This window comes from Phascolarctos cinereus, unplaced genomic scaffold (genome assembly GCF_003287225.1).
Source record: "Phascolarctos cinereus isolate Bilbo 61053 unplaced genomic scaffold, phaCin_HiC Scaffold_726;HRSCAF=1367, whole genome shotgun sequence".
NCBI classification, from domain to species: Eukaryota; Metazoa; Chordata; class Mammalia; order Diprotodontia; family Phascolarctidae; genus Phascolarctos; species Phascolarctos cinereus.
The window spans coordinates 5443152-5546744 of NW_027556098.1; the positions used below are offsets into that span (position 1 = coordinate 5443152).

Here is a 103593-nt window from a genome sequence, read left to right on the forward strand (position 1 = left end):
TATAGAAATTTCAGTTTACCCCTATTAAATTTTATCTTGTTTGTTTCAGTCCATCCTTCTAGCCTATTGGGAATTTTTTGGGGGCTCTTGACTGTTATCTAACATGTTAGCTATTCCCCCATCTCATATCATCTGCAAATTTGATAAGTAAATCTTCTACAACTCTATCTAAATCATTGATAAAATGTATTCATGGCTTCTTATCCCTGAACATTACCCCCTGGACAATTCATCTGTTAGCTAACACTTAGTCCACTGTGGTTGTGTAATATATATTAAATAATAATAAAAACAAATCTGTGAAGTATGAGAACAGTATCACGGCATGCACACCTGGAAAGACAACCTAAAGGAAAGGAACATTTTATACCATGCTCATCATACCATGCAAGCAATTCCAGAGACATCTGGACCTTCCGTAGGCCAAACTCACTGTCTTTTGTTGTGGTTGTTCCAAATTGCACACTATTGGTAGAGCTAAAGAAAGTACAGAAAACTCCTTGCATTCCTCAATTGCTAATTCCCTGTTGGGCTGTTTGTATTTTGGCTCAGCTAACTCATTGCTAAGCAGATAAAACGACTCTGTTTTCCTGAGTCCTGTGGCCTCCAGGGCTCTTTGCAAAGGTGAGCAAAGCAAGGATGATGCTAAACTGAAGAGCTCATTTGGTGTATTTTACTCCCTAGAAACTAGGTATAGTGTTGGTCTAGGGTAGGGAAGCAATTGGAGGGGGTGGCTCAGAGTAAATCTTACTAGTGGAAGATCTTTTGCTGAAAAATATCTCCTACCTAATATCCCAACTATTATGAGTTAACCCCACTCTTTTAAGATACAAATGATCCTGGAAATTTAAACTACAACTATATTTTAGTGTGATTTACTTTCACCAAATCTACATCTTACTGAGGAACTATTTGATGGAATGAGCATTGAATGTAGAGTCACAAGATCTGGATCCAAAGCCTGATACTATCTGTGTGACTTGTACATTGAAGTCACTTAACTCCCCTGAATTTGTTTTCTTGTTATAATTCTTGCTGCTCCAACCCCTTAAAATTATTAAGTGTCAAATGAGATAATGTAGGGGGCAGCTAGGTGGTGCAGTGGATAGAGCACCAGCCCTGGAGTCAGGAGAATCTGAGTTCAAATCCGGCATCAGACACTAGTATATGTGTGTGACTCTGGGCATGTCATTTAACTCCAATTGCCTCACAAAAAAAAAAAGATAATTTATCTAAATTGCTTGGCAAACATTAAAGCACTATTGAAATGTCAGGTATGGTTAATAAAATAAGGGGATTTGAATGAGCTACTTTCTAAGGTCCTTTCCATCTTGAAATTCTTTTATTCATGACCTTCAGGAAATAGATCTATTTATTGGATTGGGGGGGGAAGAGATTTGGCACAGAGGATAATGTAAGTGTTTAGACTGTCATATGGTTGTATAATGTCACTGAATAGCTTAGATACAAAGGAGAAGACGCAAGAAGTGGGAGGGACAAAGGCTGCCATCTTTCATAGAGATCCGTTGCCAGACAATGAAAATAGCTGTTGTAAATGGCAGGTACTTGAAATGAGCCATAGAGAACGTTGGTCTACAAGACCATCAGCTTCAGTTTTATGTGATTCAATTGCATAATTTAATAGAGCTCATTACAACATAATTTAGCCTCTTACATTTAGCCTGGTTTGTTTTTGTACAGTACAGTTGCTTCAGCTTCTTAGATAGGAGGAGAAGGAAAGGAATGAAAGGAAAAATAACAGGAAAGAGGTTGAGATAGTCCCACAAGTCCCTGCTTCCTCCTCCCTCCCCTTCTTTTTATCAGAGGGATTTCCCTATTGCAGGAACCTTTAGAATGTTTCCCCTACAAATGCCAAGGTCTTCAATATTGATCTAGAAAAGTAACCAGGGCCCAACCTAAGACGTTATTTTCTGTGGTGCCTCTATACATCCTCTGTAATTGATTCAGTTTCTCATGGGGCATTGCTAAGACGAGAGGAAGTATATTTCCATTCCTTACCCTTCTGTGAAAAGTATAAAATACTGAATTTTCAGCCCAGTTGATAAAAGCAAGGTTTGTTTAGGGACTAAATTGCAAACAGAAGGATGCTATTATGTATGCTATTTACTTGAGGGTAGGAAAATAAAATATTGAATAATGAATCCCCTGGGCAAGAGAAGGAACAAGGTAATTTCACCTGTAATTGAGTGAAAGAACATTAAATTCAATAGGTAGTATATAGAACTGCCTGTGGGAAATCAAATGCAGTTATATAGTTAGCTCAAGGGGGAGGGGCATTTTTTCTCAAACCTTTTAAAAAAGTGGGTACAGCTATTTGTTGTCAGTCTAGGGAAAGAGCCGAAGGGTTAAAGGATACAGTTAGACAAAGGTCACTTCTTTAAACATTGAAATCAAAGGCAGAAAGGAGAGAGGAACAGGACACTATTGTTCTGGAGATGTTGCTAAGTGAGGTGCCCAGCAGGAAGGACAGATATCTGTTCTGTCTTCAGAGAAACATCAGAGTTTGCAGTAAAGGAGGCTAGGGAAAGAGAATCATATAATTGCAGGGGCATGCAATAGGAGAAAGAAAAGTATTACATTCATTTCAATCTAAATCTAGTGACAGTAGGGAGAAAATGTTTCAGCAGCTTCATATATGAAATGTTGAATATTTGTGGGTACTTCTCTAAGTAGGGCCCCAGTCATGTAAAAGAAGTCTACCCCGATTTGAGTGGATAGATTCAAAGGCAGGATAAGGTAGGCACATGTTTCCTGAAGTTAATGTTTAGACCACCATTAGATCAAGCTTCTTCCTGAGTGGGCATCAATAGAAATTCCAGCTGAGTAGAGAAGAATATACTCAGGTATTTCAGGTGAACTTTCTATCTGAGTGACTTAACATTTTAATGATAATTCTGTGAAAGACAAAATTACTCAATCAACAAGCATTTTGTAAGCCTCTGATATGTGCAAGGCACTCAGCTACACAATAGAGATATGACAAAAATGATACTAAGGAATTGTATTCTATCAGCGGAGATACTATAAGTATATGCAAATTAAATACAATGAACGTGGATGGAAAGACATTAGCAGTTGAAAGAATTAGGAAAGATTTCATGCAGAAGATGATCAGTATAAACAGCTTTGAAGGAAACTGGAGTTTCTAAGAGGTCTAAGAGAAGAAGGGATAGTCATAGGGGACAGTCAATGCAAAGATGGGAGATGGCAGACAGACAGTGTGTCATATGTAAAGACCAACACAGCTCTGCCACAGAAGGGAAGTAATGTGTAAGTTCCCTTAGGGATCAGCTTGTGAATAGTTTGAAAGAACAAATAGAGTTTATATTTGGCACTAGAGGTAATAGGGAATACTAGAAATCTTTTAAGTAGAGGAGTAATATGATTAGACCTGAACTTTATGAAAATCACTTTGGTAGCTATTCTAGAAGATAAGGGGGAAAGAGGAGTGGAAAAGAATAAGAAATTAAGTCCAAGCCCTTTACAAATATCTCATTTGATTCTCGCAACAACCCTGGGAGGTAGTACTATTATCATGCCCGTTTTACAGATGAAGAAACAGGACTTGCCCTGGGTCACACAGTGCCTGAGGCTGGCTTTGAACTCAGGACTTCTTGACTCCAGGCCCAGCACTCTATCCACTGTACTCCCTAGCTGCCTCTGGAACAGAAAGGAGAAAGACTTGATTCAGGACAGGAATTAGAAGGGTATTTCCATGAAAAAAGTAATGAGGGCCTCAACAAAAGTGGTGACCTTGGGAGTGGAAAGAAGACAAATATGAGTGATGTTGTGGAGGTAGAATATTTGATTAACATGCCCCAGGAGGAAGAATGTGGACCAAAGATGTACCCCTACTTCAATAGGCAAGAAGAAGAGAGAGAGTGAACCATGAAATCTAGTCATTGCAACTAGATATAAATAGCAATTGTTTTCTGTTCTGGCCAGAAACTCTGAGGACCTTTCCTTCTCAGATTGATATCTTTTGTGATGGTAAATTGGGTCATCTTTTATCTTAATTCTTATCTAGCCCTTACTCATTGAATGGGCATGACCTCATACTGGAGATCTGGGGAAGACCTTAATTTAGTAAGGCCAAAGCCATTCTGCATTCTGGGTCATCTCTAGTCATCTTGACCTATGTCTTGCCATTGGACTTCAACGACTCTGGAGGAGAGAATGAGACTGATGACTTTACACAACCCTGCCTCACTTACACCCAATTGGCTGTGGTACCATATCCAGTAATTTTACATATGGTATGTATAGAATCACATGACAATCACCCAAGTTAGAGTTTCGGCAGTATATTCTCCCTACCTCTTATGAAGAATATCCTGCTCGCTCCCCCACCACCAGTGTGGACACTGAACTCTTACACACTGAATGGAAGATTCACATAATGCTACACAGATCCAAGGAACAAAAAGAATAGAGGAAAATCACCCGTCCCCTTTTCTATTGTGTATGATGTAATCATTTAATCAACAATCTCCATGTCTTTGCACTGGAGGCTGCCAGTATCTAGGATTTGCTCCCTCCTAGACTTCTATTTCTTAGAATTCTTAGCTTCTTTCAAAGCTCCGCTCAAGGACTGGCTCCTAACAGAGCTTCCCAGCTGCTAGGGCCCCATGGCCTAATTACCTTGATTTCATTGGTATACATCTTGTATATGTTGTACAAAATGAATGCAAACTCCTTTAGGGCAGAGACTCTCATGTTGTGTCTTCGTCCACCACCCAGATGTATAGTGAGATGTATAGTAGGCATTTAATAAACGCTAATTGAGTTGAATTGAATTATATCAGAGAACAGCAGCTGGAATCATGACTCTTTTACCTACTATTTTACAAGCTTGGACAAATCACGCAAGCTTTCTAAGCATCTTTTTCCTCATTTTTCAAATAAGGGTAGTGAACTAGGGGATCCCAAGCTACCTACCAAACTATGAGCCTTTAAATCTTTAGGGTAGGCAGGTGTATGGGTACATGTGAGCCTTCAGGGGTAGACTTATGCAAGCGAGGAGGCTGATTTTGAAATAAAAGCTGTTCCAATTACTTACTGTAGCTGGCTGGCTTGTGAAGTGATGTGGATGGGAGAATTTTACTTGGCAAGGGGACCCATACAGGAGACACTGGTCCTGAAATCAGGACAGACCTGAATTCCGTTGTGGTCACAGATGTTTGCTGGTTGTGTAATCTTGGACAAAAGTCACTCAACCTAAGTCTCTTCATTTGTAAAATGGGGATAATAATGGCACTCACCTCCCAGGGTTGTTGTAAGAATCAAATGAGACATGGGGCAACTAGGTGGCACAGTGGATGGGGCAGCTAGGTGGCACAATGGATAGAGCACTGGCCTTGGATTCAGGAGGACCTGAGTTCAAATCCAGTCTCACACACAAAACACTAGCTGTGCGACCCTGGGCAAGTCACTTAACCCCATTGCCTAACCAAAAAAAAAAAAAAAAGAAATGTAAGCTTCTTGAGATCAAGGACTGTCTTTTTAGGCAATTGGGGTTAAGTGACTTACCCAGGGTCACACAGCTAGTAAATGTCAAATATTTGATTTGAGGCTAGATTTGAGCTCAGGTTCTCCTGACTTCAGGGCCGATGCTCTATCCACTGCACCACCTAGCTGCCCTGAGGGACTGTCTTTTTTGTTCAGTTGTTTCAGTCGTGTTCTACTTTTGGTGACCCCATTTGGAGTTTTCTTGTCAAAGATACCGGAGTGGTTTGATATTTCCTTCCCCAGCTCATTTTACAGATAAAGAACTGAGGCAAATAGGGTTAAGTGACTTTCCCAGGGTCACACAGGTAGTAAGTGTTTGAGGCTAGATTTGAACTCAGGAAGATGAGTCTTTCTGACTCAAAGTCTGGCACCCTACGCACTATGGTGACACCTAGCTGCCCCAGGGACTGTCTTATTTGCTTGTATTTGTGTCTGCGTATAGTAAGGATTTAATACGTTCTATTCTCTCTGTCTCATATTCTCTCCCTTTCTTTGTCTCTTTCTCATCCTCTCATTCTTTCTCTCCCCCTCTTTTTTTCCTTTCTCTCATACTTTCTCTTTCTCATTCTCTGTCTCTCTGACACACATACTAACATATACATAAATCTATCTATCTATCTATCTATCTATCTATCTATCTATCTATCTATCTATCTATCTACCTTTTGGCTCTATCCTTATCCTGATAATTATTTCAAAGGGAAGCTTCAATTTTGTAATGCCTCAACACATATCATTGTGCATACTAGTGTCATCTATTGATTTATAGTCAGGGACTCTGGCTGTTTTTGTCTATACCTTCTACCCGACCTCCTCCACCTTTCCCAGAAGAAGGAGAAGAGAGTGAGGTGGGGGGAGGAGGAAGGTTTTTGCTTACCCTGCCTCATCCTCTTTTTACATACTAGAAAACTGAGGCTAGAGAGACAAAACAACTTGCTAAAAGTCACCCAAGAAATTAAGTGGTGGGAAAACCAAGTTCTTCTGATTCCAAAACTGAAGTCTTTTCTACTACATTTGGTATGATTTTTTAAGAGTATAAATTATTTTTAAAGAAGAATTATTTAAAGAGATTAAATTCTAGGCAAAAAAAAAGCAAAGCAAAACACAGATTAAGTTGAAGACAAAAGTTTCCACCAAAAGTTTAGAAGATTGAACTAAAGAAAAGATGATGGAATATTTCCTAGCAGCTGAATATACTGTCTTCTTTGTATCAAAATATTGAGCATGATAAGTGAAATTAACATCTAAGAACAATTGCTAAAAAAAAAAAATCAGCCCAGAGATCCTCACCCTCTTTTCTTTTCATCTCTCAGAAGGTTTTAACTACTGCAAAATAACAATAGAGAATGAAAACAGGACTCCAGAATACCTAGGATGACCTTTAATAATAGATTTAGAAGGCTCTGGAAATGTCAAGGAATGGGAGATGACAAAATTTGCTCATAACTAGTGAAGGAAAAAATGTTCACTGTCTTTTGAAAAGAAATGTAAATGACTAGACTGCATGACTTCATCCCGGATGTTGCATTCTAATATAAATACGGGAGAGGGAAAGATTCTCAATGTTATGATGGGGTAGGGGTCCAGGAACCAAACTTGCCTGGATGTACTTTTCAATAAAAATTGCTTCCAAACAGTTGCAGATTAGTTATTTAACACATACACATCTTTCCTAAGCCTGAGGGCAAGTATCAGAAATGAAAAACACCATACAAATATGAAAGGAAGCCTGGTATAATGAAAAGCAAGCTCTAGTTCCATATTTCCAATAGCAACTCCTATTTATATAGCACTTTAAGGTTTGCAAAATGCATAGGAAATAGATTGGAATTGTATTCAAATCTAGGTCCTCTAACTTCAAGGGATTTGAAGTCAGGTCTTCTTGACTTCAACTCCAACACTCTATCCATTGTGCCATATTATTATTCTCCATTCAATAGGGGCAGCTAGGTGGCACAGTGCATAGAGTGCCAGGTCCTGAGCTCAAATTTGGAGTCAGACACTTAATAGCTTGTGTGATCCTAGGCAAGTTACTTAAGCCTTTTTGCCTCAGTTTCCTCATCTGTACAATGAGTTGGAGAAGGAAATGGCAAACCACTCTAGCATCTTTGCCAAGAGAACCCTAAACATGGTCACAAAGAGTTGGACATGACTCAACAACTGTGTGATCAATGTTTAAACAATCTCTGAGTCATAGTTTCCTCTTCTGTAAAATGAGGCAGTCGAACATGAAAATCTCTTTTGGCTCTTAATTTATGACATTATTACACTACAAGTGGTAGGAAACAATGGGCAGAAACAGGACAGAAGTTAAATCTTCTTTTAATTTTGTAGCAGAAGTGATAAATCATGAAAAATGTGTGTGTATAACAGTAATTCCATTGATGAAAGGAAAATCAGTATGAATGACATCTCTGCCTTATAAGGCCTAGGCCAGGGGTGGAGAATCTGTGGCCTTGAGGCCACGTGTGGCCCTCTAGGTCCTCAAATGCAGCCCACTCACTGAATCCAAACTTCACAGAACAAATCTCCTTAATAAAGGGATTTGTTCCATAAAATTTGGACTCAATCCTCACTTGAGGACCTAGAGAGCTACATGCGGCTTTGAGGCTGCAGGTTCCCCATCCCATAACCTAGACAATGGGCTGGAGGTCCTTTAAATTGCATATCTTATGGATGCTAAATTAGTATATCTCTATAAGCGGCTCAGACATGTCAACAATACCCTGCCAAATAAGAGTCTTCCCACGCACATCAGGAGCCTGAGCCTTTAGCATTGGAGTATCATTGCTTTTTAAATCTTCCAAAGTTCCTGTCAAAATCACAATCTCCAACGCCAAGTAAATATCCCTATAAAGTGAAGTGTAAGCCATTATATATGAATTCTTTATCTGATGAGAGGGAAAAATTAGAGATATAAGGCAAAGTCTAGGGGCAGGACTTGGGGAGGTAGGGGAAGGCAGAGAGGAGGATGAGAAATAGGGTTGAAAATGTGAAAATGAGAAAGGGTAGCATATTTTTAATTTTTGAAATTAATTTACCAAGGAGGACATTCTCCACACATTCAAAAAGTCTGTTTATATTGTGCTGAGTCTCACTTCTTTTTCTGTTGCACTTTTCTCTTTGTCGCTTTCTCACTATTTTGTTTTTAAACTTAATCTACTTATCAAACTTCAGATGAGCTGATTTTCACTAAAAGACACAAAAACAAATTAGAAAGAGACCCACATCCTTTGTAAACTTTTAAGTGAGAGGAAGCTCATGTTAAGAGTAAAAAAAAAATGGGTATAGAGGAATTGCTGAATTCTAATACATATTTCTTTCCTTACAAATGTGAGAGAATGCAAATGAAGATGATATATTAATTATATCCTGAAATATTACTATAAACATGAGTCATTTTAAATTGAAATACAGCATGAGGCAACCTTACTTTGGAACCCATATGATGGGGTTGAATTAATGAATTACGTGCCAAAAGAAATTGATGATAAAGTCTCATCTGTTATTTCATCACTAGAACCTGGATGATATTATTATAACCTTCAGGAGAGAAGTGTGTTTAGAAAAGGAAAATGAGTCAACTGATATACTAATTCAATCCCTATCATCCTACTGAGCACACAGCACAAGACACTTTTACTTCCTAGGTGTTAAAGCTTTGGTTAAAGTTTCTGACATTCTGCCATGGCAAGAGATTTCCAGTATTACCCTATTTGGTGCTTTCTTTAGTTGTGTTTGTTGAAGAAATATGTAGAGATATACTTCAGTTCTTTAATGATCTCACTATCGTGGTGCAGGCGAGAACCTATCCTCATTATATCCTGTCCATTCTTTGTTCATATCTCTGTTAAGTCCTATACAAAAGGGGTTTTTGATCTCTTGATATGACTTGGGTATCAAAATGGCACAAGAACTGGTCTATCTGTTATCTTTCACTCTTGCTATATGACCACATACTGCCTTTTTCCAGGCCAATATCTCTTTGATATAATTTATGACATTTTGTAATTCAATCCATCATTCTTAATATGCAGCAGGTTATTTATGCCCACTATGTTTCTCATACTACTTGAATGATATGCAATGTTGATTTCTTCAAAGTTGCAATAGTCCATGACTGACATATAGATAGACAGCATCACTGGAAGATCAATGATGCTAAAAAAAAGTTATTTCAGGGAGGAACTGGAAGTCAGTGAAAGAGTTGGGCAGTCTCCCAAATAAAATCTAGTCTACTCTTGTTCAATTCTGTACCCAGTGTATTACCTGTCTTTGAAAGTATTGATAATATTTGCAAAATAGTGATAATATTTGTAAAGAGCAGTGCCTGGCACATAACTGGTGTTTAATAAATGTTTATTCCCTTCCTTCTTTTCCCTTACCCACAACATCTGTCCAAGATATTTGTACTAGTGGAACAGCTCTATGAGTTATTCATCTAACTGCATACCATAGTCTAGAAAAGACATTTTGATCTTTTTTTTCCCCCTATGTGGATAGCTAGATCAAATTTTCTGTGATTTTGTATTTCATTCAGAAGGCTCTACAATGTTCCAGAACTTGATACAAATCATCAGTGTCTTCCACAAACAAAGGCATGGCATCTATATTTCCTCTCCTAATGCAGAAAAAGGGGGTGGGGGAAATCCTAGGAGAATGTTTCATGAAGGAAATTACGGAATTCTTAACAGTGAGAGTGAACAAACATTAGGTGAAGATAAGTCATGAGACACTAATGCAGGAAGTGAAGTTATACGTCTTAGTGTGTGTAGACTTTTCTTAATATTCAATTTCATCAAAACAACATTTAAGCTTTTCATTCAATAAGCTTCATAATACATTGCCTGCTTGAGAAAAGTTGTCTTTTGAGGATTTTTCTGTAAATAAACTAAACAGAGTGAATGGATTATTATGGCATTCTAGCAAATTATTGCTCTGTTGACATGATGGAGAATGGGCAGTCATCAGTAAGTGTTTAATTTACAGAAGCTCTCCACAATTACCAGAAGTACCATTTCCCATAGCATGCTAATTCATTGTCAGGCACTGTGTTTATCTTCAAAATGAAAGAAAAAAATATTATTTTAAATGACTGAATTTAAAATGACTCATTAGTTAAAACAGCACCAGGATACACTCTTCACAAGGTTTGAGGGGTTCACAACTTGAGAAGAATGGAAGAATCACTTGGAAAGATTAGAGTGACACCAAATTGTCTCTGGCTCTTACCCTCTATTCAATTCTGTAAGGAATCATTGGGATCATGGTTCTGGAGCTAGAAAAGACTAGAGGCATCATCTAGCCCAACCCCTTCATTTTTATAGAAAAAAACGAGGCATATAGAAGTTGTGACTTGGGGCAGCTAGGTGGTGCGGTGGAAAGAGCACCGGCCCTGAAGTCAGGAGGACCTGAGTTCAAATCCGGCCTCAGACCAAACACTTGACACTTACTAGCTGTGACCCTGGGCAAGTCACTTAACCCCAATTGCCTAAAAAAAAAATTAAAAAACAAAAAAATTAGTTGTGACTTACCCAAGGTCACATAGGTCAGGGACAGAATTTGAGCTCACCTCATCTTAATTCTAAAGTCATTTTTCTTTCTTCTGTAATGCCTCCACTGGGATTGTATTCAAGACTTTGCTCGTATTTTAAACTCATTCTCTTAACTAGGAAAGGGAAGTTGTTTTTTCTATGGGTGATCTGTGAAGGGTTGGATTTAGGGGCAGCTCTTGAGTATAATTAGAGAGGGGTTGTAGTTGTTGTTTATCCTTCATTTTCTAAGAGGACCCATGATATCATGGGTGATGCTTTGACTTGTGAATCAATTGGATTTAAGTGAGACAGAGTTGTACGAAGTCGTCAGTCTCACTTTCTCTTCCTGAGTTATGGAAATCCCGTGGCAAGATAAAAAGTCAAGGCGACTAGCAATGGCCCAGGATGCAACAGTTGACCTTGGCTTCTTTGATGCCTGACCAAGCCCTAAGCACTCAACAGCACCTTCTTCAGTCATCTTCATGACCACTGGAATTACGAATAGGGAGAAGGAAAAAGTACCGCTGTCTCCTCTCCAGTTACCGGAGCAGGAAGACAAAGGTCACCAGTTGCTTTCTCCAGACTGGACTTTGGTATGTGCTCTACTCCAAATACCTGAAGAACATTTTTGCATGACTTTGCTAAGTAGAGTCATTTTCATATAATTTACCATTTAGAGTTTTCAAAAGTGAGGTTTTAAGGGAGAACTTCAAAATGGCCCACACTAACTTGTCATGAAACATTGAAATCTATGTTCAAAAACTCAGTTTACAATATTTTTAGAACTGGGGCAAACATGGAATTATGCTTTTAGCGATCAAAAACAGGCTCTGTAAACAAGAGTTGGGTTTAATTTCAAACAGCACTTATCTAGCAGCTAAAAATGCCTTTATTTCATTTTAAAATGGCCATTCCTCTATGTTGAGCAAAAAGTTACTTATTTCTCATTGAATTGTGCTCTAAGAACAAAGATAAATGTGCTTGCCTGGAGTTACCATTAAGATGAGTTTCTTAAAGACACCATTTTTATAATACATTGTGTCCCTTAAGGTATATAACATGTTCTATACATGATCACGATCTATATAGCACATGTAATGGGCATTCAATAAACACTCATTTGCTGTGTGGGTTCTTAGGATACCCAATCTTGTAGAGACTAACTTTATGGCTTTGCAAAACTGAAATGACATTTTGGAGGGAGAAGGAAAAGGAACAACCATTTATTAAGCACCTACTATGTGCTAGGACCTTTACAAATATTATCTCATTTGATAATATCCACTTATCTTAGAGACTAATATAGTAGAAGTTGAGGAGAAACTTGAAGGGGTTTCAACACTAGTCTGGGCTGAAGTCACTGAACTGGAAAGCTCTATAGGACCCCAGGAAGCTTCAACACTATCACAAATAGATATGGAGAAATGCTGAGTTTTCCCCCTCTTTTAATGTTCCAAAGGGAAGGGAAACAAAACAATAATTATAATGACAAATTAGTGAGAAACAGAAGAAACTGTACCTAAGCATTTATTTCTTTAAAAGTTTTTTTCTGTATGACCACATTTTTAAATTTGATGTTTAGTTTTGTTCTTTTAATAGTTATATTTTGTGCCTAAAAATAAAAATTCAAATCTATATATAAGCAGCTGGTAGCGCTAGTGAGCAAGGCAGGCTGTCAACGTACTGAAAGGAGAAACTCCCTCTCTTCTCCTTTAATGGAAAAAAAAAGCTTTCTCACAGTTCACTCCTCCAGGAGTAGTGCTCCCTTAAAACCCCATTGATATGCCAAAAATGATGGCCTGGCAGCAGTTTAAAAGTGAAAGCATTTTGCCCATTTGCTGCTGGAGATTCTTATGGGCTTGTATCTCAGGATTCTGATCCCAAATATTACTCTTTGTCCTTCTAATTCTCTTTACTCTTAATTAAATATACAGCTCAAACCTCTGCCAGCATACACTAACAAAATTCAAGTTGAGGTTATGAAAAACCACAGTACTTTAACTGTGCATCTTTTCCAGGCATCTTCCCTCTATTCCCACTCTTACTGCAAGCATTTAACTAAGCAAGATGGACACCAATTCAAATGGCCATCCAGATTTTAATACACAATTACACACAGACTTGGAAAAGATTTTAAATAGTACAATTAACAAAGACAGCAGTTTTAAAAGAGGCAACCACAGTATGCAGCTGCCAGAGCAGGAAGATGAAGAAGGTCACTGATTGATTTTTCTAGACTGGACTATAAGATCAGTGTAGGGTTAACTCCCTTCCGATATGGTTTGTATTTGTATTTCCTCAATGTTCTGGCTTAGGACTCCCTGTAGTTGGTTCTGATCTCCCATTTACTTGCCATGATATCTACTTCCTCTTCTTCTCCTCACTTGTTTCACTTGGCTTCTGCATCCCAAGGCATGCCTATCAGTGAAAGTCAGAAATCCCTTCTGAACTTAGAAAATTCTGGAAAGCAGAGGGATGTCCAATAACATAGAGTGCTATTTCCCTCTTCCCTTGCTTTGTATCTAAGCCTTTTGGCAGAGACCCAAAATGTGGGTTGCATTCCTCTCCAGTGCTAGAATATTTTAGAGTCCCTTAAAAAATTGGTCAGAGCACTGACAAGTGCCAGTACACAGAAGTAACAAAGTAAACAACAGCACTTAAGAAAACAATGATTTGTCCAGTGATCCAGATAATCATCTCAGGGTATCACATAGCAGATAGCTTGACAGGCTGTTTCATTGATTGTCTAAATTACAGATTGTTTTTCTTGTCTAAATTATAGACAGGACATGTTACATGTAAATATCATAGCAATACAAGCATATCCATAGAATATAATCAAATAAGCATAATAACAAAACAATGCAAACTAGCAATACAACAGCACTAGATTCAGAACATAACAAAACATGCTTAAGTATATATATACCAAAATTTTTAAAAAAAAACAATTTGGATGGATAATTAACAAACACATGTAGCTACAGAAGTTGTATAGCATTGGTATATTTTCAAATAAACATCAATAGCAAAATAATGTCATTAGCATAATGAGGGCATACAATAATTCCTCTGTGACGTGCATCAGTAAACATGTACGATCACATGCAAGACACACTTTACAAGGGTAAGCATTAGAGTGGCTGTCAGTTGACTATTTGTGTAACCACTTCTCCTGTTTTACCTACCACACCATAGGTTAATCTAGAAACAGGTTGGCTGGGTCTACGCTCTCTCGTAACCTACTAATGTATCTGCTCCTAAGCTGAACTAGCTATCGATATGGGCTCATCATAGCCATCATCATAACTATAGTACTTTATTTATTCCTCCACTTAAGGAGAGAGCTCAGCTCAGACATCTCACTTCTCACATGGCTGTACTACTTGGGGACTTGGCTGATTTACTTTTTCACCACTGCCCGAGTCCCCTTCCAGTCCCTCCCCTCACACTTTGTATCTTCCTTTTTTTTGGTGTTGTCTCTCCTCCACCACCATCCCCACCCTCACCAGATTGTAAGCTTCTTGCTGGTAGAGACTGTCTTCCTTTTTTCATATTTGTATCTCCAACACTTAGCATAGTGCCCAGCACTTGAAAATTTATTATTAACTATTCACAAACCTGAATTAATAGGGAATCCAGGCTGATTGTGAGTGTTTTAGGCTCCAAGATTTCTCTATATCCTAGGAGTCTCTGTTGCTTAAGTTCTGGGCAGGAAAGTTACTGTCTCTGGGCTTAGTTCACTCCTCTTTTCACAGCTGGGCCATGGCAAGATTACTGGGTTACAATAAACAGTGTCTTCTTTACTGGAAATATCACTTTCTAGGTCAGTGTTTGACTCAGATGGTCTTTGTGCAACTGGTGGGCCATCTCTTTTATTTAGAATCTGTTGTGGTAAATGTACATCACTTGTCTCTATCTGCTCATTAAGGAGTTCAACTAACTCTTCTATGTTTGTAGTGAATTGCCTTGGTAGGACTCTGCTAGTTTCTAAGGTTAGACTTTAAACAGACTGCGCCCAGTCATTCCACAACTAGGTATGGAGTAGTTACGCATTTGAATAGTTAATTCATTGGGTCCCTGAATACCTAGGTTTCTCGGTAGAACTTGTCTCCTTGTGGACAATGTGGGCAATGACCTTGGGTATCCTACTGTAATTCGTTTTGGCCAGAGTTCTTCTAACTAGATGACAGAGGGAAGGAGGTAATCAGAAGCAAACACTTCTAAGGAGGGACAGGGTCAAAAGAGAGAATACAATAAATTGGGGGCAGGATAGGATGAAGGGAAATATACTTAGTTTTTCACAACATGACTATTATGGAAGTGTTTTGCATGACTACATATGTATAACCTGTATGCAGTTGCTTGCCTTCTCAAAGAGGGCAGGTGGGGAGAAAATTTAGAACCCAAAGTTTTAAAAACAAATGTTAAAAAAATGCTTTCACATGCACCTGGGAAATGAGATATACAGGAAATGGGGTATAGAAATCTATCCTTCCGTACAGGAAAATTGAAGGGGAAGAAGACAAGGGGTGTGGGGAGGGAGAGATAGAAGGGAGGGCAGATTAGGGAAGGGGTATAAAGAGTGCATGCCATCTTGGGGTGGGGGGAAGGGTCAAGATGGGGAGAAAATTTGGAACTCAAAATCTTGTGGAAGTGAATGTTGAAAATTTAAAAAAAAATTAATTAAAAACAAACAAAAAAACCCCCAGAGTTCTTCTGAACTAAAGATGTGGCTAGTTAATATGCATATTTCAGTCAACTGACTGCATTTCCTCTTCTTCATTGCCCTAGGCTCCAAAATTTGAGTCCATGGTTAAACATAGCTTTAGGCCCAAAATCAGTTAATATTTGTTATCATTCCTGCTAAAGCTCACACAAGATTTTTGTTCAGGGCTCAGGGTTCCTAGGATGTTCCATATGTGTCTCCTTTGGGATGGTAATGTATATTTCTAGACTTATTGATGGCTGACAAGACTAACATTTCTTTAAATGGTACGTTCTCAAAGCCTCTACCTTATAATGAATGCTGGTAAGGAATCCATACATATACTGAGAAATACTTCTCTCATGACAACTAGAGATTCTTCCTGGTTGTTGGTAGGGCATACTTGTGCATACTTAATGAAATAATCAGTCACTACTAAAATATGACTTACAGCCTTCCAGGGATAAAAAGTTAATGCTTGTCACCCCCTGCTAAATAAACTACAGTGTCTCCCTATTATCTACAGGATCAAATACAAAAGCCTCTGTTTGGCTTTTAAAGCCCTTCACAAACTAGCTCCTTCCTACTTTTCTCGTCTTATATTTTATTACCCTCTGTGTACTCTGGGATCCAGGGAAATTGGTTTTCTTGCTGTTCTCATATGACACTGTATATCTCTTGACTGTGACTTTTCATTGACTGTTCCCCATCCCTGGAATGCTGTCCCTTTTCCTATTCCACTTCTTGTCTTCCCTGAAGATTTAGCTCAATTCCTAGCTTCTGGAAGAGGTCTTCCCTGGTTACTCCTCTCCCTTCTCGGCTCGCTCCCTCCCCCCACCCCCACCCCAGCCTTCCATTAGCCAATGGCAGGTCCCAGACCAAGCCCTACTTGGTCTTTGTTTGGCCCCCAATTGGCTCAGAACGAATGTAAATAACAATTGTTTCTGTTTTGGCCAGAAACCCTGAGGGTCCTTCCCTTCCAGATCTATTTTTTTTTATTCTTTGCCTCATTTCTTATTAAGCCTAAATCGCTGAATGGTCACTGTCTCAGCCAAACTGAGACCGGTTAAAGTCCTTAGCTTGAAAAGGCCAAGGTCCCCTCTGCATCCTGGGCCATCTCCAGTTGCCCTGATCTATATCTGGCCACTGGACCCCGATGGCTCCAGAGGACAAAGTGAAGCTAGTGATTTTGCACAGCCCTCCCTCACTTAAATCTAATTCACTTGCTGTCATGGTCCTCTTTGACAACAGCAGCAGCAGCAGCTACCTCCCATTTACCCGGTATATATCTTGCATGTACATGTAGTCTCTTCCATTAAAATTGAACTCGAGGGAAGGGATCATATTTTTGCTTTTCTTGTTTCTCCCATACTTAGCACAGTGCCTTACACATAGTAAGCACTCATTAAATGCCTGCTGTTGTTGATGATGATGATGAAGAAGATAAATGCCAACAAGTTCTAAAGGTTTTCTAGTGCTTATATTCTCCAAATGTATAGCGTGAATTAGTGGTGCCTTTTCTCTGAAAGCAATATGTACTGGGTAGCATCGTTTGCTTCCTGGTATTATGTGGGATTAGCCTCAGTCTAGGATAATATTAGTTTGCATAGTTTAAACTCCAACTTTTGTAATTGTGTAGTGTGTGTGTGTATGTGTGTGTGTGTGCATGTGCGTGAACTAATGATACTCAAGCTGTTTAAAATGATTGCCTTGCTTCTTGTCTTATAATTCTTATGGTATTTCATCCGTTATCTGTTCTCACTACAGGTCATTCACAGACAATCGAGGCAGAGAACATTGCTTTAATGAAACAAAGTTCATATATGTTGTGTAGTGGAAGACCCATGCTTTCAGTTATATTTTCACTTGATCACGGCCCAGTTCCCTGGATGCCACATATAACTTTTGCCTTTTCCTTATGAATCACCATTAACTCGGTGTTACATGGCCTTTGGGACAAAGGATTTGTGTCCACATAAGTTTTCTATGGTTCAAAGTGAATGACCAATTCATAATTGGTTAGCTCTGTTATCCATCTCTGGCAAGCAGTATCTAAATTAGCACTAGTGGAGACATACGTCAGTGAATTACTGTCAGTCCATATTTGCAACCTAGCTTCATATGCACAGTCTTTAAGCTTTTCAGTAAAAGCCCACTCCAACATCAAAAACTCCACGTTATCAATGAGAGAGCAAGTCTTGCTCTCACTAAGTGCTGTTTTGGCAAAAGCAACTAGTTTCTGGTGACTATAATTCTCTTGGTACAAGGTTACTCTTAAGCCCTACAGACTGGCATTTGTGTAAGGATGAAAGGCTTGTTCCCATCTATAAAGACCCATCCCAGTGAACTCATGAGGTGGTTGACTAGATTTTTAAAAGATTATTCACGTTTGCCAGTCCATCAATTTTCAAACGGCTCAGAATGAAGTTTAAGACAATTTGGCCTTTTCAATCCTTCTGGTTCTCTTCTGTTATGTAAAATGTCGGTGAAATCAGTCAGTGGCTTAATAATAGAAGCACAGTTCTAAACAGATTTGCAATAACAATGGCCAAATCTTACAAAAATTCTTAGATCTAGAAGATTCTTTGTATATGGCCAATTTAGGAACACTTCTGTCTTTTCTGGGTGAGCTCCCATACCTTGCTGTGACAGTATATGACACATACTCCTTTCAGAGGGTCTATAAAACTAGTCCTTGTCAATTGAAAGCTTAATGCCTCTTCTCCTTTGAAGTTTATTCAATCTATGTTGATGACCCAATCAGGAGTCTGGTGACTGTTGTATACCAACTGCCAGGACACTCCTCTACCTTTCTTCAATAGGTTAAGTGCTTGGCTCAGTTTTCCTTTCCTCCCTGACTCCTTTTCTCATACTAGAAGAATTCAATACATAATGATATTTCCTCAAACATCCTAACCTCCCAATTACTCAAATTATTCATTTCCCATGACTTAATTCTCCATGGAATCACAGGTACACACAGAGATGGTCAAACCCTAGATCTTGCCGTCACTCATTAGAGTTCCACATCCATGTTCATGAACTCTGAAATCCTATCTAATCATAATCTGTGGTCATTCCACCTATTCCTCTGCCTGACAAGTCCAAACTCTGTACTTTGTAACCTTCAATCTGTCCTCTAGTCAGTTTCTACCCCTCCACCCCTCAGCACCCCAGGATCATCTCTGCATGCTCTTCCCTTCCCCATCTTGACGCCTGATGAACCAGTTGAATTTTATATTGTCATCTCTCAAATGACCATTTATTCTATCAAAGATCTTGCCCTGCCAAACTTTGGCCTTGGACTGCTCCCACCATCTCTGCTTTCACTCCTACTCACGTGCTGCTGAACAAAACTGAAGAAAATCACAAAACCATGCTCACTGGTTTTTCCACAAATTTAATTTTTTTGTAATTTCAAGTAGGTCCTCAATGTAGCAAGACAATTCTTTTATACTCTCCTTCTTAACTCACCATGACACTTACTACACAGGCTTTTCTAAACTTTTCATTCCTCCTCAAGCCTCCTAGAGCTCCCCCTCCCCTCATCCTCTCAGCTGAGAACCTTCTTTCATTAAAAAAAAAATTTTTTTTAGGCCATTCACTAAGTGTTCCCTCTTATACCCTGTCATTATCTCATAGCACTCAGGTGCCTTCTGCTATCTTCTCCTTCATTCCTGTCTTACATAATGGTACTTTCCATATTGCTTACAAAAATGCCCCTGCCTTCTCTATCCTCAAAACCTCTCACCTAATTCATCCATCCCTGAAGACCATCATCCCATATTTCTCCTCCCTTTTATGGTTAAATCCTGGAGGAAGTTGTCTATATTTGGTGCCTCCACTTCCTTTCATATTGTCTTCTTAAATCTCTGTAGTCTGGCTTCTGATCTCATCATTCAATTGAAACTACTCTCTCCAAAGTTACTAATGTTCTTTGATTGCAAAATCTAATTTTCTTTTCTCAATTTTCATCCTTTTTGACCTTTGATACTGACAGTTATTCTCTCTTCCTACATACTTTCTTTTCTCTGTATTTTCATGACACTACTGACTTCTCATTCTTCTCCTACCAACCTTACTGCTTCTTTCCAGTCTCTTTTGCTGGACCTTTTGCAATGTCATGCTCATCAACTGTGGGTGGCCTACAGGGCTCTGTCCTGGGTCATCTTCTCTTCTCCCTCTATACTACCCGCTTTGGTGATTTACTCTCATGTCGATGCAGATGATTCTCAGATCCATTTGTCCCACCCTAACCTCTCTGCTGACCCCTACTCTAGCATCTCTAACAGCTTATGACACATTTCAAACTAGATGTCCCACAGACATTTTAAAGTCATATCAAAACTGAACTCATCTTCCTCTCCTACTACCCTTTCCTCTTCCAAACTTCATTATTTAATATCATCCTCAACTCCTCACTCTCTTTTTACCCCTGATGCCCTTTCTCCAATTAGTTGTCATTACTCCCTCTTCTCTGACACTGCTGACAACACGGTGCCAGGACTCCCTGTTACCACACGTCTAGACTACTTCGACAACCTGCTGCTTGGTCTTACTCTCTCTCCATTCCACTCTGTCCTCCAGCCAGCCGTCAAATTGACCATCCTAAAGTAGATACAGGTCTGACCAAGTCACCTTCCTCTCCCACTCCCTTTCAATAAATTTCAGTGGCTCCCTATTACCTTCCAGGATCAAATGTAAAAACTGCTCTTTGGCTTTTACAGTCCTTCATGACCTGGATTCCCCTACATAAGCTGTTTTCTACCTTACTCTACACCACATACTCTGAGATTTAGAGACAATGGTAACCCTTGGTTACTTCATCTCCAGACTCCATGAATTTTCCCTGGCTGTCCCCCCTGGAACTTGCCTCTTGCTTTCCCTGGCTTCTTCAAATCTCAGCTAACTTCTTTCCTCTGCCTCTGTTCTGAAATCTGGGAAAATCTCAACTGAATAGCCTAGTACACTGTCATCAATTCTGTACTTAAAAGCCTAATCATAGCATATCAAAAGCACGTTTTATTTGCTGTAGTCGATAGGGTCATTATTTTGGAATGACCTGGACTTGAATCCTGGAACTAGTGCTTACTGCCCATGTAAACTTGGGGGGAAAATTACTTAATTTATCTGGGCTTTTGCTTTCTCATCTGTAAAATAAGGCTATCCAAGATAGAGAGCTAGAAAGGATTTAGAGGTCATCTAGTCTAACCTGCTCATTTTATGCAAGGAAACTGAAACCAAGAGAAGATAAATGATTTACCAAGGCTACTTTCTTTGTTATCTTTGCTTAGGACAGTGTCAGGCACAAAGTAGGTGCTTAATAAACATTTGTTGGCTTGCTAATGCCATTTTCCTGTCATAAGTCTCTCCTAATGTTTTTCCAAAGTTTTCCCAAAGATGACAATGTCAGCAAGGTATAGCAACACTTGAAGGTATTTCAAGTCTCCCAACTATTTTATCATTTGTTGGATGTTAATTGTGAGTTAAAAGGAAAGAAAGTATCATACCTCCCACCCCCCAAATAAAACTGTTTACCAAAATTATTTTTTTTAAACTTCCAAGAACAATAAAAGCTGAGCTCAAAGAACAAAAGTACCCAGAGGAAAACATAAAATTTTGTTAAAGTCTGAAATGCTCTTGAAGCTTAAGGAATGCTAGAAAGGTAATTAGCCACCAATAGGCAGCCCCACTTCTGTCTCTGCTTGTTCTATTTCCCAGCTTTTGGATGAAGCTTCCAAAAGGGGGTTATACACACAGTATTTGTGATAGGGATCTCAAAAAAACAGGTACCTTATAATTCAGATTGCATAAATGAAATTAAGACACATACTTCACACAAAAGTTTTAGACTCTAATGTACTTTAAAAAAATAGAATCTTGGGCAGCTAGGTGTCGAAGTAGATAGAGCACCAGCCCTGGATTCAGGATTCGAGTTCAAATCCGGCCTCAGACACCTAACACTTACTAGCTGTGTGACCCTGGGCAAGTCACTTAACCCCATTGCCTAAAACCAAAATAAATAAATAAATTTTTTAAAAAAAGAATCTTGTGTCTGCGTTGGATCTTATCACATCAATATACAATAAGTTTCTTGAAGGCAAGGATCTTCCCTTAAGTAAATTTTCTATTTCCACCAGAGCCTATCAGTGCTCCCCATATAAAGCTGCTGCTGTCTAGCAGTTTCAGTCGTGTCTGATTCTTCATGTCTCCATTTGGGGTTTTCTTGGCAAAAATACTGGAGTGGTTTGCCATTTCCTTCTCCAGCTCATTTTCCAGATGAGGAAATTGAGGCAAAGAAGGTTAAATGACTTCCCCAGGGTCACAGCTTTAGTGTGTGAGGCTTAATCTGAACTCAGGTCTTCCCGACTTTAGGCCTGACACACTATGCACTGCACCACCTAATTGCTCCATAAAAGTAAGCACTTAATGTTTATTTTATTGTAAAAATTGTAAAGTTCAGTTCTTTTGAGTGATAAATTTAAAAGGTTGCATCTGAAAAATATAAACAAACACAGAAATGGCATATTTTGCTCATAAAATTAAAACCTACTACAAAGTAAACTCTCTTTAGTTCATGGAACCTAAAACTTACTTTTTCTTATAGTTATAGGTTTTGAGGCGCTACTCTTCTTCTCTCCCTCTCCAATACATTCCTGACTTTATCATTTTCCACGCTTTATTTTTCTTGCACTATTTTGAGGCATACACAGCACTAACAGTGGCTGATACACTTTATAAAAATACCATCTTATTGACCTGTTTTGTTTTGCCTCTTCTTCATTTCTAAATATGTTCTTTTCATTTCTTCTCTCTCATTCCTAGAGAGTCATCCCTTGTAACAAAGGATGGGGGGGGGAAGCACATCAGCAAAAATAACTAACATTTAAGTACAGACAGCATATGTGATGTTTCACATCCACAGTTCAACACCTCTGAAAAAGAGGGAAATACAAAGGAAATACATTTGTCCCTCTCTTCTTTGGGGCCAAACTGAACCTGAAGAATTATAACAACAAAGCATTCAATTTGGGGTTTCTTTGATGAATTTGTTTATTGTCCTATTTACATTGTTATAGTTCATATATGTAGATGAAGAAAAATTATAAATGTGAATGTTTTAAATTTCATGGATTCAAAACCACGCATTTCATCTTTTACACTTTCTTCTTTCATTTGGTTAAGGATATATCTATAGATATTCTTATATATGTATGTATACACATACATATGTAGACTACATATTATATATATATATATATATATATATATATATATATATATATACACATTTTCCTTGAGCTACATAATACACTTTACATCAGTTCATATAAAGCTTATGTTATTCTATATTCTGTAGTCATTATTTCTTAAAGGACAGTGATATCCATTCATGTATTCAGTATCAATTTATTTGGCCTTCTTCACTCAGGAAGATTGTTTCCTGTTCTTTGCTATTAAAAGTGCTTCTACAAATCCTCCTTTTGTTATTGACATCTTTGGGGTATTCTCCCATCAGCAGGATCTCTGGGGCAAAGGGAATGGACATTTTAGTCCCTTTCAAAAAAAAATGTCTAAATCCAAGTTGCTTTCCAGAATAGCTGGATGAATTCATTGCTCTATTGTATCTGATTTTCCCAACCCCCCCCCCAACATTAGCAGATGATTGAAATATCCGGAATAAGGTGAAACCTAAGACTTGTTTTGATTTGCATTTCCCTTGTGATTTGAATCAACCTTTCATATCTTTGTTATTGGTTGACAAGTCTTGTTTCAAAATAGTTGTATCCACTGATCAATTTATTGGAAAATGGCTCTTGTTCTTGTATTTGTTAGTTCCTGATATATCTTAGATAGGCTCTTACTAGATACATTTGATGCAAAGTTTTCCCCCAATCAACACATCTCTTCTTATTCTAGATAAACTCATTTTGTTCATGAAGTTTTTCAATTTCATGAGATCAAAATCACATATTTTGTCCTATATGCTTTCTTTTGTCCTTTGGTTAAGAACTCTCCTATTGGCCATAGCTCTAAGTGATGTGTTTTGATTCCATTTTTTAAAAATGATGTGTTAATCTTTAAGTCTTGTATTCGTTCTGAGCCTGAACTCCTATAAGGTGTTCAATTACATTTTTTGCCAAACTGCCCTCTAGTTTTACCAAGTATTCTTAACAAATGAGGAGTTCTTCACCCAGTAATTTGTATTCTTAGGTTTACAAAAATCTGGATTATTGAATTCAACTCTTTCTGGTTGTTCTACTTACCTGTCTTCCAATTTTTTTTAAAACAAGTTCCAAATAGTTTTGATAATTATTGTTTTATAGTATAATTAGAGAGCTGGGAAGTGCTTCATTTCTCCTTATTTTCTTTACTTTACTTGAGATTCTAAACCTTGGTTCCTCCAAATGAATTGTTATCATATTGTCTATAAAGTATCTCCTTTGTAGTCTGGTATTGCAACAAATCTAGATATTTCTCTGTATGTTTCATACACATTTTTTACTGCACTATGACACTGATTGTATGCATAGACCAGTTTTCTAGCCGTTTGGCTATCAACGAGCATCCTGCCTACCCCAATTTTTTGGTACCATGAGTGCTATGAATATTTCAGTTATATATTAGAGCTTTATTTTTGATTTACTTCATTGAGACACATGCTCCAATTGCTGCATAAAAAAAAAAGTATCATTTATTCTCTTCCTTGCATAACTTCAAAACGATGCCAGGATTGTTGTACAGAATCAACAACATATTAAGTGCAGGTGTCTTCTGACAGCCCCTTCTACACTATCACCATTGCCAAATTTGAAGGATTGTTCTAATTTGCATTTCTCTTAGTAATTTGGAGCATGTTTCCATATGCTCTTTGGTAATCTGAATTAACTCATCATTTGAGAAAACTATCTTCATATCCTCTGACTACTTGAATCTATAGGGGAATGGCTCCTAGTGCTAGATATTTTACAATTTTCTATTTATCTTGAATATCAGATTTGCTGTATTTGATGGCAATGTCTTCCTTATTCTACAGTTTCTCTTCATGTTCTACCTTTATTAATTTTATTCATTCAAAAGCTTTTTAATCTAATGGACAGCTTGAGACTTCCATTTTTTCAATAAAGAAAGATTCAACTTGTTCTTTCAGGAGTTTTGGGGAGAGGTTTTTCAATAACATGAGGATGAAAAGCTGAAACATTGACAGGTGTTTTCTCTGAAAATATACTATAATATTCTGTTCTCTTCCAACCCAGGATGTTAGCTTCTTAAAAAGGCAGGGTAGCAACAAAGACTATTTATTTAGTTTGATTTGTAGTTCCTTCCATTAAAAGTGGCAACAACAGTGCTCTACACTTAATAGAAGATACTGACTATTTTTTGTGGAGAAGTAGTGATTAGGGCTATACCGACTATGAAAGAGGTATACAGTTCTGGTTTTGAGGTAAAGAGAACATAGTCTTGGATTTAAGTGAGCTTATGAATAAACAGAGGAAAGGGGATGTAGACAAGCATAATCCAAAGTAAAACATGACAGGATCAAAGATGAGATGCAAAATTCTTTAGGAAAATAATTAGGAAGTGATCATAGGCCACTTTCAACTGCAGGATAGAGGGGTGAAGGAAATCAAGGAAGATTTAATGGAGGAAGTAGTAACAAAATGGGTCCCAATAAGAAAAGGAGATAACAAGCCAAAATCAAGGAACAGCACAGTCTGAGTGGAACAGAATACATAGCTTAAAAGGGGTTTTAATTTCTTCCTCCTGGCCACAAGAAGCCACCTAACCTCTTGTGTTTCGTGGACCCCCTCTGGCACTCTGGCAAAACCCATGGACCCCTTTTCAGAGGTTTCTGAATGCATAAAATAAAATGTGAAGGATTACAAAGGAAACTAATTATATTGAAAAAGAATTATCAAAATTATTTTTTTTTAAAAAGTTCCCAGACCTTACACTAAAAAGTTTTGAAGAGATAAGTGACATGGCCATATTTGTGAATTAGATTATTTTGACTTGAAGAAAGAACTAGCAGGGCATGTATTATAAGAGTCCAGGTGAACTAAAGTGGTGACAAATGAAGATGAGAACATGCCAAAAAGACTACAGAGGTGGAATCAACAATTCAATAATACTTCATTAAATGTTTTCTTTAGATTTTAAAGATGTTTTCCTCATTTACATTCTAATAACTGAACTATACCCTTTAGAAATCTGTTCTTTCCTTCCTTCCACATGGTGAAAAACAGATGCGATGAAATATAGAACTTTTAAAAGTCAGAATACTTAAGAGTTTAATCATTCAACTTTTCAAAAATATCTTTTGACAGTAAAAACCATAAGTTTTCTTAATGATATTTATTTCATAAATGTAGTTATCCCTCTAAAACATATTAAAATAGAAAACATGTTCTTTTGATCAATTATACAAAGAAAATACCAATATAGTAATAAAAATACTGAAAATATATGAAAGCACCAGAACATTAGAATAATTACACTGGCAACAATTCTAAGAATATATTTCTTGCAATTGTACAATAAAGTGCTATTAAATTCAGTCAAAATTAGTGGCAAAATTTGAAAAGTTATTGTATTATGAAATTGAGGCTAGGTTCATCAGTTACCACAATTCTAGGCTACTTGCTAATCAATTCCATGACAAATGGTTTTTTTTAGCTTTCAAAATGAAAACTGGTTTAAAACATTTAAATGTTGGACCTCAATAATCGGTTCATGAACAATTAATGACAATTTTGAATATAAAAGCACTTAGAAGACAAATTGTATAGAACCAAAAAAACGACAGTACATATACGACACTTGAGATCAGATGAAATCAAACACATAATAGATATAAGATTAAGTATGAAAGGTAAGTGTATTGAAGCTTTTGATTTTTATAGCATATTTTCAGTAATTCTGCTTACTTACAATTAATCAGCACATCAACATTAACACCTTTATACCAGTGAATCCAATAATGAGAGATTGATCAAACTTCAAGCAAGAACAGTTAACATTACTGCATCTTGAAACATTAAAGGGGGACACTGTTAGGACAAATAATTTTCAAAGATGAGCTGACGATTTCTTAAGTTGGCAGGAACAAAAATACACATACTTGGAACTTGATTATTTAAAACCAATAATGCAGCACACATAAAAAACCCACCATGCACATACACTGACAGAAAATCAAAAGTACTTAGTAGGGTGGAGAGTAGTCACTTTCACATCTGGAGTTCATAAACTGAAATAGAAAAACTAAATTAAGGAAAAAATATCACACCAGTGTCCTTTTAATGTTTTAATGCCTAGACCACCAATCTGAGGAATCTCTAATCTACTAATATTTATAAATCAATTTCTATAGAGCCAATCCCTAAAGACAGATGGTCACACCTATAGCAGAGTAAAACAACCAACCAACCAAACAACAAAAAAAACCCTTGATCAAATCTCAAGATTTATATTACAAGTATATTTGTTCTCTCATACATAGTTGGGACTGTGAGCTGAACATTGAAATGAACATCAAATCAAACCTCTGATCTTAATTATTCAATAATTCCAGTACCAAGGCAGAACACCAAACAAGTCAAATAATTATGCATAAAAAATCTCATGGTCTTATCCAGGCTCTTCCTCCTCTTCTAAACAGAGTTGACAGTCTCATATCACAGTACTCTTAGAGATACCCATATTTCCTAAGTTCTCTTTAATGCAAACTGTTTTCAGCCAGGAATGTATATGAATTAATATCATTATATTTCTCAAACAAAAGCTTTCAAAAAAACCTTTCTGAATGAATGACTTCCACAGGAAATCAAGAGCCTCCTCTATTTGGGGGAAACGGGGAATTTTGATGGTAGTGTAACTTCAGGATTACAAATGGCTAGTCAGGCCTTCGTAAGAGACAAAAAAAATTAAAAAAGGCTGAGTATGGGTAAAACAGATTTTCCCCCATAAACAAGTTTTGTCTACATGTGTCATGGTAATTCCTTTTAAAAAAGTGAACAAGAGTTGCTTAAAAAAAATATTTTCTGGGAAAATATGATATTATGAAAAATTTCAAAGTAAAAGCCACAAAAGCAAAGTTGTTAGTTTTAAACTGATTATATCTAAATCAAAGTATTAGTCAAAAAGACCTAAACTCATAGAAGGCAGGTTGTCAAGGAATACTGATAGGAAACAAAGACTGAATGTAGTTTGGCATAAATAGTTTTACATTCCGAAAGAACATTGACGATAACTGGCTAGTAGTTCTCAAAATTACAAAATCATGATTACATAAATTACTCTGCATAAGTATGTTTTCTTACTCAATATACACTTCCTTTATATACATAGTATAGAAAAGCTAATGCGTTTGGCTCAACTACAGTAGTTCAGTTCCATAAAAAAGGCAGATTATATCTTTTGGCTGCAACAAAGCATCTGCTTGCATTTTCAGTTCAGCTTATAAGAACAAGATAAAACTGAAACAAGACATATTTTTAAATACTCCAACCAAAAGGAAAAAAATAATTTATATTCAGAATAATAACATCCCATAGTTTTATTTTCACTCGTAACTAGTCACTATAGTCAACTTCTTCTGTGTTCTTAATGTAGATCCTCATTCTAATATTCTTCTGTTTTCATGACAGACTGGCTCCTCTTTGTCATTCACTTCTTAAATGGCAAAGAATATCAGAGAGCTGTACTTTGGTCTCCAGGGAGCATATGCATACATGACTTTTTTTTCTAACTGGATAAAGTTTAGGTCTGATTCCTCTTCATGACAATTAGGAGAGCCAGCTATGTCTCTTACAGAGTATTACTCCCTTGACTATATAGCAGATAGAAGCAAGAAGTGGCAAAAGCAAGTAAGAGCAGAGTTAAATAAAACAGCAGCTGTTGAAACCAGAGACAACGATCAACTTCATCCTGAAGTTTCCTATTGATGTCTAGTAAACGGGTGAGCTGAGAAAAAAAGAGATGAAAAAACTGCATCCATAAAATATTATATTTATCATGTGAATGCTGAATAGGCACATTTGAAATCCAAACGCTTAGGTAATAAAATTAAATGTAAACAATTAAGTAATGTAATTTGAAATCCATATACTTAAGTAATGTAACTAGATGGAGAAAAATTGACTAAAAGCTATATATGTAGCACCAAAATACATTTGTTATGTGAGTTTGTGCCTGCTATTTGTAATTCAAAAAGGTCTACTTCTGTAGGGAAGGAAAAAAAAAAACAAAGCACTAACCTCTAGAGGCAGAGAAACTTTTCAGCCACCAGGAGCTATTCATGTTCACAGAACATTAAAGTGGGAATGGAATCATTTAATTCTACCCTTCGTAATTAACAGGTAAAGAAACTGAGGCACACAGGTGAAATAACTTCTCCAAAGTCACATAATCAGGGACAAAGGCAGGCTTCCAAACCAGGTTTTGTAACTCCTGGTGGTAAAGTCTTTTCTATTACATTATGCCACCACTCTCATACTATCACCCCTGTGACCATCCATCAACCACCAATCCAACTGACAACACAGTACCACCATAAATCAATTTGGCTGGAAGAAATAAAATTACTATAAACTAATCTAGTGTACTAAATACTACTTCCCCCTATTAGATATTAGAGATCCCTAAAGGCAATGGTTTTGTCAACTTACTTCAAAACCCCCAAAGCACTCTGTGCATTGCAGTTGTCTTTTCATAAATAAATAATTGGGGTTTGAAAGATTTACAACTCGAAAAGATAAAAATTCCATCCACTGTCTATTTAGGTCTTCCCCAAGAAGAAGCAATAAAACACTTTTTTCAATCTCTAATATAAAAACATTTTTTTTTCTTTAACTTGGAAAAAAAATGGATTTCTGATGTTGACAAAGGTGAACAGTTTGAATTTGATCTTAGTATTTAATTTAGAAAGAAATAAAACTTACTTGTAAATGTATATCCTCATTGCTTTTGGATGGAATGTTAAAAGAATTTTCTTTTAATGTAAGAGAAGATGGTTTACTGCTATCAACGTGGCATCTTAACCTGTGAAAATTGTCTTTAATCTCAGTATACAGTATTCAGCAGAAACACAATTCAAACATTTAAAAATTTGAAAAGTCCCTTCCTAGAGTAAGGAGGCCACGTTACCCATCCCCCATCCTCCTGATTGGTTCTAGTAATCAAAATTTATTAATAGGCAATTTCTACCTTTCTGTTCTGACTGGCATTTTAGTGAACCTACTGTTAACACCTTAAGTACACTGAAAACACTGATGAGATACATAAGAAAGTAGAAATTCAGGGTAATATTATGAATCTATGGGCTTTTCTTTCTTTAGAAAAATCAGTTTTATAAAAACTGGGACTTAATATACTTTCAAATGCATGAAAGTAATCTTACTTTGTTATATTAAATTATTTTAAAATGTTGTACTTATTCTGTTCCTAATAATAAAGAAAATTTTGAAGCCTGATTTAATAATTATTCTAAACAGCTGAACACATTTAACAGATTTCAAGTATTCTAATTTAAGGTAAACAGCTATATACCATTGAATCTTTTTTTTGCTTAATGGATAGTCTGAAGTTTAAACTACAGATAAGTCTAACCTGTGTTTACTTCCAACATGAGATCCCATGTATGTAAGACTACTCAGAACTTGAAAAGAACTTAATTCATTTTCTAGTTCCTTTCAATTATGTCACAGTTAAAGAATCACTAGTTTCAGACATCAACTTCTCTTTCTATTCACATTAAAGTTACTGTGACTGATGTCTCAGTCAACATAGGCACTTATTTATTTTTTACCCAACTGCACACCAGCTTACCTATGCTCCATTATTTTGCTTCTGGGTATATCCTTCCAGAACTGTGCCAGTTCTGCTGCCCCTGTACCACAAGACTGTTCCATTTCTGCAGCCATTATTAGAAAACGATCTTGAGGGGAAATTGTGAAACCTTCAGTCCCAAATAATTCAGCACAGCAATGATAGAAAAAGAGAGAAAGGCAAAGAAAAAAAAACAGGCAGATAAAAGAAAAACAAGGAGGTAGGTAAAGAAAAGAAAGAGGGAAAAATGTCACTTGCATGTCTGGATTAAGACACTTTTTTACTTTTCAAATTATTTTAGTAGCAGAACACCCTGATTTAATCTTTTGATCATAAGCCACAATTTTAGAACAATTATAAAAGGAAAAAGAGGAAAAGAAATGCTGATTTAATAAGGAAAATATTCTTCTAAAAATGAAAGATTCAGATTTTATTGGCAGCTAGTAAAAACTACCATTTGACAATGACTTGATTTAACTTACCCCCATGAAGTGACACCACTACATCTAATGATGAACCAGGGTCACAGCAAGTATTACTTGGCTTAACTCTATATTTGTCTGGAGCTGTTGTTCTTACCTGAAACAGTAAGTGCACTTAGGTAGATAAAGAATTCTAGCTTTACTTAAAGTCAATTTAATCCAATACAACAAGCATTTATTGAATGCCTACTATGTACAATGCACTATGTTAGGTTAAAAAAAGAAAGAAAAAAAATGAAGAAACTATCTCTGCTCTCAAGGAGCTTACATTCTACAAGGGAAGACATCATATGTACATAAGAATATGCAAAATATATAGAGAAAATACGAAGTAATTTCAGGAAAAGGAGAAAGAATGTAGATTTAAGGATACACTCCATGTAGGAAATGGTACTTGACCTGAACCTTGAAGGAAGTGAGAGTTTCTAAAAGACAGGGGCAATGAGAGAGAGCATTATAATCAGTGAGGCAGAAGACTGCCACAGCACAGGAATGGGGTATGGAATATTGAGAAGTGGCACATCCAGTGTGAGATGCTTTAAAAATAATTTGAAGGTGAAATGAACTAAAAAAAACCACAATATTTAAGCTAATGGTCTACTCTTCTGGAGGGATTAGGGTGGAATGCACCTCTGATTCACTAGTACAGTGAATTTACAGTAAGGAAACTCTTAATACCAATGAAGGTTGGCATGTTCTGAAACTTGGGAGTCTCAAGACAGCTGTCCAGAGCACTGAGAACTTGAATGGCTTACCCAGGGTGTCAGAGACGGAACCTAAACCTAGCACTGTCTGACTCAACAGTCACTAGACCAAACTGCCTCTTATATTACTTAAAAAAACCAAAAAGCAAAAAAGCAATCTTGATGGATAAGCATATAAAGTCTTTGTTTTAAAAGATAAATATATCAAATCCAGTGACCTAGTATTTCCCATGGTCCTTGCTGAGCAACCGTGAACACTTGGATTATAAAAATACATAATACAGGAAAAGAATGATTTGATTCTATAAAACCCAGAACTACACACTCAAAAAATTCTATGTATGTTTGTTCACTAATAAACCTTGGATACCTAAGATCAGTGAAGCAATTTTAATACATATTAAATATTAAAGTTTAAAACATTAGTGCACAATAACCATAAAAGTTAAATATACATGCATAAATATACATACATATATTAATATAGCTATATCTATATATGTTATAGGTATCATGTTCATTAATGAGATAAATGCTAAATCCAAACCTTGAAAATACACACACTGAAGGACTGCACTTTCCATTCTGTAATTCCATCTGTCTTTACTGATCTGATAAATTAAATTATTAATACCGTAAAGAAAGTGATTTGCTAGTATTTTAATTTGTGTTAAATTATTTAACACTTAAAGTTTAATGCTGAATATTATCTAATGATTCAATGTTAGGAATTCTGGAGACAAAGATTACTAGGGTAAATCAAAGTCCAAATAGGATAAAAATAAGTTATAATTCTACTTGTTTAAAAGTCAGAAACCTAAAAGAGTGGACAGATGACTACAGCTTTTAGAAGAGTTATGGCATCCCTTAAATTTATAGACAGACTCTTATGCTGTATGTTTAATCATCATTCTTTTGAATATTTTTTACTAAAATGATTCCTTCTCCAAAATTTGTCTGGACAACCTTATATACACCAGATGACTTCCTTAAAATTAATTAGGGAGCAGCTAAGTGGCACAGTAAACAGAGAACCAGCCCTGAAGTCTGAAAGACCTGATTTCAAATCTGGCCTCAGACACTTGACACTTACTAGCTGTGTGACCCTGGGCAAGTCATTTAACTCCAATTGCCTCAAAAAAACGAACCACACACAAAACAAATTAGACTGGTTTTGTGACATTTTGTAGATGTTAAGCAATTTACCTTAAATGCAACTACATTTCTTGTTACATTTGTGAGTACTATTAAGCACTTCTTCTCTCCAAATTCTTTGGATCCAAAACAAAGTTCTTCAGCAGGGCTATATGTAAACAAAAGAAGATTGCTATTTAGTCTGAATAATCCTTTGTACTACACCTACCATTAATTTCAATCAAAAACAAGCTAAATGTGTTTCTTTAGTACCTGTACTCAGACACAGAAATCTGCTGATATGAACTTGTCAAAAAAAGACAAAAAGTAGTTGTTATTCGACTTTTATAAACACAATATATGTAATTTATACAGTATTAGGAATTAGCCTAGGCCAAAACACAAAATAAGAAAATCGTAATGCTGACTCACATTTATATAGCCCTATAAACTGCTTCTCGTAAGTCTATGAGGCAGCCCATACAAGTATAATTATCCTTCATTTTAAAATTTAAAAAAAAAAATGAGGGCCAGGAAAGTAAAGTAACTTCCCCACAATAACAAAGATAAGTGCTAGAACTCAAGCCTAAAGGATTATTTTTCAAGTTTTTTTTTTCCTTCATCATACTCTTACCTCCTAAGAAAGAAAAGAACCAGGAAGAGTAGTTCATCAATCTCTTAATGTAAGAATTCAAAGTATATTTAACATCTTGGAAAGTTATTTAAAAATTACCAAAACACAAATAATTAAAGAACTGACAATTACAGCTATAAGATAATGAAAAGCACTGTTTTACAAAAACTGAGTCTAACAGCAAATAATAATGATTTGGAAGATAATTATAAGAATAGAATGTGATCAATATGAAAGTTTAAAATTTTGATATGGGGACACTTTTTTAATAATTAGACAAATTCAGCTTTACAAAAAACTAAAATAAAATTTTGGGTATAATTTGCAAGGAAGAATTCATGACAGAATGCTTACTGTTTTCAACCTAGAATTACTTTAATGATATTCTTTAATGACAATAATAATATAACTCAATAATACTTTTGAATTACAGTTTACTTGGTCAAATCACATCAGGCCTCTCTGAAGGACAATATAAACCAGAATATTTTGGTTCATTAAAAAAAAAAACCTAAAAAATTCATTTCATCAATCATCCCAACTTAAGGTTTTGAAGATTCTTCTTTGCATCAAGTATTTTTGGGTGTCAGAGAAGTTATCAAAAAAATATTAAGAATTTTGCTTGTTTCTTTTAAAAGAATCATCTTGGTCAACTTTTGATATGATACTAGCTTTACCTTCAAATGGAGAGATAGCAAGGATAGAATACTGGTCTTGGAGCCAGGAAGACCTGTGTCCAAGCTGTATATCTGACATATGTTGGCTGTGTGACCCTAGGCATGTTGCTTAAGCTCTTGGTAGTAGGTGCCAAGACTGTAAATTGCAAAGGTGATGACTTGTATTGGTAGTGGGTGTTTTCTCATCCAGGAAAGTTTTCTATATCAATGAAACTATAGGTCCAATTCCCAATCTCCTTAACCCTATATTTCCAAAAAGCAATGAACTATATACAACTGTGCTGTATTTCACAACTCTGTTAAAATAATTTTTTAAAAATCTTTGTTACACACACACACACACACACACACACACACACACACACACACACACGAGAACAGGTAACAAAATCTTGAAATCTTTACCTGATGTGCAATAGGACTCCTTTAAACATGCTCAACGATTTCTTTAAAGTTTTTATCTTGGAATCTACTTTATCAGACTCTTCTATTTTGGAAGTTTGTTCTACTGGGTTAATCTGTTTGAGGACAAAACCCAATAATTACATAGAAATGAAAGGTAATAAACCTATTGACAATTAAACAGTTTATTTATTCTATTGGAAAAAAATGGCAAAGGATGATGTTTCTATCTAATTAAAAATTTCTAGTTGACTTTTGCATCATTATCACCATCACCACCAAAAATATTTTTTGAGTGCTACTGTGTGCTAAGCTGCAAAGATACAGAGAAACTGCAAAACATGTCCACAAAAGATTTACAATCTCTAGGAATTCTCATTGAATCATATAATAGCCCCTTAAATTTAATTTAAATTATAACACTATACTACTATCTCTTCAGCCCACTGAGAATAATCAGCTTAGGGAGAATAAAATTATACACTGTACAGCTATATTGCTTCAACAAAGCAGCCAAAAGGAAGAAAAAACTGGTGAAACTTGTATGTACCACTTAATGTACAATGCCCTTTAAGATACACAAATATTTCCATGTAATTTTTTTCCCATCTCTTATACCGAATGTCATCTTATTCTTACGATTACCTTTCTGGGAATGACAACTTGTTCTTCACTGGAATTTGCTTCCCCAGTTTCTTTATTATCTGTTTCTATATCTTCTTTACTTTCAGTTTCATCTTCGCTGGTAATAGGTCCATTTTCACACAAAGGGGTTTGAAAATCATCATCCACTAGTGGCGGATAACTATATTTGAAAGGATCCTGAAACATAAAGAATAAAATATCAGTTATCATAAAGATGTTTGCAAGAAAAAGAAATAAATTATTTCCCCAATGGATTTAAAATGTACTTAGTCTTAAAGTGATGTTTTAGAAGTTGAATCATTTTAAAAAGCTTTTTATTTAAAAAGCTTTTTATTATATTTCTAAACTTTCAGCTACAAAAGTCCTATGAGGAAATGATTACAGAAAGTAAGAAATTTTTAAAAAGCTACGCTGTTTCTCATTTAAAGACTCAAGAAAAATGAACAAAAAGTTAAACTATGTAGATTTTTGGATTTGCTGTTCCTTGGCTCTGACCATCAGTGAAAGTTAGCCTAGTAATCAGTATATGATGTTAACTTGAGAGAAAAAATAAGGCCTTAAAAATAGTCCCTGCATGTTTTAATCGATACTTCCAAATAAGCACATACACTGCTCCATAAAATGTTACATTTTAAAAATGTCTTTAGCATCACTAGTTACAGCTTAAGATTCATATAACCTATAATATTTAACTGACATTCCCCTGGTCCTAAGTGCCAGTCAATCAGTCATAACAGAGGAGTTGTGGGGTTATGGAAAAAGAACTACAGCTGGTGTAAGAAGATCAAGTCTTGGCCCTTACACTCACTCACTGCGTTACTGGGCACAAGGTACTTCTCTCTCTGGGCTTCAGTTTCTTTATCTGTAAAATGAGGCAGCTGGACTAGAATCAGGGGTGGGGAACCTGCAGCCTTGAGGCCACATATGGCCCTCCAGGTCCTCAAGTGTGGCTCTTTGACTGAATCCAAACTTCACAGAACAAATTCTCACAATAAAAGGATTTGTTCTGTAAAACTTGGACTCAGTCAAAAGGCCCCACCCAAGGATCTAGAAGGCCACATGAGGCCTCCAGGCTGCAGGTTCCCCACTCCTGGAAAATGATCTCTAATACTTCTTTCATCACTAAACTTATGACCCACTTGGCCTAAAATCTACAATTAATTTTGTTAAGGTCAGATACATTTCTTTTTGTGATGTGTATTTATTAATTATATTTTAAGAAATTCTTACTTTACGATTACTGGGTACCTATGATTTTCCTCTACACAATAATTCTATTTTCCATTGCTGAATTTTTAAGGGTCCCTCCCCTCCCCCAACTAAGGAAAAATACAAGACTTTATCTACAAATATTTTAGACTTGTCAACCACCATACTTACAGTTCCACCCATGTGTGGGGGCAAGTATTCTACGCTGACGTACTCCTGCACTTCATTTTTACCAGTAAACTTCAACATGTTCACTGCTTCTGGACCAAGCCAGCCTTTCACAATTTTAAAAGCAGCTAGAGAATATACAATAATTTCATTAAATTGTTTCTTATTTAACTTCTTGCACACATCACAAAAGGCTGGTCTAAGAATAGTCATTTTTTTTTCTTAAAAGATATATTTATTAACATTTTCTAGTGCTAGAAGACAGTTATACCATTACTGTACTTTACAGTTTCTAAGTGCCTAACATTCAGTAAAGCCAAGTTGCCATAAGCATTATTCAGTTTGCCACTTTCCCCAAGGCTGTGGATCTTGCAGAAATTCATGGTAACTTCAGCTGCTACAGTCTCAAAGATTGAGTTCACTAATCACAAGGGTGGAATGAAATGGACAATGGCGTTAAGTAAACTGCAGTGTTTTCACTGGCACTGTTTACCCATGTGGGAGCAAGCTTGCATAGGTTAACTTCATGTCAGAACATACCTAATGCATACCAAGACAGTATCTCAGGTGCACTGCTTTGACATCACAATCAACAAGCATTTAAGTGTCTACTATGTGTCAAGCACTGTGAACAATCTGGGAACACAAGATTTCGGGTCCCAACTTTTTACCTCGGCTTTAGATTTTCTCTCATCTAAGAACTCTCAGCCTGTCTCCCAGAAGTTTTATTAACCATAATTGTGGAAGTCATCTAGCTGTAAGGGCAAAGAATGAGCTATCTTGGGAAGGGTAAAAATACCTACCATGGAACATCCACCAATGTGAGTGTTTGGTAATTCTCCTCTATAAGCCTCCATTTCGATTTAGTTAATATGGATTTTTTACTGGTCAAAACAGTCTGAAGCATATCCAGTGAAAAATAATGAAATATATACTTCTATTATGAGGCATGTGAATCTGTAGCCTATCTTCTCTGAGCTCATTTTTAAAAGGGTGGGAAAAAAAAAAGCTTTGTAAACCTTAGTGAATATAAATAAGGTTTACAAAGCTTTAACATAGCATATATATTAAGGTTTCTTTATGAATCTCTTTTTTCTCTGTCTAGAATTTTATGTATTTTAATATATCTTAAAATATATTTCAAAAACATACTCAAGATATAACGTGTATGTTAAATGTATGTATTCTTTAACCCATCATAGTTCAACTTGTCTTTCTCAATATATCTTTAAAATACTTAACAAATATATCTTAAACATACTTCAAATATATATTTAAATATATATTCAAAATATCTAAATTATGCTATATTTAATATAAATATAGTTTAAAATTGGATGTAAGCTCCTCGAGGGCAGAAGGAATTTCATTTTTGTCTTTGTATTCTCAGGATCTACACCACAGTGATATGCATACAGACACTTAATAAATACTTGCTGAACTGAACCAGCTTTCAACTATTATTCCATAACAGTTTTAATCAAAGTCTCAGGGGAACATTTCTGTTCATTTTACAAATTTGAAATTGAGAAGGAAAAACCATAACAACATTTTATACCTTGGTTAAATGTGTTATGATTTTTTTTTCTTGCACACTACATATATAATGTATATGCATGCGTATATATATGTACGTACATGTAATGTATATCTTTTTTTTCATGTTATTTGGGCCTAAACTTAATATTATGCCCACTGACTTAACTATAACATATCTATTTATTTTTATATACAAGATAATGATAGTCATTCTAAAAATTTTCATGGCATGGTAAAATGAAAATTGGGATATTTGGAGTCCAAGGACACAGACAAATCCTAGCTCTACTACTTAGCACTTGTGTGACTGTAAGCAAGTCACTTAAGTCTTAAGGCTTCACTCACTGGGAAAATAAAGTGGCTGGATTAGATAATAGGATAATAGTCTTTTATACTTCAAAACCTACTGTAACCTAAAGTTAGAAAACATGATGTGATACTTTTGTAACAAGTCTTTTGGGTACACCTACTGTTAAATCTATTCTAAGTATTCTGGCCCTAAAGAACTTTGGGAAAGAACAAGAATGTTTACATCCCGAGGCCTCTATAACTGTACCAATTTTTCTGACATTCTACAAAAAAGTCTCTGGTCAGAGGTTCACTGATAAAACTCTGATGCTTGCAGACAGATGCTTCCAAGACTACCTCTGAAGTCTAGATAGATAGACAGTCCAGGAATTTCAGGAAAGGCTTTAGATTCCAATTAGTTCATAAAACTTATTACCACCCTATATATGGATAAGAACAAAACATGAAGAGACTATGTGAGGGTAAAGGGTATTTTTGCTATATGAAAATTCTCAAGTAATAAAAACTCACCATTCATTATCCATGGCATATCAAAGACTACAATTTTTGCTGAAAGATAAAAGAATGAATGAATTCGATAAGACTTAACACTTCTATAAGATTAATTATCCATTTACATCAATCCTAAAAATAATTGGTCAAGAAGCTAAAACTAAAACTGAGAAGCCTGAAAACTGTATGGTCTATTAGTAGGTGAAATGTCCAATACAGAATACATAGCACCAACAACACTGGCAGACCCACATGTCATAATGTTGTGATTCTAGTACTGTCTCCTGGCAACTCTTATCAACCCTCAGTTCTTCTACTACAGCTGTTGTCTTCTAAACATGAAGAAATGTAAGAAAGTATTGAGTAGTTAGCAACCTAATGCTAACTACTGACAAATCAGTAAATGCGTGGGGAGAAAGGAGGATAGGGAGATTAAAAAGAGGCATAAAGAGGTTAGAGAATGAGAGGGAAAGGGAGCAAGGGAGAGAAAGGGAAAAGGAGAAGAAAGTATACACAGTGTTGCTATCAGTAGTGAGGGAGAGGTGAAAATTGGTCTATTAAATTTTGTGGGCCACTGAGTTTTTTGAAAAGTGATTTCCAAATCTGAGTTATATTTTTAAAACATTTATTAAAAATAGTTGTGCTATTAAACTCTACTGATTATTTTTAAATTAATATGTTCAAACAAAAATAATTGATATATTTAACATTATGAACTCTTAAGAAGCCTATATTTCTGAACACAAAAATATGATTTTCATATTGACAAGAAGATATTAAGCAGACATTTATAAATGTAAAAAAGGACTAGAAAATACAAAAGAGATTTCTGGCATTATCATACTCTTAGAATTCAGATGAAAAAAGTGGACCATCATTCTCCCAAGCATGCAGAGTTCCTGAAGTACATACATGTATTACAAGTAGCCAGTAATCTGAAGACAGATCACTCTAGTTAAATCTCTCAGATAAATTTAAACTAAGTCTCAAGTTTAAGATTTTACAATTACATTTTAAGCATAGAATTCAATTAAAATTGCAACTACTTTATAAAATTATTTTTTAAAATATTACATGCATACAAAACTAAATGGTGGCTATAAAAAACTTACTTTAAAGGGAATCTAGGTAGTCAAGAAAATACAGTACATAGAAAACCTTTAAAGAAGACTATCTTAAAGCTCTGATAAGATTCATATACACATTCACACTAATTAAAAATTAATCTTTCAATTTAATTCAGCTTACTGGCATTCAAATTCATTTTGCATAGGTTCTTTGCCCTTTAATGTGCTTTGGTTACTTCAAATAGCAGGCAAATATAACTATTCACAAGGTTTCCAAATTCCTTTGGAAAGCTTAAAACACTACATAAACTATTTCCATTAAAAAAAAATCAAGAAAACAAGAGGCCAAAGAGCAAATCAACACTGCCTCACAATGACCACTGATACTGACCTACATTCCTTAATAAATTAAGTGGATAAAATGAAGTCAGGGGAAAGCTAACACAACTTCAAAACGAAGGACTGACACTAGTCACACTGGCCTTTGGCTTAGAATACGGAGATTACCAGTATTCTTCCTGGAAACAAAGCTGAAAGGAATGCTCAGTAACCAGGAGATTATGTTAATCAATATAAATTCAAAAATCTGAGTTAGAAGGAGAAAAATATAACCATATCAAGCTTTCTTCTCATCTAGTATTTCACATTAGAGCAATACTCAGAGGGAAGTTAGGAATAAGTCATACCACAGCATCTGAGCTATGATACCCAAAAGAACACTGGTTATAGTGTTATACAAGGATTTCTGTGGTTGGCAATTTGAGTTTTTAATTTCTTAATCTTTCCATTTCCCCTCCTTCCTTTTAAAAAAGGTCTTCCCTTTGAATTTAGCTTAAACATGTTAGCATTTAATTGTTGAAATGATATATGCAATAAATAAAACGAGAATACCTAAGTTGCTACAGATTTTTTTTCCTCTTAGGAATTAATGGAAGTTAAAGTACAAAAAAAATTACTTCTGTATACCAGACCCTCTGAGCAAGAATTTTTTGTGATATTCTGTGGTTGGGAGTTAAATGAAATTTTGTGACATGCTGTCTCTTCTTTCTTCAATGTAAAAACAAAGCACCAGCACAGTAATTAATACTTGAAATGGATAATTTTAAAGACAGTTAACTATGATTATGTACATATGCATGGATAAATACATTTTGTGAAGCATGCAGATATATGCATGTGGTAAATGTATAAACCATGTAGATTTACTTTTATAAAGGATAAAATTTCTTTGTTCTGAAATCTGCGAATGTGCTAGGAGGCTTGAGTAATATTTTTCACCACAAAAATAAAAACCCCATAGGTCAAACTCTCCCTAAGTGCCAAAACAACTTCTATAACTAAAATATATAAAGTCTATAAAAAGAAACCAGTTACTTACTGAGGTATTTAGGATAATAAACCTTAAAGCAGTTGATGATGAATCGAACAATATCCATGTCCTAAAATTAAGATTACATATTTAATAAATGAAGATTTCAACACTACAGAATTTAAACGTAACCTGTCAGAAGAAAATGGATGTGCTGACCACAAATGAAAAAATGTAATTCTGAGCTATCATTAGACACTTCAGAAAGTGAGTTGGTGTTTGAACACAAATCCCACCAAACTTCTTGGCGCCTGCTTCCTATGAGGTACACTATGCAAAGCGTGATAAAAACCTTAAAGCTCTCATTAACGTACATCTAATCTCTATAATAATATATAATTATAATATAATATTATAATAAAGATCTCTATAATATCAATTATAATGTATACAGAAGTCAGATTTATTGCTATATCGAGCTTGGCAGCGTGCACAGTAGGTTGTGCCACCTTGAACAAGTCTCTTGAGTTCTCTCAACTGTAAAATGAAAGGTTGGGACCACTCTGTCCCTAAAGGTCTATGATGTCACATGTATGTGCATCCTCCAGGAGCTCCATCTGTCCTAAATTGCACTGTGGTGGGAATTGTGAGTGATATTTAACTATGAAATATGAAAGAAACCTCATATCCTAATTTACATGTAAATGAATCCTGGATTAATAGTGGTATATGAAACTATTATTTTTGTAAAGTTAGCATTTTCCTATAGGGAGTTGCTTTTAATGGGAATATACAATATAAAGAATTTAGATTAAAAATAAATTACAATTAATCATAATAAAGTACTTCCATAGCCAACAATCATCTCGATTTGACCTAAAACTAAGTATCTCTGCCTTGCCTTTTACCATAAGTAAAAAGTAAGGTTCTAGAAATAACTATTAGCTATCCTGCCTATGTCTTAAGAGTGAAAACATAAGAATCCATACATTCATCACAAACTTATCAAGTTTTACTTGTCTACCAAAATAAAATAATGTGGTACATGAAAGTTTTTGATAAATTTTATAGTACATATCGAAAAGAAAATCCCAACCTAATCTTTAAATTTCAAATTCCATTAAATGTAAAAGGCATATGATTAAATCAAAATTAAATCAAAATGTGTGCACATGACATCTTCTTGGATTGAGATCTATGGAACTGATAAGACCACATCTTTGGCATTAGTTATGATGAAAAATGGTATGTTTATCTTGAGAATATTAAAATGAGCAATTCTAGCTCTGTATATCCTTGAATCATATAAAATGTATTAAATGTCACATAATACTTAAAACACTTGAGATTTTAAAAATAGAATATTTTACTAGTTGAAAGATCATAACAGCATTTATTGGTATTGGAGAAAATTCCTGAGACTGCAATTCCCCACATTAAATGACCTGAAATGATTCGAGACTTAAAAACAAGACTGGTTTTCAAACTTCATTTATTCAATCATCCATGCCCTGCCAAAAGAAGAACAAAAAAAGGGGCAGCTAGGTGGCGCAGTGGATAGAGCACCAGCCGTGGATTCAGGAGGACCTGAGTTCAAATCTAGCCTCAGACACATAACACTTATTAGCTGTGTGACCCTGGGCAAGTCACTTAACCTCACTGCCTAGCCAAAAAAATTTAATAAAATTTAAAGAACAAAAAAAGTATAACAGCAACCCTCTTACTCTCTTGTGTTGACATAGCCCTCAAATGCTATAAAAAGAGTTGAAATGTCTTATACCATTAATAGTTTTCTCAAGATATCAAATAACTTAGATGAAATACAGGCGAAGCTTGGCTGATAAAAAATAATACTACCATCTAATAAAACCTAATTCTTATCCCTCAGTCTTCAATGATTAGGTATGAAACAATGACATTTTTCTTGCATCTGATTTCAACATGAAAAGTTTAAAATATAAAATAGGCAGATGCACAATGTCTTCAAACACCATAAAACTACAGATTTTAAATAATATTTAACTTCCCCAAAATTGACATCTATGCTAATGTTTATCTATTTATATCATTTAATTTTAGTCAGAAACTTATCTTTCTTATGCCCAATCTAGAATGACCAACCTAGGTAGTCAAGGAAATATAGCACATAGGAAACTTCCAAAGAAAACTATCTTAAAACTCCTTTAAGATTAAAATATGAGCACAAAAACTAAAATATGTCAGGTGATCTCAACTGCCTCTAGGGCATATGGGGGTATGTAGAAAGCTCTGAGGCAACAAAAGACCAAATCTGAGACTTGTTGGTTTTACACATTAAATAAGTAAGCACCAGCACCTAGAGAAAAGCTCATAAGCAAAGCCAACCCAAAAGAATTTATGTAGAACTTCTATCAAGTAGCCAGAGAGAATATGGGCAATTTCCCACTGTTAAGGTTTGCCTGGAGAAAAGTAAATTTATATCACAACCAAATGAAGATATCCTTTGGTATAAAAAGTCGTCTTTTTTTTTTTCTGAACCTTATCTCTACCTACCATGTTGACTGATTAAATATCATTACTATTAGTAGAGGTATTTTACTCTTGAGTATAGCCAAGCAAGAAGACTTTTAGATCAAATCTATTTTGTATTATAAATGTCCGATGTTTTGGGGAAAATCATAAAAAAAGAAACAAAATAAATCTTTTGCTCTTATACAATAAGCTTTCCTACAAAGTCTACCACTTTAATTCAAAATAATGAAACAATATAATAGTGACTGAATTCAATCACTTAGGTATAAATTGGAATCATAATTTTTGAGAAATCACAGCTTAAGGTAAACCAACTCAGTACTGTATCACAGCTGTTATTGGGGGTGTGAGGGAAGTAAAGGAGAGCTTTCCCCTTTACAGCCATAAACTTTACTACATAAGTACTGATTACTGGAAAATAAGAAAATCCCTAAATATCATGAAATAGACCAATTATCCTGAAAGTTAAAATTATAATGTCAATGAAAATACTTACTATGTTACTCAGTCCAGTTTCTGACATGTCAAACATCACTGTTAAGGGCTTTCCATTTTCTCTTTTGGCATAACGTTCTAGCCAGAAGGCTACAAGCTTCTTTTTGTCCAAAATCGTTTTATTGTCTTTTGTATGAAACTTCACTCTGAACCAGACTTGAACCAGAAGAAAAAGTAGAAAAAAACTGTAGAAACATTAAAATTTTCCAAATGCAAAAAGATCATGATTAATGTCATTAATTTTCCTTGACATATTGCTTTCTATTTCATTTTTCCAGAGATGAAGAATATGATTGTTTTTATACTGTACTACCTTCACTGGAAGGCAATGTAAAACAAAGAAAAAGTCAACTGAAAAGTATTAAGAGGTAAACTCAATTTTGCTGTGGGAAATTAATGAATTGCTTCAGTATATTAAAAAAAACCCTTCAGATAATTCTGTTTTAATAAGCTTGGGTAAGTTTTTATAACATAAATAGGTACGTACTTCTCACCTACTAGTAACTGGAATTCTAACAAACGTTCTAACAAGTGCTGCTATTTTAGTAATGTTCTTCCAAATAATGTTTCACTGATGTCAAGCTACAATCTCTCCAACTTTGTTTGCCACAGAGATTATTAAAAGCAAACACTAAATCACTGAATAACAAAATATATATTCTCAGATTTTATTTGCCAGAAAACTTGGTTGGGAATCAATTTGATAAAAGCAGAGTACTGGGAAAATGTTAGGTGATACAACTCACAACTAAAACGATCCTGAAATGCAAAAAAACAAACAAAAAAACCCACCCCAAAACCAGATAGTATTTAATGGGGATAAATATAAAATTGAATTACACAAGTACAGGATAAAGGCAACATGGTAGGTGACATTTCACTTAAGAAAAAAAAAAAGCTAGTTTTTAGTGGTTTGCAACTTCAGAAAGTGCATCAACAGTGTGATGTGATATGGTTGCCAAAACTTCTGACGTTGAAAAGCCAAAAAAGTGAGATAGAAATCCACATACACTTACATAATTTGTTGCCCTCTTTGTCATAGCCATGTAGATATACAGCACCAACCTCAAATAGCCATTTGGGAAGAGTGGATTCACTCAGGTCTAAAAATTAAAATATTTTGATAATTATCAGTGGTTGTACTTTAGGAGCCTTCCTAAATAAAACAGAAAACTAACAAGACAGAGATGATATCAGCTTGAACAAACCTCAGTAATCTTATTCAAACTTATAGTGCTTTGCACATAGTAAGCACTTAATAAATGCTTTTTTTCATTCATTCATTCAAATTTACAAAGACAAAAAAAATAAAAAATTTATACTTGGACTAAAATCTTTCAATTACTTAAAGAAGGGTAGGCAATATGCTGTACTAGCATATTTAACAAGTAATGTTAAATTAACTAAGGAAAGGCTTTCACATATTGCATAGACCCACTATGGATGTCTCTCGTGAAAAGTCTATACTAGAAAAGAGTTTGATAAGATAAACTGTAGTTTTCTTTACCCCTTTCAGACTAAACTGTTCAAAAACTAATCTAAACACTACACATACCTCAGATTGCTGCAGTCTAAATGTGGGCAAATTCTGTTAATCCACTTGTGGCTATTTCTTTTTGAAAAGTGTTACTCTAGTGATCCATCAAGTTGAAAGATATCAATATCTAGTTATCTATACAAATTGAGTACTTGAATATGATACAATATTATCATACCATTAAAAAATGCCCATGAAGAATTCAGAGAAACATGAGAAGAATTATAGGAACTGATCCATTAAAATCCAGGAAAAACTATTAACACGACTCCAACAATGTAAACAGAAGGAACATTAATAAGAAACTAAATGCTATCTAGTAATAATCAAGCTTGGACTTAGAAGAGTTGCTAAAATGCATTTCCTTCCTTTCATTGGAGAGGTAGGAGGATACCTGCATGGAATATTGCATAAATTGTCAGATGGTTGACATGGTTGGTGTTGACAAACTATTTGTTTTCAAATTTTTCTTATAAGCAATGGCTCATTAGGTAGAGGAAGGAAAAGGGATATGTTTAGAAACGAATATATCCAGTCCACAATTTTTCTTTTTAAAATTGTTCATATTCTTTGATGACATATCTTCTGGAGAATGGTGGTTAGACTTTTTTTTTCTTCTTCCTGCATATCTGAGATATTTATTTTAAAGATATTTCCCCCCAGGACCACTCCTCTTCTTATTCTTGCTGTACTAGTTTTTTTCCTGTAAAAGCTTTTAAATTTTATGTAGCTAAAGTAGTTTTTTCTCTCTTTTATGATAACCCCTATCTATCCTTTGGTTAAGAATTCACCCCAAGCCATGATTTTACAAGGTACTTCCTTCCATTTCTTCTCTAATTGTTTATACTAAGGTCAAGTATTCATTTGCAATTTATTGTGGTACACAGTGTAGTGCTGTTTCATGCAATGGCATAATTGTGACCTTCAAATCATGAAAAAGAAAAACAAGACCAGCCAGAATATAGCTCTTATAATAACTGAAACAGCTTACAATAATAATAAATATAATTATATTATGTTATAATAATTATATTATGGCATATTATATATAATAATATATTATATAATACTATAGTATATAACATTATATTATATATAATATAATTATAATATACTAAATATAATAATAATAAACATACAATAACTGAAAACCACTATTTTCTCTAGAAAGACATATCACTTTATATGTCAGAGTATCTTCTTCCTTAAAATTTTTAAAGTCAGTTTCACATTTTATAAAGTTGGACTCAACAAAATCATCTTATAAAACCCTGCATATTTTAAAACCAAAGTCTTATTGTGATGTCCTAGTTTAGTCCAATCACCAGGAACCGTCCGTTATTCTATTCAATACCCCTTCCCTTCTGCCTCAAGTCCCTACTAGGGTTACTCCATCTGCTCTAGCCCACCTTTTGTTGGCATTCCTACATTTCCACCACTTAGTCTTGTGTGAACAAAGTATGCCTCCCTGTCTGGCACATTGGGTAGAAGGGGAAGTGCATTATCTATTTTAAAATTTCAGTTTAAAAATAAGAATTAAAACTACCCATACATGTATTACCTTGGATCAAGTGGAAACTACTTATTTAATTAATAGGACGCAAATCTGTAATGGAATCAAGAGCTGTGACAACCTGTGGTACCAAGGATGGACAGTGGGAAGAAAATGGTTTGAAGAAAGCAATCTAACAAATGTAAAAACTTCTATCTGATTTACTTGTCATTTTCCAAGAACCTGTGAAATTTTCTGCTTTGTGTTACTATGATATTAATCTATATGAAACATATTTCTGATCTGAATGAAAAGACTGATTCCAATTCAATCTACAGCTAAGTGATTCAGAGATAAGTATAAATTAATATTATGACTGCTTCTCAATGCTTGATAACTTTAAGAAGGCTTCCAAATACTTCACTGTTTTTTACAACCTACCTCTAATTTCTTAGAGTTGCAATCAGAATGTTTTTGAAATGCTTAGTTCTCCTAGACCCATGAAGCTTTATATTTGAGTGAAAAAAAAAACAACTTGATGTTGATTTTATGTGGGAAACATTAGCTTTTTATTTTAGTTAGCCCTCTTTCCAAGTAAAGTGACACTGTGATATGAAAAATATATCATTTTTTAAAAAGTCACTGAAGACACTTTGAGTTGATTCAGCTAAGTGATGCTCCCTTGTTTGAGTGGACCAGATACACAGAGAGCTGGCCTGGAGCATCTAGTGGCTGTTTTATACTCAGGTGACAAGGAAATGAGATCAGTAGTCTAGGCCAACCAAGTGTTAAGAATGGTCTTAGTATCTTTTATGGAAAAATTACTCTAATTTTATTGGGATGTGGGGTTAGGATACTACTCTTGCCACACTTGGAAACCTAACCAGCATTTGCAATGTTTCTGTGTAAAAATCTTCAGAGCACATCATTATCTAGACACCCAGGGCAGCTATGGGAATTAAGATGAAGAAGCAAACGGAAAAAAGGTTTTAATGAAACTAGGGGCTACATACATGTGTGAAAAAGCTAGAGGGGCTGTTTCCATTTAGTTGATGACCCTTTACTTATGCCCCAGAACTCTCAGATCTTAAGTCTCCTACTACCCAAACCCTAAAGAAAGGAAAATGTTGTTCTTTCCCTTTCTGCTGTGGCCATGAGGTCCACAGTCATTTTTTTTTTTAAAGGATATCGCCAGCAACAGGAATAGAAGCCAACCAGTATTTATTAAGTGCCTATTTAATGTAGTGGAAGCTACCTGGATCAGTGAATACTTTTTGCTCTGTGGTGCTCAAGATAAAAATCTGCTCTATAAGTTAGAGATTCATGAATTAGATATTCTTGTGTCAAGAAGCACTTGTATAAACTTGCATTAGTTCTCTAGTATATAACCTAGCCTAATTCATTTTTGCTTTCTTTGCATAACTTTTGCTATATTATTAGAAATAAGGAAAACTTTTTTTTTTACCTGATCCAGCTTACTGATAGTGGTATTTCCCTTATTTTTGATCCTTCTTTGATTCAGGGACTCTTAGCTGCAGATCAAACTCTTTCCTTTTTTTAACCACTTCAACTATAAAATATCTTTACTTCAGCCCGCTGGAGAACCTAATGAAAGCTTGCTTATGTTTTCAAGTTTAAGAATACTCATAGCTTCCTTCTAGGCAATTTATTATTCTTGGTACCACTAAGATATCTTACATGAAATTTCCCCAGGTCTAAATGAGAAATTTATGTTTATATTCTACTTTTTGTAACAAACACAAGGAACATTTGCAAATATGCTAAATAAATATAAAACATCAATATATTATCAACATAATTACATTTGAATAAGCTTACCATTGACAGCAAATTCTTTCCTCCACTGAAAACTTTCATCAATCATCTTCAGTGTTTCATCTACCACATCATGCCGCCAACACAAAAAACTTTCAACCCAAGTATCATCCTGCTGTAGTTTTTCCACATCTCGTGAATCATATTTATCTGACTTATCTGAGAAAAAACAACTAATGTCATAAATAGGAAAAAAATGTATCTTGTACAATTAGATTTACTGATGTTATAGTGTAATTAATAGTTTATTTGTAGAGGACAGATGACTGTATTAAGTCCAAATGAAAATTCAATTTAAAAGTATAATGAACTTTTTTAAGTGTGGAAAACATAAAATTCTTCAAGGGGCATATATTTAATTCATAAGATTTAGAGCTGGATGGGAAAATGAAGCTAATATAGTCCAACAATTTCATTCTTCAGATAAGGCATCAAAAAGCCTAAAGAGCTACGTACCATATCCAAGGTCACACAAATAGCAAGGTATCAGAGCTACGAGCATTGAATTCCAATTCCTTTGACCTAAAGTCCAGTTTTGTTTTGTTCTTCCCCATTATATCATAATGCCTCTCAAGTGGAATTATACTGATAAGTGTGATACTTTAAAAAATAACACTTTAAATTTAATTTAATATTAGCAACTTTGGAGGAGCCTGAATTATTCGACATGTATTCTCTCTCTTAACAAGACTAGTACATTATAACTGAATATTTAATTTTTCCTTTATGCCTAACTATGAAGAGGCTACTTTACCAGGCAAACCTTGAATGAAATGTACTTTCGATTTCATTAAGCTAAATGCTGAGTATTTTTTTCTTTTTACCTTCAAATCATTTTAAATTGATGTCTTTTGTTTTTATATCACCTCCCTTCCCCCCCCCCAGCCCCAGATACACCTTTCTCCCACTATAACACTAGGAATCATCCCTTATAACTTCTATTCCTCCTTTGGCTAAGTACACTCTCCCAGCAATAGCTGTGAAAGGTCCCTAATTTGGTTACTGTCTTCTTTTTTTTATGGTGTTCATTTATATTGATGCTGTCTATTTATTTTAAATTTATTTTGGGAACTGGGCTAAATCTAGGCATTCAACTAATCATGGCCAACCATGACTAACAAATATCCTAATTATAAGTCATTATTTCTTTAAAGAATATTTTGTAATTATATTTATATAAGCCTTAAAAGTGTTTTGTTAGGTTGATTCTGCATATTTCTTTTGTAAAAATCTTTTCACTACTTGTGAGATACTAAAAGTTTTTGAAAGTCAAAGTTTCAATCACGATTTAATTTAGATTCATTAAGTTCTCCTATAGCTTTCTTCTTCCTACACTAAAATCTGTGACTACTGATTGATTGCTTTAAAAGAAACTCAAGCTTCTAAATTTGATAAAAAGTATAGTGACTCCAAATGCGAAGTTCTGATCTTAACCCATCTCTGTTACAGGTGACCTCTGGCAAATTACTTAACTTTTTTGAATCTGTAAAAGGGAATAATTAGACTTGTAGTACATTCTTCATGGCTACTGTAAAGATCAAATCAAACCTAAAGTTCTTTAATAATAAATAAAATTGAGCTCTGGCTGCCTTCATTATCCATAAGAAAGAACTATATAGTGTGTCTTTTCTAGGTAAACGTGATGAATGAAAAGGAAAACCTTAGATTTAGCATCATTTGCCTTTTACTACATTTTAAATTTTATTAAGAGTTTTGTCTTCACTCTCCAACATATAACTCCCCATTGAACTTACAGTAAAAACAAACTAGAAAATGAGATAGTAACCTTTCAGAAACAAGGTAACAAAGCTAACTCCTTTGGGAGTCAAGCAGAAAAGGGAAACTCAGGCAAAGTGGGTAACAGAAAGATGAAGGAGGACCAAAGACAAAGGCCTAATGGCCTTCAAGTAGCTGCTCTATCACAGTATGCTGATGCCTGCTTGAAGAAAGATCTTGAAGGCTTTGGGGTTCTTGGGGTTCCAAGCTACAGGTGCATGTTACAGATAAAAATTTATAACATTTTTTTTTAGTATTTGTCAATTCCCTTGAATTGAGTCTCTGACACTGTCAATGCTGCCTTAAGTGCAGCTGTTGGAACGTTCCAGTCTTAGAACTTCCATTTAAAGGTATGAACTAGGGAAGATAAATGTGGGCCCCTTTCCTCGAGTCTAAAAGGAAATAATACACGCCTTGCCTATCTCACAAGGTTTTCATAATGACTAAATGTGATAACATATATGAACGTGTTTTGAAAAAAATTAAATGTACTCAAAAGATATTATTAATATCACAATTTACAAATTTATGCATGGCTATGCTTTCTTGTGCCAAGCAGTAACTCAGTTGGCCTTATTTTCTTCATCTGTAAAGTGAACAGAGGAAAGGATGTTAGCCTAGATAACGTCTAATGTATATTTCTTCCATTCTGTGGCTTTGACTAGCACTCATCAAAGCGCTTTGTTAATGAATACCTTTGCTAGATCATAGAACATAAGAATTCAGTAGTTAATGGTACTCTTAATATTTGGCTTATACTTTGCCTGACTGCATAGCAGTTTTTGCCAGTACAGCAGCTTGGGCCTATGTTTCTCCTCTTCACTTTTTATGGGGTCCTCAAAAGCAAACTTACTGTCAAGACTACTCATGCCTGTACTTTCCTGTTACATATTTTATTAAATTTTGTAAATGAATCATAGAAGCATTCATTTTGATTATTCTCATCTATTTCTATTTTATTTTATTATTTTTTTTTAGCAATTGGGGTTAAATGACTTGGCCAGGGTCACACAGCTAGTAAGTGTCAAGTGTTTGGTCTGAGGACACATTTGAACTCAGGTCCTCCTGACTTCAAGGGCCAGTGCTCTATCCACTGTGCCACCTAGCCGCCCCCTATTTCTATTTTAGAAGTTAATGTTAAGATCTGGAGTTGGTGAGTAGATTTTTAAAGTTCAGGATCTTGACCTGTGAGATAGTAATGCTTCCATACCTGGCCATGTTGGTATGTGGTTGAAATGAAAATGAAAAAGGAGATAATTGAATAGTTTGAAGAATTTGTAATTTTGAGGTTATAGGGACTGTCAACATGTATAATGAAATCCTCAAAGATGATGGTAAAGAACAATGTAGAGAGGAAAACAACGAGATAAACAGATGATAGCAACAAGGATAGAGGGTGGGAATAATCAGTAACATGGCTTTCAAAAGAAATTGTACTATATCAGATTGCGTGCCATTTTGGGGAGGGAGGTGGGGAGAGAGGGAGGGAAAAATTAAAAACTCAAAAGCTTACAGAAGTTATTCTTGATAAATCAAAATAAATTGATTTATCAAGAAAAAAATTTAAAAAAATTTTTTTTAAATTGTACCACTTTGTGAAATGGAAAAAGTTTCAATGAATGTGACATTCTCAGTGTAAGGCCAGGTTTCATATATCCTAAACTCATTCAAGACAAATAGATTCAGGACTGAGAAGGGACTTTAGAGGTATCCCATTTTTCAAAACCCACTTCACGAAGCAGAAAACTGAAAAACAGGGAAAATAACTTGCTCGATGACACACAGTCAGTCCCAAAGTCTGGTCTAGAATCTATGTCTCCTTGGCTTTTAGTTCAACATTCTTTCCATTATATCATGCTATCTTCTCTCACAAAGGCATAATAATGCTCTCCGGAAATAGGAATTCAACTTATAGGACTACCAGGCAAGGTTTGGGGAATGTCTGTTTTGCTTTAGTTGGCTCCTTCCTTGTTGTATGAAGGACATTTCTAAAGACACTTGCACAAATAATATCGTCTTTCAATTAGGTTACTTATGCCTAATATGGAATATAAAGCACAGTTTAATTTGTTGTTGTACTCTTAGTCCTCTGGCATAGGTAAATTTACGCTGTTTTGCTTAAAGGGTTGTCCAAACTGAGAAATGGGAGGGTTCCTGTTTTCTCCCTCCTGTTCCACAATGATGTATACAACCTAAATGAGATTTTTTCCCCTCAATTTCAGGTGAAGACAGCGTTCAGAATAATATCTTACTGATGTTCCTTATGCACGACCTTACTGCACCACCTACATCTTAAGTTTACTGAGGTTTCTGCATTCCAGACAAATTTAGGCCAGCTACCATTTCTTTCCTCCTTTCCACTCTCTACATCAATGAACAGCATTTTACAATGGATTTTAAGACATTAACACAAGAATTCTTTGAAATGAAAACTACAAAGATCAAACAACAATCTAAAATAAATATTAACACAGGTACAAACAGCATTTAAAATGAATTTTATACCAAGCTGCAGTCATGTGATGACAATCTTTTAGAGTATATTTCTATAAATCATACTTCTCACATTTAAAATCATGAGTGATTTGGAAAGAGAGTTTTCATACATACATATCCCTGAAACAAGTTCTGGACAGCTCCCAGCTTCAATTTTTAGATTTACCAAAGTGTCTGATTACTTAAGGACCAACTAACTATTTAAGAGTTCCAGTGTGCAATATTTAAATCAATGCTTTGTGTTATATTTCCAGCTACGAACCAAAGGCACAAAATTTTAAGTCTTTTGTCCTATTCTCCCTTTGCCTATTCTCAGCCCTATTAATTCTGCTGTGTTTAAATAAATGTCATGTTTACAGTACTACTAAGAAAGAAAGGAAAAAGAAAGAAATAAAGAGAGAAGGAAGGAAGGAAAAAAGAAGGGAAGGAAGAAAATATACTACCTATTAGTAGAGAGTAACTTAAACATATAAACATATCCCACATTAGTGGGAAAAGAGGTGATTTACTCTCTAGATACATCAAACAGTGATTAATATATGATGAAATAGAAACAGGGACTGTCAACCATCACAGAAAAATCTGGTACTGATGTGGAGTAGACAGAACTGAGAAGTTACAAAAGAAACTTAGTTTTAGGACAAAACCTTCAAAAGCCAGAAGCCACTCTGAAAGACTTTCACCTAGGTTAGTTAACGTTATGAAGATCAAGGTATAAGTTATTGTGCCATGCCAAAGGCTTATGTACCAGTTTGAGACCTTTGGCAGTGACAATCTCCTGTTTCATCACAACTTACCAATAATATTGGTTGGCCCAAAGTAAACTTTTTAGCATAGAAAGATTAGGCTAAGAAGCATATGTAACAATAACTGTCATTTATATAGCACTTTAAAGTTTACAAAGTGATTTACTCACAATTACCCTGTGAGGAAGAGAAACCAGTATTACTTGATTTTATAGACGAAGAAAACTGAGATCCAGAAAGGTTTAAGTGACTTGACAATTTTACTGATTTACTCTTTCTCTTCTTTAATGCAGCCTGTCTCCAAGCACTTGTAAAGTCTTCAACCTAATTAACTGAATCAGCCTTTTCTGCTAAGACATACAAAGGCAATTTGAGGTTTATATTACTGTTACTCTACATTAGATTACCATTACAAATATTTCCTAAATGTTAGTTTTTTAAAATGTTACTTCTAGCTTATTAAATTTCTAATCAAAAACTTTATTTAAAAGAAAACACCTGTTGATATTTTTTCGTGGCCTTCTAAGGTTATTAAGAATACAAAATCTTTCCTTCAAATTTATTTTGCCACCTAGATTTATTTTGCTTACTTCAAAAGTCAGAAACAACTTTAACTTCATATTTTCATAGAGATCACTTTCAAAGAATACTGATTCTCTAATGTTAAATTGAAGACGTATGATCAGGAAAATAATATTTTTACAAAATCATAATTACTCCTAAACGATATAGTCAAAATCTAACAAGATAATTCATCAATGAACTATGACAAGTTCCATTAACATATTCCCTACTTGCATTGCTAAAAGGGATAATTGCTTGCCCTAGGAATTAAGCTAAACTTCAATTAATCATTAAACAAAAACATTTTTCATTCTCCAACTATGCCAATGACTAACAACTAAATGTTTCTTAAAATGGACCAATTTACAAGGCAAATGTAAACATACAATGTTAAAATGTTTGTTGTTAAAAGGAGAAAAAGAATGAAAACTGTGGAAATTAAATAAATGAAGTGATGACATATAAAATGAAGGGAGATATGTTAACAGATACAAGTTCCTTTGGGGAAATCTCAGATAGAAATCTTCAGTTCTATGGAGTCTGATCATATAAAACTCTTTAAAGAAGTAATATGAGTTATTCTGACTCTAGGGTAGGGTTATTGTTCTACTGAGTAACTATTTGGTGCCAGAAACACAGCTAAAGATATGAAGTTTCCTTAGGGGCAAGAGCCAAAACAGCAGAGAAAAGGCAGACTTGCCTGAGCTCTCCCAAATTCCCCTTCCAACAATTTCAAATTCTAGACTGCAAAACAAATTCTAGAGTGGCAGAACACACAAAAGGAGGGGTGAAACAATTTTCTGACCCAAGACAACTTTGAAGGTTGGCAAGAAAAGTCTATGGCGCTGGAGTGAGAATAAAGCACAAGACATCAGCAGGCTTTAGGGGCAACTTAATCTTTAGCAGCAGTTTCCAGAACTCTCAGCCCACAGACAGTAAGTAAAGGGGTCAGACAACTGTTCAGAAGGTGATTACAGGGGTCCCTTTGCTGGCACTGGACATGGGACCCTGCTGCACTGTCCACACACGGATTTGGTCCCAATTCCAGGGTGAGGTGGAACACTAGCATACTAGAATTTGTAGACACAGGGAGTGGGGACCCTGCTCACAGTTCCATGGTGGGAAAGTTCTTGTGGTCATTCACAGACCAGAGCACAGTCCAGGAGAATAGTAAACACAGCTCTTCTCAGATCATACCAGATACCACACTTACAGACCCCAAGAACTAGCTCTGAAAACAGATAGAGAAAAAAAACCTGAAGCTTGGGATAGTGCCCTCTTCACCCTGGAGCACAGCCCAATTTTAACATAAAGTTAAAAGTCAAGAAATAGGTTAGCAAAATGAGCAGACAACAAAAAAGGACCTGACCACAGAAAGTTACTATGGTGACAGAGAACATAAAAATATAAACTGAGAAGACAACAAAGTCAAAATTGCTACATTCAAAGCTTCAAAGAAACATGTGAATTGTTTTCAGGCCCCAAAATAATTCCTGGAAGAGCTCAAAAAGGATTTTAAAAATCAAATGAGACAGAGGAAAAATTGAGGAAAGAAATAAGTGATGAAAGAAAATCATGAAAAAAGAGTCAATACCTTGGTAAAGAAGAACAAAAAAAAAATACTGAAGATAATAACATCTTACAAAACAACAGGCCAAATGATAAGAGACACAAAAATCCAGTGAAGAGAACTCCTTTAACAGTATAATTGGACAAATGGAAAAGGAGGTACAAAAGCTCAGAAAATAATCCCTTAAAAATCAGAATTGGGGAAATGGGAAGCTAAGGAAAAAACAGTAACACAAAATCAAAAGAATGAAAAAAAAATAGAAGAAAATGTAAAATATCTCTTCGGAAAAACAAACAACTGACCTGGAAAATAGATCCAGGACAGATCATTTAAGAATTACTGGACTACCTGAAAGCCATTATCTTTCAAGAAATTACCAAGGAAAACTACCCTGATGTTCTAGAACCAGAAGGTAAAATAGAAAACAGAGTTTTAAAAAAAAGAGAATAAATTGAAAGAATTTACTTATCACCTCCTGAAAGAGATTCCAAAATGAAAACTCCTAGTCACTTAATCTTTTTTTTTTTTTGCCTTAATCCAATGGAGAAGAAAATGGCAAACCACTCCAATATCTTTGCCAAGAAAACTACAGAGAGGTATAAAGAGCTGGATAGGACTGAACAATGACAACAATATGGTACATATTGATGAATTAATTATTGTTTTTTGGAATCTTATCCTGAAATTCTCTAACTCCAGATTTTTTCATTATGTTAATTTTAATTTGTGTTCATTTTCTCAGGGTCTCTACCTTCAGGGATGGGGAAATAGTTCTTACAGGAAATTCTCTCTTTTCAGGTTTTGTTTAAAGGTATTTTTTGTAAACTTAGAACACTTGTTGCTATTTTAAGGCTCTTAAGGGTGGAGCTAGTCCTAGTCACAATAACTCTCAGCCTTTTTGCCAGAAGTTTCTTTCCCATTCTAATAAGTCTGGTCAGTCCTGATACTGACTTCATTCTCTCCCACCCCATACACTTAAGACTAGCTGTTCAATCACTGGAGATGGATAAGGTCGTAAACTTCATAGTACCAAGAGGGAGATGAGAGAAACAAGCAGTGACAGACAGCAGCATGGCTAATGACCACTATAGATAGCCTTTTGCCTCTGTACCATCATGAAGATCTGAAAAATGGAAGTCTGAACAAGAAGAAAGTAAGACACACCCACTGCAAAAGAGAGAAAGGTGAGGGGAGCCAGCACAAAAGTTCTCTACTAGTTTTCCATTCCCATCTGTAGCAATTCTGTGGTGAGACACAACTTCTCACTAGCTCTCTAGAGAAAAGAAGATAATTCTCTATCCTCTTTCACTTTTCTCTTTTCCAGTCTGTATGATGAGAAAACTAGTTGTGGAGAGGAGTTAGTAGGGAGTAGAGAGGTAAGGTTAACTCTAAGCAAAACTATAAAATAGGCCAAGTTTTCCCTCCTAATTCCTACTTCCCCACTCCTTGTCCCTTTTCCACCTTTGGACACCCCTAATGATGTAAGGTTCACTACTACAATACCAAAAGTTCCATTTCAAATGTCAAAATGGTCTCTCCCTCAGCAAGAGTATAGTGGAAGAGTTTAGACTGGAATGAAGACACCTGAGTTCCAGTCCTGACTCCTTTACTAACTATGCAACTTCATTATCATTTAACCTTTTTAGGTCCTAATTTCCTCATCTGTAAAAGAGTTTATAATAGATTACCCCTAAGGCCCATTCCAGATTTAATGGAGTTCTAGGTTGTGGAGATCCAATGGTATCTTTTCTTGGTCCTCTTTATCTTTTGCCATAGTTGACAAGTTCTCCTGATCCCAGTTCCTAAAACTTTTTTTACTGTTTTATGTGGCTTTTTTCTCCTGGGTTTGGGCAATCAATCAAGCACCTATTAAGCATTTACTATGTGTTAGGCATTGTCTTGAGCCTGGTGATATAAAGAAAGGTAAAAGACATTTTCTGTTTTCAAGGAGCTCACAATCTAATGGAGGAGACAACAGGAAAACAATTACATACAAATACATATTGAAGATAGTCAATAGACAGAAGGCTCTGGTATTAAAGAGGATAAGGAAAGTCTTCTTGTAAATCTGGGATTTTAAATGGAACTTGAAGGAAGCCAGGGAAGCCACGTGGAGGGAAAGTATTCTAGGCATGGGGAACAGCCAGTAAAAATGCATTAGAAAGACTGAGAAAGGCTTCTTTCAGAAGCTGAAATTTTAGAGGACACTTGAAGGAAGTCAAGAAAGCCAAGAGGTGGAATCAAGGAGAAGATTCTAATCATGGAAGACAATCAATGAAAATGCAGAGTGGTGAGACACAGCATCTTGTGCAAAAAAGCAGCAAGGGGTGGGGGTCAGTATCACTGGTGAACATGAAGTACATAGAGGGAAAGAAAGTGTATAAAGACTGGAAAGGCATAAAAGGAACCAAGTTATAAAGAGTTTTAAAAGCCAAAAAGAGGATTTTATATTTGATCCTGGAGTTAATGGGGAGCCACTGGACTTTAATGAAAAGGAAGGTGGTGGAGGATAAGATCTGACCATTTTTATGGTTGAGTGGAAGACAGACTAGAATGGGAAAAGACTTAAAGTAGGAAGATCAACCAGTAGTCTATTATAATAGCCCAGATTATATTGAAATACAGTTATCAAAACTTTTTTTTTTAAATTACACTCACTGATCCTGGTAAGAATCCCTGGACTAAGCAATTGCTAAATATCTCTTCAAATTTTGAATTTCTGATCCTCTTAGAAGAACTGAGAAGAGGTTATTAGCTTTAGTAACTAGAAAATGTGTGTTCCTTCTAGCTGTTTCAGTAGGACAGGGGAGAGGAAAGTCAGATTATAAGTGACTAAGGTGAACAGTGCCAACTTCTAGAAAGAATAGTCAAAGGAAAGAGAGAGAAATTTAGGGCATTAGCTGAAGAACATAAAGTCAAGGGAAAGCTTTAGTTTTTTAAAGACAGGAATGATTCTAAGCAAAGAGAAAGAAATAGAAGGGAACACTAAAAATGAGGGAAGAAAGTAGCTGAAGTAAAGTCTCAAAGGAGACAAGAGGGTTTAGATTTGGCAAGGAGGGGAGCCACGTCATTACTATCAGCCTGAAGGAAAGATGCAGTTAAGAGAAGTTTTGAGATATGGAGAAAGGGAGGTGAAGTTATCTGGTATCTGAAATCTCATTAAAGCAGGAACCAAGATCATTTGCAGAAAGAGATGGGGAGGGTGAAGCTCTTAGGTACAGAATAGGTTTAGAATGGCCATTCTGAGGAATGAGATAGAAAGCCAACAGAGAATGCATTAAAGTATATCAGTGACATAGTATAAAAATAAGATGCAATGGGAATCATCAGTATGGCTTTAAAATTTTCTCTAGCAACACTCCAAAATATACTTGTAAGAAGAAAGAAAGTTGGAGAATGGAAAGCCTAAGAAGTGTGGCACTGAGATGGCCAATAATATTTTTATGGTTGAAATGAGAAAAATTAAGCCAGAATAGGGAAAATGTGTAGAACAAAGAAATATTACAGAGAAGTAGGTCCCATTAAAGCTTAAGAAGAGGTTCAAAAGGAGTGAAGGCATGAAACATAAGAGATTGTTTTCAGACTCTTCTACCAGGCTTTTCAAGCTCTGATAATCTGGCTATTCATAGCCCATCCAAACTTATTTTCCCCTAACAACACAATCTCCAATTGCAACAGGCCAGTCTCCTTCTATGCTCAATTAAATCACGTTCAATAAAAAAGAAACTACAAGTCTAGCTATATAAAGCAAAACAATTCAGAATTACAGAAGTACTTCTTACACAATTAAAATTTTTGATATATTTTGTTTTCTGTATATTACCTACATTTCCTGTCTCCCCCTTCTTCCCCATGCCAGAGAATTATCCCTTAAGAGACTGAAATGGGAGCAGGGGAAAACAGTTAAGTAAAACTTATCAACCAAGTATGACACTCATAATTCCTCACCTCTACAATAAAAGATAAAGGAGATGTCTTTTCACATGTCAGGTTTAGTCAACACAATTTCAAGGCGTTCAGTTTTGATTTGTTGTTTCTATTTAAATTGCTATAGTCACTGAGAATATATTTTTCTGTTCTTTTTACTTCACTTTTTTTCAGTCCATGTAGGTTTTCTCATGCTACTCTGTATTCATCATTTCTTAGAATGCAAAATACCTCATTACTTGCTTTTTTTGTTTTTGTTTTATTACTTTATTTTTAGTTTTCAACATTCACTTCCATAAGCTTCTGAGTTTTAAATTTTCTCCCCCTGCCTCCCCAAGACAGCATGCAATCTGATATAGGTTCTACAAATATATTCCTATTAAACATATTTTCACATTAGTCATGTTGTAAAGAAGAATTAGAACCAATAGGAGGAACCACAAGAAAGAAGAAATAAATCAAAAGAGAAGAAAAAAAAGAGCAAACAGTATGCTTTGATCTGCATTCAAACTCCATAGTTCTTTCTTTGGATGTGGATAGCATTTTCCATCAGGAGACTTTTGGAGAAGTCTTAGATCTTTGCATTGCTGAAGAGCTACGTCTACCAAAGTTAGTCATCACACAACGTAGCTCTTACTGTGTACAATGTTCTCCTACTTCTACTCCCTTCACTCAGCATCAGTCCATGCAAGTCTTTCCAGGTTTTTCTGAAGTCAGCTTGCTCATCATTGTTATAGCACAATAGTATTCCATTACATTCATATACCACAACTTGTTCAGCCATTCCCCAATTGATGGGCATCCCCTCAATTTCCAATTCTTTGCCATCACAAAAAGAGATGCTATAAATATTTTTGTACATGTGGGTCCTTGTCCCATTTTTATGATCTCTTTGGGATACAGCCCTAGAAGTGCTAGGCCAAAAGTGTACGCACATTTTTATAGTCCTTTGGGCATAGTTCCAAATTGCTCTCTAAAATGGTTGGATCAGTTCACAACTCTACCAACAATGTATTGATGTTTCAATTTTCCTACATCTTCTCCAACCAACATTTATCTTGTCATGTTAGCCAATCTGAAAGGTGTGATGTGGTACCTCAGAGTTGTTTTGATTCGCATTTCTCTAATCAATAGTGATTTAAAGCCTTTTTTTATGACTATAGATAACTTTAATTTCTTCCTCTGAAAACTGCCTGTTCATATGCTTTGACCATTTATCAATTAGGGAATGACTTGTATTCTTCTAAGTTTGACTCAGTTCTCTATGTATTTTAAAAATGAGTCCCTTATCAGAGATAATGGTTGTAATATTTTCCCCCCAGTTTTCTGTTTCCCTCCTAATCTTGGTTGCATTGGCTTTGTTTCTGCAAAAACTTTTCAATTTAATGTAATCAAAATCATCCATTTTGCATTTCATAATGTTCTACATGTCTTGTTTAGTCATAAATTCTTCTGTTCTCCATAAATTCGACAGGTGAACTACTCTGTGCTCTCCCAGTTTGCTTATAGTATCAGCACAAAATGTGTACTCATTTTGACTTTATTTTGGTATATGGTGTACGATTTTGGTCCATGCCTAGTTTCTTCCATATTCTTTTCCAGTTTTCCCAGCAGTTTTTGCCAAATAGTGAGTTCTTATCCCAGAAGCTGGGGTCTTTGGGTTTATCAAACAGTAGAACCTATTCCACTGATCTGCCACTCTATTTTCTAGCCAGTACCAAGTAGTTTTGATGATTGCTGCTTTATGATACAATTTAAGATCTGGTATGGCTAGGCCACCTTCTCTAGCACTTCTTTTCATTAGTTCCCTTGATATTCTGGATCTTTTGCTCTTCCAAATGAATCTTGTTATTATTTTTTCTAGTTCTATAAAATAATTTTTTGGTAGTTTACTATGGTACTGAATAAGTAAATTAATTTAGGTAGAATTACCATTTTTATTATATTTGCTTGGCCTACCCAGGAACAATTGATGCTTTCCTAATTATTTAGATCTGATTTTATTTGTGTGAAAAGTGTATTATAATTGTGTTCATACAGTTCCTGGGTTTGTTTCGGGAGGCAGACTCCTAAATACTTTATAATGTCTACAGTAACTTTAAATGGGATTTCTCTTTCTATCTCTTACTGTTGGGTACCCCATTACTTGCATAGACCACAAACTTGTTTAGCCAACTGATGGGTATCTACTTTGTTTCCAGTTCTTTTCAATTACAAAAAAAAGTACTGCTATAAGTACTTTGGCGTTCATGGCATCTTTCTGTTTTTGTTACTGATATCCTTTGTCCATGCACTTTTTATTTAAGATAGTATATAAACTAGGAAAAATAATTTTTTTTTATTAGGTCAAGTAATCTCAGTTGCTTTAAGAACACATAACGTGTGCTATCCAAATCAGTCTGCATACAAAGTATATTCCATGGCAAGTTTTTTGTTTACTTGTTTGTTTTTAAGAGGTGGCAGGGGAAGTCTAGCAGTGCTCTGATGTTCTAAATTAAATCTGTACCTTTTTAAACTATTTGCATTAAAATATAATTCTTTGTAGTTTGTTATTGCCTTTTTCTACACACCGTACAATACTTCTAACGGACAATAGCTTGCAGTCAGTTCTCAATATGACTAAATAATAAGTGGGGGCAGTATTAACTACACAGATATCAATTTAATTTATTTAAGTTTTACTTTATGGTGGCCATGAGGTTACTGAAAAAAATGGAGATGACCTAGTCAAATCTATGTATTATGAAAGTCATTTCAGAAATAATGTGATGAATTGATTGAGGAGAAAAACTACAGTCAAGGAGACCACTTATACAAAACAACAGAATTATACCTACTATAACAGTCCAATTACAATTTCATTTCTTAAACTAGGGCTAAAATAAAAATGTTGCAAAAACCTAGTATATTTTTTAGAGGAAAAGAAAACAAAAGCAGAAAATTAATTGGGAATGTAAATACTTAGTAAGGCTTAGAAAAGAAGGGTATTATAATCATAATGTCTTCTATAATTTCTCTTTTCCCAACCACATACTTGAAGTTTCAAAAGTGAATTCACCTATGAAATCAAATAGTGGCATTGATACAAACTGTGTTTTCAGAATGCTTCTGTATATAAACCAGATTGCCTCATTTAGCTCTTTATATACCATGGTGCCTAGCAGAGTGCCATCTTGTGCATAGAAGAGGCTTAATATATATATCAGCTGAATTGAATGTGACTTTTAATTTGATTAGTGATACTTTGCAAGGGGGGAGGGATACAGGAATTATCTACTGAGTTGTATCTTAATTTTCTTTAAATGTAAAGCTAAAAACTGTCAATAGATAATCTAACATAAAAGGCAAATGGAGAAGAATGCTGAAAGAAACCTAAAGAATGAAACAAGTAGCACTGCCTCTGGAAAAAAAAAGTCTGTTTAGTTCAAGTTCAAATTAATAGTTTTATAATGCAAACCTTTTAAAGTGCTATGCATCAGCTAAATATTTTACAGACATCTTTTATTTGAGCCTCACAACAATCCTATGAGTTAAATTAAGTGACTTGCCCATGGTTACAAAACTAGTATTACACTTCTCTTGACTCTCAGTTCAGAACTCTTTCTACTATACCACACTGCCTAGCCTATACACACACACACACACACACACACACACACACACACACACACACACACACACTCTTTCTCTCTCCTATTCTCAGTTGAATGTCTAGCACATAGCTAAAAATAATTACAAGTGACAACTGTGTAAACCTTCCCCAAAAGTTGCTGTTAAGAAAATGTGTTCATTCAATTGAATTCTTCCTAATTAAATAAATCTAAATGATCTTATCACACTGAAATTATAGATAGGAAATCTTAAGTGAAGAGAGAAAACAAAAAATATAATATCTATCAAATAGATAACACATGTCAAGACAGAATGAGTATAATGCTGTCAACACATCTAATACAACAATTTTCTAAATGAGCTAGTGACCAATTGGAAATTGATAACAAAAAGTGACAGCACTCTAGCAATAGCCTCCTTGGTTTTCACATTCCATTCTATAGCCAAGAAAATCAGGCTCTGATAATTACAACATAGGGAACAAGTGAAACAGGAGTCTAAACACAAATGGATACCAGGTGATCAGAGCAGGAAATACATTTTTAGACATAACCAGTCTCTTCATTTGTTTTGACTATACTTAATAGTATAAAGGAGGACTTATATATAGAGGGGGGAGGAAAGGAGAAAAAAAAAGGAAGGTTAATGTAATAGTAATAAAAATATATGGAAAAGAAGAGAAAGAAGCTCAGGAAGTGACTCAGGGCATTTTTGTTACTATATAAAATTTAATATAGACTACTAAAAAAAAACACTAACAGAAGTTCAGTTTCATATATAATCTATTCTGCTCTTGGCATACTGAATCATTCATGTTTATTGATGCTTATGTTCATAACCAAAAGGAATCAAATTTTAAATAAACAAACAAAAGGTTAAGGAGCAAATAAGAACAGAGGTAAGAGAAAGATGTTTTCCTAGTTGGGGGAACTAATCTGGAACTAGGAAGAACCCAGAGGTCATCCAATCCAACCCCTTCATTTTAGAGATAAGGAAACCCAGACCTAACGAAATTAGTGACTTGTCCAAGGTACTACATAGATAGGCCACTGTGATGGGAATAACACACAGAAGGTTCCCTCCTACATAAGCACAACTAATTTTCTTTAAGAAAGTAGTGAAATTGTAGAGATATAATTGGTTGGCCCTTGATGTAGCTTTTCCAGCGGCCTAAGGATAAAAGCTGCCCAGGAGTTCCTCTCTCAGGTTTGACAGCTTTCTACATGGTCAACATAAAGGTAGTGAAGATATGCTCAACTAAATCAGTGCTGTATCATTGCTGATTATCTTTTCTATGTTCTGGTTCAAGTAAACCTTTTGTTAACTGTTAGTGTCTTATTTCATTCCAAAACCAAACATGAACCATCATACTAGCCTGATTCAAGTTTATCTTACTACACAGGCCATCTATCTTTTCTTATGGGGAAAAAAAAATTAAACACTAGGCAACTATTAATACTGTAGTTGAATTTAGCTAATTATGATAAAATGTGCTTCTGTAGACAAGTCCAAAACCCAATCATTGTTTCTACTGAAAAACTTTTCAAAAGGACTTACAAACATCTGGAACACATTCCAGTTTTAAGTCAAAGACCGTGTGTACCTTGTTATTCTAAGTAGTTTTTCAGTTTGCTATTATTAATTCTTATAAATACTTTCATCTACCCATATATATTGTATAGAAACTCTACTCAGGCAACAACATATCATAAACTGGCAATAAGGCAAAGCAAGTTACTGAGGATAGTTAGGAATTTCTAAATAATTAACTTAAGGATGGATCTAGTTTTAGCAGGCAGAATCAAAAATACTTTAAAAAATGTTCTTTTCCTCAGCTCACCTTGTTTAACCCTAAACTTCAGTAAATAATTCAAAGATACACACTTAAAGAATATAAGAGATTATAATTTTCCTTTCTTTGCACAAGCAAAAGAAATTACCTATAGTAGGTATATTAGTATTTTTAACTGCACATACTGGATGAAAAGAGAAACAAGCTTCCTACTGGAAAGCCTAAATCACAATCTGCAGGGACCTAGATCATAGGATTATAGTAGAGTTGGAAGGAATCTTAGGGGTCATCTTGTTCAACTCCTTTATTTTCCAAATGATGTTGGATTAGATGATTAGGTGATATCTAAAGCACTGTTCCAGCTCTAAAATTCTATGAATCTATATTACTGAATCGTAGAGTAAGTCCTTCCAAAGAGCATACCATACTCACCAGGGCATCACTTGTAAATTATAGCCGTGACTTATTAAGTACTGGGGATCCTTTAGTGACAAATAAGTGAAAATAATTTTAGAAAGAACATAACATGATTATGTATCTTCCCCAACTTTATAGTATCTCTTGTACACATCTCCTACTCTTCACTCATATATCAACCTATTCACCCTCTCATCTATATGAATAAGCACTTAAATGCTGAGAATTTAAGTATTCCTGAAATATGAAGGTTGTTGTAAAGATTTCAATCACCTATTCTAGGTCATTAGCAGGCATCTAACCTACAACTGTATTTAATAGTACAACACAACCACTCAACATTAGTGTCAAGCTCCTATAGCTTGGAGCATTTCCCCATTAGATAAAATGGGAAGCTAAAGCAGTTCAAATGGAGAATTTCCTGCCTGCAAGATTTTTGACACTTACAAATATACAATAACCATTCACACTTCAAAACAAACATAACTGGAGTCCTTTTAAAGGTATGCAATACAAGTAACACAAAAAGTCAATCTACCTTATTACCATAACAATTGTGCTACCCAGGAATAGAAGTATTCCTTACTAAGCATCTATATAGTAAGCACTATTGGCAATACAGAAACACAGGTTTTCCTTCCAAAGAGCATAAAATTTAGAGACATCCTATTTTGTAACATCACAGATTTTGTTTTTGTAAACTGATGAAATTATCAGCACAGAAACCATTTGCAGGGTAGTTTCAAGTATTCTAACACGAAGCACTGGTACAACCTGCTTATCTCAATCAGGCACACCCCAGTGAGAAGGCTGAAAGTATCCAAAAAAACCTCAAAACAACAAAAAACCCTCAAACACATTTTTTCCCTTTAAATCTCTACACTAGCACCTCAGAATAATCAAGTCCAATTAGCACTGCCTTTGCAGTTAAGCTCCAAACCAGACTTTGTTATTTACTATGGAATATCAGGGCTTACCCTTTGGGCTTCAATTTCCTCAGTGGGAAAATGAGAGGGTTCTAAATTTGTGCTTCATTTTTAAAAAAAAAAATTATCTTTAAAAGTGTATTTAAATATAATTGGTTCGTTTTGCATCTCTCTTATTTTAAAAATAATTTTATTTTTTAACGCATTGAAATATATGATCCTGAAAAGTGGTCCATAGGCTTTATTAGACTGCCCAAAGGTCCACAGGCTTTATTACCATGTCAAAAGGGTTCAATGGCTTCATCAACCTGCCAAAGGGGTCCACAGGCTTCATCAGATTTCCAAGGGGGTACATAGGCTTAAGGGTCCATAGGATTTCTTTGGACCCCCAAGGAGACCATGACACTCAACATAGGTTAAGAACCCTTGGACTGCGTGAGGTCCCTTCCAACCTCAGCATAATCCCAGGATTACCCTGAGCAACCCAAACCCGCCACGCCTACTCCTCAGGTGACGGTCCAAGCAAGGCAGGAGATTAGAGGCACGGAGGGCGGGGGACCGTAGGGTTAGAGCTGTTTCCAGGGGGAGCCCGGCGGGCCCTCGAGGAAAGTTGGGGAGAGAGACGGTGACATCCCCTCGCGGTACCCACCTGCCAAATACTCGGCTTCGAACCTCCTCCGGGTCTCGCTGACAAGTTTAGATTTCTCCTGAGAGGGAACCTGGAGAAGGATACACGAACCGAAGCTGAGCCCGGTGAGGCCGGCTGGGCCCCCTTCCCTGGTCTCCCCGCTCCCGGCTCCTCCTGTCCCCCGCTTCCCAGAGAAGGCTCTTAGGCCTCGGGAGGCACCTGAGGCCCGGCCGGGAGCGGAGCCCGCCCGCGCGCTCCGGCGTCTGCTCACCTGGGCCATGGTCCCGGCTGCTGCCACCGCTGCCACCGCCACCACCGCCGCTGCCACCGCCGCCCGGTCTCACATCACCAGCCCAGTGCCCGCGGAGACTAAAACGGAGACGGTCCACCGGGGCAGGGGGCGGAAGGGCTGGGCGGGCGGGTCTCGTGACACAGCACGGAGGTGGGAGGGAGAAGGAGGAGGCTCCTGAGCAGCCGTCCAACCCACGGCCGCCGCCTCGGGGATGGGGGCGGGACCAGAACGCTCCGAGTCGCGTTTCCTTCAATCCCGGCCCTCTCGAGTCACTCCTCCACAAACCAAGACCCACCCCGAATGGAGGCTCCACCCCCTCTGCCTCATGCCCCGCCCTTTCCTCCGGGCGCTGGACGCGTTTCATTCTGTAGACAAACTTACCATCCTCCTCCGCCCTCCCCTCTTCCCCTTCTCCCCTCTTGAACTCCTCCCAGTACTCTCCACTTCGTTTCCGGGTTAGGAGGGCTTCCCATCTCCCCCTCATTCCCAGGATGCTTTGTGGGCGCGGGACTTTTCGGAGTGGGAGGCGGCGGTTAGAAGAGTGTGGGCTCGGGGGAGCCTCAAGGTAGGTGTGGTGGAGGAAGGAGGGACAACTTAACTTCTGACCTCCATGTGGACCTGGGGTGGGGGGGCGCTGCAGCGGGAGGGGGGCAAGGGGAGGGCAGGGACCGACCTCCCCCTCCCGCGGTCCAGGAGGTTGTTAGCCCTAGAACTCATCCTCCAAGCGCGGCCCCGGCCCTGCTGTGTACCCATTGTCCGGATTGGTAGTGGGCGTCCCACTTCTTCAATTCTTATCTCCGTTACCAATCTCCTTGGGCAGAAAGTCGAAGCTCTGCCAGCTTTCAGGGGCAGACTTAACTCGTACTCCCTTGCAAATGGGAAACCTGAGCTCAAATCCTGGATCTGTTGTTCACCGTCCCAGGAGGTTTGGACATGCAGCTTCGCCTCCCGCAGCTTAGCTTCCTTACCTGTCAAATGGGGATGAGAATTCACCGCTAAATGAGCATTTGTTAAGTGCCTACTGTGTGCCAGGCAGCACCCTTCAAATGCAAAGAAGGGAAAATAAACATGTAGGCTGGCCCAAAATAAGTATTAATTGCTTGAAACTTAAATATTTATATGTTAAATGCAAATAAAATGTTAATGTTTAAAAGTATTAAAGCTTAATAGTTTTCATAATATAACCAGTAATACTTTTGGAACATCCTGTATGCTTACATATATGTGTTATATATCATTTATATGTCTATATGCATACATTTACATATATAAATGCATGTGTATACATGTGTACATGTACATGTTTGTATAAAATATGAGCCATGAATCCCTCTCTCATCTTCATCTGCCTCCCTCCTCCACCTCCCAGCTCTTTTTGGACATTCTATATACATATGTATAAAGCACTGTGTTAGGCTAGAGAGTTTTCTCTCCTCAGTGAAATTATATTTTTGTTAATGTACTTTTCAGTATCCTGTGTTTTATTTTAAAGAAAAATGAACTGTGTGCATAAGCATTAACACCTTTTGAAACAGTTTACTTTTTTTTTTTAAAAGCATAGTGGGTAGTGAGCTGGCCTTGAATGAAGACTTGGATTCTAGTCCAGCTTCCCACACATATTGGCTGTGAGACCTGGGTAAATCATTTAACCTTTCATTACCCCCTTTTAGTATCCCAGGAAACTTTCTAGTCTGAAATTCGTATGGTCATTTCTTGTCTATTTCGCTAGAGGAAGTTTCAGAATAGGGATTTCTGTAGGCCAATGAAATCCAAAGTCTGGACTGTAGTAAAAACAACAACAGCGATAATGCATCAGTCTTCTCCAGGCAAGTTACATTTGTTATGAGATAGAAAGGCATCTTGAAATCAAAGTTGAATGTGAAGAGCACATACGAAGCAATCAGCACTTTATGTAACATCAGTCATTGTATTTTTTCTAACTGCAAAATGTACCATAACAGATTTGGAAGGTATTTTAACAAAAATCCACATAGTATTAATGAAACATGAAACACATTACCCTGAGGCAGATATAGAGAGAAGAATATTTCCTTGCCAAAAAGAAGAGGATAGACATTTTTAGTGTACGAGATAAATAGGTCATATGTTTGGAACATTTGTATATCATTTCACTGAGCCATAGCATACAGTTTGGTAACAGGTATACCTTGAATTTGTTGAATGTGACTAAGAATGGCTTATCTCAGAATGGAGTTTATGAAATAGCCAAAGTCTAAGGATGGAATGAAAAGATCTTTCATGGGCAATATCCACATGAACTCAGGCAATATGTTGACAAAAGAAGTATTGAATGATTGCCTAAGTCATGTGGATTTGTTTGTGCAAATAGAAGGATTTAGTATGACAATGCAGGACCAGGTCATTGCCACCATGAATTATAGAAGGTTATTCTTAAGAAGGCTGAACGTTCTGATCAGTGTAGATTATACAATAAATACAATAAATACAACAAAAATACAATAAAATGGTAGAAACTTTGCTGCAATTTGTAAATACCTAGCATGACATTAACTGTTGGCTAAAATTAGGAGTCTTCCATGAACTTGCGTGACAAATTCTCATGCTACAAATTCAGGCTGGAGATCTCAACCTATAAACTATTTGAACTAGACTATTACTATTGCCCAAACTATTAGCCAAAATAACCTGGACATAATGTTGATCCATGAAAACCTAAGAGCAATGTTTTTAGCAAATGTTGCCATTCCAAATACTCATAATCTCCAAGATAGATGGAATGAAAAACTTTCAAAATATAGACACCTAGGAGGGATATCAAAGTCATATGGGAACAGGCCAAGGTATGCATCATCCTTCTTGTTCTGTCATCAACTGAAACTATGCTAAGAATGCTTTCACTGAATCTCCAGTGAAAGTACTTGCATCAATACTTTTATTTAATTCAGTTATTTTAGTCACCTATGCTGTATTCCATATAACACTAAAATATAAGAATAATAGCAGAGTAGTGACATGTTTCAGTCATGTATATGTGAACCCTGTCAAAGTGCTGAAAATAACAACATGTCACTTCAAGACTTACAAAGTGATTACTTTTTTTTTTTACTTACTACTATTTTATTTTTTCTAACTACGTGTAAAGATAATTTTCAGCATTCACTTTTGCTTTTTTTTGGTGAGGCAGTCAGGGTTAAGTGACTTACCCAGGGTCACACAGCTAGTAAGTGTCAAGTGTCTGAGGTCAGATTTGAACTCAGGTCTTCTTGATTCCAAGGCCAGAGCTCTATCCACTGCACCACCTAGCTACCCCTCAACAGTCACTTTTATAAGATTTTAAGTTCCAAAATGGCCAGCAGTCTGATATAGGCTATACATGTACAATCATATTACAAGTGTTTCCATATTAGTCATGTTGTGAAAAAAGAATCAGCACAAAAGGGAAAAACTACGAGAAAGAAAAAAAAAGAGAGGAAATAGTGCTTTGATCTGCATTCAGACTCCATAGTTCTTTCTCTGGATGTGGATAGCATTTTCCATCATGAGTACAAAGTGATTTCTTTACAAGCTTGTGGAGTAGGTTGTACAGAAAGCCCTTGAGAATCTGTGACTTGTTCATAGTATCACAATAAATGTCAGGGGCAGGATTAAGACTCAAGTCTTCTAAATCCCGAGCCCATCAGTTTACTGGCATTGTCTTTCATTGTTGGTGCTTAATAAATGTTTGTTAAATTGAATTCTTTAACTTAGATTTTACAGTGTGATGTAAAAAAAAAATGACATCCCATCCCTTTGCAACTCATTAGTTGCAGAACATAGAATTTTGAATTGGAAAGCATTCAGAGATCATCACGCCTAGCTCCCACATGTTACGGATGAGGAAACAGACCTAATGAAGTTATAGGACACTCCCAGTGTCTCAGCAGGTAGCAATTAAGTAGCACTACCAAAATTTGGACTCCCATTCTCTGACCTCAAATTCATTGCTTTTCCTACCACACATGCTACTTCCCACCTATGCACACTTGTTTTCCAAAGATTCACTTTTATGAAATCATTTTTAGTTAAGTAGTTACAGCTAGGTCACTTCCAGAATCTCAAGTTTATGGAGCTATAGTTCATTCACCTGGCTTCTGTCATCTTTATACATTTGTCTTCTGATCCTTTCAGTAATTTTTAATAGGCATCATTTCCATTTGATACTTGAGGAAACTGAGGGCCTAATTGTTAGGTAGATCAAGATCACATACCTAGTATGTGAAAGAACTAGGACATAGACCCGTCATCTTACTCCTGTCCAATACTTTTAACTCCAAACTTCATTTCCTGTGCCAAAGTGGATTCAGTATCATGTGAGAGAAAAGTCCAGATGTAGTACCAAGCAGTATTAAATCCTTCTGGAAGGGTGATATTAAGAGAGAGATGTGGGGTAGGTGAGGTAGATAATTAACTTCCAATTTATTGTGTTTAGATTGGTGCCTGTTACTTTTTTTATTTTGAATATTTTCCCCTATTACATGTAAAAACAATTTTTAACATTCATTTTTTAAAAATTTGAGTTCCAAATTCTCTCCCTACTCCCTCCTTGAGATAATAAACAATTTGATATAGGTTATACACGTGCAATCATGAAAACTTCCATGTTAGCCATGTTGTGAAAGAAAGCACACTCCCCCAAAAAGAACAACAACAACAGTAAAAATAGTATGCTTCGATCTGTATTCAGACTCCATCAGTTCTTTTTCTGGAGGTGGATAACATTTTTGATCATGAGTCCCTGGAATTGTCTGGGATCATTGTATTGCTGAGAAAAAGTCATTCACAGTTGATCATTATACGGTATTGTTACTACATACAATGTTCTCCTGGTTCCACACTTTACTTTGCATTGGTTCATGTAAATCTCTCTAGGTTTTTCTGAAAGCATCCTGGTCATCATTTCTCATAGCACAATCATATTCCATCACAATCATACACCACAACTTGTTCAGCCATTCCCTAATTGATGAGCATCCCCTCTTCCAATTCTTTACCACCACAAAAAGAGCTGCTTTAAATATTTTTGTACAAATAGGTTCTTTTCCCTTTTTAAAAAAATCTCTTTGGGATATAGACCTACTAGTGGTATTGCTGGATCAAAGGATATGTACAGTTTTTTAGCCATTTAGGCATGGTTCCACATTGCTCTCCAGAATAGTTGGATCAGTTCACAACTCCACCAGCAGCTCCTTAGTGTCCCAATTTTCCCACATCCCCCCTCCAACACTTATCATTTTCTTTTTCTGTCATATGAGCCAATCTGACAGATATGAGGTGGTACCTCAAAGTTTTAATTTGCATTTATCATTTAATTTGCATTAAAATGATTTAATGAAAGCTAATCTTTGGAAAACAATTGTACATAGGTGGGAAGTAGCATGTGCAGTAGGAAAAGCAATGGATTTGGGGTCAGAGAATGAGAGTTCAGATTTTGGTTCTGCTGCTTAATTACTACCTGCTGAGACACTGGGAGTGTCCTATAATTTCATTAGGTTCATTTCCTCATCTATAAAAAGTGGGAGTTAGGAGTGGATTTAGAGCATTTTTTGATATCACTAGATAGCTTTGATTTCTTCTTCTGAAAACTGCCTGTTCATATTCTTTTGACCATTGATCAACTGAAAAATGAAATGCCTGTTACTTTTTATAGTATACATCCATTCCTGGTTTCATTTTTACCATATAAAGCATTATAGGCTAGCATCTATGGTCATGAAAAGCAGGAAGAGTCCTGATTTCACAAATGCTCCCCAACACCCATTTTAATTTCCCTTCAAAAGTTTTTGCTACAGAATTTTAGTTGTGAAGCAAAGATTTTAGATTTGTGTTTTATACTTGCTGTACTCAGTCACTGATAGAATAGGGAAAAACAAAGAGCCAATTGCCCAGAAAGTCAACTTCAAAATAATAAAGGATTGCCTCCATTATGTTGAGTCCAGCCACCTCCAAATAACTTAGGAATTCTTTTGAATTGAGATTTGCTTAATGTTCTTGCGTAAGCTATGCTACTTCTGAGTCCATGTTTTGATCTATAGAATTAATAATGTTGGCAGAGCCAAGATGGCAGAGTGAAAGCAGTGACTTGCTTGAGCTCTCCCCCAAACCCCTCCAAATACTCATAAAAAATGGCTCTAAACAAATTCTGAAGCAGCAGAACCGACAAAAAGACAGAGTGAAACAAATTTCCAGCCCAAGACAACCTGGATGATTTATCAGAAAGGTATATTGCGCCGGTCTGGGAACATAGCGCAGCGCGGCATGGGCATGCAGGCCACAACAGACGTGGAGCAGGCCTCAGAGGACTGAAGCGCGGGCAGCTGTGGAGGTTTCCAGACTCCTCAATCCAGTAATGCCAAAGACAACTTAGAAGGTCAGTGGGAAAAGTCTGTTTCTGCGGTGCTCAGAGAGGAAGGTCGGGTTTCAGCTCCATTCCCCAAGAGCGTGGCCCTGGGGGGGGCAGCTGCTTCCCAAACTTCCGGCCCACAGACTGAGGGGGAATCCAGTGGCTGATCAAAGAGGGATTGCAGGGATCTCTTTGCCAGTGCTGAGGCAGGAATCTCTTGCTTTGCCCGTGTTTGGATCTGGGTCACAGTTCTGGGCAATGGTGCTGGGGTGAGGATGAGCGCTGGCGTGGTGGAGCTTGTAGTGGCTGTGGGGAGGAGCCCCTTCTCACAGTTACAGGACAGAAAGGAGTACTTGTGGTCACAGGCCAGGAAAGGAGTAAATACCTTGCCCCTTATCATACCACCTTGGAAGAACTGAAAATTTACAGGTCCCTACAAGTATCTCTGAAAACAGCTGTACAAACGACAATACACTCTCCACATTGGAAGCAGACTCTTACCTTAACAAAGAGTTTAAAACTCAAGAAATTGGCCGGGATCATGAGCAAGCAGTGCAAAAAGAGTCAGACTATATCTTACTTTGGTGACAAAGAAGATCAAAATATACAACCAGAAGAAGACAACAAAGTCAAAGCTCCTACATCCAAAGCTTCCAAGAAAAATATGAATCAGTCTCAGGCCTTGGAAGAGCTCAAAAAGGATCTTGAGAAGCAAGTAAAGGAAGTAGAGGAAAACTGGGAAGGGAAATGAGAGTGATGCAAGAAAATCATGAAAAACAAGTCAACAGCTTGCTAAAGGAGACCCAAAAAAATGCTGAAGAAAATAACACCTTAAAAAATAGCCTAACCCAAATGGCAAAAGAGGTCCAAAAAGCCAATGAGGAGAAAAATGCCCTAAAAACAAAAATTGGCCAAATGGAAAAGGAAGTCCAAAAGCTTACTGAAGAAAATGCTTCCTTAAAAATTAGGATAGAGCAATTGGAAGCTAGTGACTTTATGAGAAATCAAGACACTGTAAAACAAATCCAAAAGAATGAAAAATTAGAAAACAATGTGAAATATCTCATTGGAAAAACAACTGACCTGGAAAATAGATCCAGGAGAGAGAATTTAAAATTATTGGACTATCTGAAAGCCATGATCAAAAAAAGAGCCTAGATATCATCTTTCAAGAAATTATCAAGGAAAATTGCCCTGATATATTAGAACCAGAGGGCAAAATAGAAATTGAAAGAATCCACACCTGAAAGAGGAAAACTCCTAGGAATATTATAGCCAAATTCCAGAGTTCCCAGGTCAAGGAGAAAATATTATAAGCAGCCAGAAAGAAACAATTTAAGTATTGTGGAAACACAATCAGGATAACACAAGATTTAGCAGCTTCTACATTAAAGGACCGCAGGGCATGGAATATAATATTCCGAGGGCAAAGGAGATAGGATTACAACCAAGAATCACCTACCCAGAAAAACTGAGTATAATCCTTCAGGGGAAAAAATGGTCATTCAGTGAAATAGAGGACTTTCAAGCATTCCTGCTGAAAAGACCAGAGCTGAATAGAAAATTTGACTTTCAAATACAGGAAGAGATAAACAGAAAAAGAAATGATAAGAGACTTATTAAGATTGAACTGTTTACATTCCTGCATGGAAAGATGATATTTATAACTCATGAGACCTTTGTTAGTATTAGGATAGTTGAAGGAAAATAATATAGATAGATAGAGGGCATAGGGTGAGTTGAAGATTAAGGGGTCATATCTGGAGAATAAAATTAAGGGATGAGAGAGGATGATACTCGGAGAAGAAGAAAGGGAGAGGTAGAATGGGTAAATTATCTCACAAAAAAAAAACAGAAAAGTCTCTTACAGTGGAGGGGAAGCAGGGGAAGGTGAGAGGGAATGAGTGAATCTTATTCTCATAGGATTTGGCTTAAGGAGGGAATAACATACACATTCAATTGGGTATGGAAATCTGTCTTACCCTACAGGAAAATAGGGGGAGAAGGGGACAAGAGAGCAGGGGGATGATAGAGAGGAGGGCAGATTGGGAAAGGGGTAATCAGAAGGAAATACTTCTGAGGAGGGACAGGGTCAAAAGAAAGAATAGAATAAATGGGAGGGCAGGATAGGATTAAGGGAAATAGAGTTAGTTTTTCACAACATGTCTACTATGGAAGTGTTTTGCATAACTGCACATGTATAACCTATATTGAGTTGTTTGCCTTTTCAATGAGGGTGGGTGGGGAGGGAGGAAGAGAGAAAATTTGAAACCTAAAGTTTTAAAAACATATGTTAAAAAAAATGTTTTCACATGCTACTGGGAAATAAGAAATACAGGAGATGGGGTATAGAAGTCTATCCTGCCTACAGGAAAATAGAAGGGGAAGGGGATAAGAGAAGGGGGGAGAGATAGAAGAGAGGACAGACTAGGGGAAGGGATATTCAGAATGCATGCCATCTTGGGGTGGGGGGAGGGGTGAGATGGGGTGAAAATTTGGAACTCAAAAACTTGTGGAAGTGAATGTTGAAAACTAAAAATAAATAAATTTTTATTTTTTTAAAAAAAGAATAATGTCACCTATTTAAAGGGTTCTAATTTGAGGTAGCATTTTTAGTCTCAATTTTATGCGTTACAAAAACATTGAAATGGTCAATCTTTTATGAACAGAAAATTTGATAAATGTTCACTTTCATAAACAAATTAATGTGCTATAATTAAATCATCTAACTTTTGTAATATTCAAAATTCAGATGACTGAATTTGTCGTTTAAAATGAGAATTCTATGATTATTTGGAATCTTTTTTTGTGTTAAGCTTTTTAAATATGGGGAAAAATTAAAACTTGGTAATTTATTTCACCAGTAGTTTGTGCCTTTGAGAACTGCTTTATTTAGATCTTATAGGAAACCTTTGAAAATGCCTGTAAAAGGGGGCAGCTAGGTGGCACAGTGGATAGAGCACCAACCCTGGAGTCAGGAGCACCTGCATTCAAAATCCGGCCTCAGACACATAACACTTACTAGCTGTGTGACTCTGGGCAAGTCACTTAGCCCCAGTTGCCTAACCAAAAAAAAAAAGAAAGAAAGAAAGAAAATGCCTATAAAGTAGTTGTTATATGTGTAGCAAGCCTGTGGCAGATGTGTTATTTAAAACTAATGGTTAGATGTTGTGGGCTTCCCTTCCTCAGAGGGTTTTTTTTAGTTGTTTGTCACTCTGCAATGTTGTGTTCAAGTTCTTTTGTAAAACTAATGGCTCCCCTCTAATTTGATAGTAATAAGTAATAATAAATTCACCTAGAATTCATTTCTAGAATAGGAAGAAGAAACATTGAGCCTGGTTTTCATGTTTTATCTTTTGCAAGGTTAAAAACATACCCTCCAAGGTCATGTAGGGAAAGAAATTTTTTACTCCAGAATCTTTACTCCAGAATGCTTTGATAGATCATAGATTGGGTGGGGAAAAGGGGGAGGAGGGGCAGGACGGAGTGGGGAGGATGGGGATAGAGGCCAGAGATTCATTCTAGTGATGCAGATCAGAGCCTATCCACACCTGCCTGTACTGTGTGACTCTTGTCTATGGCCTCCCATAAATTCTTTGCGAGGAGCCTTCCTCCCGATCTGTCTGTATTTTGTGAATACCAATAACTTGATCATAACCTCTTTCTTACCACCTAGCTAGTCCACCGGTTTTTTTAGTCATACTTTTCTCCCATAACATTGTTTATACCTTTTCCACTTTGTCATTCCTTTTTTACAATGTTTGTAGCTGACTCATGCCCACCATATAGTATTCTATGCCACATAACCACACAACATCATGGGAAGAATCCTGGCATTAAAGAGATGGGCCTTTGCTTCAGGAAAATGCTTGAGGTAGTTAAAATAACTTTAGTTTCCAAAGGTAACTCAGTCAGCTGTCTCCTAATTGTTAAATTCTAGGCTCAGCTCATCTTCTATGTACAGGCCTTGTACTTCTTTCTTTCTCCCCTTGCCCCCCTTCAGTCTTTCATGTTTGTGTGTGTGTGTGTGTGTGTGTGTGTGTGTAGCTTCAGAGAATAGGGAAAATAAAAATTTCCCAAAATATAAACTTACCAAGGGCTTTATCTCCACAGCATTATACTCCTAATCCAAGAGATATAGAATTAAGAATATTCCCTTTCAAAGTCACTTGTTCTCTACAGAATAACAGAGATACTTTGACAATAGCCCTTGTAGCAAAAGCACTGGAAAAATAGGTAAATTTTTTTATTTTTTAGAATACTGAGCACTAAAGAATATGCAGTAAAAGGTAAAATTCTCCACCAAATGCACCCCTAGTTCTCTTCTTCAGAGTACTTTTCAGTGCTTTTTATTTTTCTCTTCCCAGAAATCCCACAGTGACTGTGGGACATTTGAAATGTAGACATGGGTCATCCTTGCAGGTGTTTGTATGATCAGAATATTTTATGGTATCCTGTGAGGAAAAAAAATTGTAAGTTGATTGTATTTGTTGATAATAACCACACCTTTGATTTAAATAACATCTTAAGAAACTAAAACTATTCCATAAATATTGCCTAATCACTTTGCATATGTTGCCAATAACAAATAATTGAACCTTGTTTTGCTGTGGCATATCCTTAGCTATCTTAAAGAGTATTAAAATTCTCCAAAACAAAACAAACCACTTTTTTTTCATTTAAAATTATTTTTTCTATAACACTTTGGGTATATGTGATTCCGTATCAAGAAATCAAACACCGACTAGGGGTTCATAACTGAAAACAAGGGAGTGAAAAATCAGTCATCTTTACACAAGACTGTTGCTTCTAGACATAACACATTTCTACAAGATGAAGGACAATTCCAGATAACCTTAGTGTGTGTATATATGTGTGTGTGTGTGTGTGTGTGTGTGTGTGTGTGTGTGTGTGTTTTCCCATTGGAATGCTGACATTTTTAATTAACAAGATGAAAATTTTTTTGGAATCCACCCAACTTTTTGATCTGGTTTTAAATTTTAAAATGATCACTAATCCAAATTAACATATCCAATTTTTTTTTATTACCTACTCATCAATTCCTTTTGAAACAGTTGAATGTCCTTCCCCATTATCTCCAAAGTTACTCTGAAATTCAAGTAAGCATAGCAGTGGTTGTACAGAATGGTCAGATAAGAGAGAGAAAAATGTAGATAATTCACAGATAACTTAGTATATACTTTTTTTCCAGATACTCATTATACTTCTATTACATAGGCAACCTCTTTCCCTTAGGGATATTTCACTTAAGGGTCATTCTTTTTGACTGATATGTTTCCCATTCTTAGAATATAGTGGGTGGACTAAAGATTCAAATCAAAGAGGATTTTTTTTTCCCATTTGCTAATGGTTAATTATTAACATCAAAATCTAAAGACATTTTCTGACTGAAGCAACACATTTCATTCACTTAAGTGCCTATAATAGCTCTATTTTAATTTTTAAAAAGTACCTGATTGCCTTCATGTCTCTTATAAGTGATTTGAACAAAAGGTGTTTTGGTATTTAGTTAAATCACTAACCTTCACTGATTTTTTTCCCCCTTCTTCTTTTAATAGAAATAGTGATAGCCCCAATTAATACCAGTATGTAGAAATTCCTAGGGGTTTGCCTAAATTTTATTTCCTTAAACTTATATACATATATTATAGTTCATTTTCTGATTGTCAGTTTGCATTCTAAATCAAAATTTTAAAAAAGATGATTAAGAAAGAAACTACATCAACAACATTATGGTGCCTATTATTCTGGTGAATGTGAACAATGCTACAAGTGGTGCGTAACATTCTTTTTAAACAATCTTCCTAATTAATGTCAACGTTTCTTTCTTTTTCTTTTTAAAGATTGGAATCATCCTCTTTGGGACAGTTTGCACTGCAAAATCAAATTCACATAAAGATTTGGTATTGTTGAAAAACAACGGTAGAAGAGCAATGTCATCTAATGAGCAAGAGAAGCTTTTATCTTACAATGGGGAAGTCCTTATTTTTCAGCTGTCACAAGAAGAGTTGGCAAAAGAAGGGACAGCAAAAACATCCAAATTGCATGTGAGAAGAATGACATTTAATAGAAGCACAAGAGCATTTATTCAGAAGTCCACTGGTATATTTAGCATGCATGGAAAACCCTCAAGTTTTGAAATGATTTGTTGCAGCTGTGCAGCAGACTTCAGAACAGGGATTAATCTCCCTTGTGTTTTGATAAGAAACCAAAAGAAAAGTGTTTTCAAATATTTTTTATTGTTACTTCACAGTTCTAATGAATTTGAACAGCGAATGAATTTTACATTACACTATGAGATGAAGGATGACATAATGATACTTAATGGCCCGTCAATCTTGTGGAGACACAGCAGAATGTCCTTTTATATTTCTTCCCAAAATGACACAATTATCAGTGCTCCAGTTAAATTTTCTTCCATCAAGTGGGCAGGGGAGGTTGAAAATCTAGGTACTATTTTATTTGGAGTAGGAGAACCTCTTTCCACTAAGACAGAAAGTAGCCCAGGGTCTTCAAAGTCAGATTATGCCGTTTGGGGTACTGAATTTTATGCATATTGTATTGAAGATCAAAAAATATTAAGTGGTGCATATTTTTTGCCTCATGCTTATGGAAGTGTGGTAACTTGTATACATATTTGTGCAACTAAAGAAGTAAATACTGAGTTAAGAACTTCGCTAATCGCTCTGACTGAAAAGAATCAACTTATTTGGTTTCAAGATGGTGTCCCTAAAAGTCTATGCCAGCTTCCATTTCAGGATCCCTGTGCATTACAAGTTATGGCTTCAGATGGTGGAGACTTACTCTGTATTGTATCATTTAGGTCTGGTGATGTTTGTGCCATCTGGAAAAAAAGCTTTCAGGTATAATAACTGTTCTCATAAAATTTCAATTGTTTTGTTCATAGTTTTGGATTTTTAAAAAATGTTCCTTCTGTCTATAGAGTATATCTTGGTGTATTTTCAATGAAGGGCTTGCCTCTTCGGAGGAAAAACTCAGGCATCAGTTTTATCTACTTTGTTATATGGCTTTCATATTTTATTTAAATGCTACCTGATAATTTATTTTACTGCTTAGATTTGTTTTATAGGTCAAAACCCTTTTTAAAAAAGGATAGCTAGTTGACATTGAATTTAGGCAGTATTTCTAAATTATTTGTAAGATGGATTTTATTTTATCTGATTTATTATTATTTTATTTTTATAATATACTATGATAATATATTTATTTACAACATATTATATTTTATTATTATTTATAAGATGATGGATTTTTTTATTTATAAGAAAATATCATATGGATTTACCTATTATAGAAACTATGTTATAGAACCAAAGTAAATCAGATGTCCAGCTCAAAATTAATGATCAGCTTACGTGGAATTATTTATTTATTTTGCTATGCTCTCTGAATGTAAGGCACTTTATGGAAACCTAAAGAAATTTATTGTGCAATCTGTTATTTATGGTGACAGTTGGTTAGTGTTAAATATTTTTCAAAAACTTTACTAGGAGCATTTTCACTATTTAGTTTAGAAAATGATGGTCAATATTTGTATGCCTACTTAATGGTGATCTGCATATCTTCCTGTTTTTTAACATAAGACTTGGATATTTGTTAAAAATAGTCTGTCCTCAGAAGTTAAATGGCTGTATAGATATATAGAGAGATAGAACTGTGTGTTTGGGTATCTCCTTTGTATTTAAGTATGTATCAGTTTCCCATATTTCAGCACATCTAATATGCAGCTTTGTTTAAAAAAAAAGAAAAAAAAAGAAAAAAAAGAACAGCCAGTAGGAGTAGCAGCAGCAAGAGGAAAAAAAAGAGGATTTTACACTTTGGATTTTGTATCAGGCACTTAAATTGCTGGAGAGACATGCCATTCTGAACCAAAGGTGTGAAAAATGGGTTAAAAACATTATGAAATTAAGTCTAATAAATGGAATTTCAGCAGCAAAGTGGAGGCATAGATTCAGCCTCTACCCATCCAAATACACTGAGACACATTTTCTAAAATGCCCAAGACAACAGCAGCAGCAGCAACGGCAGGAACTGTAGTGTCTGTTTTCCTTATGTCCTCTCCAGTATCCTGATGGCCTCTTTCTAAAGAGCTCTAGGAGTGGCATCCTCACTATCTCCTCAGGCAGCCTTTTGCACAGCTCTAATAAGGATTTTGTTTTCATATAGAGCCAAAATCTGTCTGTGCAATATCTACACGTTATTCCTAATTCTGTTTTCTAGGACTAAGAAAAACATATATAATGCTTATATATAATCCTTCTTTATGACAGCCTTTCAAATATTTGAAGACAGTTATTGTGCCATTCCCACTTGCCCTTGCCAAGACTTATCTTCTCCAAGCTAAAAATCCTTAATTCTTTCAACTACTTCTCATATGACATGGTTTTGAGTCTCCTTACCATTCTGGTTACCTTTGGGTGAACTTTAGTTTGTCAGTGTTTATCATAAAAAGTGAGCTCCAGAAGTATAAAAACTATTCTATACTGATCATATGGCATCTGGTCAGTATGGAATCGTCACCTCCCTCATTCTGGACACTTTGCCTCTATTAACACACCCGAAGGCCCTCTCGGTTTTGGGTGCTATCAGTGTTCTCTAGCCATATGTTTTCTTTTACTTGGTTCACTGAATTCTCTTTACAGGTTGCATCCAAGTGGCAAAAAATTAAATCAGTCCTGGTAGATGACTTTATTGGCAGTGGAACTGAACAATTGTTGCTAGTTTTTAAGGATACATTCGGTACAAATTGTCTGACTTCATTCAAGATAACAGATCTTGGTAATGTGAACTATTCGGTAAGTTCTTTCTATTTATTGAAGTTTTTAAATTTTTTGTGTTCATGTTCTTTCTACTCACATTTTAAAATATTGATAGTTTAATAGTGAGAGGGGAAAAAAGCTTAAAAATGTTTATTTTTATTTACTATATTATATTAATTATATTATTTATAAATATATTTATATAATATAATGTAATAAATAAAAGTGTAGTAAATATAATGTAATATAAATATTATATTATATTTATATATATTTGGAGCAGATATTATTTAATGCCCTCTGTTGACTCTCATTGTGATACATTATAAAAAATTAATCTTATGTGAAATAAGAGAACTACTGTGGGCACCCAAATAAAAGTAAAATTTATTCATTAACAGTGTTATCCTACTGTAGTGATGTAATTATATAGGCATTTGTCCTTCTTTGGCTTAGATATAATCGATAACATTTTGATACCTTATTGGTAATTGAAGTAATTGTCATAAAGGTTCATGGTTGGGGAGGTGGAGCCAAGATGGTGGAATAAAGGCAGGGACTCACCTGAGCTCTCTCCCAAACCTCCCTTCAAATACCTTTAAAAATGACTCTGAACAAATTCCAAAGCAGCAGAACCCACAAAAAGATGAAGTGAAATAAATTTCCGGCCCAAGACAGCTTGGAAGGTCAGCAGGAAAGGTCTGTCACACCTGGGTGAGAGTGGAGCACAGTCCAGTGCAAGCTGTTCCAGCAACAGTCCCAGCTCCAGCCAACCAGGAGCAGGCCTTGAGAGTGACTGAATCGCAGCAGCAGCAACTGCTTCTGGAGTTCTCAGCCCACAGATGGTAAGGGGATTGAGCAGACAATCAAAAGGAGATTACAAGGTTCTTTTCTGCTAGCTCTGAGGCAGACTCTGTTGTTTTGCCCATACATGTATCTGAGACACAGTCCTAGGTGGCAGCCCCTGGGTGAGAAAGTACTAGCATAGTAGAGTTTGTGGCCACATCCCCCTCACAGTTCCAGGGCAGAAAAGAGTGCTTGTGGTCTCTCACAAACCAGAGCACAGGCCGGGAGAGTAGTAAACACCTGTCCTTAGATCATATCACCTTGGAAGAACTGAAAACTTATAGGTCCCTAAAGGTGTCTCTGAAAACAGCTGGATAAAACCCTTGAAGCTTGGGACAGTTTGCCCTCTACCTTGGAAGCAGAGCCCTGTTTTACCAAAGAGTTAAAAGTGAAGTAAGAGGCTGGGAAAATGAGCAGTCAACAGAAAAAAATTCTGACCATAGAAGGTTACTATAGTGACAGGGAAGATCAAAATATGCACTCAGTAGAAGATAACAAATTCAAAGCTCCTATACCCAAAGCCTCCAAGAAAAATATGAATTGGTCTCAGGCCATGGAAGACCTCAAAAAGGATTTTGAAAATCAAGTAAGTGAGGTAGAGGAAAAATTGTTAAGAGAAATGAGAGTGATGCAAGAAAATCATGCAAAATAAGTCAGCAGCTTGGTAAAGGAGACCCCCCCAAAATACTGAAGAAGCAGACTAGGCCAAATGATAAAAGAGGTCCAAAAAGCCAATGAGGAGAAGAATGCCTTAAAAAGCAGAATTGGACAAATAGAAAAGGAAGTACAAAAGCTCATTGAAGAAAATAATTCCTTAAAAATTAGAATGAAGCAAATGGAAGCCAATGACTATATGAGAAATTAAGAAACAATAAAACAAAACCGAAAGAATGAAAAAATAGAAGACTGTGAAATATCTCCTTGGAAAAACAACTGACCTAGAAAATAGATCCAGGAAAGATCATTTAAAAATTATTGGAATACCTGAAAGCTATGATCAAAAAAAAGAGTTAGACATCGTCTTTCAAGAAATTATCAAGGAAAACTGCCCTGATATTCTAGAACCAGAAGGTTAAATAGAAATTGAAAGAATCCACTGATCACCTCCTGAAAGAGATCCCAAAATGAAAACTCTCAGGGATATGATAGCTCGAGTGTTCCCAGGTCAAGGAGAAAATACTGCAAGCAGCCAAAAAAGAAGCAATTCAAGTATCATGGATCCAGAGCTGGGATAACACAGGATTTAGCAGCCTCTGCATTAAAGGACCAGAGGGCTTGGAATATGATATTCCAGAGGACAGAGGAGCTGGGATTACAACCACGAATCACCTACCTAGCAAAACTGAGTATAATACATGAGGAGAAAAAGGTGGACATTCAAAGAGATAGACATCAAGCAGTATTGGTGAAAATACCAGAGCTAAATAGAAAATTTGACTTTCAAACACAAGACTCAAGAGAAGCAGAAACGGTAAACAGGAAGGAAAATCATAAGGGACTTAATAAGTTCAAACTGTTTACACTCCTACATGGAAAGCTGATATTTGTAACTCATAAGACCTTTCTCATTATCAGGGTAGTTAGGAGTGGTATATATAGACAGAGGGCACAAATATGAGTTGAATATGAAGGGGTAACATTTAAAAAATAAAATTAAGGGGTGAGAGAGGAATGCAGTGGGAGAAAGAAAGGGAGTGTTAAATTGGCATAAATTATCTCAGAGGCAATAAAAAGCTTTAACAGTGGAGAGATAGGAGGGGGAATGAGTGAACCTTACTCATCAGAATTGGCTCAAAGAGGGAGTAACACACACACACAATTGGATATAGAAATCTACTTTACCCTACAGGAAAGTAGGAGGGGAATGGGATAAGAGAAATGGATGGGGGAGTAATAGAAGGGAGGGCAGGTTGGGAGAGGAGTAATCAGAAGCAAAACTTTTGAGGAGGGACAAGGTAAAAGGAGAGAGAGAATAGAATAAAGAGGGGTGAAATAGGATGGAAGGAAATAGCAATAGTAACTGAAAATAATTTTGAAGCAAGTTTCTCTGATAAAGGCCTGATTTCTCAAATATATGGAGAACTGAGTCAAATTGATAAAAATAAAACCCATTCCCCCAATTGATAAATGATCAAAAGATATGAACAGTTTTCAAATGAAGTAATTAGAGCTATCTGTAGCCATATGAAAAAATACTCTCACTATTGATTGGAGAGATGCAAATTAGAGCAATTCTGAGGAACTACCTCATACTTATTAGATTGGCTAATAGGACAGAAAAGGAAAATGACAAATGTTGGAGGGGATGTGGGAAAAATGAGACATTAATGCACTGTTGGTGGAGTTGTGAACTGATTCAACCATTCTGTAGAGCAATTTGGAACTATGCCCAAATGTCTGTAAAACCATGTCTTTGACCTCACAATACCACTACAAGGTCTATATCCTGAAAAGGAAAAGGACCCATAGTACAAAAATATTTATAGAGGCTCTTTTTTGGGGGCAAAGAATTAGAAATCGAGAGGATGCTCATCAATTGAGGAATAGCCAGACAAGTTGTAGTATGTGATTATGATAGAATACTATTGTACTATAAGAAATGATGAGCAGCATGCTCTCAGAAAAACCTGGAGAGACTTTCATGGGCTGATGCAAAGTAAAATGTGCTGTGTACAAAGCTACAGCAATATTGTAAGATGATCAGCTGTGAATGACTTAGCTATTCTCAGCAGTACAAAGACTACTCTGAAGAACTTATGATGAAAAATTCTATCTATCCCCATAGGAAGAATTGATGGTATCTGAATAGATTGAAGCATACATTTTTTTTACACTTTATTTTTCTTGAGGGTTTTTTTTTTGTCTATGTTTTCTTTCACTATATGATTATTATGGATATGTTTTGCATGACTCCTATAACCTATATTCAGTTGCTTGCCTTCTCAGTGACAGATTGGGGAGGGAAGAGAGGGAATATTTTGGAAGTTGAAATTTGGAATTTTACAAATGGATGTTAAAAATTATCTTTACATGTAACAGGGGAAGAATAAAATACTAACTAAAAGCTAAAAAAAAAGTTCATGGTTATATATCATGATACCAATATTAATCATATTGCTTATTTTCTGGTGACCAGAAGATGGCCAAGAAATTGTAAGATTAACCTTCAGATTGTTCTGTATAATAACATCTAAGTTTTTTTTCATTTTTTCCTCATCCTAAAGTGGGTATAATAATATTTGGACTACTGACTTCACAGGGTTATGAAAATCCAGTTTGTTAACCTATGTAAAGCTCTTTGTACCAGCAAAATACTTTATGTGCAATAATGTAGTTCTTATAATTTCACTCTATTTTCTTATTTAGAATGATGCTTTTGATCCCATGGAAAATGACTTCTTTGAAGACAGCCTGCAAGAGAATTATTCTCTTACAGTACAGGCTCTGGAAAGAAGATTGCAAGTTAGTCTATAAGCTTCCTTTTTTTTGTTTTCCCTTATGTGATTGTCTCCTAGTGTAAATGGAGGTATTGGCAAGGTTGGGTAGGGGAGAAGACAACTGGTGATTTCATAGTGTAAGGGAACTCCCAGTATGGAAAGCACCCCTACTGGTAAGATCTTCCTTTGTCAGCTATTCAGTGATCTGAAGTCTTAGAGAATTTCCTAGGTCACTGACAATGTTGACTAATTTGCCCATGGAGAAACATTAGTATATGTCAGTCAAGATTTGAACTCAGGTCTTACTGACTCTAAAGTAGATCCTCAGAACAAATAAATCATTGTCCTTGGCAAGCCACTTTACCTCCCTGACTGTGTTTCCTCACATATGAAATGAGGATAATGCTACTTACAGTTAATCCCACTTGTAGTTCTAAAGTCATTTTGATAGCTAAACACTCACTTCTTGAGCAATCTTAATTCGGTACCTAAAATTTTACTTAGGTGTAGAATATTGAGACCATTTGTAAGAAGATGAACTAGAGCCAATCATGTGCCATCTGTAAAACTTGTTTAAAATTTTATCTGTATGTCATTTCTAGTACATTGTTAGAATTCATAATTCACATTCTATGATAACTTTGGACTGCTGACCTATGTTATTTTAAGCTATCTTTATAATGTATAAATACTTATTTTTTTTGAAAAGACTTTGTGAAAATTTGATGGTTTTTAAAAATAATTATTTTTAATCTATCCTGGTGGTCCCGATGGTCTCTTAGCAGTTGAGTGATAGAACTTTGATGAGAGTACTGGAGAGTTCTTTTTCATATTTGTGTATTATGAATAGATGTTTATAATATTTTCCCTTGTAAATAAAAAAGCTTAATTGTTAATCTAAAGACTTAATTATAAATCTTGCTTTATCATTTCTATTTTCCTATGGAAAATAGATTTGTGCTACCTTGGGGAAAAGGCTTCATGAATCAGTGGTACAGCAAGAAATTTTGGAATTACACCTGTTCTCTCCTGATTTACTAGTATGAGAGGCGAAAATTCATTTTCTCCTTGTTATTAAGTATTTAAGTAATTTTTAAAAAATTATTGAGTATATTCTTTGTATAAGACTTTGTGCTAGGTAGTGTTGGGAATTCTAAGACCAATAAGATCTTTATCCTCAGCCCTTATTTTCTAGGTCAAGGATTCTTAACTTTTTTTTGTGTCCCTTTTGGCAGCTTATGGATCCCTACATTGAATAGTGTTTTTAAATGGATAAACAATTACACAAAGTAAATAAATTATATTGAAATATAGTTATCAAAATATTTTTAAAAGTTCACAGATAACAGCTCCTGCTGTAGACATCTATAGTCTAATAAAAGAAATAAGATGTAGGCAACCATTTAATACATAGAGTGTGGCAAGTAGCATGAGAGGTATATGGAATGTCAGGAGAGAAGGGGAGGTTGGGGAAAGCTTTGTAGAAGAGATTTTTGATCTGGGTCTTGAATTAGTATTTTAGCAGTGACTTTTTTGGAAAAGAAACAGAAAAAGGTAAGCTGTGAGATATTGATAAGCCATTAAGTTTGGCTGAAGCAGAAAGTCTGGGAAGGGGGAATGATGTTGATGATGCCACTGCTGCTGATGGAAGATAAGGTTAGAACAATAAGCTAGACAGATCGTAGAGGGCCTTGAATGTCAAGCTAAGGGATTTGGATTTTATTACAGACAACAGGAAACTATTTAATAGTTTTGTGCAGGATAGTGACATGATCTAAGCTGTAGTTTAGGAAAATTAACCAATAGTGTGTAAGGTGGTTTGGAATGGGGAAAAACAGGAAGCAGGCAGACTAGTTGGGGAACTGTTGCAGGTAACTAAGTGAAAAATAATAAGGGCCTGAAATAGGGTGGTGGTAGAAATAGAAGAAAAGGGACAGATTTTGATGGTTAGAATAGACAGAAGGTGTCAGTTGGTTGAATCTCACCATGCATCTCCTGCATGACCTTAAACCTCTTCTGGGAAGAGGAAAGCTGCCATACCATTGTACCAGTCTCTTGCCACTGTGGTGAGTGCCATTCCATCATGCCACATCTCCTTCCCTGTGTCCAGCCTTTTGTGGAAGAGAAGAAACACCATTCTATTAAGCACCAGAGTCCTCCCTTTCTGAAGAGGAGGAACACCATTCCATCTAGTTGCCAGCCTAATGTCCTGCTTTCCTGCATGAAGGAGGGAGAATAATACCATTCTGACAGCTCCTAGTATTTGCCCCTTTGATTGAAAGGCCCTAAGAAGACTCTACCTTGAGGCCAAAGTCTGTGGACATTGCAAATCTTTCTAAAAATCTTCCCTAGATTAACAAATTCCCCCCATCATATCCTGCCATCCCAATGATTCTGAACTCTACTTGGTTGTCCAAATCCCATTTCCCTATCCCTCACTGTTTGATCCCTAATTTCTATTCCCTTCACCACCACCACCACCACCACCCTTCTCAATGTCTCACGCCTTCCACTATCCTCTCTGGAATGCCTACTCCATGGCAACAAACTTTCTTTCATCTTAAATCTCTTCCTTTCCCATTCCTTCCATTTTGTGGCTCTCACTGAGACCTGGCTCCCTCCTGATGACACAGCCTCCCTAGCTATCCTTCATAGCATTTGTTACACTTTCATTCGGTACACCAACTCAGTGGTTGAGGTAGGGGAATTGGAATATTCCTTCTTCCTCTTTCCAGGTTCTCCCTTGTCACCCTCCCTCAATAACCTCTCCTCCTCTAAGGTTCAATCTATATCTACCATTAAATCAAAATTCTGGTAGCTACTGTTTACTGACTTCCAGGACACTCCCTTTCTTTCCTCAGTGAGTTCTCACAATCTTTCTCTCCACCAGCTTCTGCCCTTATAAAAGGGAACTTCAGCTTATATATATTGATAACTCTCTCAAACCTCTTAACTTCACAGTTCCTCATCTTAATTTCACATGACCTCCTCGTCCCCCGTGTCTCAGTCACACACAGATGGTATTCCTCTTGATCTTGCCATCCCCACAAGACCCACACTTCCATTTTCATGAACTTTGAAACTTCCTCACTTGTGCACAATCTAGTGTCATTCTACCTCTCCCTCTGCCTTGCAGACCCAAACCATATTCTTCTCCATGTTGTCTCCTCCGATCCTTCAGGCCATCCACCCTGCACTAAATACATTGTCCTCCTTTCTCTGTCCCTGTTAAATTCTACACTGCCCTCTTGAATCCCTTGCCCTTTTATCATCTTACCCTGCTAAAAACTCAGATTTGTATCACTCACACCATCTGCTACCATGACTCCTATTCACATGCTCTTGAGTGAAGGTGGAGAAAATCATGAAACTGCTAATTGGCCACTTTAAATTTGTGTTACCTGTGAGCACACTGCTAACAAAGCAGTCCTTTTGCACATCCCTAATTAACTTACTATCCTATTCTCTGCAACAGCTCTTCCAAATCATTTCACTCCTCAAACCTCCCAGGGCTTTTCCCACCTTCTCAGCTGAGAATCTTGCCCCCTACTTTACTAAAAATGAAAAAAAAATTGAGGCCACTTAGTATCTGGCTTCTGATCCTATCATTCCACCAAAACTGCTCTCTCCAGAGTAACCAATGATCACTTAGTTGCTAAATCCAGTGGCCTTTTCTTAATCCTCATCCTTTTTGACCTCTTCAGCCTTTGCCTCTGTTGCTCACTCTTGTCTCCTTAACACTGTCTTCTCTCTAGATTCTTGTTACACTGGTGTCTCCTAGTTCTCCTTCTACCTATCAGACTGTTCCTTCTCAGTCTCCTTTGCTGGATCATCATCCGAGCCGCCCCTCATTAACCATACATATCCTGCAAGCTCTGTCTTGGGCCTTTTCTCCCTTAATGCAGTTTTACTTGGTGATCTTATCAGCTCTCATGGATTACTATCTCTCTGATGACCTCCAGACATGCATCTCCAGGTGCCTGTTAGACTTATTGAACTGTATGTCCCGTAGACATCTTAAACTCGCCATGTCTGAAAGTGAAATCATCGTATTTCCCCCCAAATCCTCCCCTCTTCCAAACTTTCTTGTCACTGTAGAGATTACTATCATCCTTCCAATCACCAAAGATCGAAACCTAGGTGTCATCCTCCACCTCACTCCCTTTATCCAATCAGTTGTTAAGTCCCGGCTTTTCTACCTTCCTAACATTTCTCAGCTATACCCACTTCTCTTCTCTAATACTGTCCCACTGTGGTGCAGGCCCTCATCACTTCATGCCTGAACTAATAGCTTGCAAGTTCATCTTTCTGCCTCCAGAAGTGTCTCCCCAGCTCTGCTCCATCTTTCATTCAGCTCACTGTCAACATGATCTTCCTAAAGCAGAGGTCTGACTGTGTCACTCCCTTATTCAATTAACCCCAGTGACTTCCTATCACCACCAGGATCAAATATAATATCCTCTTTTTAGAGTTCAATCGTCTTCATAATGTACCCCTCCATACTCTTTCCTTTCCAGTCTTTTTACTGCTTACGCCTTCCCACATACCCTTGGATCCAGGGCCAGTGACCTCCTTACTCTTCCTTACACAAGACACTCCATCTCCTTCACACCCTTTGTACATTTCCATTGACTGTCCCCTGTCGTGCCTGGGATACTCTCCTCTTGGCTTCTCTGGCTTCCTCAGCTAAATCCTATCTTCTACAAGAAGCATTTCCAGATGCCTCTAAATTCTGTGCCTTCCCTCTGTTGATTATTTTCAGTTTATCCTGTATGTAGCTTTTTTGTATGTAGTTATTTTTGTTTGATCTCTTTCCATTAAATTGTGAGCTACTCGAAGCAGAAACTGCCATTTTACCTTTCTTTGTATCCCCAGTGCTTAGCATGGTGTCTGGTACATCTAGATGTTTGACTGACTGCTAGATAGAAAGATTCTTCAAAGATGACTTGAATGATTGGAGAAATAGAGGTGTTTTTTTTTTTAAATATGGAAATGTTTGAAAATTGGTGTAATAGAACTTTTGAACTCTTAGTTTTGACCAAATCCTTCTACCTTCTATTGAAATTATAACTATGGGTAACATCTTTTCTTCAACCTTACAGTTTGGTTTGGCATCTATTCAAGAATTGCAGAAGCATCTCCTACTTAAGGAACGGATTCTTTCAAAATCTTGCAAAGCTTTAGTAGGCCTTGTTCAAGGAAAAGAATATATTCCACCATATGAAGAGAAGGTAAAATTAATCATATGACCATGATAACATTTTACAAGACAGAAAATTGAGGTGTATGAAAGAACTCTAGTACTTAGGTGAATTACTATTTGGGGTGCATATCAGAAAATATTGCTTTATAGATTGAGAACACAATCCATTAAAGAGACAATTGTTGCCTTTTTACTGGTAACTTACCTTATAAGCATTAATGCATTATGATTGCAGATCCTTCAGGAGAGCTATTGTTAGAAATAATCAAATTTACTGGAGAACTGAGGGATCATTCAATTAAGCACTAAAAACACCTTTTAACTATTGTCCATTAAAAAAAGCTTTTAAAAAATATATTCTGTGCTTCCTTGTCTTCTTAAAATTATAAACTAACCAAAATTTATTCTTGATTACTCAGGGACATCATTTTGAACATCAGTTATTGTACTATGTGATAATATAATGATGTCTTCAGGGCCTAAATCCTGTAAGTTCATTTGCCTTTGTGCTAAATGGCCCAAGATTGTCAGGTTTCTTTTTTCTTTATTGTGTCGCCTTTTATTATTTTGATGTCTCATTCTTTGCTATTTGCTGTCATGATGCTATTAGTATCTTGCTTATAAACACCACCTTCCCACTTTCTTTTTTTCCCCATTTCTGTTGTTTCTAAATCTCTTGTGGGCTCATGAACCAAGCATGCATATAAACATCAGATTTTTTTTGCAATGTTGGTTGGTTTGCTAAACCAACCAATTCCTCTTATTCTTTATTTTAAAGGATAGTTCTCAGGGAGGGATATGAGAAAGTAATATATTGGGAACTAGAGGAGAAAACACAGCAGTAACATTTCTTTGGGGGGAAAGAAAGCCAAGCATATTAGGATTGTGTATAAAGAAAGAGTAAAATTTTCTCTGAGTGAGGGACTTTTACTTGGGACAGCTTTAGTATATGGGCTATTTTGACTGCTTTTGGGTCCCTTTTTGTTTACTCTTCTAGATTTTTAATCATAATTTCACAGAGATGAAGTTGCCAACTATTTAAATCCAAATTACTTAAATTGTTGTTGTGTTTTTGTGAACTTCTTTGTTTTGCCAAAATAGTGTAGTCTGTTTTTACTTTCTGCAGTTATAATCTATGTAATTAAATCCAGAAGTCTTAAAAAGGAAAAAAAAATCTGCAATCTGGAAAAATGATTTACTGCCCAGAAAATTTCGGAGATCCTAAAATGAGAGAATGTATGAATTTGGCACCTAGTAGTTTTTAGACTTCAGTTTTCAATTGCTGTAACCTTTGTAACCTTACATTATATCCTTTGGGCCACATCATGATTCTGATGAGAAATTTGAATAGGATAAATAGATGCCTTAAGTCAGTCTCCCCTAGGGCATTTTGTGTAAAGTAGTTTCCTATGTCTAGATCTTTTAAGTAATTTTTCGCAATTACCTCTTTTTGAGTTGGCAGAACTATAATTTCTGAATTATTCTGGCAATTCCTTTAGATCCCAGCCCTTGTAGGTGGGTTGATATTACAAATTCAGCAGAAAGTGAGTTGTGAAGCATGAGAAATCAGTTTGGTCAGACCTTACCGTTCCCTCAAGAGACCGACTTTTCTCTTTTTTTAAATTCTAGTCCAATAAACATTATTATTAATTAAGCATTATTAATTTATCTTCTATTATTTTGAAGGATCTGTGCTAAAGGCTGGGGTTGCAAAGATATGTAAAAACAGTTCCTTCATGGAGTTTTTAGTGTAAGCACTAAAGTATTGTAATGTAATTTAACATATGTACACTTTTACTAATTCTCTAAAGAAAGAAGAGCAGACAATTATCAGACTTTTAAGGCACCATAAAACATAACATCAATATATAAAACTCACTTTAGCCCTAAACTTGTAGGTCCAAGCAACCCCCTGCAAGGCTTGGGAGGCTGAAAGGAAGCTAAGAAAGTAGCCAGGAAAGCCACAGGAACCTTTTAAGGTACTTCTTGGTAGGGAATGTTTTGTTTTTGTCTTTATAGTTACACTGCTTGAGGGCCTTGGCAACTTTCTTCCCACTATGCTGATATGCTGTCCATCTGAGGATAAGTTCTGGTAAAGAACCTGGAAAGAGAAGTTCCTAGAATGTCTGATAATCTGGTCATAGAGCCTTATTGGCCTGCATAAAAATTCTTAAATGCTCTTGTGCTAATTTGAGGATCATTCCTATTTTACTTTAGATAACTTTGTATCTTAGGCCTGATTAGCTTCTAAGATAAATTTTACTTTTAGGAAATTGTTATAATTGATGTTGATATAATGAGAGGCCTAGGCAAGTAGGGAGATGAGTTACATGAATGAGCATATAGTTTAGTGGTAAGTTTCATAAAATAGATTGGTAATTAAAATTTTGAAAAATTAAAATCTGGGTCTCAGCCATCAATATTGGAATATTTTGGTTCTACTTATTATTATTTATGTGAAGAAATCTGTCCCTTTTGAATTTTAATACAGCTTGTATTTATATTAGCTTTCCTGATAGGTAAAAAGTTCATCACACATTCCTATCTTTTCTCCTTTCCCCACCTTACTTCATTTTTGTCACTTTAATAGAGATAACATACTTGACTTATGTGAAAATCTTTAAAGAAATTAAATATTAGACAAAAAACAAATTCTTTTAGACTATAAAACCTAAACAAGCTATACTGAATGTACTAGATCTAAAAAGATGTTTCCTTTTTTTTCCTAAGGATGTTCTTGTTTCTCTCTGTGGTGATAAAAAACACCTTCCCCATTCCTTGAATGAAAAGCTATCAGACACATCTCATGATTCAAAACCTATAGTAGAGAAGATGTGGTATCGTGTTCTGGGTGACCACTTGGTTGTTGGAGCAGAAATCAAGAATTCTTTTATATTGTAAGTTAATTTAAACTCTGATATCATCATGTTAGACTGATTAATATTCTAGGAGTGTGTTTTTTAATACCAAGATTTTTAGATTCATCACATCGTATACATTGGTGATTCCAGTGGAAATTGCTGAGTCAATTTCTCCAAGTCCAGACTAGTGGGGTAATAATGGTATTGCAAAGATAGTCAAATGCTGTCTGGTTAGGACATTCAGGGATATCAGTGGTCTTTAAGATATTAATGACAGGGCAGAAAAGCAAAAGAATTATAAAAATAATAATGTATCTGTGCCCATGAAATAGAGAATTTTCCCTTCTTTTTGTTGTTCCTGTTAGAATAGACAGGGTGAGAGTTGCTAAGCAATTCACAGTGTGGTTAGTGGAACAAGCTAGCAGTCAAGAAACTGAACTAGCAGTCAGGAAGCCTTATGAGCTGTGTCACTTGATCTTTGTTTCCAGTAAAGTTAGGAGACCAAATTATGTGATTTATGAAGGCCTTTCCAGCCCCTGTTTCTGTGATTGCCTGAACTATAAATTCTTGTTAGTTAATGTTTATTTAGTCTGTGTGCATTATACTTACCTGCTTTCATTCTCATCCCCTAGTACTACTAATAGCCTAGCAATAAACTTTTAAAACTGAAAACAGATTCTTCTCTAGTCCAGGCATACGAGTTCCAATATACACCAGATCCTGAGTTTTACACCCTAGTCTGAGCTGAAATCCTGAATACAGAACTTCTGCATCTTCTGTCCTGAGCCTTGAAAACTGAGTTGCTAACATTCCTTTGTAAACTCGAAAGAGAACTCAAAAATGTGCATATCTTAGAACCTCTAGGTTTGAGACTGTGTCCATACTCTTGGGAGAGGGGAGATACTTGTAGTTCTGGGAGTACAGTAGGCAAAAAACTGTTGGTAGATGTTTTGTTATATATTATTTCATCTTTATTATGTAACGTTAATTCAGTTACCCATTCTATGCTAAGAGTAAATGTAGTATTCAAGCAAAAAAAAAAAACCAAGTGAGCCAATTTGTCTCTATCACAGAATGCATGGAGACTAATGTGTAAAAAGTCAAAGGTAGATTGGAGCGAGGTTGTGATGAACTACAAATGTCAAAAAGAGTTTATATTAAGGTGATAGGGAGTCACCAAAGTTTATTGACTAGGGGAATGACATGGTCAGACCTGTGCTTCAAGAATCTTAGTTTTGACAACTGTGTAGAATATGGATATGGATTAGAAAGAATTGAGACCAGTCAGGGAGACTAATGAAGAAACAATTTTAGTAGTCCAGGCAAGAGCCCAAACTAAGGTGGTGGCCATGTAAGTAGAGAGTAGGGAGCAGGCATGAGAGATGTTGTTGAGGTAGAATTGACAAGATTTAATGGCTAATTGGATATGAGAAGGGTGGGATGAAGGATAGTGAAAATTGAAGAATGACTGAAATTGTGAAACTGAGTGAGCCCTCAAAAAAAACAGGGAAGTGAGAATGAGGGGTGATTTGTGTTTCTATTTCATTCTCTTGTTAACATTGTACTTTTCTTTGCAATAAAGTTGAGGAGTAGTTTAGTTTTGTTTTTGTTGTTTTTTTTTAATTGTTTAATGCTCCATTATTGAGTAGAATCATGGTGTTGGTTAGTCTTAGAAAATGATTCATTTATTTAAGGAACTTACTACCGTTCTTAGTTCTTGGAAGAATAAAATATTTTAAGATGTTTCTAGTTGTCTGTTTCAAGAGGAACAGTAGTAACAGGATTCAAAGAACAGTGTTCAAATTTGAAACATTCTGCGGCAGCTAGATGGCTCAGTGGATAGAGCTCTGGCCTTGGAGTCAGGAGGACCTGAGTTCAAATCTGACCTCAGACACTTGACACTTACTAGGTATGTAACCCTGGGCAAGTCACTTAACCTCAATTGCCTCACCGAAAAACAAAAACAAAACAAATTTGAAACATTCTTCAGTAAAGGAAAGGGGGGAAAACCCCAAAATGTCAGAATACATCTTTTCCCAATTCTCCATCATTTTTGTTTGATTTTTAAAAATGCACTTGGATTACAACAAATCTTTGTGGTTTTTACAGACTACTAAATGATGTGACTTTATCATTGTTAATGGATCAAGCCTATACTTCCAACTCTCCACTTATTCAGTGTAAAAACAGTGTGATCAAGTTGGATAAGGTGTCTTTCTCTACAACACTCTCATCTCCATGTGAAACTGAATCAGCAGCAAAAAGAATTAAATTGACCCTTCATAATGAGGAAGGAAAAAACAATTTTAATGAACAGTCATCTGAGACTAACTGCATCCAGGTATTTACAGCTGTTACAACTCTTTCACCACTTTTGGCATTCCATAATTTTTGTTGTATTGTAATGCTGCATGCCAGATGGGGAGAAAACAGTGGCCAATTTGGAGAAAGCTGTACTGTGCCTTGTGGGAGACTTTCTTTAAGTACAGAAGATATTTCCAGTGGAAAATATTCAGTAACCTTACCAGAGAAGAATAAACCTTTGAAAGGTAATTTTTTTATTAGTACATAGTACATCTTTTTTGGTGACTGAAAATTTTAAAAGCTTAATAATTTAGATTTTTGGTTCGTGTCATTTTTTTTTTCTTATAGAACCTATGGAAGATCTCTTTGCACTTCTTGCAGTATTTCACAAATTTTGTTTTCAAATAACATCACCTGATTGTACATTGACTTCAGTGAAAACGTGGCTTCTTGGACACATGGAATGTGAAACAGTCAAAGGATTTCCAGATAGCTTCCTTTGTAAAAGTCTAGGGGCTTTGCATGGGACATTCTTCAACTGGAAACAAAAAACACCCTTTGAAGGAATTTTAACAGTCTATTGCAGGTAAGTTAATATAAAGCTGACATTTATATAGTGCCTTGATATTTACAAAGTATAGTTAATAATAACTAATATTTATATATTACTTTAAAGTTTACAGAGGGCTTTACATAAATTTGATCTTCACAACAACTGTCCGTCAGTGAACATGAATTTATTAAACACTTAATATGTATCAAGCACTGTGAAGCCTAGGGATGTTTAAAACAAACAAAAAATACATTCCTTGTCCTCAGGTAGTTCACATTCTTAGAGGGGATACACCATGAAAACAATTTTGTTTGTAAAAGAAATACTTCAGTGTAAACTAAAGGTAATCGTAGAGGGAAGACATTAACTTTAGGGGAAATGGGAGGAAGGGACCAGGAAAGGCTTCTCCCAGAATAGGAATTTGGCTGTGGAGGTAAGGAGGGAATGTTCTCCAGGCATGGGGGAAAGCCAATAAAAAAGCTTAATTGGCTAGTGTCACTAGATCATTGAGTATATGGAAAGGAATATGTGTGTGTGTGTGTGTGTGTGTGTGTGTATGTGTGTGTGTGTCTTTATATGTATATAGATATGTATGTATGTATATACACACACACACATACACACACACATATATTTGTAATTTCCCCCCAATTATACATTAAAACAATTTTTAAACTTTTTTTAAAAAAGTTTTGAGTTCCAAATTCTATCCTTCCTTCCCTCCCTTCCCCCTCTCTGAGATGGTAAGCAATAAGATATAAGTTATACGTGTGTAATCATGTAAAACATTTCCATATAGTCATTTTGTACAAGGAGACGCAAATAAAAGAAAAAGTGAAAATAGCATGCTTCAATATGTATTCAGACAAGGAGCAGCTAGGGGGTGCAATGGATAGAGCACTGGCCTTGGAGTCGAGAGGACCTGAGTTCAAATTTGATCTCAGGTACATAACACTCACTAGCTGTGTGATTCTGGGCAAGTCACTTGACCCCAATTGCCTCACCAAAAAAAAAAATGTATTTGGACAATATCAGCTCTTTCTCTGGAGGCAGATAGTATGCTTCATTATCAGTCCTTTGGGATTGTCTTCGGTCGTTGTGTTGCTGAGAATAGCCAAACCATTCACAGTTCTTCATTGAACAATATTGCTTTTACTATGTGCAATGTTCTGTTGGTTCTGTTCATTTCACTTTGCATCAGTTCATGTAAGTCTTTCCAGGTACACATCTCATACCATATACCAAGATAAGATCAAAATGAGTACATGATTTACACATGAAAGGTTAGGATACCATAAGCAAATTTGGAGAGCATGGACTGGTTTATGTGTCAGATCTATGGATAAGGGAAGAATTTAGGACCAAAGAAAATATAGAGACCATTACAAAATGTAAAATAGGTGATTTTGATCATATAAAATTAAAAAGATTTTTTTTTTACAAACAAACCTAAAGCAACCAAAATTATAAGGAAAGCAGAAAACTAGGGGGGAAATTTGCAACAAGTATCTATGATACAGGCTTCATTTCACAAATATATAGAGAACTGAGTCAAATTTATAAAAATACAAATCATTCCCCAGTTTATAAATGGTCAAAGGATATGAACAGGCAGTTTTCAGAAGAAGAAACCAGAGCTATAGTCATATGAAAAAATGTTCTAAGTCACTATTGATTAGAGGGAAGTAAAATATAAGGATACTAGAAAGGTAGGAGAGGGTCAGGGTATAAAGGGCTTTAAAATCCAAACAGTGGATTTTCTGTTTGATCCTGTAACAGGGAGGCACTGGAGTTCATTGAATAAAGGGGCTCACACGGTCAGTTCTGTGCTTTAGGAAGATCACTTTGGCTGAGGAATGGAGAACGACCTAGAGTAGAGAGAGACCTGAGGAAGGGAGACCAACCAGCAGTCTACTGCAGTAGTTCAGGCATGAGGTGAGGAGGAGCCCACACCAAGGTGGCAGCTGTATATGAAAGATGTTGCGAAGGTAGAAACAGAAGTTAACAAAACGTCAGATTTGTGGGATGAATTAGTCAATCGATAAACATTTATTAAAAACCAATGAGGGAGGCAGGTAGGTGGCACAGTGGATAGAGTACTGGCCCTGTAGTCAGGAGGACCTGAGTTCAAATCTGGCCTCAGACACTTGACACTTCCTAGCTGTGTGACCCTAGGCAAGTCACTTAACCCCAACTGCCTCACCAAAAAAAAAAACCAAACAATGAGGACTCAAGGATGACACTGAGGTTGCAAGGTAACCAGGAATACCATTGGTGATGCACTTGACATTAATAGGGAAATTAGGAAGAAGGGAGAGCTTGTGGGGAAAGTTAATGAGTTCGTTTTTGTGTATATTGAGTCTGAGATCTCCATGGGACATCCTGTTCAAGATGTCTCTTGGTCTGTAACTCAGGAATGAAACTAAGGCTGATATTGAATTTTAAGATCTATAGATCTTGAAATCATCTATTTAGAGATAATTAAATCCATGGAAGCTGATGAGATAACCATATGAGAGAGTGTAAAGGGAGAAGAGAAGAGGCCTTCGGGCAGAAACATGGAAGATGCTGACAGTTAGTAGAAGTGACTGGAAGGAAGAGCCAACAAAGAAGACTGAGAAGGAGTCATCAGAGAATATGGAGGGGGGCCAAGAGTGGAAACCTGGAAAGGAGATAGTATCCAGAAGAGGGTGATCTGAACAGTGCCAGAAATTGGGATTTGGCAATTAAGAGATCATTGATAATTGTGGAAAGAATGATGAAGTCAGAGCAAGACTGCAGAGGGTTTAGAAGGAAGTAAAAGAAAAGGAAATGGAAGCAGTCAGACACCTTCCAAAGGAATTTAGCCAGTAAAGAGAAGTTTACTAGTTATTGAATAAAGTATTGAAGATACTAGAATCTATATGAAGAAACTAATGAATAAATAATCATCTTATTGGGGAAAAAGAAAATTGGTTGGCCATTTTGCAACTTTAAAAAAATAATGAAAACAAAACTTTGCTTGGCTACCATTATTTTGCTTAAGGAGAGGATCAGAGACAGTTTTGCTTCTCACTCATCATTCATCCCACTTGGAAGTTGATTACCTGTGACTATTGATGGAAGAAGGTTCATTAGTCTTAGGAAAGTTGCTATTGATGAGGGAATATTCCTCCTTTGTAGTAGGCTGCTTGAAATTAAACCTGGCTCTGAGTTGAGGTCCTGTGTATGTTTGGAATATTGTGTAGATTGACACTGTATGTGAACTGATTGACTTTTTGGATTTTTTCTTTCTTTTTTTAAACTTTTGCTTCTAAGAAAGGATGACTAGACAGGGAATGGGAAACAATACATGGCTATTTTGTGGGAACAAAAAGCATGATTTGAAACACATTTTAAAGCAAAACTTTAAAGGAAACATAAAAAGAAATTAAACTTGCCTTCCTTCCACTCCATCCACTGTTGGGGGAATGAGATTTTTCTGTTTTAAATAAAAAGGATGGTACCTCTCATCCCAATCAATGGAAAGGTTGATCTTAAACCTGTTTTTGTTGTCAATTTTTATATACACTTGAAATGGACCAGAGTAATGACAGTAGATATGACCACATGGAAAAAAATGAACCACAATGCCTGACTCTTGTCTACTTGAACATATAAAAATACATTCGTGTGTGTGTGTGTGTGTTATTGCCTATTTCAGATAACATCTGTTGAACTAGTAGGTACTGTTGCACTTTAGAAAGAAGGAAGAAAGGACTCTATATTCTAAGTCCTTAACGTGCTTTTGTTTTTTTAATGTGCCTTAATGTTAACACATGGTCTGTTGTGGTCTGTGCTACTATGCTTTTTCATGAGACAAAGTTTGGGAAAGAAAGTGTTGAGATATTACTTAAGCTGAAAGAGTAAGACATCTCCAGTTTTTAGAAATTAATAGATCAGCTTTAAAAAAAAATAAGACTAATTTAAATATTTTTAAAAAGACATTTATACAAATAAATAATAATACAGAGTAAAATGGGATAGAAGCAGAGCTATAGACAAAATACTTTTCAGAGATGTGAACTTCTTCCAGATTTTATGAACTTATGGCTTATCAAAAAGCATCTACATATAACTAGAAAGACAAATTAGTTAACTTTTTAGCTGATTCAGAATTTAGGAAGTCATTTGTTAGATAATTAATAGCAAAATTCAATTTGATTTTACCCCTGCAGGTCTTATTTGTATTAATTAGCAGCCTACCTCAAGTATATGGTTATAAAATTACTAATTGTGAATTTGTAATGTGTTAGAGATATTGTACAGAAAACGCATCTTAATGATATTTATAGACTAGTTTTTCTTCATTCCAGGAATCAAACAGTTTTGTTCCAGTGCCTTCATAATCTCACCCAAGTTCTCCCTGTGAACTGTGTGATAAAACAACTAAAATCAGGAAGCAAGAAATTCCTTACTAACCAGTTGGCACTGTTTCTAGAAAAGGAAATTGTTACCCTTAAGAATTTTTTTTCTTCAGCTGTATCTGAAGTTGAAAGCAACTTGGCACAAAAGTGTGAAATCAAGAAAAACAGCAGCAGCAGCAGCATGCTAAAGGCTTCCTCATTGGGCACAGAGGAAGCAGTACGGCAAATCAGAGAAGAGCTTCAGCAAGAAAAGGAACAAATCACGTGGGGCATGAACCTAACACTGAGCAGTACTATTTACAGAGAAATTAGTTTGAAAGTAGCAGGGATTCAGCTGAAATCAGACTTAGCTGCTGAGAAATTGAATAATTATTAAGTGTTATAAGCTTAAATGTTTATTTAACTGCCACCATAATTTGGGTTCTGTATGTTTTCATTACATCATTGTGGGTGATCCCTTTGGAAAAATAAAGACAAATTTTTTCATCCAGTTTTTTGATGTTACAAAAAATAGCTTGTCAAAAATCACTTTCTAAATAGTAGAGAGACGTGATGTTAATGTTCGTTTTAAATTTTCACACATATGACATCTAACCTTCACTATTACCCAACTTAAGAATTCCTTAAAACTAATTCTTTGTAGGGAGTGTCTACAGGGAGTGAAGAACTCCTGTAAGTGTCAAATTTACATGGAATGTGATGTCTGTGTTTATAGAACATGATCTACTTAGCAAAGTGACTAAATAAGAACTTTAGAACTAAAGTCTTGAAAGCTGCTGTCAATTTAATGTCAACTGGAAAGTGTCACTAAAAATATGTCAGTCAAATCTTCAAAAAATTAATGTCATTTTCTT

General features: G+C 36.0%; 2 protein-coding genes across 4 annotated transcripts; one reads left to right on the plus strand and one right to left on the minus strand.

Moving 5' to 3' along the window:
• Positions 1–26108: 26108 nt before the first annotated feature.
• Positions 26109–68127, minus strand: MOSPD2 (motile sperm domain containing 2). 2 transcript variants are annotated; one of them, XM_021007403.2, is made up of 15 exons: positions 67968–68127; positions 67718–67787; positions 49246–49401; positions 45394–45480; positions 44379–44533; positions 41441–41501; positions 39014–39052; positions 36659–36783; positions 35279–35455; positions 34637–34749; positions 32993–33089; positions 31083–31179; positions 30601–30730; positions 29715–29814; positions 26109–27022 (listed from the first exon to the last, which is right to left on the minus strand). In XM_021007403.2, exons 1-15 carry the CDS (start codon positions 67974–67976, stop codon positions 26978–26980), a joined length of 1461 nt encoding a protein of 486 aa, XP_020863062.1. In that variant the 5' UTR covers positions 67977–68127; the 3' UTR covers positions 26109–26977. The 2 variants fall into 2 exon arrangements, with proteins under 2 accessions (XP_020863062.1, XP_020863061.1); XM_021007402.2 differs by having other exon boundaries at positions 26109–28737.
• Positions 37392–103229, plus strand: FANCB (FA complementation group B). 2 transcript variants are annotated; one of them, XM_021007399.2, is made up of 10 exons: positions 37392–37476; positions 44656–44745; positions 80214–81233; positions 83034–83186; positions 87363–87458; positions 92536–92664; positions 95367–95533; positions 97607–98046; positions 98150–98387; positions 102689–103229. In XM_021007399.2, the coding sequence occupies exons 3-10, from the start codon at positions 80304–80306 to the stop codon at positions 103113–103115; spliced, it is 2580 nt and encodes an 859-aa protein (XP_020863058.1). In that variant the 5' UTR covers positions 37392–37476; positions 44656–44745; positions 80214–80303; the 3' UTR covers positions 103116–103229. The 2 variants fall into 2 exon arrangements, with proteins under 2 accessions (XP_020863058.1, XP_020863060.1); XM_021007401.2 differs by lacking the exons at positions 37392–37476; positions 44656–44745 and adding an exon at positions 68457–68553.
• The last annotated feature ends 364 nt before the right edge of the window (positions 103230–103593 follow it).

Bases quoted from the DNA above. Each gene is read 5' to 3' on its own strand.
- MOSPD2 (XM_021007402.2), bottom strand. The intron at 44,534-45,393 runs GTAAGTGTATGT...TTCTGGTTCAAG, and splicing joins CAAAGAGGGCAACAAATTAT to TCTGGTTCAGAGTGAAGTTT. The intron at 39,053-41,440 runs GTAAGTAACTGG...TTTATCTTTCAG, and splicing joins TTATTATCCTAAATACCTCA to CAAAAATTGTAGTCTTTGAT.
- FANCB (XM_021007399.2), top strand. From the start codon at position 80,304: ATGTCATCTAATGAGCAAGAGAAGCTTTTATCTTACAATGGGGAAGTC. The intron at 83,187-87,362 runs GTAAGTTCTTTC...TTTCTTATTTAG, and splicing joins TTGGTAATGTGAACTATTCG to AATGATGCTTTTGATCCCAT. The intron at 98,047-98,149 runs GTAATTTTTTTA...TTTTTCTTATAG, and splicing joins GAAGAATAAACCTTTGAAAG to AACCTATGGAAGATCTCTTT.